The sequence below is a fragment of the Narcine bancroftii genome, chromosome 5, assembly GCF_036971445.1.
Source record: "Narcine bancroftii isolate sNarBan1 chromosome 5, sNarBan1.hap1, whole genome shotgun sequence".
Lineage (NCBI taxonomy): Eukaryota > Metazoa > Chordata > Chondrichthyes > Torpediniformes > Narcinidae > Narcine > Narcine bancroftii.
Genome location: NC_091473.1, coordinates 143029233 through 143166578, shown reverse-complemented (window position 1 = coordinate 143166578; position 137346 = coordinate 143029233). Strand labels below are relative to the sequence as shown.

At 43.9% G+C, this 137346-nt stretch overlaps 1 protein-coding gene across 1 annotated transcript; it reads right to left on the bottom strand.

Annotated features, from left to right (window-relative positions):
* Positions 1–18249: 18249 nt before the first annotated feature.
* On the bottom strand, positions 18250–136959 carry st6galnac5a (ST6 (alpha-N-acetyl-neuraminyl-2,3-beta-galactosyl-1,3)-N-acetylgalactosaminide alpha-2,6-sialyltransferase 5a). The gene is made up of 5 exons (XM_069942387.1): positions 136945–136959; positions 136560–136745; positions 91774–92183; positions 22212–22319; positions 18250–18481 (listed from the first exon to the last, which is right to left on the bottom strand). The coding sequence occupies exons 1-5, from the start codon at positions 136957–136959 to the stop codon at positions 18250–18252; spliced, it is 951 nt and encodes a 316-aa protein (XP_069798488.1).
* Between the last annotated feature and the right edge of the window lie 387 nt (positions 136960–137346).

Here is a 137346-nt window from a genome sequence, read left to right as displayed (position 1 = left end):
GGCTGAGGGAATAGAGAAGGGGGTTTTTAGTTGGGTATGGTTCTGGTGGAGACCTTCTTTCTTAGTTGAGATCTGCTGGCCACTGTAATGAAATGCTTTGAGAGGTTGCTCATGGCCAAGAGTAACTCATATCAAAGCAAAGACCTGGGCCCTCTGCAATTTGCCTTTCCCCACAATCATTCCACAGCAGATACAATCTCACTGGCTCTCCATTCACCCCTGGATAAACTGGACGACATCAATAGGCTGCTTTTCAATGACTACAGCTCAGCCTTCAATACCATCTTCCCTTCAGTACTGATCAGCAAGATTCAAAATCACGGCCTGTGCACCCCCCTCTGCCACTGGATCCATGGCGTCCTCATCGAGAGACCACTGTCAGTGCGGATCAGTAACAACATCTCCTCCTCACTGACAGTCCTCATTTATGTTACTTAGGAGGAAGATCTCTGGATTCTTTGGTATATTGTTTTCTGTTATTTTATTTAATATCTGATTTAGATCTTCCCAAAATTTTTTTACTTTCTCACATGTCCAGATTGCATGAATTGTTGTTCCCATTTCTTTTTTACAACGAAAACATCTATCAGATACTGTTGGGTCCCATTTATTTAACTTTTGAGGTGTAATGTATAGCCTGTGTATCCAGTTATATTGTATCATACGTAACCTCGTATTTATTGTATTTCTCATCGTTCCGGAGCATAACTTCTCCCATGTTTCCTTTTTTATCTTTATATTTAAATCTTGCTCCCATTTTTGTTTAGTTTTACCATTTGTTTCCTCATTCTCCTTTTCTTGCAGTTTAATATACATATTTGTTATAAATCTTTTGATTATCATTGTATCTGTAATCACATATTCAAGGTTACTTCCCTCTGGCAAACTCAAGCAGCTTCCTAATTTATCCTTCAAGTAGGATCTCAATTGGTAATATGCCAGTGCTGTATCTTGAGTTATATTGTACTTATCTTTCATTTGTTCAAAGGATAAGAATCTATTTCCTGAAAAACAATTTTCTATTCTTTTGATCCCTTTTTTTTCCCATTCTCTAAAGGAAAGGTTATCTATTGTAAAAGGGAGTAACTTGTTTTGCGTCAATATTAGTTTTGGTAATTGATAATTTGTTTTATTTCTTTCTACATGAATCTTCTTCCAAATATTGAGGAGATGATGTAATACTGGAGAACTTCTATGTTGTACCAATTTTTCATCCCATTTATATAATATGTGTTCAGGTATCTTTTCCCCTATTTTATCTAATTCTAATCTCGTCCAATCTGGCTTTTCCCTTGTTTGATAAAAATCTGATAGGTATCTTAATTGTGCGGCTCTATAATAATTTTTAAAGTTTGGCAGTTGTAAGCCTCCTTGTTTATACCATTCTGTTAATTTATCTAGTGCTATCCTCGGTTTCCCCCCTCTCCATAAAAATTTCCTTGTTATTTTCTTTAACTCCTTGAAGAATTTCTCTGTCAGTTGTATTGGCAATGCCTGAAATAAGTATAATATCCTTGGAAAAATGTTCATTTTAATACAGTTTATCCTTCCTATTAGTGTTAGTGGTAAATCTTTCCAATGCTCTAAATCCTCCTGTAATTTTTTCATTAGTGGATAATAATTGAGTTTATATAGTTGGCCGAGATTTTTGTTTATTTTTACACCTAGGTATCTTATTGCTTGCATTTGCCATCTAAATGGTGATTGCTTCTTAAATTTTGAGAAATCCGCATTATTCATAGGCATTGCTTCACTTTTATTTACGTTTATCTTGTAATCCGACACTTCTCCATATTCCTTCAATTTCTTATATAATTCTTTTATTGATAGTTCTGGTTCTGTTAAGTACACTATAACATCATCCGCAAATAAAGTGATTTTATATTCCTTGTCTTTTATTTTTATTCCTTTTATATTATTATCTGTTCTTATCAATTCTGCTAGTGGTTCTATAGCTAACGCAAACAATAAAGGTGATAGTGGGCATCCCTGTCGTGTTGACCTGCTTAAGTTAAATTGCTTTGATACATGTCCATTTACTGTCACTTTCGCTAATGGTCCCTTATATAATGCTTTAATCCAATTAATATACTTCTCTGGTAAACTGAATTTTTGCAATACTTTGAACAAATAATTCCATTCTACTCTGTCAAAGGCCTTCTCTGCGTCTAAAGCAACTGCTACTGTAGGTGCTTTATTCCCTTCTACTGCATGAATTAAGTTAATAAATTTACAAATATTGTCTGTTGTGCGTCTTTTTTTGATAAATCCAGTTTGGTCTAAATTTACAATTCTCGGTACATACTCTGCTAATCTGTTTGCTAATAGTTTAGCTATTATCTTATAATCTGTGTTAAGTAAAGATATTGGTCTATATGACGCTGGTGAGAGTGGATCTTTCCCTTGCTTTAGTATTACTGTAATTATTGCTGTTTTACATGAATCTGGTAAGCTTTGTGTTTTATCAATCTGGTTGATTACTTCCAGGAGGGGCAGAATTAATAAGTCTTTAAATGTTTTGTAGAATTCTATTGGGAATCCATCCTCTCCTGGTGTCTTATTATTTGGTAATTTTTTTATTATCTCTTGTATTTCTACTATTCCAAATGGCTCTGTTAATTTATTTTGTTCCTCTATTTGTAGTTTTGGTAGTTCAATTTTAGTCAGAAATTCATCTATTTTCCCTTCTTTCCCTTCGTTTTCAGTTCGGTATAATTGTTCATAGAATTCTCTAAAGTTTTCCTTAATTTCTTTTGGATTATATGTAATTTGTTTGTCTTTTTTCCTTGATGCCAATAACATTTTCTTAGCTTGTTCTGTCTTAAGCTGCCATGCTAGGATTTTGTGCGTTTTTTCACCTAGTTCATAATATTTCTGTTTTGTCTTCATTATATTATTCTCCACCTTATATGTTTGTAATGTTTCATATTTTATTTTTTTATCTGGCAATTCTCTTCTTTTAGTTGTATCTTCCTTCATTGCTAATTCTTTTTCTATATTTACTATTTCCCTTTCCAACTGCTCTGTTTCCTGATTATAGTCCTTCTTCATCTTGGTTACATAACTTATTATTTGCCCTCTAATGAATGCTTTCATTGCATCCCATAGTATAAACTTATCTTCCACTGATTCCATATTTATTTCAAAATACATTTTTATTTGTTTTTCAATAAATTCTCTAAAATCTCCATCTATACATTCTTGGAGGGATGTCTTCTAACTTTACTGTCAATATTAAGGGTGAATGTTAAGGTTTCTCAATATTAAGGTTTGACGAAAACAGCCAAGAAATCCAGGAGCTGGAAGCGAGCTGCCCACCAGGCTCACCTTACAAAGCCGTCCAGTCCAGAGAAGAAACAAGCCTTCCGTCGCGCATGCAGCCATCTTCAGCGCAAACTCCGGGAGATCCAAAATGAGTGGTGGACTAGCCTCGCCAAACGAACCCAGCTCAGCGCGGACATTGGCGACTTCAGGGGTTTCTACGAGGCTCTAAAGGCTGTGTATGGCCCCTCACCCCAAGTCCAAAGCCCGGTGCGCAGCTCAGACGGCAAAGTCCTCCTCAGCGACAAGATGGTCAGAACACTTCCAATCTCTTTTCAGTGCCAACTGCTCAGTCCAAGATTCCGCCCTGCTCCAGCTCCCTCAACAGCCCCTAAGGATAGAGCTGGATGAGGTCCTCACCCAGGATGAGACATATAAGGCAATCGAACAACTGAAAAGTGGCAAAGCAGCAGGTATGGATGGAATCCCCCCCAGAGGTCTGGAAGGCTGGCGGCAAAACTCTGCATGCCAAACTGCATGAGTTTTTCAAGCTTTGTTGGGACCAAGGAAAACTGCCTCAGGACCTTCGAGATGCCACCATCATCACCCTGTACAAAAACAAAGGCGAGAAATCAGACTGCTCAAACTACAGGGGAATCACGCTGCTCTCCATTGCAGGCAAAATCTTCGCTAGGATTCTACTAAATAGAATAATACCTAGTGTCACCGAGAATATTCTCCCAGAATCACAGTGCAGCTTTCGCGCAAACAGAGGAACTACTGACATGGTCTTTGCCCTCAGACAGCTCCAAGAAAAGTGCAGAGAACAAAACAAAGGACTCTACGTCACCTTTGTTGACCTCACCAAAGCCTTCGACACCGTGAGCAGGAAAGGGCTTTGGCAAATACTAGAGCGCATCGGATGTCCCCCAAAGTTCCTCAACATGATTATCCAACTGCACGAAAACCAGCAAGGTCGGGTCAGATACAGCAATGAGCTCTCTGAACCCTTCTCCATTAACAATGGCGTGAAGCAAGGCTGTGTTCTTGCACCAACCCTCTTTTCAATCTTCTTCAGCATGATGCTGAACCAAGCCATGAAAGACCCCAACAATGAAGACGCTGTTTACATCCGGTACCGCACGGATGGCAGTCTCTTCAATCTGAGGCGCCTGCAAGCTCACACCAAGACACAAGAGAAACTTGTCCATGAACTACTCTTTGCAGACGATGCCGCTTTAGTTGCCCATTCAGAGCCAGCTCTTCAGCGCTTGACGTCCTGTTTTGTGGACACTGCCAAAATGTTTGGCTTGGAAGTCAGCCTGAAGAAAACTGTGGTCCTCCATCAGCCAGCTCCCCACCATGACTACCAGCCCACCCACATCTCCATCGGGCACACAAAACTCAAAACGGTCAACCAGTTTACCTATCTCGGCTGCACCATTTCATCAGATGCAAGGATCGACAATGAGATAGACAACAGACTCGCCAAGGCAAATAGCGCCTTTGGAAGACTACACAAAAGAGTCTGGAAAAACAACCAACTGAAAAACCTCACAAAGATAAGCGTATACAGAGCCGTTGTCATACCCACACTCCTGTTCGGCTCCGAATCATGGGTCCTCTACCGGCATCACCTACGGCTCCTAGAAGGCTTCCACCAGCGTTGTCTCCGCTCCATCCTCAACATCCATTGGAGCGCTTTCATCCCTAACGTCGAAGTACTCGAGATGGCAGAGGTCGACAGCATCGAGTCCACGCTGCTTAAGATCCAGCTGCGCTGGGTGGGTCACGTCTCCAGAATGGAGGACCGTCGCCTTCCCAAGATCGTGTTATATGGCGAGCTCTCCACTGGCCACCGTGACAGAGGTGCACCAAAGAAGAGGTACAAGGACTGCCTAAAGAAATCTCTTGGTGCCTGCCACATTGACCACCGCCAGTGGGCTGATATCGCCTCAAACCGTGCATCTTTGCGCCTCACAGTTCGGCGGGCAGCAACCTCCTTTGAAGAAGACCGCAGAGCCCACCTCACTGACAAAAGACAAAGGAGGAAAAACCCAACACCCAACCCCAACCAACCAATTTTCCCCTGCAGCCGCTGCAACCGTGTCTGCCTGTCCCGCATCGGACTTGTCAGCCACAAACGAGCCTGCAGCTGACGTGGACTTTTACCCCCTCCATAAATCTTCGTCCGCGAAGCCAAGCCAAAGAAGAAGGGTGAATGGTCCGATAATATTCTAGCTTTATATTCTGTTTTTCTTACTCTATCTTGCATACGAGCTGATAACAAAAATAGGTCTATTCTTGAGTATGTTTTATGTCTAGCCGAGTAATATGAATATTCCTTTTCCTTTGGGTGTTGTTTCCTCCATATATCCAAAAGTTGCATTTCTTCCATCGATTTAATTATAAATTTGGTTACTTTGTTCTTTCTGTTAATTTTTTTCCCAGTTTTGTCCATATTTGAATCCAAATTCAGGTTGAAGTCCCCTCCTATTAATATGTTCCCTTACATATCTGCTACCTTCAAAAAGATATCTTGCATAAACTTTTGATCTTCTTCGTTAGGTGAATATACATTGAGTAGATTCCAAAACTCCGAATATATCTGACATTTTATCATTACATATCTCCCTGCTGGATCTATTATTTCCTCTTCTATTTTAAATGGCACATTTTTACTAATTAATATAGCTACTCCTCTTGCTTTTGAATTATACGATGCTGCTGTTACGTGTCCTACCCAATCTCTCTTTAATTTCTTGTGCTCCAATTCAGTTAAATGTGTTTCTTACACAAATGCTATATCAATTTTTTTCTTTTTTCAGTAAATTTAGCAGTTTCTTCCTTTTAATTTGGTTTTGTATTCCATTAATATTTAAAGTCATATAGTTCAACGTAGCCATTTTATACTTTGTTTATCTTCCCTTTCCATTTCTCCATCATTACCTTTCCTTCTTATCCATTTCTGTTTTCTTGTTTTGATCCCTTTATAAGACAACATTCCTAAAACATCAAACATTTTCCTTATTCTCCTATTTAAAACTTCTTTAGCCCCAATCTCCCCTCCCCCTCCTGAGTTGCCCTTTATCCCTTGTCGGACAACCACATCTCCCCTCTCCATTTGGATTTGCGAATTCACTCGCAAGCGTCAGCTGATTTTGCAGTGACCGCAACTCCTCCCCACCCAGCCCCCCCAGAAAAGATTTCACTTTTCATATGTAACAAAGGTCACTCTTTTAGATCCCTCCTTATTCCCTCTATTCCATTTCTTTCCCGTTATTAATTCTTGTCTATATTATCTATATTTTCCTCTAAATACGGATACATTCATGTATGCACATTATACATATACACACATATACCTCTTTACCCACATACATATAAATCGTGGTCATTTTTACTCTTATTACATATCTTCATCTCTCTGGTTGTTTTGTAGTTGTTCTGCAAATTTCCTTGCTTCCTCTGGATCCGAGAATAGTTTTTTTTTCCATAAGATCGTTTTCGATGTATTGAACTCCTTTCTCTTCTTCAGGAGTTCAAAACTTATGTGTCTTTTTAGTTCGCAGTCTTTTGTACTCTCGTTACACGTCTTCATCCCTCAGTCTATTTTGTAATTGTTCTGCAAATTTTCGTGCTTCCTCTGGATCCGAGAATAGTCTGTTTTGTTGTCCTGGAATAAATATTTTCAATACCGCTGGATGCTTTAGTATAAATTTATACCCTTTCTTCCATAAAATCGCCTTTGCTGTATTGAACTCCTTTCTCTTCTTCAGGAGTTCAAAACTTATATCTGGATAAATGAAGATTTTTTGCCCTTTGTACTCCAGTGGCTTGTTACCCTCTCTTACTTTTTCCATTGTCTTCTCCAGTACCTTTTCTCTTGTAGTATATCTTAGGAATTTTACTAAAATAGATTTTGGCCTTTGTTGTGGTTGTGGTTTAAAGGCCAATGCTCTATGTGCCCTTTCTATTTCCATATCTTGCTATAGTTCTGGACATCCAAGGATCCTGGGGATCCAATCTTTTATAAACTCTCTCATATTCTTGCCTTCTTCATCTTCCTTAAGGCCCACTATCTTTATGTTATTTCTTCTGTTATAATTTTCCATTATATCTATTTTCTGAGCTAACAGTTCTTGTGTCTCTATAACTTTTTTATTAGATTCCTCTAATTTCTTTTTTAAGTCCTCTACCTCCATTTCTACTGCTGCTTCCCGCTCTTCCATCTTGTCCATTCTCTTTCCCATTTCTGTTAAGGTCATATCTATTTTATTCATTTTCTCTTCTGTATTGTTTATTCTTCTTCTTAAATCATTAAATTCTTGCGCTTGCCATTCTTTAAATGATTCCATGTATTCTTTAATAAGAGAAAGTATATCCTTTATCTTGCCTTTCCCTTCTTCTTCTATTTCACTGTACTCTTCCTCTTCCTCTTCTTCTTCCTCTGGGTTGGCCATCTGTTGTTTCTTTGTTGCCCTTTTCTTCTCTTCTTTCTTGTTTTCGTTGTCTTCTGTGGTCTCCTCATGCTGCAGGTGTTCTGCAGCTCTCATTGCCGGCTGTGGAGATCGACTCCCCAGCTGGTCACCCCTCCCGTCGGTGTGTTTTTTTGCATGCGCATCACGCATGTGCGACTCCTCGCGCATGCGCGGTTGCGCACTTTTACTCGGCTTAGCGAGCCATTTTTGTAGTCCACTTTCTACTGACCTGAGGGAGCAGGTTTCTCTCTCCACTGCGGGCCTCTTCGAACAGGTAAGGCCTTCTCCTTCTTCTTCCGTTGTCTTCTCTTCCTCTCTTCTTACCGTTGATTTCGATTTTTCTTTTTTCGTCGCCATCTTCTTTCCACCTTTATACTCACTTTTCTTTAATTTTTATTTCTGTGCCTTTGTGTTTTCCTTTGTTTTTTCCGACTTTTCTGGAGAGGGCTGGAGTTCACTGTCCGGCCACTACTCCGTCACGTGACTCCCCCTGATGGAATATTTGAGAATGTTTTGGGGAGATAAATTGGTAAAATTAGAGTAGGTTACAAACACACACTTTAAAACAGATCTTATTTGAAATACTGGAGATTTCATATTTACAGTGACTTTACAGAAGTTATGAAGAATGCTATGGAGATTTCACAAGTGGCTGTTATTTGAAGTGAATGAATGGACTATTGTCTTTAAAAGCCACAGCAAGAGACAGGCTGACTCCTAATACGTCTTCAAAGAAAGGTCATTGAGAGGTTTTTTTTACCTAAACAACAGATTGACCAAAAGAGGGACTCCTATGGTTTGCTAGAGAAGGTCAGGGGTTTTTGCAAGTGAGAGAGAGAAGGACATGTTGCCTGGCAGTTTGAGACTCAGAGAGAGAGAGAGAGAGAGAGAGAGAGAGAGAGAGAGAGAGAGAGAGAGAGAGAACGGAGTCTTTGTCTGTGTGTAACACAGAAAGCTGTAATAAGCTGGTTGGAACTGAAACAGAAGCTCCAGAGCGGTAGATGGCTGGAAGTACTATCTGTCTGATGTTTCTCTTGGAATAAGTGGAACAGAAAGGAACTCTGTGGTAGCCTAAAAGAAAGAGATTATCATCTGGAGAACCCTGATGGGGCAAGTTTCATCAGCGAGACATTGAGGTGACTAATGGTGGTACCTCAGTTGTGGAAATCCTGGAACAACAAATCTCTCTCTGCAAACCCTACGAGAACTTTCCTGAATGATAAACATTTACCTTTTTAGCACCAAAGCCTGGTGAACTTTATACATGTTAAATTCTGTGCTCAGTATAAGAATTGCCTGCAACCAGTGAATGTGGAAGAATGAGAAATGAGATTGAACTGTGAACCAAATAACTTTTCTTAAATTTACACACACATTATATACATGTGCGCTGAGAATTAGAAAGGGGCTACCGGCATCACCTACGGCTCCTAGAACACTTCCACCAGCGTTGTCTCCGCTCCATCCTCAACATTCATTGGAGAGACTTCATCACCAACATCGAAGTACTCAAGATGGCAGAGGCCGATAGCATCGAATCCACGCTGCTGAAGATCCAACTGCGCTGGGTAGGTCACGTCTCCAGAATGGAGGACCATCGCCTTCCCAAGATCGTGTTATATGGCGAGCTCTCCACTGGCCACCGTGACAGAGGCGCACCAAAGAAGAGGTACAAGGACTACCTAAAGAAAGCTCTTGGTGCCTGCCACATTGACCACCGCCAGTGGGCTGATCTCACCTCAAACCGGGCATCTTGGCGCCTCACAGTTCGGCGAAGACCGCAGAGCCCACCTCACTGACAAAAGACAAAGAAGGAAAAACCCAACACCCAACCCCAACCAACCAATTTTCCCTTGCAACCACTGCAACCGTGTCTGCCTGTCCCGCATCGGACTTGTCAGCCACAAACGAGCCTGCAGCTGACGTGGACATTACCCCTCCATAAATCTTTGTCCGCGAAGCCAAGCCAAAGAAAGAAAGAAGAAAATTGGGTTATTTAAGTTAATCGTGATAAGTTAAAGTTTGATTCTGTTTCATGTTTAAAGATAATTAAAAACAACTTTTGTTTAAGTAACTATTTGTCATGCTGAATATCTTTTGCTGCTGGGTTTTGGGGTCCTTTGGCCTCGTAACAATACACACACTCAACATTACAAAAACAGCTTCTTCCCCTCCACCATCAGATTTCTGAATGGACAATGAACCATGGACACTACGTCACCTTTTCTCTTTGTTTTTACTCTAGTTATTTTTAAAAATCTTGTATTTACAGAATTGTAATTTATAGTAATTTTGAACCTTATTCTGCACAAAACGGCTGTCACAAAACAAAAAATTTTGTGACACATGTTCATGACAATAAGCTGTAGATCCATAGAACAATTACAGCACAGAAACAGGCCTCTTCAGCCTTTCTAGTCTGTGCTGAAGCATTTGTTTTTGCCTGGTCCCACTGACCAGCACCCAGTCCATGGTCCTCCATACCTCTCCCATCTATGGACCTGTCCAAATTCCTCTTAAATGTTAAAATTGAGCCCACATTCACCACTTCAGCTGGCAGCTCATTCCAACTCCCATCACTCACTGTGTGAAGACACCCCACCCCATGTTCCCCCTAAACCTTTCTCCTTTCACTCTTAACCTAAGTCCTCTGGTTTATATCTCACCTACCCTAAGTGGGAAAAGCCTGTCTACATTTACTCTGTCCAACCCCTCATAATTTTAAACACATCTATCAAATATCCCTTCATTTTTCTACGCTCCAGGGAATAAAGTCCTAACCTGTTTAACCTTTCCGTATAACTCAGTTCCTGAAGTCCAGGCAACATCCTAGTAAATCTTCTCTGCACTCTTTCTATATTATTCATATCTTTCCTGTAATTAGGTGATCAAAACCGCACACATTACTCTAAATCTGGCCTCACCAATGTCTTTTATAACATTACCATAACATCCCAACTCCTGTACTTAATACTTTGATGTATGAAGGCCAAGATGCCACAAGTTCTCTTTATAACCATATCCACCTGAGATACCCCTTTCGGGGAATTATGTATCTGTATTCCCAAATCCCTCTGTTCTACATCTCTCCTCGGTGCCCTACCAGTTACCGTGTATTTCCTTTCTTGGTTTGTCCTTCCAAAATGCAACACCTCACACTTGTCTGTATTAAATTTCATCTACCATTTTTCCAGCTGGTCCAGATCCCCCTGAAAGCTTTGAAAACCTTCACTGTCCACAATGCCTCCAATCTTAGTGACATCAGCAAACTGGCTGATCCAATTTACCACGTTATCACCCAGATCATTAATAAACAACAATGGTCCCAGCACCGATCCCTGAGGCACACCACTAGTCACAGGCCTCCAGTCTGAGAAGCAATCATCCACCACTACTCCCTGGCTTCTTCCGTCCAGCCATTGTTGAATCCAGTTCACTGTTTCAGCATGGATACCTAGCATCTGAACCTTCCTGGCTAACCTCCCATGTGGGACCTTGTCAAAGCCCTTACTAAAGTCCATGTAGACAACATCCACAGCCTTTGCTTCATCAACATTCCTGGTAGCCTCCTCAAAAGACTCCATAAACATGACCTATCACACACACAGTCAGGTTGAATATCCCTAATCAGTCCCTGGCTCTGAATCTGACGCTGATCCATACTGAGAGAAAGTAAGTGTGAGTCAGGATGCAAGTTATTGTGTTGTACGCAAGATAAACAAAAATCTTTTCTCTTTTTTCCCTGCAAAGGCAGAGATGCTAAGTAATCCAGTGCCATTATCAAAACAAGAAAGAGCATATATCCATCGTAATTACATAGCCACAAACGAGCCTGCAGCTGACGTGGACTTTTTACCCCCTCCATAAATCTTCGTCCGCGAAGCCAAGCCAAAGAAGAAAAGACATAGAACTACTATTTTGACCTGGCAGCCGTCTGGTGCTGATTATTAGGTTCTACTGTAGCCTCCTCTTCCTCTCCCTCTCCCCATTTAACCCTTCCCTTTTTATCTGTTTATCCCGTGTGCTCACACACACATTACTGCAATATCTCCTCACAAGCATCTACAGAAGCTGGATTAGACTGTAGAGTTCCTTAAACTTATCTCTAAAACTCAGTAAGAACAGACTTTATCTCCCAACTTATCCACTTCTGCAGCTGATCCTCCAATCCCGTGAGTCTACACATGTTCTCGGCATTGAGGTAGTTCTGCATTCTTAATGCAACCTGGTGAAGAAACCTCCTGAGTTGCTTGCTTCGACTTACAGTGATAGTTTTAAACTCCCAACATGGTGCCAGCATTAGATTCATCGATCGTATTGAAATCAAATATATATTGCATGCCAAAGGTGGCTGCTTGTAGAGGTACCCAGCATGGAACAGGCCCTTTGGCCCAACTCATCCATGCTGTCCAATGCCACTTGATTGGGGAAGGTCTCACTGGCTTAAATAGAACAATGACGACTGAGTGTTGGATCCAAAGGAGAGATGGCACACTCAGTGATAAACCAGCCCTTTAAAGTGAATGGAATGAGATCAGATGCCACAATACAGATTATCTAGCACACAGATAGATGTTGGATTAGATGTACATAAAGAGTACAAAGAAGAATTGATGTTTGTGATCCAGCAAACATATTAAGATTACTCTTTGTATTTATGATAATTTAAAGTGAATGGAATGAGATCAGATGCCACAATACAGATTATCTAGCACACAGATAGATGTTGGATTAAATGTACATAAAGAGTACAAAGAAGAATTGGTGTTTCCGATCCAGCAAACATATTAAGATTACTCTTTGTATTTATGATAATTTAAGTACTAAAGTATATTTGTTCTCATGTTCTTTTTCGTTTAAGAGGGACGACCAGCCTCCACTACACATCAAAAACTCGGTCATGGAGAGCAGCAAGTTCCTTGGAGTTCACTTAACTAGTGACCTATTGTGGGCTCACAACATCTCTCACTTGTCAGGAAGGCACAACAGGAACTGCACTTCCTCAGGTGACTGACGCGACAAAGTGTTGTGTTGGGAAGAGTATCAGGTTCAATGGGTTCACAGGGAGACGAGTCTGGACACAAGTGTTACAATCACACAAAACTTTAATTAGCACACAGGAGACATATGGGAGAACATCAAACAGTTCTCAATTACTATATTACTTAAACAACGATATCGACATTCACATCAGGCCCAGGTTGGACTCCAATACTAGTGGCAGTCTATACTCGACATGCTCACACACTTGAGTACACATTCTACAGGCAGGGCCTTTCACACACACACCGGTACCCTGTACCAACAGGAGTGTGGCTTTCTGCAAGTACTGATCTATTGTAGTACGACAGCTCAGCTTCAGTAGAGTGCACACCTTACCTATAACATGTCCAGCAATGTGCACAGTAGCGACCTGACCTGGAGCAATGTCCAGGGCTTGGACCACGAGGAAGAGAGAAAGAATGTGCTATGCATCAATGTTTTTACAGTTCTAATCTAAGCATCTAGCCACTAATGGCCGTAGGAGCTTTAAATTAGCCAATGGCAAGGTGTGCACTAATGGGTGGCCGGATTCCAAACTTGATGTGAGTTCCAAATAAGTTTCAGACAGCGATGACATGTAACCACCCGTAATCCACAATTTTACAGACAGGCAGGGAGGCCACGTGAATCTCCACAATCCACATATAATGCAAGGCTACCGCCCACCATTACATCAACCTTCTACAGGAGCTCTATCCTGGCCAGCTGCATCACAGTGTGGAATGGTTGCTGCAGAGAACTGGATTGGAGGTCAATCCACAGGACCATAAGAGTGGCAGGGAGGATCACTGGGGTCTCCCTCCCTCATCAATGTGATCATTAGCTGAAGAGGGTGTGTAAAATCATTGAGGACCCCTTCAACCGAGCACACATCAGTTCTGTGTTCCCATCAGGAAAGAAATACAGGAATATCAGAGCCAGTACCACCAAGCTGAGGAATAGCTTCATCCTACGGGAAGTAAGAAAGGTGAATGACCAAAGGAACTGGGTCGTGTGTCTGCATGTTTTGCGCCGGGGACTAGGGAACGCTATTGTACTTGAGCAATCTGATGACAATAAACTTGACTTGAAATGTCCTTGGCCATATCCTCTCACCCACTTACTTGATCGACCCTTCGCAGAAGTTTCCAGATTGGTTGAGTTGGGTTCCTCAGGCACCAGTTACTTCACCCAGCTCATTTTCAATTTCAGATTGGGGTAATGTGACTAAACATAATCTTATTCAAGAAATGTTAGCCACATTTGAGAAGCTACAAGGCTGGAGGCTAGCAAACATTCCTAGGGAAGTGTAGGGAAGGGAGAGGTGGCTCGACCATTATGGCCTGGGTCACAGGGGAGGAGTCCAGGGGAGAGTGTCATCAGGGGGCCGGCCAGCCCGAGCCTTTACCAGACAACGAGTACATATAATCCATACCATTACACCTAAACCTTAATTCAGGAGCAGGGCAGGGATAAAACACAGAATTCTGTGGACACCGTGGTTGAAGTAAAAACACCTGCTGGAGAGACTCAGCAGGTAAAATAGTGTCCTTTATGTAGCAAAGGCAGAGATACAGAGCTGACATTTCAGGCTTGAGCCCTTCATCAAAGTTTGAGAAAATGCCGGTGAGCGTCAGAATAAAAGAGTGGGAGGGGGTGGCAGGGCAGGAGATGATAGCTGGGGAAGGAGACAGCAGCACTGGGGGCTGGGTGAGGCAGGTGGAAAGGCAGGGCTGCGTAGGTGAAAGAACTGGAAAGGCAGGAAATGGGGGAGAAAAAGTGAGCAGATTTAGTGAAAAGCAGTGAAGTCAATATTCTTGCCATCGGGCTGGAGGGTGCCTAGACGGAAAATAAGGTGTTGTTTCTCCAATCTGTGGTGGTCAGGGTGGGACAGTACATCGCTTGGAGCCCTAAACGGGTCTTCCACCTCCACATCCAGAGGATTCATTTACTGTATCTGGTGCACCTTTTGTGTCATTCTCTACATCAGAGAGACCGGTCGCGGACCGGGAGATCGCTTCGCTCGGCACCTCCACTCCGTTCGCAACCACAGCGACCTCGCAATGGCCAACCACGTCAATTCTGGGTCACACTCCTGCACTCACCTGTCTGTCTATGGCCTTGTGTACTGTCCCACCCTGATCACCGCAGACTGGAGGAACACCACCTTATTTTCTGTCTGGGTACCCTCCAGCCAGATGACATGAACATTGACTTTGCTGCTTTCCATTAAACCTGCTTTCCTTTACTTTCCCCTCCCCCATTTCCAGCTTTTCCAATTCTTTCACGTACTCAGCCCAACCTTACCACCTGCCACACCCAGCTCCCAGTGCTGCTGTCTCCTTCCCCACCTATCATCTCCTGTCCTCCCAACCCCCCTTCCCCTCCCACTCTTATTCTGACGCTCACCAGCATTTTTTCATACTGTGATGAAAGGCTCAAGGCCGAAACGCCAGTTATGTATCTTTACCTTTGCTATATAAAGAATGCTGTTTGACCAGCTGAGTCTCTCCAGCATTGTGTGTTTTCAGTAGCAGGGAAGCTGATAGAGAGGAGTCTGTGTTCACTTGGAAAAAGATAGGGACTGATTAGAAGGAGTCAGTATAGTTTTGTACCAGGGAGATAAAGTCTCACACATGGAGTTTTATAGGGATGCCACAAAAGGATTACACCACCACTTTTTAAAAATCTTGCTTCATGGTAACCGTGAATAAATACCTTTTGTATTATCTCTTTTTTAATGAAGTACCTGTTTGGCTGCAGCAAGTAAGAATTTCAATGCATTTATACCTTGTACAATATGCATCAAGTTTATTGTCATCTGATTGTACGAGTACAACCCGATGAAACAGCGTTCTCGGTGCAAAACACGCAGACACACAACCAGACCTACCGACAAACAATAAATATGCAGGACAGGTATTTCATCTAAATGAATAAATAAGTGTTGCATATGAGAGTCTCGGATGGTTAGTGTGTGCACAGTTCCTTTGGTCGTTCAGCGTTCTTACTGCTGAATGATTTTATTTATCTATCTATTTATTTTTTCATTCCCTCTGTATTGCACGGTAAGTTTATTTACATTCATTACCTGTTTGCAGTTCTTTATTTGTTTCCAAGTACTGTATACCCTGTGTACAGATTTTCTTTTGCACTGCCTTGCCCGCAGAAAAAAGAATCTCAGGGTTGTAGGTGATGTCATGTACATGCACTGACAATACATCTAAAATCCGGATGACAATTGCACTGGACAATGAAGATTTCATGTTATATTTTAAGTCTGCTTCAAGCCGACAAAACCACCAAGTGCAACAGGTCACTGAAAATTCATTTTCTGCATTCGCACTTGGACTCCTTCCCTACGGATCTTGGTGCAGTCAGTGACGAACAAGGTGAAAGGCTTCACCACGACACTGCGCCCATGGAAAAGCAAAGGCAGGGTAGCTAGAATCCATCAATGCTGGTCGACTATTGTTAGACACTGACAAGAGAGGCATCAGATGCTGTGTACAAATGAAAATCAGCAGGAAATCATTTGAACTAATGCAACGTGGTGCATTATTATGCGATTAAACATGCAAGATTCAATCAAAGTGAATGTAACATTTCTCCAACTTCCTACGTGTTATGGCAAATCTGAAATTACCTTTGTATACAACTGTAAGATGTCATAATCCCCAATAGTTTTTCATGAAGCAAACCTTTTTTAAAAAAATGTTGTCCAGAGTTATCATTATTTTTTTCCCGTCCCCTAAATGTCCGTTTCTAAAATAATTATTTACTCTGACAATTTTGGATTCCACAGAAATGCCCTTCCTCCCTTTTGTGCTTGTTTTCTGTCTTTTCCCATTCTGACGAAGAGTCATCGACCTGAACTGTTAAGGTTCTATTTCTCTCCACAGACGCTGCTCAACATAGAACATCACAATGCAGAAAACAGGCCATTTGGCCCTTCTAATCTGTGCAAAACTATTCATTATTCTGCCTGGTCCCACTGACCTAGACCCAGTCCATAGCCCTCCATACCCCATGTATTGCACGGTCCAAGTTTCTCTTAAATGTCAAAATTGAGCCTCCATTTGCCATTTCAACTGGTAGCTCATTTGACTCTCCCTGAACTCTTTCCCCCTCACCCTCAATCCACGTCCTCTGGTTTGTCACAAAAACGAAAGACTTCAGACGCTGTGGTGAAGCAAAAACACATAAAGCTGGAGAGCTACCTTCCTCCTGTCTCCTCGGTGTGATAGCATCACTGTACCTCCTGCCTATCACCCCCTCAGCCTCCCGAATGATCCGACCGGCTCCCATTGCCAACAAGCCGAATCAGCGTTTGAGCTGACTTTTCAGCGAATCCGGCATCTGCAGTTTCAGTTTTGCTCTGAAGATTAAAGGAAGTATTTCATCATCTGAGGTTTCTGGAGATCAGTCACCCTTGTCAACGCTGTACAGGCTGGTGATGAGACAAGAGTTGGGGGGTGGGGTTGTGTGGGGTCTGGTCAGTGAATGATTTCCAAACCATTATTGTAGCATTAAGTTTACGGAACCCCCAAGCAGATGGTTGGTTTCAAAATGCCAACCCTGTGTTGATGCTGCGGGAGCCCTGGAGGTGAATCTACAGACACTCGGTGTGACTCCAGGGGTGGGGGGGGGGGACACCTCTCTTTTGCTTCTCTTTCTCTGACTGTAAGAGGGGCTTCAGGCAATTTCTGCCGATGGGGAATCTGTCTGCCTTACAGCAGGCAAGAGCAATTTCATGTAATGTGACACTGTTTTATGCAATGACAATAAATTGAAACTTGAATCTTGATCTTAATACGTCGGACAGGAAAGAAGGGCTGAATGACCTCCTCCTTTCCCTAACTTCAGAGCAGACCATCTCTCAGTTGCTCAGCAGATACTTTGATTTTCCCAGCAATATTTTCTCACGGTGATAGAAGTCCTTGGCACCGAGGAAGATTAATTCGTTGCTTCATCTCTGAGCGGCCCATGGTATTTGGTTAAAATGTCAGCAAAAGTTCAAAAGTGATGCACTGCAGCCCAGCTCTGATAATAAATTTCCTTTGTTATAAATAGTATTGCAGGTCAGTGAAAGGGGTCGTACTACAGTCAGGCAAAGGGACTATCACACACAAATTCAAAAATCCCCTGCAAGAATTGTAAAAGGCTGCATGCAAGATTAACAAAATCATAACTAATAATTCGAAACATCCCTCGCTCTGCTTTTTAAAAAGATAATCTCTGAATTCCCAGATCTGAAGAGGTCCCTGGCTTGAGGCTTCCATGGGTTGGAATCAAGTGGCTCTCCAGTAATCGCCTCAGTCTTCCCCCCCCCCAACACCTCTAAAGCACATCTCTGGCTGCATGAAGCTTCTTCTGAACACACGCCCTGTGTCTTTCATGGGACGGTGGTTTGTAAAAACGTAAGTGCCGGGCCGTGCCTTGAGCCCGGTGCTCAACCGGCATGTCTGAGTGCTGTGTCCGTTCCTCACTGGTTGGCTTCAGCCTCTGTGCGGTTGGCCACTTCCGAACCCGGTTCCCACTCAGGCTCGTGGAAGTGGATGCTGTATTTCTTTGCCCACTTGGCAAACACGCGCTTCTCCGTGATGAACCGGTGGTGGCTCCCCTTGCGGCCAAGCTCATGTGAGATGTACATTGTGCACTCGTCAATCCCCGTGGGTTCGTAGTAATGGTATGGCACCTGTCGGTGAGCAGGATCCCTGCAGGAGATGAAAACAGACCGATTCCATCGTCAACAGCATTGCAGTCACTACACTTTCCACATGCTTAAAACAAAGTGCTTTAAGCTGACTTGGTGCCATTGGAAAACCTGTTGCCTCCTTGTCAGTATTGTTGAAATGAAAGTTCAACTTGCTTGTTTTTGGGTAATGTCGCATCAATGTCTTTATTCACAGCTCTGCCTAAACAGTGGTGGCCCAGGACTCTCCATTAGATATGACTGAGTACTTCACCGGCCGAGATCCATCATATGGATGGAGAATTTTCACAGAGTAAACACCTGTTTCTCCAGACAAGATTTCAATGTGCCAGAGGCCAAAATGGTGAGGGAAGGCATAAACCGGATGATTGAGGCCCCATTTGGGGCATTGTATTTGGTTTTGGTCACTGTGCTGTAGGAAAGATGTCATCAAGCTGAGAAGGGTACAGAGAAGATTTATGAGGACTTGGGGGGGGGCGGGGCTGAGCTATAGGGAGTGGTTGAGCAGGCTGGGGTACAAGAAATGAGGGACGATGTCACAGAGGGGTACAAAACCCAAGACCTTTGTCCAGAGCATGCGAATTGGTAACCAGGGGACATGGGTTTAAGGTAAGGGGGTGGGTGGGGGTGATTAGATTTAGCAGGAACCTGATTGTTAACTTTTTTTTACATAGGATGGTGGGTGTATGGAATGGGCTTCCAGAGCTGGTGGTCGAGGCAGGTACTACTGTAATGTTTGAGAAACAAAATTGGACAGGTCCATCGATAGGATGGGTTTAGAGCAGGGGTGGCCAAACTGCGGCAAGCGAGCCACACGCAGCTTTTTGGCATATAACGTGCGGCTCGTGGAAATATGTTGGCTGAGACAGGAATCGTACTCACAGTGGTAGTTTTAGTTGGCATGGCTTGCAATTGAAAATATTTAGTGTGTATATATACCATCCAAGCTCCCTTCACCCCAAACGATGCAGGTAGTTACCATAGTCAAAAGTAGCATGCGTGTAATCGCCAACCCACGAAATTTTACCTTAAAAGTTGGTTTACAAAATTTGACTATTACACGAGTATATACGGTTTGTGTACTTTTTGATTATTGGAACTAATACAAATTGGCAGTTTAGAAACGACATCCATGAATAAATATTGTTACATACATGTATTTCTTAGTGTCTAAAATTTTTGGGACAAAATGTGCATGCAAGAGTAAAAAGGTGTATGTAATATATTTTCGTGACTTGCGGCTTCGAAACATCTAAAGTTTATCTCCAACCAAGTTTGGCCACCCTTGGTTCAGAGGAACATGTTAAAAATTAATCAAATCTAAGGCTTCAAAGGGACATCTTTCTAAGGAGACACTGGATAGGGTGTGACTTTTTCCCTGCAGAGTGAAGGAAGCAGAGGGGTAACCTTATGGAGGTTTAGAAAATTATGAGGGGTAGGGATAGGGTAGAGAATCACAGTCTTGTTTCCCAGGCTGGGAAACTCTGAAATTAGAAGGGATTGGATTAAGGTGAGAGGGAAAGATTTAAAGGGGATTTGAGGGTCAATTTTTTTCACAGGGAGGATGGTAGGCATATGGAACGAGCTGCTAGAGGAAGTCGTAAAGGCGGGAACAATTACAACATTCAGATAGGTACATGGATAGAAAATGTTTAAAGGGAGATCGGCCAAATGCAGGCAAATGGGACAAGTTTAGTTATGCACCTTGAGGAATATGAACCAAACTCTGGCAGGTGGGCTTAGTGGGGGTTGGGATATTTTGGTCAGGCCGAAGGGCCTGTTTTGACATGGTATAACTCTATCAGCCATAATCAAATGGAAAGATGTGTGAAGTGTAGCAGACTGGGTGGGCCGGATTGGGATTTGCCTCTTCTTTAAGGAATTATGCAGCAAGAAAACAGGACCTGCGGTCCAACTCGTCCATGCTGACCACGTCATCTACAAGAGCTAGTCTTCCTGCATTTGGCCTACATCCCTTTAAACCTTCTCTATCCATCTACCTGTTCAAATGCTTGTTAAATGTAAATTTGCCCACCTCCACCACTTTCTCTGGCAGTCTCTGCGTGACAAAGGTACCCCTCGGGCCCCTTTTAAATCTTTCCCTGGGAAAATGGCTGACGTTATTCGTGGAGCCAATAACCCTCATAATCTTTTCACAACCTTCTACTCTCCAAGGGAAAAGTCCTAGTCTATCTCATCTTTTCTTGTAACCCAAGACCTCCAATTCTTACGAAATCCGTGCTATTAGAAAATGCTTTAAAGATATACAGTAAAACCCCAGGTATCTCGTATCAGTGGGGATCGGTAGATGCAGGATAAGTGAATTATTTCGTTGCTTGTGATTGCGTGGATTGGTGAACTAACCACTAGAGGGCGTCGATTTTAAACTTGCATATGTTTGACTTATTTATTTCCTGCCATTTTTTTGCCGGTTGCTTGAGGCCTTCGGTTATTTGTATTCTGGATGAAAGGAATTTTACTTTCATTTCCACTTCAATTCCTTCCACAACAATGTAAACCCAACACTGACACAACACAGTCCTATTCCCTGAGAATGCACGGGGGTGACAAGACTAGCAGCGAATGAAAGGCTAGTAGCCCAGCGCGAACAATTGCGTGTTGACCAGTGAATTCGATAAAAGATTTAAGTGTGGCCTGAAAAATGATCCCATGAGGGCTGATGAGAGGGTGAATGTTGCAAGGATGTTATTAGAGCACGAAAGTTGTCACAATTGACAAGCATCTCCATTTGTTCTCATTTCCTTTGATAATGAGGATAAAAAGCTGCCAAATAGAACAAATGTAAATCAGAATCTTTCAGCCTTCAGTCTGTCAATTGTGCTTTCTAAATATATTCATTACACCCCTTAAATATTTCAGTTTACATCAGATCCCATTTAATATTGGGGAAAGCCTGTTTCTTATCTGTGGTTCAATCCCATGGGCGAAAATTGGGTGGCTGATAGCAAAATGCTGTTAACAGCGCCAGCGATCGAGACAGGTGTTCGAATCCCGCGCTGTCTGTAAGGAGTTTGTACATTCTTCCCGTGTCCGCGTGGGTTTTCCCCAGGGGCTCCGGTTTCCTCCCAATCTTCAAAATGTACTGGAGGTCATAGGCCAATTGGGTGCAAATTGGGCAGCACGGGATTGTGGGCCAAAGTGACCTGTTACTGCGGTGTATGTCTAAATTAAGAACAGCTCTGAAATGCTTCATCGGCTGTGAAGTTCTTTCTTTGTTTTCTTTCTGGTAATCAAGCATTAATATAAAATCACTTTCCTGAAATACCATATGCACCAACTGGCGAGTTATGAGCTATGATTCATTCTCTGATAACTTAGCCACTACGGATGAAAGACACCACACACCTACCGACTAAGGTGCACTCTAGAAGCTCTGGCACGTCCAGGACAGGGAAGTGCTCTGGGTTAATAGCTGACCAACTGCTGTCACCTCCGCTCACTCCCTCAAGTGGTGGGGGAGTGGAAACGAACTGCCAGCTGAAATGGTGAATATGGGCTCAATTTTAACATTTAAATAGAATTTGGAGAGGTACATGGATGGAATGTGTATGAGGGTTATGGACTGGGTGCAGGTCAGTGGGACTAGGCAGAAAAATAGTCTAGAAGGGCTGAAGGGCCTATTTCTGCGCTGTAATGTTCTATGAAGCCAACATCAGGACTTCATGCCCTTCTCTTGAGCTGCAATGCCACGGCAATGGCTCCGGACCTACCTGCACAGGTCGGGTGGGACCATGCCATAGACATCGATTGTGTCACAAAGTTCAAGTGCGATTATCATGGTGAACCAGCCAGTACTCAACCATGAATTGGACATTTTCCTGTAAAAGAAACATCCTTGTATCAATACAGTGGCAAGAGCGTGTATGTGCAAAATAGATATTAATGGAATGGGGTGTGCACGAGGAAAGTGGAGCCGAGGTAAAGGATCAGCCATCATTTCAGACAGCACAATGGTGTACAGTGCAGTGTCTGCCTCACAGCTGTCACAACCCGGGAAGGATCGAGACCTATCTGTGTGACCTCGTGCATTTCCCTTGGATGCTCCGGTATCCTCCCACATCCCACTCACACCTGGGCTGGCAGTTGTAAATCCCCCCACCCCCACTTGCGTGTAAGAGGTGGAATGCCGGGAGAGTGGCCAGAAGATATAAAACGGGATGAACGTAAATGGTTGCTCGAGAGTTGGCACATTCTCATTGGGCCGAGAATCTAGTTTCCATGCTACCCTGTCCTACTTATAATATTGACCCTTCCCTCAGCCCTGCTTCACATATGGCTCTAAAAACGCAGTCCCATGTACCATACCATGCCCTGGGTTCGTACGTCCTACCTGAGAGGCTTCTTGCAATAAAATAAATGCAGTTCAATCTGTCGGACTTCCTTGCTCCCTGACTTGTCCCAGAGAGGGCAACTCTCTGCTTTAACACCAACTGTCACACAATTGCTTTAGAACCATAGAACATTACAGCACAGAAAAACAGGCCATTCGACCCCTCTGGTCTCTGCCGACCAATAAAACTAAACCTCCTCTCATTCCATATCCGTCCAGACCTCTCCTATCCATGTATTTATCCAATTTATTTTTAAACCTCAAGACTGAATCTGCATTCACGTTCCTACCACTCTCTGAGTGAAAATCTTTCCCCTAATGATCCCCTTATTCCTCTCCCCTTTCAGCCTAAAGCTATGACCTCTCGTATTTATCTCCTCCAATCTAAGTGGAAACATCCTACTTACATCTACTCTATCTATACCCCTCATAAACCTCCATCAAGTCTCCTCTCATTCTTCTTCATTTCAAGGAGTATAATCTGTAACTCAACTCCTGAAGAACTGGCATCATCTTAGTAAATCTTCTCTGCAATCTTTCAATGTTATTAATATATTTCCTGCTGCTGGGCGACCAGAAATGAACACAATATTCCAAGTGTGGCCTCACCAATGACTTGAATAACTTCAACATAACAGCCCCACTGAAAATATGGAGCCTATATTTACAAAAGGTGGGTTTAAATATTTAATTGAATTGTTGATATTTTATTTCTTCTAAGGTCTCTATATGAATATTATTATGAAATATTATCATAATAAAACTCCTGTTGAAGAGTTCTGGTTCCGTCCTTCCTTTCTGTAGGGGTTAGTATGGGATGTGGGGAGGGGAGGATCTAGGCAGATATATATTTCTGTTTTTTTCTCTTTTTACAGACGACATGTATTGGGATTTGAATTATATACTTGTTAAATGAACAAATTTATTGTGGCTTTAAATCTATAAATAACATGTTAAATTAAAAATAACTCCCCAACTTCTATACTCAGTCCTTTGTAGGAACATCCAAAATCCAGAAAGCTCCAAAAACCAGAAAGTGGGGAGAAAGACGGCAGCGCGAGTCGGGCGGGCGAGGGGGAGAGAGACGGCAGCGCGAGTCGGGTGGGCGCGAGACTGGCAGTGCGAGTCGGGCAGGCGAGAGACCAGCAGCACGAGTCAGACTGGCAAGGGGGGGGGGTGACCAGCAGCGCAGGTTGGGCGGGTGAGGAAGGGTGGAGACGGAAGGGTGGATGTGGCAGCACAATTTGGGTGGGATTGAATCTGGCTTTCCGAAATCCTGAAAAATCCAAAATTCAGAACATACTGTCCCCCAAGGGTTCCAGATAAAGGATTGTGCAAATGTACTTTGATTTATAAAGGCTAAGATGCCAAATTCTTTCTTTACAGCCCTGTCCACCTGTGATGGCACCTTCAGGAAAAATGTATATGTGTTCCCAGATCTCTTTGCTCCTCCGGACTCCTCAATGGCCTACCATTCTCCTCCCCCACTGGTTTAAACCTTCCTGAGTAGACTCGTGCCATTGTGCCAAAGAGTGTGAGAGTTTCCGGATGGATGGAGAAATGGCTGGAAAGAATAAGAGTGTAGCAGAACAGGATCAGGACCTATCAAATTGGACTATGCGTCAGGTGCTGTAGAAATCTCTCCCTCCCACAGTTAGCATGTTAAGATGCTTAACTGCAGTGCTGAGGAAGTGTCAACCCGAATCTCACCGTACTGCCGAATCAGAAAAATTTCTTCTCTCAGAGGGTGGTGGATCCGTGGAATTCTTTGCCACAGGAAGTTGTTGAGGCTGGTTCCTTGTCAATATTTAAGAGGAGGTTGGATTTGGCCCTTGTAGCTAAGGGGATCAAGGGGTATGGGGAAGAAGGCAGGAACTGGGTACTGATCAGCCATGATCATGGCAGTGTAGGCTTGAACGGCCAAATGGCATACTCCTGCACCTATTTTTCTATGTTTTAATACTACTCCAAGAGCACCAAGATCCGTCTGCACTATTGTAACGTAGCAGTTAACGCAATGCCTTTACAGCCAGTGCCAGCGATCGGGATCGGGACTGAGGTTCGAATCCCGCGCTGTCTACAAGAAGTTTGTACATTCTCCCTGTGTCTGCGCGGGTTATCCCCGAGGGCTCCGGTTTCCTCCCACCGTTCAAAACATACTAGGGGTGTAGGTTAATGGGTTGTAAATTGGGCAGGATGGACTCGTACAGTCAAATTGGCCTGTGTGTCTAATTTAAATCGCATACTTTGCACGAACCCCAACTGTGAATATTTATTTATACTTTGATATTTACTATCTTTCGTTCCTCTCGTGCGGTAATTTAATTTATTGTTTGTTAGCATACATACCTCTGCAGCTGTTGCAAGCTAGAATGTCAATGCATCTGTACAATGTCTATGACAATAAACTGCTATGATGGAAGAAGGACAGAGTCCCCCTGCCTTCACTTTCCAGCTAATCAGCCTCTAAATCTAATGGGTTTAGCTTGTAAAATAAACAGTTAATTCAATAAATATGGATTTAATTAATAAAACCACCAGGCCAAAAAACAGCTTCTTCCCACGGGCAGTCAGAATGCCGAATGATTGATGTAATGCTTATATAATTCCTCCGAGGCTCTACTATTTATTTAATATTTATTGATATATCTGTACTGCATATAAATCACTTGTAAGTATATGTGCTAAGTCTATCGATGTGTTTGTATATTTTTACTCTGAGGACCAAAGGACGCTGTTTCATCCAGTTGTACTCTACATTTGTATGATAATAAACATGCAGTTGAACTTGGATCATTGTCGATAGTTTCTGGCTGCTTCAATGAGATTCCACAGCTGCATGCACTGTCATCCATTGTGAATGGGGGCTTGTTGATCCTTCTCTTGTCGTGCTTCTCTCCCGTGCAGGAGGTTCAACACCTGACCTTTCTCCCCACCCCACCTCCGCCCCCAACCACCATCCCACAGTCTTTTCAGTGATTCTCCTGAACTTCTTCCAGCCTGGTGTGCTACTTTAGGTAGCCTGGTGAGAGTAGTGGTTAGTGCCATTCTATTACAGCGCCAACAACCCTGGTGTGAATCCACTGATGTCTATGAGGAGTGTGTGCGTTCGCCCTGCAACCATGCGGGGATGCAAGGTAACAGAACCTGGCCACTGCAGTGCATCAGCAGCAAGAATCCCCTGGAACCCCAGTAACCCGGATATACAGGATATGAACACAGTGACTGATCTACATCCCGCTTCCTTAACATATGTTCCACACCATGACAAAATTACCTTGTTAAACGCCTGTGTTTACAAGGTGTCACAGAATAGAAACATAGAAGATAGGAGCAGGAGTAGGTCATTCGACCCTTCGAGCCTGCTCCGCCATTCAACGAGATCATGGCTGATCTTAAAGTTCAGTACCCCGTCCCCGCCTTCTCTCCGTAACCTTTAATACCCTTATACTGAAGAAATAGATCTAATTCCCTCTTAAATAGATTTAATGAACCTACCTCTACTGCCCTCTGTGGCAATGAATTCCACAGATTCACCACCCTCTGGGTCAAGAAATTCCTCCTCATCTCGGTCCTAAATGGTTTGCCTATTATCCTCAAACCATGGCCCCCGGTTCTGGATTTTCCCATCATTGGAAATATCCCATCTGCATCCATTCTGTCCAGTCCTGCCAGAATTTTATACGTCTCTATGAGATCCCCTCTCAATCTTCTAAACTCCAGCAAGTACAATCCCAATTTGCGCAATCTTCCCTCCTAAGTCATTCCTGCCATTCCAGGTATCAGCCTGGTGAATCGCCTCTGCACTCCCTCCATTGCAAGAACATCCTTCCTTAGATAAGGTGTCCAAAACTGCACACAATATTCCAGGTGGGGTCTCACCAAGGCCCTGTACAGCTGCAGTAAGGTATCCTCGTTCCTAGACTCAAACCCTCTTGATATGATGGCCAACATACCATTTGCCTTTTTAACCGCCTGCTCTACCTGCATGCTCGCCTTCAGAGACTGGTGCACAAGTACCCCTAGGTCTCTCTGCACTTCCCCATCTCTTAATCTATTGCCATTCAAATAGTAATCTGCCCTCCGGTTTGTATGATCAAAGTGGATAACCTCACATTTATCCACATTGTAGTGCATTTGCCATGGATCTGCCCAGTCCCTCAATTGATCCAAATCACACTGGAGCTTCCTGACCCCTCTTCCGTGCACACAACCCCTCCAAGCTTAGTGTCATGACCATTATTTTGCAGACACATTCAGTAACTGAAATAACCGTATTACATGAGAAACTTAGGAAAACACTCTGCTACTTGTAAACAATATGAATTTCAATGACTATAACCAAACAAATATATATGCTGTAAAACATAATTCAGTCTCTGTATTTGGGATTTGGCGACTAACACGACCTGATAGTCAGTGTCACTTAGACTGGGCTGGGCTGATACAGGCTCAGCTACAGGTAGAATGTGTCAGCGATTCCTCCTGTATAGCTTTCCTTCTGATTGAACAAGATAAGATCTGGGCTCCTTGCAACTCTCCTTTGCTGTGACTGTCCGGTTGTGACCTCGAGGGGGTCTGCAACCTGACAACCTGTCCTTCCATTAAAGGCTGAAGTGGTTGGCTTGATCTGTCATTGCACAACTTTTGAGAAGCTGGGATGAGGGGGAACTTCTTTACTCAGAGAGTGGTAGCCGTGTGGAATGAGCTTCCGGGAGAAATAGTGGCGGCAGAGTCAATTGTATTATTTAAGAAAAGGTTGGACAGGTATATGGATGAGAAGAAGATGGAGGGTTATGGGCATTGTGCAGGGAGGTGGGACTAGAAGGGCCTAATGGCCTGTTTCCGTGCTGTAATTGTTATGTTTTATATGTTATTTTACTTCCTGTGGTTTATGCAGGTTCAAGTAGCTTGCTGGAGACGGGGAGAGGAGTGTGTGTTTGCATTGACATTAGTCTGTGTGCAGGACACCCTAGCTTTGCGTCTCGTGACATGTTTCTGGGATTTAGGCGGCTGAGGAAAACATCAGTTCTATCTCTGTGAGATTTCTCCAGGAGTTGCTTGGTGCTGCGGACAGCTTGGGGGCACTCTGGGCTGCTGTTGACATGAGTGAAGTCCCACTGTATGGCAAAGTCCTTGAATCGCTGGCTTGTAAACCGTCTGGCATTGCCTGATATGAGGACGTGCGGGGCTCCATCAACTGAAAAGTGTCTCTTGAGTTTGTGATGACGTTGCTGAGGTAACATCACGAAGCAGGTCAATCTCCTACCAGTCTGAATATGAGTCCATTAGCACCAAATACTGCTGACAGCACCATTCAAAGATATCTGTTGCCACGGTCGATCAAGGCAGGTCTGGAACTGGCTGAAGGAGGAGTGGTTCCTTTTGTGGTGTGGTTTTGTGCTGTTACAGACAGAGCATGACTATATCTCCTTGTTGATGTCATCTGTCATTGTCAACCAATCAACTATGCATCGTGCTCTCTGTTTAGTAGCTTCTGCACCAGGAGTCCCTCTGTAATACTCCTTTTGTAGTGACCCAGGAATGACAGCTTCCATGATGACCCCATCTTCACTAATTAGTTGGTCTCTGAAGGTAAAATAAGGATGAACAGCATGTGGAAGACCACGCTGTTTGCTGGGCCACTTATATCTGATGTTAGCGCTGTGTGTCTGCAGGGTTGGGTCACCTGCTGAGTGTCTCCTTAACTCCTCCAAATGAGAAGAGGATATGTAGTTAACGTCAAAGTTGGCTTCGTCATCAACTTGGTGAACTGTGGAGCACATGGCAGCTCAAGACAAAGTATCAGTCAGGTACATTTGTTTTCCACTTTTATACACAAGGGTGTATGACTTTTGAAGTCGTAACTTCATCCTTTGTAGTCTTACCAGTGCTGCTTTTATGGGTTTCTTCAGTACAGTGACCAGGGGCTGGTGGTCTGTTCCTATGGTCACTGGCTTGCCGTAAATATAATAATGGAATTTTGAACATGCAAAAACAACAGCAAGCAGCTCTTTTCAGATCTGAGCATATCTGGTTTCTATGTCAGTTAGTGTTCGTGAAGAATGGGGTTGTGATTGCCCTTCTGCAAACTGGCTGCACCTCGTGCATACTGTGAAGCATCACTGGTAAATGTCACAGGCTCAATGACGTCGTAACAAGACAGAACCTGTGGGCAGGACATGTGCTCCTTTAGTGCTTCTAAAGCATTTTGCTGCTGTCCATGGCAAGTCCATTCATTGCCCTTGTGTAATAGTTGGCAAGTCCATTCATTGCCGTTGTGTAGTAGTTGGCAAGTCCATTCATTGCCTTTGTGTAGTAGTTGGCAAGTCCATTCATTGCCCTTGTATAGTAGATGGCAAGTGCATTCATTGCCCTTGTATAGTAGTTGGCAAGTCCATTCATTGCCCTAGTGTAGTAGTTGGAAAGTCCATTCATTGCCCTAGTGCAATAGTTGGCAAGTCCATTCATTGCCCTTGTGTAGTAGGTGGCAAGTCCATTCATTGCCCTTGTGTAGTAGTTGGCAAGTCCATTCATTGCCCTTGTGTAGTACTTGGGAAGTCCATTCATTGCCCTTGTGTAGTAGTTGGCAAGTCCATTCATTCCCCTTGTGTAGTAGTTGGGAAGTCCATTCATTATCCTTGTGTAATACTTGGCAAGTCCATTCATTGCCCTTCAAGTAGTTCGCAAGTCCATTCATTGCCCTCGTGTAGTAGATGGCACTTCCATTCATTGCCCTCGTGTAGTACTTGGCAATTCCATTCATTGCTCTTGTGTAGTAGTTGGCAAGTCCATTCATTGGCCTTGTGTAGTAGTTGGCAAGACCATTCATTGCCATTGTGTAGTGGTTGGCAAGTCGATTCATTGCCATTGTGTAGTAGTTGGCAAGTCCATTCATTGCCCTTGTGTAGTAGTTGGCAAGTTCATTCATTGCCCTTGTGTAGTAGTTAGCAAGTCCATTCATTGCCCTTGTGTAGTAGTTAGCAAGTCCATTCATTGCCCTTGTGTAGTACTTGGGAAGTCCATTCATTGCCCTTGAGTAGTAGTTGGCAAGTCCATTCATTCCCCTTGTGTAGTAGTGGGAAAGTCCATTCATTATCCTTGTGTAATACTTGGCAAGTCCATTCATTGCCCTTCAAGTAGTTCGCAAGTCCATTCATTGCCCTCGTGTAGTAGTTGGCAATTCCATTCATTGCCCTTGTGTAGTACTTGGCAATTCCATTCATTGCTCTTGTGTAGTAGTTGGCAAGTCCATTCATTGGCCTTGTGTAGTAGTTGGCAAGACCATTCATTGCCATTGTGTAGTGGTTGGCAAGTCGATTCATTGCCCTTGTGTAGTAGTTGGCAAGTCCATTCATTGCCCTTGTGTAGTAGTTGGCAAGTTCATTCATTGCCCTTGTGTAGTAGTTAGCAAGTCCATTCATTGTCCTTGTGTGGTAGTTGGCATGTCCATTCATTGCCCTTGTGTAGTACTTGGGAAGTCCATTCATTGCCCTTGAGTAGTAGTTGGCAAGTCCATTCATTCCCCTTGTGTAGTAGTTGGAAAGTCCATTCATTATCCTTGTGTAATACTTGGCAAGTCCATTCATTGCCCTTCAAGTAGTTCGCAAGTCCATTCATTGCCCTCGTGTAGTAGTTGGCACTTCCATTCATTGCCCTTGTGTAGTACTTGGCAATTCCATTCATTGCTCTTGTGTAGTAGTTGGCAAGTCCATTCATTGGCCTTGTGTAGTAGTTGGCAAGACCATTCATTGCCATTGTGTAGTGGTTGGCAAGTCGATTCATTGCCCTTGTGTAGTAGTTGGCAAGTCCATTCATTGCCCTTGTGTAGTAGTTGGCAAGTTCATTCATTGCCCTTGTGTAGTAGTTAGCAAGTCCATTCATTGTCCTTGTGTGGTAGTTGGCATGTCCATTCATTGTCCTTGTGTAGTAGTTGGCATGTCCATTCATTGCCCTTGTGTAGTAGTTGGCAAGTCCATTCATTGTCCTTGTGTAGTTGTTGGCAAGTCCATTCATTGCCCTTGTGTTGTTGTTGGAAGGTCCATTCATTGTGCTTGTGTAGAAGTGGGAAAGTCCATTCATTGCCCTTGTTTAGTAGATGGCAAGTCCATTCATCGCCCTTGTGCAGTTGTTGGAAAGTTCATTCATTGCCCTTGTGTAGTAGTTGGCAAGTCCATTCATTGCCCTTGTGTGGTAGTTGGCATGTCCATTCATTGCCCTTGTGTAGTAGTTGGCAACTCCATTCATTTCCCTTGTGTAGTAGTCGGCAACTCCATTCATTGCCATTGTATAGTCGTTGGCAAGTCCATTCATTGCCATTGTATAGTGGTCCATTCATTGCTCTTGTGCAGTAGTTGGCATGTCCATTCATTGTCCTTATCTAGTAGTTGGCAAGTCATTAATTGCCCTTGTGTAATAGTTGGCAATTCCATTCATTGCCCTTGTATAAGTTGGCAAGTCCATTCATTGCCCTTGTGTAATAGTTGGCAAGTCCATTCATTGCCCTTGTGTAGTAGTTAGCAAGTCCATTCATTGCCCTTGTGTAGTAGTTGGCAAGTCTATTCATTGCCCTTGTGTAGTAGTTGGCAAGTCCATTCATTGCCCTTGTGTAGTAGTTGGCAAGTCCATTCATTGCGCTTGTGTAGTAGTTGGCATTTCCATTCATTGCCATTGTGTAGTAGTTGGGATGTCCATTCATTCCCCTTGTGTAGTAGTTGGCAAGTCCATTCATTGCCCTTGTGTAGTAGCTGGCAATTCAATTCATTGCCCTTGTCTAGTAGTTGTAAATTCCATTCATTGCCCTTGTGTAGTAGTTGACAAATCCATTCATTGCCCTGGTGAAGGAGTTGGCAAATCCATTCATTTCCCTTTTGTAATAGTTGGCAAGTCCATTCATTGCCCTTGTGTAGTAGTTGTCAAGTCCATTCATTGTCCTTGTGTAGAAGTTCTCAAGTCCATTCATTGCCCTTGTGTAATCGATGGCAAGTCCATTCATTGCCCTTGTGTAATCGTTGGCAAGTCCATTCATTGCCCTTGTGTAATAGTTGGCAAGTTCATTCATTGCCCTGTGTAATAGTTGGCAAGTCCATTCATTGCCTTGTGTAGTCGTTCGCAAGTCCATTCATTGCCCTTGTGTAGTAGTTGTCAAATCCATTCATTGCCCTTGTGTAGTAGTTGGGAAGTCCATTCATTATCCTTGTGTAATACTTGGCAAGTCCATTCATTGCCCTTCAAGTAGTTCGCAAGTCCATTCATTGCCCTCGTGTTTTAGATGGCACTTCCATTCATTGCCCTTGTGTAGTACTTGGCAATTCCATTCATTGCTCTTGTGTAGTAGTTGGCAAGTCCATTCATTGCCCTTCAAGTAGTTCGCAAGTCCATTCATTGCACTAGTGCAATAGTTGGCAAGTCCATTCATTGCCCTTGTGTAGTAGGTGGCAAGTCCATTCATTGCCCTTGTGTAGTAGTTGGCAAGTCCATTCATTGCCCTTGTGTAGTAGTTGGCAAGTCCATTCATTGCCCTTGTGTAGTACTTGGGAAGTCCATTCATTGCCCTTGTGTAGTAGTTGGCAAGTCCATTCATTCCCCTTGTGTAGTAGTTGGGAAGTCCATTCATTATCCTTGTGTAATACTTGGCAAGTCCATTCATTGCCCTTCAAGTAGTTCGCAAGTCCATTCATTGCCCTCGTGTAGTAGATGGCACTTCCATGCATTGCCCTTGTGTAGTAGTTGGCAAGTCCATTTATTGCTCTTGTGTAGTAGTTGGCAAGTCCATTCATTGGCCTTGTGTAGTAGTTGGCAAGACCATTCATTGCCATTGTGTAGTGGTTGGCAAGTCGATTCATTGCCCTTGTGTAGTAGTTGGAAAGTCCATTCATTGCCCTTGTGTAGTAGTTAGCAAGTCCATTCATTGTCCTTGTGTGGTAGTTGGCATGTCCATTCATTGCCCTTGTGTAGTACTTGGGAAGTCCATTCATTGCCCTTGAGTAGTAGTTGGCAAGTCCATTCATTCCCCTTGTGTAGTAGTTGGAAAGTCCATTCATTATCCTTGTGTAATACTTGGCAAGTCCATTCATTGCCCTTCAAGTAGTTCGCAAGTCCATTCATTGCCCTCGTGTAGTAGTTGGCACTTCCATTCATTGCCCTTGTGTAGTACTTGGCAATTCCATTCATTGCTCTTGTGTAGTAGTTGGCAAGTCCATTCATTGGCCTTGTGTAGTAGTTGGCAAGACCATTCATTGCCATTGTGTAGTGGTTGGCAAGTCGATTCATTGCCCTTGTGTAGTAGTTGGCAAGTCCATTCATTGCCCTTGTGTAGTAGTTGGCAAGTTCATTCATTGCCCTTGTGTAGTAGTTAGCAAGTCCATTCATTGTCCTTGTGTGGTAGTTGGCATGTCCATTCATTGTCCTTGTGTAGTAGTTGGCATGTCCATTCATTGCCCTTGTGTAGTAGTTGGCAAGTCCATTCATTGTCCTTGTGTAGTTGTTGGCAAGTCCATTCATTGCCCTTGTGTTGTTGTTGGAAGGTCCATTCATTGTGCTTGTGTAGAAGTGGGAAAGTCCATTCATTGCCCTTGTTTAGTAGATGGCAAGTCCATTCATCGCCCTTGTGCAGTTGTTGGAAAGTTCATTCATTGCCCTTGTGTAGTAGTTGGCAAGTCCATTCATTGCCCTTGTGTGGTAGTTGGCATGTCCATTCATTGCCCTTGTGTAGTAGTTGGCAACTCCATTCATTTCCCTTGTGTAGTAGACGGCAACTCCATTCATTGCCATTGTATAGTCGTTGGCAAGTCCATTCATTGCCATTGTATAGTGGTCCATTCATTGCTCTTGTGCAGTAGTTGGCATGTCCATTCATTGTCCTTATCTAGTAGTTGGCAAGTCATTAATTGCCCTTGTGTAATAGTTGGCAATTCCATTCATTGCCCTTGTATAAGTTGGCAAGTCCATTCATTGCCCTTGTGTAATAGTTGGCAAGTCCATTCATTGCCCTTGTGTAGTAGTTAGCAAGTCCATTCATTGCCCTTGTGTAGTAGTTGGCAAGTCTATTCATTGCCCTTGTGTAGTAGTTGGCAAGTCCATTCATTGCCCTTGTGTAGTAGTTGGCAAGTCCATTCATTGCGCTTGTGTAGTAGTTGGCATTTCCATTCATTGCCATTGTGTAGTAGTTGGGATGTCCATTCATTCCCCTTGTGTAGTAGTTGGCAAGTCCATTCATTGCCCTTGTGTAGTAGCTGGCAATTCAATTCATTGCCCTTGTCTAGTAGTTGTAAATTCCATTCATTGCCCTTGTGTAGTAGTTGACAAATCCATTCATTGCCCTGGTGAAGGAGTTGGCAAATCCATTCATTTCCCTTTTGTAATAGTTGGCAAGTCCATTCATTGCCCTTGTGTAGTAGTTGTCAAGTCCATTCATTGTCCTTGTGTAGAAGTTCTCAAGTCCATTCATTGCCCTTGTGTAATCGATGGCAAGTCCATTCATTGCCCTTGTGTAATCGTTGGCAAGTCCATTCATTGCCCTTGTGTAATAGTTGGCAAGTTCATTCATTGCCCTGTGTAATAGTTGGCAAGTCCATTCATTGCCTTGTGTAGTCGTTCGCAAGTCCATTCATTGCCCTTGTGTAGTAGTTGTCAAATCCATTCATTGCCCTTGTGTAGTAGTTGGGAAGTCCATTCATTATCCTTGTGTAATACTTGGCAAGTCCATTCATTGCCCTTCAAGTAGTTCGCAAGTCCATTCATTGCCCTCGTGTTTTAGATGGCACTTCCATTCATTGCCCTTGTGTAGTACTTGGCAATTCCATTCATTGCTCTTGTGTAGTAGTTGGCAAGTCCATTCATTGCCCTTCAAGTAGTTCGCAAGTCCATTCATTGCACTAGTGCAATAGTTGGCAAGTCCATTCATTGCCCTTGTGTAGTAGGTGGCAAGTCCATTCATTGCCCTTGTGTAGTAGTTGGCAAGTCCATTCATTGCCCTTGTGTAGTAGTTGGCAAGTCCATTCATTGCCCTTGTGTAGTACTTGGGAAGTCCATTCATTGCCCTTGTGTAGTAGTTGGCAAGTCCATTCATTCCCCTTGTGTAGTAGTTGGGAAGTCCATTCATTATCCTTGTGTAATACTTGGCAAGTCCATTCATTGCCCTTCAAGTAGTTCGCAAGTCCATTCATTGCCCTCGTGTAGTAGATGGCACTTCCATGCATTGCCCTTGTGTAGTAGTTGGCAAGTCCATTTATTGCTCTTGTGTAGTAGTTGGCAAGTCCATTCATTGGCCTTGTGTAGTAGTTGGCAAGACCATTCATTGCCATTGTGTAGTGGTTGGCAAGTCGATTCATTGCCCTTGTGTAGTAGTTGGAAAGTCCATTCATTGCCCTTGTGTAGTAGTTGGCAAGTTCATTCATTGCCCTTGTGTAGTAGTTCGCAAGTCCATTCATTGCCCTTGTGTAGTACTTGGGAAGTCCATTCATTGCCCTTGAGTAGTAGTTGGCAAGTCCATTCATTCCCCTTGTGTAGTAGTTGGAAAGTCCATTCATTATCCTTGTGTAATACTTGGCAAGTCCATTCATTGCCCTTCAAGTAGTTCGCAAGTCCATTCATTGCCCTCGTGTAGTAGTTGGCACTTCCATTCATTGCCCTTGTGTAGTACTTGGCAATTCCATTCATTGCTCTTGTGTAGTAGTTGGCAAGTCCATTCATTGGCCTTGTGTAGTAGTTGGCAAGACCATTCATTGCCATTGTGTAGTGGTTGGCAAGTCGATTCATTGTCCTTGTGTAGTAGTTGGCAAGTCCATTCATTGCCCTTGTGTAGTAGTTGGCAAGTTCATTCATTGCCCTTGTGTAGTAGTTAGCAAGTCCATTCATTGTCCTTGTGTGGTAGTTGGCATGTCCATTCATTGTCCTTGTGTAGTAGTTGGCATGTCCATTCATTGCCCTTGTGTAGTAGTTGGCAAGTCCATTCATTGTCCTTGTGTAGTTGTTGGCAAGTCCATTCATTGCCCTTGTGTTGTAGTTGGAAGGTCCATTCATTGTGCTTGTGTAGAAGTGGGAAAGTCCATTCATTGCCCTTGTTTAGTAGATGGCAAGTCCATTCATCGCCCTTGTGCAGTTGTTGGAAAGTTCATTCATTGCCCTTGTGTAGTAGTTGGCAAGTCCATTCATTGCCCTTGTGTGGTAGTTGGCATGTCCATTCATTGCCCTTGTGTAGTAGTTGGCAACTCCATTCATTTCCCTTGTGTAGTAGTCGGCAACTCCATTCATTGCCATTGTATAGTCGTTGGCAAGTCCATTCATTGCCATTGTATAGTGGTCCATTCATTGCTCTTGTGCAGTAGTTGGCATGTCCATTCATTGTCCTTATCTAGTAGTTGGCAAGTCATTAATTGCCCTTGTGTAATAGTTGGCAATTCCATTCATTGCCCTTGTATAAGTTGGCAAGTCCATTCATTGCCCTTGTGTAATAGTTGGCAAGTCCATTCATTGCCCTTGTGTAGTAGTTAGCAAGTCCATTCATTGCCCTTGTGTAGTAGTTGGCAAGTCTATTCATTGCCCTTGTGTAGTAGTTGGCAAGTCCATTCATTGCCCTTGTGTAGTAGTTGGCAAGTCCATTCATTGCGCTTGTGTAGTAGTTGGCATTTCCATTCATTGCCATTGTGTAGTAGTTGGGATGTCCATTCATTCCCCTTGTGTAGTAGTTGGCAAGTCTATTCATTGCCCTTGTGTAGTAGCTGGCAATTCAATTCATTGCCCTTGTCTAGTAGTTGTAAATTCCATTCATTGCCCTTGTGTAGTAGTTGACAAATCCATTCATTGCCCTGGTGAAGGAGTTGGCAAATCCATTCATTTCCCTTTTGTAATAGTTGGCAAGTCCATTCATTGCCCTTGTGTAGTAGTTGTCAAGTCCATTCATTGTCCTTGTGTAGAAGTTCTCAAGTCCATTCATTGCCCTTGTGTAATCGTTGGCAAGTCCATTCATTGCCCTTGTGTAATCGTTGGCAAGTCCATTCATTGCCCTTGTGTAATAGTTGGCAAGTTCATTCATTGCCCTGTGTAATAGTTGGCAAGTCCATTCATTGCCTTGTGTAGTCGTTCGCAAGTCCATTCATTGCCCTAGTGTAGTAGTTGTCAAATCCATTCATTGCCCTTGTGTAGTAGTTGGGAAGTCCATTCATTATCCTTGTGTAATACTTGGCAAGTCCATTCATTGCCCTTCAAGTAGTTCGCAAGTCCATTCATTGCCCTCGTGTAGTAGATGGCACTTCCATTCATTGCCCTTGTGTAGTACTTGGCAATTCCATTCATTGCTCTTGTGTAGTAGTTGGCAAGTCCATTCATTGCCCTTCAAGTAGTTCGCAAGTCCATTCATTGCCCTTGTATAGTAGTTGGCAAGTACATTCATTGCCCTTGTTTAGTAGTTGGCAAGTCCATTCATTGCCCTTGTGTAGTAGTTGCCAAGTCCATTCATTGTCCTTGAGTAGGAGATGGCAAGTGCATTCATTGCCCTTGTATAATCGTTGGCAAGTCCATTAATTGCGCTTGTGTAGTAGTTGGCATATCCATTCATTGCCCTTGTGTAGTAGCTGGCAAGACCATTCATTGCCCTTGTGTAGTAGCTGGCAAGACCATTCATAGCCCTTGTCTAGTAGTTGTAAATTCCATTCATTGCCCTTGTGCAGTAGTTGACAATTCCATTCATTGCCCAGGTGAAGTAGTTGGCAATCCATTCATTTCCCTATTTTAAAATTTGGCAAATCCATTCATTGCCCTTGTGTAGTAGTTGGCAAGTCCATTCATTGCCCTTGTGTAGTAGTTGTCAAATCCATTCATTGTACTTGTGTAGTAATTGGCAATTCCATTCATTGCCCTTGTGAAATAGTTGGCAAGTACATTCATTGCCCTTGTGTACTCGTTGGCAAGTCCATTCATTGCACTTGTGTAATAGTTCGCAAGTCCATTCATTGCCCTTGTGTAATAGTTGGCAAGTCCATTCATTGCCCTTGTGTATAGTTGGCAACTCCATTCATTGCCCTTGTGTAGTAGTTGGCAAGTCTATTCATTGCCCTTGTGTAGTAGTTGGCAAGTCCATTCATTGCCCTTGTGTAGTAGTTGGCAAGTCCATTCATTGCGCTTGTGTAGTAGTTGGCATTTCCATTCATTGCCATTGTGTAGTAGTTGGGATGTCCATTCATTCCCCTTGTGTAGTAGTTGGCAAGTCCATTCATTGCCCTTGTGTAGTAGCTGGCAATTCAATTCATTGCCCTTGTCTAGTAGTTGTAAATTCCATTCATTGCCCTTGTGTAGTAGTTGACAAATCCATTCATTGCCCTGGTGAAGGAGTTGGCAAATCCATTCATTTCCCTTTTGTAATAGTTGGCAAGTCCATTCATTGCCCTTGTGCAGTAGTTGACAATTCCATTCATTGCCCAGGTGAAGTCGTTGGCAATCCATTCATTTCCCTATTTTAAAATTTGGCAAATCCATTCATTGCCATTGTGTAGTAGTTGGCAAGTCCATTCATTGCCCTTGTGTAGTAGTTGTCAAATCCATTCATTGTACTTGTGTAGTAATTGGCAATTCCATTCATTGCCCTTGTGTAGTAGTTGGCAAGTTCATTCATTGCCCTTGTGTAGTAGTTAGCAAGTCCATTCATTGCCCTTGTGTAGTACTTGGGAAGTCCATTCATTGCCCTTGAGTAGTAGTTGGCAAGTCCATTCATTCCCCTTGTGTAGTAGTTGGAAAGTCCATTCATTATCCTTGTGTAATACTTGGCAAGTCCATTCATTGCCCTTCAAGTAGTTCGCAAGTCCATTCATTGCCCTCGTGTAGTAGTTGGCACTTCCATTCATTGCCCTTGTGTAGTACTTGGCAATTCCATTCATTGCTCTTGTGTAGTAGTTGGCAAGTCCATTCATTGGCCTTGTGTAGTAGTTGGCAAGACCATTCATTGCCATTGTGTAGTGGTTGGCAAGTCGATTCATTGCCCTTGTGTAGTAGTTGGCAAGTCCATTCATTGTCCTTGTGTGGTAGTTGGCATGTCCATTCATTGTCCTTGTGTAGTAGTTGGCATGTCCATTCATTGCCCTTGTGTAGTACTTGGGAAGTCCATTCATTGCCCTTGAGTAGTAGTTGGCAAGTCCATTCATTCCCCTTGTGTAGTAGTTGGAAAGTCCATTCATTATCCTTGTGTAATACTTGGCAAGTCCATTCATTGCCCTTCAAGTAGTTCGCAAGTCCATTCATTGCCCTCGTGTAGTAGTTGGCACTTCCATTCATTGCCCTTGTGTAGTACTTGGCAATTCCATTCATTGCTCTTGTGTAGTAGTTGGCAAGTCCATTCATTGGCCTTGTGTAGTAGTTGGCAAGACCATTCATTGCCATTGTGTAGTGGTTGGCAAGTCGATTCATTGCCCTTGTGTAGTAGTTGGCAAGTCCATTCATTGCCCTTGTGTAGTAGTTGGCAAGTGCATTCATTGCCCTTGTGTAGTAGTTAGCAAGTCCATTCATTGTCCTTGTGTGGTAGTTGGCATGTCCATTCATTGTCCTTGTGTAGTAGTTGGCATGTCCATTCATTGCCCTTGTGTAGTAGTTGGCAAGTCCATTCATTGTCCTTGTGTAGTTGTTGGCAAGTCCATTCATTGCCCTTGTGTTGTAGTTGGAAGGTCCATTCATTGTGCTTGTGTAGAAGTGGGAAAGTCCATTCATTGCCCTTGTTTAGTAGATGGCAAGTCCATTCATCGCCCTTGTGCAGTTGTTGGAAAGTTCATTCATTGCCCTTGTGTAGTAGTTGGCAAGTCCATTCATTGCCCTTGTGTGGTAGTTGGCATGTCCATTCATTGCCCTTGTGTAGTAGTTGGCAACTCCATTCATTTCCCTTGTGTAGTAGTCGGCAACTCCATTCATTGCCATTGTATATACGTTGGCAAGTCCATTCATTGCCATTGTATAGTGGTCCATTCATTGCTCTTGTGCAGTAGTTGGCATGTCCATTCATTGTCCTTATCTAGTAGTTGGCAAGTCATTAATTGCCCTTGTGTAATAGTTGGCAATTCCATTCATTGCCCTTGTATAAGTTGGCAAGTCCATTCATTGCCCTTGTGTAGTAGTTGGCAAGTCCATTCATTGCCCTTGTGTAGTAGTTGGCAAGTCCATTCATTGCGCTTGTGTAGTAGTTGGCATTTCCATTCATTGCCATTGTGTAGTAGTTGGGATGTCCATTCATTCCCCTTGTGTAGTAGTTGGCAAGTCCATTCATTGCCCTTGTGTAGTAGCTGGCAATTCAATTCATTGCCCTTGTCTAGTAGTTGTAAATTCCATTCATTGCCCTTGTGTAGTAGTTGACAAATCCATTCATTGCCCTGGTGAAGGAGTTGGAAAATCCATTCATTTCCCTTTTGTAATAGTTGGCAAGACCATTCATTGCCCTTGTGTAGTAGTTGTCAAGTCCATTCATTGTCCTTGTGTAGAAGTTCTCAAGTCCATTCATTGCCCTTGTGTAATCGTTGGCAAGTCCATTCATTGCCCTTGTGTAATCGTTGGCAAGTCCATTCATTGCCCTTGTGTAATAGTTGGCAAGTTCATTCATTACCCTGTGTAATAGTTGGCAAGTCCATTCATTGCCTTGTGTAGTCGTTCGCAAGTCCATTCATTGCCCTTGTGTAGTAGTTGTCAAATCCATTCATTGCCCTTGTGTAGTAGTTGGGAAGTCCATTCATTATCCTTGTGTAATACTTGGCAAGTCCATTCATTGCCCTTCAAGTAGTTCGCAAGTCCATTCATTGCCCTCGTGTTTTAGATGGCACTTCCATTCATTGCCCTTGTGTAGTACTTGGCAATTCCATTCATTGCTCTTGTGTAGTAGTTGGCAAGTCCATTCATTGCCCTTCAAGTAGTTCGCAAGTCCATTCATTGCCCTAGTGCAATAGTTGGCAAGTCCATTCATTGCCCTTGTGTAGTAGGTGGCAAGTCCATTCATTGCCCTTGTGTAGTAGTTGGCAAGTCCATTCATTGCCCTTGTGTAGTACTTGGGAAGTCCATTCATTGCCCTTGTGTAGTAGTTTGCAAGTCCATTCATTCCCCTTGTGTAGTAGTTGGGAAGTCCATTCATTATCCTTGTGTAATACTTGGCAAGTCCATTCATTGCCCTTCAAGTAGTTCGCAAGTCCATTCATTGCCCTCGTGTAGTAGATGGCACTTCCATTCATTGCCCTTGTGTAGTACTTGGCAATTCCATTCATTGCTCTTGTGTAGTAGTTGGCAAGTCCATTCATTGGCCTTGTGTAGTAGATGGCAAGACCATTCATTGCCATTGTGTAGTGGTTGGCAAGTCGATTCATTGCCCTTGTGTAGTAGTTGGAAAGTCCATTCATTGCCCTTGTGTAGTAGGTGGCAAGTTCATTCATTGCCCTTGTGTAGTAGTTAGCAAGTCCATTCATTGCCCTTGTGTAGTACTTGGGAAGTCCATTCAATGCCCTTGAGTAGTAGTTGGCAAGTCCATTCATTCCCCTTGTGTAGTAGTTGGAAAGTCCATTCATTATCCTTGTGTAATACTTGGCAAGTCCATTCATTGCCCTTCAAGTAGTTCGCAAGTCCATTCATTGCCCTCGTGTAGTAGTTGGCACTTCCATTCATTGCCCTTGTGTAGTACTTGGCAATTCCATTCATTGCTCTTGTGTAGTAGTTGGCAAGTCCATTCATTGGCCTTGTGTAGTAGTTGGCAAGACCATTCATTGCCATTGTGTAGTGGTTGGCAAGTCGATTCATTGCCCTTGTGTAGTAGTTGGCAAGTCCATTCATTGCCCTTGTGTAGTAGTTGGCAAGTTCATTCATTGCCCTTGTGTAGTAGTTAGCAAGTCCATTCATTGCCCTCGTGTAGTAGATGTCACTTCCATTCATTGCCCTTGTGTAGTACTTGGCAATTCCATTCATTGCTCTTGTGTAGTAGTTGGCAAGTCCATTCATTGCCCTTCAAGTAGTTCGCAAGTCCATTCATTGCCCTAGTGCAATAGTTGGCAAGTCCATTCATTGCCCTTGTGTAGTAGGTGGCAAGTCCATTCATTGCCCTTGTGTAGTAGTTGGCAAGTCCATTCATTGCCCTTGTGTAGTACTTGGGAAGTCCATTCATTGCCCTTGTGTAGTAGTTGGAAAGTCCATTCATTCCCCTTGTGTAGTAGTTGGGAAGTCCATTCATTATCCTTGTGTAATACTTGGCAAGTCCATTCATTGCCCTTCAAGTAGTTCGCAAGTCCATTCATTGCCCTCGTGTAGTAGATGGCACTTCCATTCATTGCCCTTGTGTAGTACTTGGCAATTCCATTCATTGCTCTTGTGTAGTAGTTGGCAAGTCCATTCATTGGCCTTGTGTAGTAGTTGGCAAGACCATTCATTGCCATTGTGTAGTGGTTGGCAAGTCGATTCATTGCCCTTGTGTAGTAGTTGGAAAGTCCATTCATTGCCCTTGTGTAGTAGTTGGGAAGTTCATTCATTGCCCTTGTGTAGTAGTTAGCAAGTCCATTCATTGCCCTTGTGTAGTACTTGGGAAGTCCATTCATTGCCCTTGAGTAGTAGTTGGCAAGTCCATTCATTCCCCTTGTGTAGTAGTTGGAAAGTCCATTCATTATCCTTGTGTAATACTTGGCAAGTCCATTCATTGCCCTTCAAGTAGTTCGCAAGTCCATTCATTGCCCTCGTGTAGTAGTTGGCACTTCCATTCATTGCCCTTGTGTAGTACTTGGCAATTCCATTCATTGCTCTTGTGTAGTAGTTGGCAAGTCCATTCATTGGCCTTGTGTAGTAGTTGGCAAGACCATTCATTGCCATTGTGTAGTGGTTGGCAAGTCGATTCATTGCCCTTGTGTAGTAGTTGGCAAGTCCATTCATTGCCCTTGTGTAGTAGTTGGCAAGTTCATTCATTGCCCTTGTGTAGTAGTTAGCAAGTCCATTCATTGTCCTTGTGTGGTAGTTGGCACGTGTATTCATTGGCCTTGAGTCATAGTTGGCAGGAACATTCATTGCCCTTGTATAGTAGTTGACAAGTCCATTCATTGCCCTTGTGTGGTAGTTGGCAAGTCCATTCATTGCGCTTGTGTAGTACTTGGCATGTCCATTCTTTGCCATTGTGTAGTAGTTTGCATGTCCATTCATTCCCCTTGTGTAGTAGTTGGCAAGTCCATTCATTTTTCCTTGTGTAGTAGTTGGCAAGTCCATTCATCGCCCTTGTGTAGTAGTTGGCAAGTCCATTAATTGCACTTGTGTAGTTGTTGGCAAGCCCATTCATTGCTCTTGTGTAGTATTTGGCATGTCCATTCATTGCCATTGTATAGTAGTTGGAAAGTCCATTCATTGACCTTCTGTCGTAGTTGGCAGGAACATTCATTGCCCTTGTATAGGAGGTGGCAAGTCCCTTCATTGCCTCTGTGTAGTAGTTGGCAAATCCATTAAATGCCTTTGTGTAGTATTTGGCATGTACATTCATTGCCGTTGTGTAGCAGTTGGCATGTCAATTTATTGCCCTTGTGTAGTTGTTAGCAAGTCCATTTATTGTCCTTGTGTAGTAGTTGGCAAGTCCATTCATTGCCCTTGTGTAGTAATTGGCAAGTCCATTCATGGCCCTTGTGTAGTATTGGCAAGTTCATTCATTGCTATTGTGTAGTAGTTGGCAAGTCCATTTATTGTCCTTGTGTAGTAGTTGGCAAGTCCATTCATTGCCCTTGTGCAGTAGTTGGCATGTCCATTCATCACCCTTGTGTAGTAGTTGACAAGTACATTCATCGCCCTTGTGTAGTAGTTGGCAAATCCATTCATCGCCCTTGACTAGTAGTTGGCAAGTCCATTCATTGCCCTTGTGTAGTAGTTGGCAAGTCCATTCATTGCTCTTGTGTAGTGATTGGCAAGTCCATTTATTGCACTTGTGTAATAGTTGACAAGTTCATTCATTGCCCTTGTGTAGTATTTCGCAAGTCCATTCATTGCCCTTGTGTAATAGTTGGCAAGTACATTCATTGCCCTCGTTGTAGTTGGCAAGTCCATTCATTGCCATTGTATAGTGGTTGGCAAGTCCATTCATTGTCATTGTATAGTTGTCCATTCATTGCCCTTTTGCAGTCGTTGGCAAGTCCATTCATTGACCTTGTGTAGTAGTTGGCACGTCCATTCATTGTCCTTGTGTAGTTGTTGGCAAGTCAATTAATTGCCCTTGCGTAATAGTTGGCAAGTCCATTCATTGCCCTTGTATTAGTTGGCAAGTCCATTCATTGCCCTTTTGTAATAGTTGGCATCCATTCATTGCCCATGTGTAGTAGCTGGCAAGTCCATTCATTGCACTTGAGTAGTAGTTGTAAATTCCATTCATTGCCCTTGTGTAGTAGTTGACAAGTCCATTCATTGCCCTGGTGAAGTAGTTGGCAAGTCCATTGATTTCCCTTTTGTGGTAGTTGCAAATCCATTCATTGCCCTTGTGTAGTAGTTGGCAAGTCCATTCATTGCCCTTGTGTAGTAGTTGTCAAGTCCATTCATTGTCCTTGTGTAGTAGTTGGGAAGTCCATTCATTGCCCTTGTGTAATCGTTGGCAAGTCCATTCATTGCCCTTGTGTAATAGTTGGCAAGTCCATTCATTGCCCTTGTGTAATAGTTGGCAAGTCTATTCATTGCCCTTGTGTAGTAGTTGGCAACTCCATTCATTGCCCTTGTGTAGTAGTTGGCAACTCCATTCAATGCCATTGAGTAGTAGTTGGCAAGTCCATTCATTGTCCTTGTGTAGTAGTTGGCAAGTCCATTTATGGCCCTTGTGTAGTAGATGGCAAGTCCATTTATTGCGTTTGTGTAGTAGTTGGCAAGTCCATTCATTGCCCTTGTGTAGTAGTTGGCAAGTCCATTCATTGCCATTGTGTAGTCGTTGGCACGTCAATTCATTGTCCTTGCGTAGTTGTTGGCAGGTCCATTCATTTCCCTTGTGTAGTAAATGGCAAGTCCATTCATTGCCCTTGTGTAGTAGTTGGCGTGTCCATTCATCACCCTTGTGTAGTAGTTGGCAAGTCCATTCATTGCCCTTGTGTAGTAGTTAGCAAGACCATTCATTGCCCTTGTGTAATCATTGGCAAGTCTATTCATTGCCCTTGTGTAATCGTTGGCAAGTCCATTCATTGCCCTTGTGTAATAGTTGGCAAGTCTATTCATTGCCCTTGTGTAGTAGTTGGCAACTCCATTCATTGCCCTTGTGTAGTAGTTGGCAACTCCATTCAATGACCTTGAGTAGTAGTTGGCAAGTCCATTCATTGTCCTTGTGTAGTAGTTGGCAAGTCCATTTATTGCCCTTGTGTAGTAGATGGCAAGTCCATTTATTGCGTTTGTGTATTAGTTGGCAAGTCCATTCATTGCCCTTGTGTAGTAGTTGGCAAGTCCATTTATTGCGTTTGTGTAGTAGTTGGCAAGTCCATTCATTGCCCTTGTGTAGTAGTTGGCAAGTCCATTCATTGCCATTGTGTAGTAGTTAGCAAGACCATTCATTGCCCTTGTGTAGTAGTTGGCAAGTCCATTCATTGCCCTTGTGTAGTAGTTGGGAAGTCCATTCATTGCCCTTGTGCAGTAGTTGGCATGTCCATTCATCACCCTTGTGTAGTAGTTGGCAAGTACATTCATCGCCCTTGTGTAGTAGTTGGCAAATCCATTCATCGCCCTTGACTAGTAGTTGGCAAGTCCATTTATTGTCCTTGTGTAGTAGTTGGCAAGTCCATTTATTGTCCTTGTGTCGTAGTTGGCAAGTCCATTCATTGCCCTTGTGCAGTAGTTGGCATGTCCATTCATCACCCTTGTGTAGTAGTTGGCAAGTACATTCATCGCGCTTGTGTAGTAGTTGGCAAATCCATTCATCGCCTTTGACTAGTAGTTGGCAAGTCCATTCATTGCCCTTGTGTAATCGTTGGCAAGTCTATTCATTGCCCTTGTGTAATCATTGGCAAGTCCATTAATTGCCCTTGTGTAACAGTTGGCAAGTCTATTCATTGCCCTTGTGTAGTAGTTGGCAACTCCATTCATTGCCCTTGTGTAGTAGTTGGCAACTCCAATAAATGCCCTTCAGTAGTAGTTGGCAAGTCCATTCATTGTCCTTGTGTAGTAGTTGGCAAGTCCATTTATTGCCCTTGTGTAGTAGATGGCAAGTCCATTTATTGCGTTTGTGTAGTAGTTGGCAAGTCCATTCATTGCCCTTGTGTAGTAGTTGGCAAGTCCATTCATTGCCATTGTGTAGTCATTGGCACGTCAATTCATTGTCCTTGCGTAGTTGTTGGCAGGTCCATTCATTGCCCTTGTGTAGTAATTGGCAAGTCCATTCATTGCCCTTGTGTAGTAGTTGGCAAGTCCATTCATTGCCCTTGTGTAGTAGTTGGCGTGTCCATTCATCACCCTTGTGTAGTAGTTGGCAAGTCCATTCATTGCCCTTGTGTAGTAGTTAGCAAGACCATTCATTGCCCTTGTGTAGTAGTTGGCAAGGCCATTCATTGCCCTTGTGTAGTAGTTGGCAAGTCCATTCATTGCCCTTGTGTAATAGTTGGCAAGTCAATTCATTGTCCTTGTGCAGTAGTTGGCACGTGTATTCATTGGCCTTGAGTCATAGTTGTCAGGAACATTCATTGCCCTTGTATAGTAGTTGACAAGTCCATTCATTGCCCTTGTGTGGTAGTTGGCAAGTCCATTCATTGCGCTTGTGTAGTACTTGGCATGTCCATTCTTTGCCATTGTGTAGTAGTTTGCATGTCCATTCATTCCCCTTGTGTAGTAGTTGGCAAGTCCATTCATTTCTCCTTGTGTAGTAGTTGGCGTCCATTCATTGCCCTTGACTAGTAGTTGGCAAGTCCATTCATCGCCCTTGTGTAGTAGTTGGCAAGTCCATTAATTGCACTTGTGTAGTCGTTGGCAAGCCCATTCATTGCTCTTGTGTAGTATTTGGCATGTCCATTCATTGCCATTGTATAGTAGTTGGAAAGTCCATTCATTGACCTTCTGTCGTAGTTGGCAGGAACATTCATTGCCCTTGTATAGGAGGTGGCAAGTCCCTTCATTGCCTCTGTGTAGTAGTTGGCAAATCCATTAATTGCCTTTGTGTAGTATTTGGCATGTACATTCATTGCCGTTGTGTAGCAGTTGGCATGTCAATTTATTGCCCTTGTGTAGTTGTTGGCATGTCCATTCATTTCCCTTGTGTAGTAGTTGGCAAGTCCATTCATTGCCCTAGTGTAGTTGTTGGCAAGTCCATTCATTACCCTTGTGTACTAGTTGGCAAGTCCATTCATTGACATTGTGTAGTCGTTAGCAAGTCCATTTATTGTCCTTGTGTAGTAGTTGGCAAGTCCATTCATTGCCCTTGTGTAGTAATTGGCAAGTCCATTCATGGCCCTTGTGTAGTATTGGCAAGTTCATTCATTGCTATTGTGTAGTAGTTGGCAAGTCCATTTATTGTCCTTGTGTAGTAGTTGGCTAGTCCATTCATTGCCCTTGTGCAGTAGTTGGCATGTCCATTCATCACCCTTGTGTAGTAGTTGACAAGTACATTCATCGCCCTTGTGTAGTAGTTGGCAAATCCATTCATCGCCCTTGACTAGTAGTTGGCAAGTCCATTCAATGCCCTTGTGTAGTAGTTGGCAAGTCCATTCATTGCTCTTGTGTAGTGATTGGCAAGTCCATTTATTGCACTTGTGTAATAGTTGACAAGTTCATTCATTGCCCTTGTGTAGTATTTCGCAAGTCCATTCATTGCCCTTGTGTAATAGTTGGCAAGTACATTCATTGCCCTCGTTGTAGTTGGCAAGTCCATTCATTGCCATTGTATAGTGGTTGGCAAGTCCATTCATTGTCATTGTATAGTTGTCCATTCATTGCCCTTTTGCAGTAGTTGGCAAATCCATTCATTGACCTTGTGTAGTAGTTGGCACGTCCATTCATTGTCCTTGTGTAGTTGTTGGCAAGTCAATTAATTGCCATTGCGTAATAGTTGGCAAGTCCATTCATTGCCCTTGTATTAGTTGGCAAGTCCATTCATTGCCCTTTTGTAATAGTTGGCATCCATTCATTGCCCTTGTGTAGTAGCTGGCAAGTCCATTCATTGCACTTGAGTAGTAGTTGTAAATTCCATTCATTGCCCTTGTGTAGTAGTTGACAAGTCCATTCATTGCCCTGGTGAAGTAGTTGGCAAGTCCATTGATTTCCCTTTTGTGGTAGTTGCAAATCCATTCATTGCCCTTGTGTAATCGTTGGCAAGTCTATTCATTGCCCTTGTGTAATCGTTGGCAAGTCCATTCATTGCCCTTGTGTAATAGTTGGCAAGTCCATTCATTGCCCTTGTGTAATAGTTGGCAAGTCTATTCATTGCCATTGTGTAGTAGTTGGCAACTCCATTCAATGCCCTTGAGTAGTAGTTGGCAAGTCCATTCATTGTCCTTGTGTAGTAGTTGGCAAGTCCATTTATTGCCCTTGTGTAGTAGATGGCAAGTCCATTTATTGCGTTTGTGTAGTAGTTGGCAAGTCCATTCATTGCCCTTGTGTAGTAGTTGGCAACTCCATTCATTGCCATTGTGTAGTCGTTGGCACGTCAATTCATTGTCCTTGCGTAGTTGTTGGCAGGTCCATTCATTGCCCTTGTGTAGTAATTGGCAAGTCCATTCATTGCCCTTGTGTAGTAGTTGGCGTGTCCATTCATCACCCTTGTGTAGTAGTTGGCAAGTCCATTCATTGGCCTTGAGTCATAGTTGGCAGGAACATTCATTGCCCTTGTATAGTAGTTGGCAAGTCCATTCATTGCCCTTGTGTAGTAGTTGGCAAGTCCATTCATTGCGCTTGTGTAGTACTTGGCATGTCCATTCTTTGCCATTGTGTAGTAGTTTGCATGTCCATACATTCCCCTTGTGTAGTAGTTGGCAAGTCCATTCATTTCTCCTTGTGTAGTAGTTGGCAAGTCCATTCATTGCCCTTGACTAGTAGTTGGCAAGTCCATTCATCGCCCTTGACTAGGAGTTGGCAAGTCCATTCATCGCCCTTGTGTCGTAGTGGGCAAGTCCATTCATTGCACTTGTGTAGTCGTTGGCAAGCCCATTCATTGCTCTTGTGTAGTATTTGGCATGTCCATTCATTGCCATTGTATAGTAGTTGGAAAGTCCATTCATTGACCTTCTGTCGTAGTTGGCAGGAACATTCATTGCCCTTGTATAGTAGTTGGCAAGTCCCTTCATTGCCTTTGTGTAGTAGTTGGCAAATCCATTAATTGCCTTTGTGTAGTATTTGGCATGTACATTCATTGCCGTTGTGTAGCAGTTGGCATGTCCATTTATTGCCCTTGTGTAGTTGTTGGCTTGTCCATTCATTTCCCTTGTGTAGTAGTTGGCAAGTCCATTCATTGCCCTTGTGTTATAGTTGGCAAGTCCATTCATTACCCTTGTGTAGTAGTTGGCAAGTCCATTCATTGACATTGTGTAGTCGTTAGCAAGTCCATTTATTGTCCTTGTGTAGTAGTTGGCAAGTCCATTCATTGCCCTTGTGTAGTAATTGGCAAGTCCATTCATTGCCCTTGTGTAGTAGTTGGCAAGTTCATTCATTGCTATTGTGTAGTATTTGGCAAGTCCATTTATTGTCCTTGTGTAGTAGTTGGCAAGTCCATTCATTGCCCTTGTGCAGTAGTTGGCATGTCCATTCATCACCCTTGTGTAGTAGTTGGCAAATACATTCATCGCCCTTGTGTAGTAGTTGGCAAATCCATTCATCGTCCTTGACTAGTAGTTGGCAAGTCCATTTATTGTCCTTGTGTAGTAGTTGGCAAGTCCATTCATTGCCCTTGTGCAGTAGTTGGCATGTCCATTTATCACCCTTGTGTAGTAGTTGGCAAGTACATTCATCGCGCTTGTGTAGTAGTTGGCAAATCCATTCATCGCCTTTGACTAGTAGTTGGCAAGTCCATTCATTGCCCTTGTGTAATCGTTGGCAAGTCTATTCATTGCCCTTGTGTAATCATTGGCAAGTCCATTCATTGCCCTTGTGTAATAGTTGGCAAGTCCATTCATTGCCCTTGTGTAATAGTTGGCAAGTCTATTCATTGCCGTTGTGTAGTAGTTGGCAACTCCATTCATTGCCCTTGTGTAGTAGTTGGCAACTCCAATAAATGCCCTTCAGTAGTAGTTGGCAAGTCCATTCATTGTCCTTGTGTAGTAGTTGGCAAGTCCATTTATTGCCCTTGTGTAGTAGATGGGAAGTCCATTTATTGCACTTGTGTAGTAGTTGGCAAGTCCATTCATTGCCCTTGTGTAGTAGTTGGCAAGTCCATTCATTGCCATTGTGTAGTCGTTGGCACGTCAATTCATTGTCCTTGCGTAGTTGTTGGCAGGTCCATTCATTGCCCTTGTGTAGTAATTGGCAAGTCCATTCATTGCCCTTGTGTAGTAGTTGGCGTGTCCATTCATCACCCTTGTGTAGTAGTTGGCAAGTCCATTCATTGCCCTTGTGTAGTAGTTAGCAAGACCATTCATTGCCCTTGTGTAGTAGATGGCAAGTCCATTCATTGCCCTTGTGTAGTAGTTGGCAAGTCCATTCATTGCCCTTGTGTAATAGTTGGCAAGTCAATTCATTGTCCTTGTGCAGTAGTTGGCACGTGTATTCATTGGCCTTGAGTCATAGTTGGCAGGAACATTCATTGCCCTTGTATAGTAGTTGACAAGTCCATTCATTGCCCTTGTGTGGTAGTTGGCAAGTCCATTCATTGCGCTTGTGTAGTACTTGGCATGTCCATTCTTTGCCATTGTGTAGTAGTTTGCATGTCCATTCATTCCCCTTGTGTAGTAGTTGGCAAGTCCATTCATTTCTCCTTGTGTAGTAGTTGGCAAGTCCATTCATTGCCCTTGACTAGTACTTGGCAAGTCCATTCATCGCCCTTGTGTAGTAGTTGGCAAGTCCATTAATTGCACTTGTGTAGTCGTTGGCAAGCCCATTCATTGCTCTTGTGTAGTATTTGGCATGTCCATTCAATGCCATTGTATAGTAGTTGGAAAGTCCATTCATTGACCTTCTGTCGTAGTTGGCAGGAACATTCATTGCCCTTGTATAGGAGGTGGCAAGTCCCTTCATTGCCTCTGTGTAGTAGTTGGCAAATCCATTAATTGCCTTTGTGTAGTATTTGGCATGTACATTCATTGCCGTTGTGTAGCAGTTGGCATGTCCATTTATTGCCCTTGTGTAGTTGTTGGCATGTCCATTCATTTCCCTTGTGTAGTAGTTGGCAAGTCCATTCATTGCCCTAGTGTAGTTGTTGGCAAGTCCATTCATTACCCTTGTGTACTAGTTGGCAAGTCCATTCATTGACATTGTGTAGTCGTTAGCAAGTCCATTTATTGTCCTTGTGTAGTAGTTGGCAAGTCCATTCATTGCCCTTGTGTAGTAATTGGCAAGTCCATTCATGGCCCTTGTGTAGTATTGGCAAGTTCATTCATTGCTATTGTGTAGTAGTTGGCAAGTCCATTTATTGTCCTTGTGTAGTAGTTGGCAAGTCCATTCATTGCCCTTGTGCAGTAGTTGGCATGTCCATTCATCACCCTTGTGTAGTAGTTGACAAGTACATTCATCGCCCTTGTGTAGTAGTTGGCAAATCCATTCATCGCCCTTGACTAGTAGTTGGCAAGTCCATTCATTGCCCTTGTGTAGTAGTTGGCAAGTCCATTCATTGCTCTTGTGTAGTGATTGGCAAGTCCATTTATTGCACTTGTGTAATAGTTGACAAGTTCATTCATTGCCCTTGTGTAGTATTTCGCAAGTCCATTCATTGCCCTTGTGTAATAGTTGGCAAGTACATTCATTGCCCTCGTTGTAGTTGGCAAGTCCATTCATTGCCATTGTATAGTGGTTGGCAAGTCCATTCATTGTCATTGTATAGTTGTCCATTCATTGCCCTTTTGCAGTCGTTGGCAAGTCCATTCATTGACCTTGTGTAGTAGTTGGCACGTCCATTCATTGTCCTTGTGTAGTAGTTGGCAAGTCAATTAATTGCCCTTGTGTAATAGTTGGCAAGTCCATTCATTGCCCTTGTATTAGTTGGCAAGTCCATTCATTGCCCTTTTGTAATAGTTGGCATCCATTCATTGCCCTTGTGTAGTAGCTGGCAAGTCCATTCATTGCACTTGAGTAGTAGTTGTAAATTCCATTCATTGCCCTTGTGTAGTAGTTGACAAGTCCATTCATTGCCCTGGTGAAGTAGTTGGCAAGTCCATTGATTTCCCTTTTGTGGTAGATGCAAATCCATTCATTGCCCTTGTGTAGTAGTTGGCAAGTCCATTCATTGCCCTTGTGTAGTAGTTGTCAAGTCCATTCATTGTCCTTGTGTAGTAGTTGGGAAGTCCATTCATTGCCCTTGTGTAATCGTTGGCAAGTCTATTCATTGCCCTTGTGTAATCGTTGGCAAGTCCATTCATTGCCCTTGTGTAATAGTTGGCAAGTCCATTCATTGCCCTTGTGTAATAGTTGGCAAGTCTATTCATTGCCCTTGTGTAGTAGTTGGCAAGTCTATTCATTGCCCTTGAGTAGTAGTTGGCAACTCCATTCATTGCCCTTGTGTAGTAGTTGGCAACTCCATTCAATGCCATTGAGTAGTAGTTGGCAAGTCCATTCATTGTCCTTGTGTAGTAGTTGGCAAGTCCATTTATGGCCCTTGTGTAGTAGATGGCAAGTCTATTTATTGCGTTTGTGTAGTAGTTGGCAAGTCCATTCATTGCCCTTGTGTAGTAGTTGGCAAGTCCATTCATTGCCATTGTGTAGTCGTTGGCACGTCAATTCATTGTCCTTGCGTAGTTGTTGGCAGGTCCATTCATTGCCCTTGTGTAGTAATTGGCAAGTCCATTCATTGCCCTTGTGTAGTAGTTGGCGTGTCCATTCATCACCCTTGTGTAGTAGTTGGCAAGTCCATTCATTGCCCTTGTGTAGTAGTTAGCAAGACCATTCATTGCCCTTGTGTAGTAGTTGGCAAGTCCATTCATTGCCCTTGTGTAGTTGTTGGCAAGTCCATTCATTGCCCTTGTGTAATAGTTGGCATCCATTCATTGCCCTTGTGTAGTAGTTGGCAAGTCCATTCATTACCCTTGTGTAGTATTTGTCAAGTTCATTCATTGCCCTTGTGTAGTAGTTGGCAAGTCCATTCATTGCCCTTATTTAGTTGTTGGCAAGTCCATTCATTGCGCTTGTGTAGTAGTTGGCATTTCCATTCATTGCCATTGTGTAGTAGTTGGCAAGTCCATTCATTCCCCATGTGTAGTAGTTGGCAAGTCCATTCATTGCCCTTGTGTAGTAGCTGGCAAGTCCATTCATTGCAATTGAGTAGTAGTTGTAAATTCCATTCATTGCCCTTGTGTAGTAGTTGACAAGACCATTCATTGCCCTGGTGAAGTAGTTGGCAAGTCCATTCATTTCCCTTTTGTGGTAGTTGCAAATACATTCATTGCCCTTGTATAGTAGGTGGCAAGTCCATTCATTGCCCTTGTGTAGTAGTTGGGAAGTCCATTCATTGCCCTTGTGTAATCATTGGCAAGTCTATTCATTGCCCTTGTGTAATCGTTGGCAAGTCCATTCATTGCCCTTGTGTAATAGTTGGAAAGTCCATTCATTGCCCTTGTGTAATAGTTGGCAAGTCTATTCATTGCCCTTGTGTAGTAGTTGGCAACTCCATTCATTGCCCTTGTGTAGTAGTTGGCAACTCCATTCAATGCCCTTGAGTAGTAGTTGGCAAGTCCATTCATTGTCCTTGTGTAGTAGTTGGCAAGTCCATTTATTGCCCTTGTGTAGTAGATGGCAAGTCCATTTATTGCGTTTGTGTAGTAGTTGGCAAGTCCATTCATTGCCCTTGTGTAGTAGTTGGCAAGTCCATTTATTGCGTTTGTGTAGTAGTTGGCAAGTCCATTCATTGCCCTTGTGCAGTAGTTGGCATGTCCATTCATCACCCTTGTGTAGTAGTTGACAAGTACATTCATCGCCCTTGTGTAGTAGTTGGCAAATCCATTCATCGCCCTTGACTAGTAGTTGGCAAGTCCATTCATTGCCCTTGTGTAGTAGTTGGCAAGTCCATTCATTGCTCTTGTGTAGTGATTGGCAAGTCCATTTATTGCACTTGTGTAATAGTTGACAAGTTCATTCATTGCCCTTGTGTAGTATTTCGCAAGTCCATTCATTGCCCTTGTGTAATAGTTGGCAAGTACATTCATTGCCCTCGTTGTAGTTGGCAAGTCCATTCATTGCCATTGTATAGTGGTTGGCAAGTCCATTCATTGTCATTGTATAGTTGTCCATTCATTGCCCTTTTGCAGTAGTTGGCAAATCCATTCATTGACCTTGTGTAGTAGTTGGCACGTCCATTCATTGTCCTTGTGTAGTTGTTGGCAAGTCAATTAATTGCCATTGCGTAATAGTTGGCAAGTCCATTCATTGCCCTTGTATTAGTTGGCAAGTCCATTCATTGCCCTTTTGTAATAGTTGGCATCCATTCATTGCCCTTGTGTAGTAGCTGGCAAGTCCATTCATTGCACTTGAGTAGTAGTTGTAAATTCCATTCATTGCCCTTGTGTAGTAGTTGACAAGTCCATTCATTGCCCTGGTGAAGTAGTTGGCAAGTCCATTGATTTCCCTTTTGTGGTAGTTGCAAATCCATTCATTGCCCTTGTGTAATCGTTGGCAAGTCTATTCATTGCCCTTGTGTAATCGTTGGCAAGTCCATTCATTGCCCTTGTGTAATAGTTGGCAAGCCCATTCATTGCCCTTGTGTAATAGTTGGCAAGTCTATTCATTGCCCTTGTGTAGTAGTTGGCAACTCCATTCATTGCCCTTGTGTAGTAGTTGGCAACTCCATTCAATGCCCTTGAGTAGTAGTTGGCAAGTCCATTCATTGTCCTTGTGTAGTAGTTGGCAAGTCCATTTATTGCCCTTGTGTAGTAGATGGCAAGTCCATTTATTGCGTTTGTGTAGTAGTTGGCAAGTCCATTCATTGCCCTTGTGTAGTAGTTGGCAACTCCATTCATTGCCATTGTGTAGTCGTTGGCACGTCAATTCATTGTCCTTGCGTAGTTGTTGGCAGGTCCATTCATTGCCCTTGTGTAGTAATTGGCAAGTCCATTCATTGCCCTTGTGTAGTAGTTGGCGTGTCCATTCATCACCCTTGTGTAGTAGTTGGCAAGGCCATTCATTGGCCTTGAGTCATAGTTGGCAGGAACATTCATTGCCCTTGTATAGTAGTTGGCAAGTCCATTCATTGCCCTTGTGTAGTAGTTGGCAAGTCCATTCATTGCGCTTGTGTAGTACTTGGCATGTCCATTCTTTGCCATTGTGTAGTAGTTTGCATGTCCATACATTCCCCTTGTGTAGTAGTTGGCAAGTCCATTCATTTCTCCTTGTGTAGTAGTTGGCAAGTCCATTCATTGCCCTTGACTAGTAGTTGGCAAGTCCATTAATCGCCCTTGACTAGGAGTTGGCAAGTCCATTCATCGCCCTTGTGTCGTAGTGGGCAAGTCCATTCATTGCACTTGTGTAGTCGTTGGCAAGCCCATTCATTGCTCTTGTGTAGTATTTGGCATGTCCATTCATTGCCATTGTATAGTAGTTGGAAAGTCCATTCATTGACCTTCTGTCGTAGTTGGCAGGAACATTCATTGCCCTTGTATAGTAGTTGGCAAGTCCCTTCATTGCCTTTGTGTAGTAGTTGGCAAATCCATTAATTGCCTTTGTGTAGTATTTGGCATGTACATTCATTGCCGTTGTGCAGCAGTTGGCATGTCCATTTATTGCCCTTGTGTAGTTGTTGGCTTGTCCATTCATTTCCCTTGTGTAGTAGTTGGCAAGTCCATTCATTGCCCTTGTGTTATAGTTGGCAAGTCCATTCATTACCCTTGTGTAGTAGTTGGCAAGTCCATTCATTGACATTGTGTAGTCGTTAGCAAGTCCATTTATTGTCCTTGTGTAGTAGTTGGCAAGTCCATTCATTGCCCTTGTGTAGTAATTGGCAAGTCCATTCATTGCCCTTGTTTAGTAGTTGGCAAGTTCATTCATTGCTATTGTGTAGTATTTGGCAAGTCCATTTATTGTCCTTGTGTAGTAGTTGGCAAGTCCATTCATTGCCCTTGTGCAGTAGTTGGCATGTCCATTCATCACCCTTGTGTAGTAGTTGGCAAGTACATTCATCGCCCTTGTGTAGTAGTTGGCAAATCCATTCATCGTCCTTGACTAGTAGTTGGCAAGTCCATTTATTGTCCTTGTGTAGTAGTTGGCAAGTCCATTCATTGCCCTTGTGCAGTAGTTCGCATGTCCATTCATCACCCTTGTGTAGTAGTTGGCAAGTACATTCATCGCGCTTGTGTAGTAGTTGGCAAATCCATTCATCGCCTTTGACTAGTAGTTGGCAAGTCCATTCATTGCCCTTGTGTAATCGTTGGCAAGTCTATTCATTGCCCTTGTGTAATCATTGGCAAGTCCATTCATTGCCCTTGTGTAATAGTTGGCAAGTCCATTCATTGCCCTTGTGTAATAGTTGGCAAGTCTATTCATTGCCGTTGTGTAGTAGTTGGCAACTCCATTCATTGCCCTTGTGTAGTAGTTGGCAACTCCAATAAATGCCCTTCAGTAGTAGTTGGCAAGTCCATTCATTGTCCTTGTGTAGTAGTTGGCAAGTCCATTTATTGCCCTTGTGTAGTAGATGGCAAGTCCATTTATTGCACTTGTGTAGTAGTTGGCAAGTCCATTTATTGCCCTTGTGTAGTAGATGGCAAGTCCATTTATTGCACTTGTGTAGTAGTTGGCAAGTCCATTCATTGCCCTTGTGTAGTAGTTGGCAAGTCCATTCATTGCCATTGTGTAGTCGTTGGCACGTCAATTCATTGTCCTTGCGTAGTTGTTGGCAGGTCCATTCATTGCCCTTGTGTAGTAATTGGCAAGTCCATTCATTGCCCTTGTGTAGTAGTTGGCGTGTCCATTCATCACCCTTGTGTAGTAGTTGGCAAGTCCATTCATTGCCCTTGTGTAGTAGTTAGCAAGACCATTCATTGCCCTTGTGTAGTAGTTGGCAAGTCCATTCATTGCCCTTGTGTAGTTGTTGGCAAGTCCATTCATTGCCCTTGTGTAATAGTTGGCATCCATTCATTGCCCTTGTGTAGTAGTTGGCAAGTCCATTCATTACCCTTGTGTAGTATTTGTCAAGTTCATTCATTGCCCTTGTGTAGTAGTTGGCAAGTCCATTCATTGCCCTTATTTAGTTGTTGGCAAGTCCATTCATTGCGCTTGTGTAGTAGTTGGCATTTCCATTCATTGCCATTGTGTAGTAGTTGGCAAGTCCATTCATTCCCCATGTGTAGTAGTTGGCAAGTCCATTCATTGCCCTTGTGTAGTAGCTGGCAAGTCCATTCATTGCAATTGAGTAGTAGTTGTAAATTCCATTCATTGCCCTTGTGTAGTAGTTGACAAGACCATTCATTGCCCTGGTGAAGTAGTTGGCAAGTCCATTCATTTCCCTTTTGTGGTAGTTGCAAATACATTCATTGCCCTTGTATAGTAGGTGGCAAGTCCATTCATTGCCCTTGTGTAGTAGTTGGGAAGTCCATTCATTGCCCTTGTGTAATCATTGGCAAGTCTATTCATTGCCCTTGTGTAATCGTTGGCAAGTCCATTCATTGCCCTTGTGTAATAGTTGGAAAGTCCATTCATTGCCCTTGTGTAATAGTTGGCAAGTCTATTCATTGCCCTTGTGTAGTAGTTGGCAACTCCATTCATTGCCCTTGTGTAGTAGTTGGCAACTCCATTCAATGCCCTTGAGTAGTAGTTGGCAAGTCCATTCATTGTCCTTGTGTAGTAGTTGGCAAGTCCATTTATTGCCCTTGTGTAGTAGATGGCAAGTCCATTTATTGCGTTTGTGTAGTAGTTGGCAAGTCCATTCATTGCCCTTGTGTAGTAGTTGGCAAGTCCATTTATTGCGTTTGTGTAGTAGTTGGCAAGTCCATTCATTGCCCTTGTGCAGTAGTTGGCATGTCCATTCATCACCCTTGTGTAGTAGTTGACAAGTACATTCATCGCCCTTGTGTAGTAGTTGGCAAATCCATTCATCGCCCTTGACTAGTAGTTGGCAAGTCCATTCATTGCCCTTGTGTAGTAGTTGGCAAGTCCATTCATTGCTCTTGTGTAGTGATTGGCAAGTCCATTTATTGCACTTGTGTAATAGTTGACAAGTTCATTCATTGCCCTTGTGTAGTATTTCGCAAGTCCATTCATTGCCCTTGTGTAATAGTTGGCAAGTACATTCATTGCCCTCGTTGTAGTTGGCAAGTCCATTCATTGCCATTGTATAGTGGTTGGCAAGTCCATTCATTGTCATTGTATAGTTGTCCATTCATTGCCCTTTTGCAGTAGTTGGCAAATCCATTCATTGACCTTGTGTAGTAGTTGGCACGTCCATTCATTGTCCTTGTGTAGTTGTTGGCAAGTCAATTAATTGCCATTGCGTAATAGTTGGCAAGTCCATTCATTGCCCTTGTATTAGTTGGCAAGTCCATTCATTGCCCTTTTGTAATAGTTGGCATCCATTCATTGCCCTTGTGTAGTAGCTGGCAAGTCCATTCATTGCACTTGAGTAGTAGTTGTAAATTCCATTCATTGCCCTTGTGTAGTAGTTGACAAGTCCATTCATTGCCCTGGTGAAGTAGTTGGCAAGTCCATTGATTTCCCTTTTGTGGTAGTTGCAAATCCATTCATTGCCCTTGTGTAATCGTTGGCAAGTCTATTCATTGCCCTTGTGTAATCGTTGGCAAGTCCATTCATTGCCCTTGTGTAATAGTTGGCAAGCCCATTCATTGCCCTTGTGTAATAGTTGGCAAGTCTATTCATTGCCCTTGTGTAGTAGTTGGCAACTCCATTCATTGCCCTTGTGTAGTAGTTGGCAACTCCATTCAATGCCCTTGAGTAGTAGTTGGCAAGTCCATTCATTGTCCTTGTGTAGTAGTTGGCAAGTCCATTTATTGCCCTTGTGTAGTAGATGGCAAGTCCATTTATTGCGTTTGTGTAGTAGTTGGCAAGTCCATTCATTGCCCTTGTGTAGTAGTTGGCAACTCCATTCATTGCCATTGTGTAGTCGTTGGCACGTCAATTCATTGTCCTTGCGTAGTTGTTGGCAGGTCCATTCATTGCCCTTGTGTAGTAATTGGCAAGTCCATTCATTGCCCTTGTGTAGTAGTTGGCGTGTCCATTCATCACCCTTGTGTAGTAGTTGGCAAGTCCATTCATTGGCCTTGAGTCATAGTTGGCAGGAACATTCATTGCCCTTGTATAGTAGTTGGCAAGTCCATTCATTGCCCTTGTGTAGTAGTTGGCAAGTCCATTCATTGCGCTTGTGTAGTACTTGGCATGTCCATTCTTTGCCATTGTGTAGTAGTTTGCATGTCCATACATTCCCCTTGTGTAGTAGTTGGCAAGTCCATTCATTTCTCCTTGTGTAGTAGTTGGCAAGTCCATTCATTGCCCTTGACTAGTAGTTGGCAAGTCCATTAATCGCCCTTGACTAGGAGTTGGCAAGTCCATTCATCGCCCTTGTGTCGTAGTGGGCAAGTCCATTCATTGCACTTGTGTAGTCGTTGGCAAGCCCATTCATTGCTCTTGTGTAGTATTTGGCATGTCCATTCATTGCCATTGTATAGTAGTTGGAAAGTCCATTCATTGACCTTCTGTCGTAGTTGGCAGGAACATTCATTGCCCTTGTATAGTAGTTGGCAAGTCCCTTCATTGCCTTTGTGTAGTAGTTGGCAAATCCATTAATTGCCTTTGTGTAGTATTTGGCATGTACATTCATTGCCGTTGTGCAGCAGTTGGCATGTCCATTTATTGCCCTTGTGTAGTTGTTGGCTTGTCCATTCATTTCCCTTGTGTAGTAGTTGGCAAGTCCATTCATTGCCCTTGTGTTATAGTTGGCAAGTCCATTCATTACCCTTGTGTAGTAGTTGGCAAGTCCATTCATTGACATTGTGTAGTCGTTAGCAAGTCCATTTATTGTCCTTGTGTAGTAGTTGGCAAGTCCATTCATTGCCCTTGTGTAGTAATTGGCAAGTCCATTCATTGCCCTTGTTTAGTAGTTGGCAAGTTCATTCATTGCTATTGTGTAGTATTTGGCAAGTCCATTTATTGTCCTTGTGTAGTAGTTGGCAAGTCCATTCATTGCCCTTGTGCAGTAGTTGGCATGTCCATTCATCACCCTTGTGTAGTAGTTGGCAAGTACATTCATCGCCCTTGTGTAGTAGTTGGCAAATCCATTCATCGTCCTTGACTAGTAGTTGGCAAGTCCATTTATTGTCCTTGTGTAGTAGTTGGCAAGTCCATTCATTGCCCTTGTGCAGTAGTTCGCATGTCCATTCATCACCCTTGTGTAGTAGTTGGCAAGTACATTCATCGCGCTTGTGTAGTAGTTGGCAAATCCATTCATCGCCTTTGACTAGTAGTTGGCAAGTCCATTCATTGCCCTTGTGTAATCGTTGGCAAGTCTATTCATTGCCCTTGTGTAATCATTGGCAAGTCCATTCATTGCCCTTGTGTAATAGTTGGCAAGTCCATTCATTGCCCTTGTGTAATAGTTGGCAAGTCTATTCATTGCCGTTGTGTAGTAGTTGGCAACTCCATTCATTGCCCTTGTGTAGTAGTTGGCAACTCCAATAAATGCCCTTCAGTAGTAGTTGGCAAGTCCATTCATTGTCCTTGTGTAGTAGTTGGCAAGTCCATTTATTGCCCTTGTGTAGTAGATGGCAAGTCCATTTATTGCACTTGTGTAGTAGTTGGCAAGTCCATTTATTGCCCTTGTGTAGTAGATGGCAAGTCCATTTATTGCACTTGTGTAGTAGTTGGCAAGTCCATTCATTGCCCTTGTGTAGTAGTTGGCAAGTCCATTCATTGCCATTGTGTAGTCGTTGGCACGTCAATTCATTGTCCTTGCGTAGTTGTTGGCAGGTCCATTCATTGCCCTTGTGTAGTAATTGGCAAGTCCATTCATTGCCCTTGTGTAGTAGTTGGCGTGTCCATTCATCACCCTTGTGTAGTAGTTGGCAAGTCCATTCATTGCCCTTGTGTAGTAGTTAGCAAGACCATTCATTGCCCTTGTGTAGTAGTTGGCAAGTCCATTCATTGCCCTTGTGTAGTAGTTGGCAAGTCCATTCATTGCCCTTGTGTAATAGTTGGCAAGTCAATTCATTGTCCTTGTGCAGTAGTTGGCACGTGTATTCATTGGCCTTGAGTCATAGTTGGCATGAACATTCATTGCCCTTGTATAGTAGTTGACAAGTCCATTCATTGCCCTTGTGTGGTAGTTGGCAAGTCCATTCATTGCGCTTGTGTAGTACTTGGCATGTCCATTCTTTGCCATTGTGTAGTAGTTTGCATGTCCATTCATTCCCCTTGTGTAGTAGTTGGCAAGTCCATTCATTTCTCCTTGTGTAGTAGTTGGCAAGTCCATTGATTGCCCTTGACTAGTAGTTGGCAAGTCCATTCATTGCCCTTGACTAGTAGTTGGCAAGTCCATTCATCGCCCTTGTGTAGTAGTTGGCAAGTCCATTAATTGCACTTGTGTAGTCGTTGGCAAGCCCATTCATTGCTCTTGTGTAGTATTTGGCGTGTCCATTCATTGCCATTGTATAGTAGTTGGAAAGTCCATTCATTGACCTTCTGTCGTAGTTGGCAGGAACATTCATTGCCCTTGTATAGGAGGTGTCAAGTCCCTTCATTGCCTCTGTGTAGTAGTTGGCAAATCCATTAATTGCCTTTGTGTAGTATTTGGCATGTACATTCATTGCCGTTGTGTAGCAGTTGGCATGTCCATTTATTGCCCTTGTGTAGTTGTTGGCATGTCCATTCATTTCCCTTGTGTAGTAGTTGGCAAGCCCATTCATTGCTCTTGTGTAGTATTTGGCATGTCCATTCATTGCCATTGTATAGTAGTTGGCAAGTCCATTCATTGCCCTAGTGTAGTCGTTAGCAAGTCCATTTATTGTCCTTGTGTACTAGTTGGCAAGCCCATTCATTGACATGGTGTAGTCGTTAGCAAGTCCATTTATTGTCCTTGTGTAGTAGTTGGCAAGTCCATTCATTGCCCTTGTGTAGTAATTGGCAAGTCCATTCATGGCCCTTGTGTAGTATTGGCAAGTTCATTCATTGCTATTGTGTAGTAGTTGGCAAGTCCATTTATTGTCCTTGTGTAGTAGTTGGCAAGTCCATTCATTGCCCTTGTGCAGTAGTTGGCATGTCCATTCATCACCCTTGTGTAGTAGTTGACAAGTACATTCATCGCCCTTGTGTAGTAGTTGGCAAATCCATTCATCGCCCTTGACTAGTAGTTGGCAAGTCCATCATTGCCCTTGTGTAGTAGTTGGCAAGTTCATTCATTGCCCTTGTGTAGTATTTCGCAAGTCCATTCATTGCCCTTGTGTAATAGTTGGCAAGTACATTCATTGCCCTCGTTGTAGTTGGCAAGTCCATTCATTGCCATTGTATAGTGGTTGGCAAGTCCATTCATTGTCATTGTATAGTTGTCCATTCATTGCCCTTTTGCAGTAGTTGGCAAGTCCATTCATTGACCTTGTGTAGTAGTTGGCACGTCCATTCATTGTCCTTGTGTAGTTGTTGGCAAGTCAATTAATTGCCCTTGCGTAATAGTTGGCAAGTCCATTCATTGCCCTTGTATTAGTTGGCAAGTCCATTCATTGCCCTTTTGTAATAGTTGGCATCCATTCATTGCCCTTGTGTAGTAGCTGGCAAGTCCATTCATTGCACTTGAGTAGTAGTTGTAAATTCCATTCATTGCCCTTGTGTAGTAGTTGACAAGTCCATTCATTGCCCTGGTGAAGTAGTTGGCAAGTCCATTGATTTCCCTTTTGTGGTAGTTGCAAATCCATTCATTGCCCTTGTGTAGTAGTTGGCAAGTCCATTCATTGCCCTTGTGTAGTAGTTGTCAAGTCCATTCATTGTCCTTGTGTAGTAGTTGGGAAGTCCATTCATTGCCCTTGTGTAATCGTTGGCAAGTCCATTCATTGCCCTTGTGTAATAGTTGGCAAGTCCATTCATTGCCCTTGTGTAATAGTTGGCAAGTCTATTCATTGCCCTTGTGTAGTAGTTGGCAACTCTATTCATTGCCCTTGTGTAGTAGTTGGCAACTCCATTCAATGCCATTGAGTAGTAGTTGGCAAGTCCATTCATTGTCCTTGTGTAGTAGTTGGCAAGTCCATTTATGACCCTTGTGTAGTAGATGGCAAGTCCATTTATTGCGTTTGTGTAGTAGTTGGCAAGTCCATTCATTGCCCTTGTGTAGTAGTTGGCAAGTCCATTCATTGCCATTGTGTAGTCGTTGGCACGTCAATTCATTGTCCTTGCGTAGTTGTTGGCAGGTCCATTCATTGCCCTTGTGTAGTAATTGGCAAGTCCATTCATTGCCCTTGTGTAGTAGTTGGCGTGTCCATTCATCACCCTTGTGTAGTAGTTGGAAAGTCCATTCATTGCCCTTGTGTAGTAGTTAGCAAGACCATTCATTGCCCTTGTGTAATCATTGGCAAGTCTATTCATTGCCCTTGTGTAATCGTTGGCAAGTCCATTCATTGCCCTTGTGGAATAGTTGGAAAGTCCATTCATTGTCCTTGTGTAATAGTTGGCAAGTCTATTCATTGCCCTTGTGTAGTAGTTGGCAACTCCATTCATTGCCCTTGTGTAGTAGTTGGCAACTCCATTCAATGCCTTTGAGTAGTAGTTGGCAAGTCCATTCATTGTCCTTGTGTAGTAGTTGGCAAGTCCATTTACTGCCCTTATGTAGTGGATGGCAAGTCCATTTATTGCGTTTGTGTAGTAGTTGGCAAGTCCATTCATTGCCCTTGTGTAGTAGTTGGCAAGTCTATTTATTGCGTTTGTGTAGTAGTTGGCAAGTCCATTCATTGCCCTTGTGTAGTAGTTGGCAAGTCCATTCATTTCTCCTTGTGTAGTAGTTGGCAAGTCCATTCATTGCCCTTGACTAGTACTTGGCAAGTCCATTCATCGCCCTTGTGTAGTAGTTGGCAAGTCCATTAATTGCACTTGTGTAGTCGTTGGCAAGCCCATTCATTGCTCTTGTGTAGTATTTGGCATGTCCATTCATTGCCATTGTATAGTAGTTGGAAAGTCCATTCATTGACCTTCTGTCGTAGTTGGCAGGAACATTCATTGCCCTTGTATAGGAGGTGGCAAGTCCCTTCATTGCCTCTGTGTAGTAGTTGGCAAATCCATTAATTGCCTTTGTGTAGTATTTGGCATGTACATTCATTGCCGTTGTGTAGCAGTTGGCATGTCAATTTATTGCCCTTGCGTAGTTGTTGGCATGTCCATTCATTTCCCTTGTGTAGTAGTTGGCAAGTCCATTCATTTCCCTAGTGTAGTTGTTGGCAAGTCCATTCATTACCCTTGTGTACTAGTTGGCAAGCCCATTCATTGACATTGTGTAGTCGTTAGCAAGTCCATTTATTGTCCTTGTGTAGTAGTTGGCAAGTCCATTCATTGCCCTTGTGTAGTAATTGGCAAGTCCATTCATGGCCCTTGTGTAGTATTGGCAAGTTCATTCATTGCTATTGTGTAGTAGTTGGCAAGTCCATTTATTGTCCTTGTGTAGTAGTTGGCAAGTTCATTCATTGCCCTTGTGCAGTAGTTGGCATGTCCATTCATCACCCTTGTGTAGTAGTTGACAAGTACATTCATCGCCCTTGTGTAGTAGTTGGCAAATCCATTCATCGCCCTTGACTAGTAGTTGGCAAGTCCATTCATTGCCCTTGTGTAGTAGTTGGCAAGTCCATTCATTGCTCTTGTGTAGTGATTGGCAAGTCCATTTATTTTACTTGTGTAATAATTGACAAGTTCATTCATTGCCCTTGTGTAGTATTTCGCAAGTCCATTCATTGCCCTTGTGTAATAGTTGGCAAGTACATTCATTGCCCTCGTTGTAGTTGGCAAGTCCATTCATTGCCATTGTATAGTGGTTGGCAAGTCCATTCATTGTCATTGTATAGTTGTCCATTCATTGCCCTTTTGCAGTAGTTGGCAAGTCCATTCATTGACCTTGTGTAGTAGTTGGCACGTCCATTCATTGTCCTTGTGTAGTTGTTGGCAAGTCAATTAATTGCCCTTGCGTAATAGTTGGCAAGTCCATTCATTGCCCTTGTATTAGTTGGCAAGTCCATTCATTGCCCTTTTGTAATAGTTGGCATCCATTCATTGCCCTTGTGTAGTAGCTGGCAAGTCCATTCATTGCACTTGAGTAGTAGTTGTAAATTCCATTCATTGCCCTTGTGTAGTAGTTGACAAGTCCATTCATTGCCCTGGTGAAGTAGTTGGCAAGTCCATTGATTTCCCTTTTGTGGTAGTTGCAAATCCATTCATTGCCCTTGTGTAGTAGTTGGCAAGTCCATTCATTGCCCTTGTGTAGTAGTTGTCAAGTCCATTCATTGTCCTTGTGTAGTAGTTGGGAAGTCCATTCATTGCCCTTGTGTAATCGTTGGCAAGTCCATTCATTGCCCTTGTGTAATAGTTGGCAAGTCCATTCATTGCCCTTGTGTAATAGTTGGCAAGTCTATTCATTGCCCTTGTGTAGTAGTTGGCAACTCCATTCATTGCCCTTGTGTAGTAGTTGGCAACTCCATTCAATGCCATTGAGTAGTAGTTGGCAAGTCCATTCATTGTCCTTGTGTAGTAGTTGGCAAGTCCATTTATGGCCCTTGTGTAGTAGATGGCGTCCATTTATTGCGTTTGTGTAGTAGTTGGCAAGTCCATTCATTGCCCTTGTGTAGTAGTTGGCAAGTCCATTCATTGCCATTGTGTAGTCGTTGGCACGTCAATTCATTGTCCTTGCGTAGTTGTTGGCAGATCCATTCATTGCCCTTGTGTAGTAATTGGCAAGTCCATTCATTGCCCTTGTGTAGTAGTTGGCATGTCCATTCATCACCCTTGTGTAGTAGTTGGCAAGTCCATTCATTGCCCTTGTGTAGTAGTTAGAGAGACCATTCATTGCCCTTGTGTAATCATTGGCAAGTCTATTCATTGCCCTTGTGTAATCGTTAGCAAGTCCATTCATTGCCCTTGTGTAATAGTTGGAAAGTCCATTCATTGCCCTTGTGTAATAGTTGGCAAGTCTATTCATTGCCCTTGTGTAGTAGTTGGCAACTCCATTCATTGCCCTTGTGTAGTAGTTGGCAACTCCATTCAATGCCCTTGAGTAGTAGTTGGCAAGTCCATTCATTGTCCTTGTGTAGTAGTTGGCAAGTCCATTTACTGCCCTTGTGTAGTAGATGGCAAGTCCATTTATTGCGTTTGTGTAGTAGTTGGCAAGTCCATTCATTGCCCTTGTGTAGTAGTTGGCAAGTCCATTTATTGCGTTTGTGTAGTAGTTGGCAAGTCCATTCATTGCCCTTGTGTAGTAGTTGGCAAGTCCATTCATTGCCATTGTGTAGTAGTTAGCAAGACCATTCATTGCCCTTGTGTAGTAGTTGGCAAGTCCATTCATTGCCCTTGTGTAGTAGTTGGCAAGTCCATTCATTGCCCTTGTGCAGTAGTTGGCATGTCCATTCATCACCCTTGTGTAGTAGTTGGCAAGTACATTAATCGCCCTTGTGTAGTAGTTGGCAAATCCATTCATCGCCCTTGACTAGTAGTTGGCAAGTCCATTTATTGTCCTTGTGTAGTAGTTGGCAAGTCCATTCATTGCCCTTGTGCAGTAGTTGGCATGTCCATTCATCACCCTTGTGTAGTAGTTGGCAAGTACATTCATCGCGCTTGTGTAGTAGTTGGCAAATCCATTCATCGCCTTTGACTAGTAGTTGGCAAGTCCATTCATTGCCCTTGTGTAATCGTTGGCAAGTCTATTCATTGCCCTTGTGTAATCATTGGCAAGTCCATTCATTGCCCTTGTGTAATAGTTGGCAAGTCCATTCATTGCCCTTGTGTAATAGTTGGCAAGTCTATTCATTGCCCTTGTGTAGTAGTTGGCAACTCCATTCATTGCCCTTGTGTAGTAGTTGGCAACTCCAATAAATGCCCTTCAGTAGTAGTTGGCAAGTCCATTCATTGTCCTTGTGTAGTAGTTGGCAAGTCCATTTATTGCCCTTGTGTAGTAGATGGCAAGTCCATTTATTGCGTTTGTGTAGTAGTTGGCAAGTCCATTCATTGCCCTTGTGTAGTAGTTGGCAAGTCCATTCATTGCCATTGTGTAGTCGTTGGCACGTCAATTCATTGTCCTTGCGTAGTTGTTGGCAGGTCCATTCATTGCCCTTGTGTAGTAATTGGCAAGTCCATTCATTGCCCTTGTGTAGTAGTTGGCGTGTCCATTCATCACCCTTGTGTAGTAGTTGGCAAGTCCATTCATTGCCCTTGTGTAGTAGTTAGCAAGACCATTCATTGCCCTTGTGTAGTAGTTGGCAAGTCCATTCATTGCCCTTGTGTAGTAGTTGGCAAGTCCATTCATTGCCCTTGTGTAATAGTTGGCAAGTCAATTCATTGTCCTTGTGCAGTAGTTGGCACGTGTATTCATTGGCCTTGAGTCATAGTTGGCAGGAACATTCATTGCCCTTGTATAGTAGTTGACAAGTCCATTCATTGCCCTTGTGTAGTAGTTGGCAAATCCATTCATCGCCCTTGACTAGTAGTTGGCAAGTCCATTCATTGCCCTTGTGTTGTAGTTGGCAAGTCCATTCATTGCTCTTGTGTAGTGATTGGCAAGTCCATTTATTGCACTTGTGTAATAGTTGACAAGTTCATTCATTGCCCTTGTGTAGTATTTCGCAAGTCCATTCATTGCCCTTGTGTAATAGTTGGCAGTACATTCATTGCCCTCGTTGTAGTTGGCAAGTCCATTCATTGCCATTGTATAGTGGTTGGCAAGTCCATTCATTGTCATTGTATAGTTGTCCATTCATTGCCCTTTTGCAGTAGTTGGCAAGTCCATTCATTGACCTTGTGTAGTAGTTGGCACGTCCATTCATTGTCCTTGTGTAGTAGTTGGCAAGTCAATTAATTGCCCTTGTGTAATAGTTGGCAAGTCCATTCAATGCCCTTGTATTAGTTGGCAAGTCCATTCATTGCCCTTTTGTAATAGTTGGCATCCATTCATTGCCCTTGTGTAGTAGCTGGCAAGTCCATTCATTGCACTTGAGTAGTAGTTGTAAATTCCATTCATTGCCCTTGTGTAGTAGTTGACAAGTCCATTCATTGCCCTGGTGAAGTAGTTGGCAAGTCCATTGATTTCCCTTTTGTGGTAGTTGCAAATCCATTCATTGCCCTTGTGTAGTAGTTGGCAAGTCCATTCATTGCCCTTGTGTAGTAGTTGTCAAGTCCATTCATTGTCCTTGTGTAGTAGTTGGGAAGTCCATTCATTGCCCTTGTGTAATCGTTGGCAAGTCTATTCATTGCCCTTGTGTAATCGTTGGCAAGTCCATTCATTGCCCTTGTGTAATAGTTGGCAAGTCCATTCATTGCCCTTGTGTAATAGTTGGCAAGTCTATTCATTGCCCTTGTGTAGTAGTTGGCAAGTCTATTCATTGCCCTTGTGTAGTAGTTGGCAACTCCATTCATTGCCCTTGTGTAGTAGTTGGCAACTCCATTCAATGCCATTGAGTAGTAGTTGGCAAGTCCATTCATTGTCCTTGTGTAGTAGTTGGCAAGTCCATTTATGGCCCTTGTGTAGTAGATTGCAAGTCTATTTATTGCGTTTGTGTAGTAGTTGGCAAGTCCATTCATTGCCCTTGTGTAGTAGTTGGCAAGTCCATTCATTGCCATTGTGTAGTCGTTGGCACGTCAATTCATTGTCCTTGCGTAGTTGTTGGCAGGTCCATTCATTGCCCTTGTGTAGTAATTTGCAAGTCCATTCATTGCCCTTGTGTAGTAGTTGGCGTGTCCATTCATCACCCTTGTGTAGTAGTTGGCAAGTCCATTCATTGCCCTTGTGTAGTAGTTAGCAAGACCATTCATTGCCCTTGTGTAGTAGTTGGCAAGTCCATTCATTGCCCTTGTGTAGTAGTTGGCAAGTCCATTCATTGCCCTTGTGTAATAGTTGGCATCCATTCATTGCCCTTGTGTAGTAGTTGGCAAGTCCATTCATTACCCTTGTGTAGTATTTGTCAAGTTCATTCATTGCCCTTGTGTAGTAGTTGGCAAGTCCATTCATTGCCCTTATTTAGTTGTTGGCAAGTCCATTCATTGCGCTTGTGTAGTAGTTGGCATTTCCATTCATTGCCATTGTTTAGTAGTTGGCAAGTCAATTCATTCCCCATGTGTAGTAGTTGGCAAGTCCATTCATTGCCCTTGTGTAGTAGCTGGCAAGTCCATTCATTGCACTTGAGTAGTAGTTGTAAATTCCATTCATTGCCCTTGTGTAGTAGTTGACAAGACCATTCATTGCCCTGGTGTAGTAGTTGGCAAGTCCATTCATTTCCCTTTTGTGGTAGTTGCAAATACATTCATTGCCCTTGTATAGTAGGTGGCAAGTCCATTCATTGCCCTTGTGTAGTAGTTGTCAAGTCCATTCATTGTCCTTGTGTAGTAGTTGGGAAGTCCATTCATTGCCCTTGTGTAATCATTGGCAAGTCTATTCATTGCCCTTGTGTGATCGTTGGCAAGTCCATTCATTGCCCTTGTGTAATAGTTGGAAAGTCCATTCATTGCACTTGTGTAATAGTTGGCAAGTCTATTCATTGCCCTTGTGTAGTAGTTGGCAACTCCATTCATTGCCCTTGTGTAGTAGTTGGCAACTCCATTCAATGCCCTTGAGTAGTAGTTGGCAAGTCCATTCATTGTCCTTGTGTAGTAGTTGGCAAGTCCATTTATTGCCCTTGTGTAGTAGATGGCAAGTCCATTTATTGCGTTTGTGTAGTAGTTGGCAAGTCCATTCATTGCCCTTGTGTAGTAGTTGGCAAGTCCATTTATTGCATTTGTATAGTAGTTGGCAAGTCCATTCATTGCCCTTGTGTAGTAGTTGGCAAGTCCATTCATTGCCATTGTGTAGTAGTTAGCAAGACCATTCATTGCCCTTGTGTAGTAGTTGGCAAGTCCATTCATTGCCCTTGTGTAGTAGTTGGCAAGTCCATTCATTGCCCTTGTGCAGTAGTTGGCATGTCCATTCATCACCCTTGACTAGTAGTTGGCAAGTACATTCATCGCCCTTGTGTAGTAGTTGGCAAATCCATTCATCGCTCTTGACTAGTAGTTGGCAAGTCCATTTATTGTCCTTGTGTAGTAGTTGGCAAGTCCATTCATTGCCCTTGTGCAGTAGTTGGCATGTCCATTCATCACCCTTGTGTAGTAGTTGGCAAGTACATTCATCGCGCTTGTGTAGTAGTTGGCAAATCCATTCATCGCCTTTGACTAGTAGTTGGCAAGTCCATTCATTGCCCTTGTGTAATCGTTGGCAAGTCTATTCATTGCCCTTGTGTAATCATTGGCAAGTCCATTCATTGCCCTTGTGTAATAGTTGGCAAGTCCATTCATTGCCCTTGTGTAATAGTTGGCAAGTCTATTCATTGCCCTTGTGTAGTAGTTGGCAACTCCATTCATTGCCCTTGTGTAGTAGTTGGCAACTCCAATAAATGCCCTTCAGTAGTAGTTGGCAAGTCCATTCATTGTCCTTGTGTAGTAGTTGGCAAGTCCATTTATTGCCCTTGTGTAGTAGATGGCAAGTCCATTTATTGCGTTTGTGTAGTAGTTGGCAAGTCCATTCATTGCCCTTGTGTAGTAGTTGGCAAGTCCATTCATTGCCATTGTGTAGTCGTTGGCACGTCAATTCATTGTCCTTGCGTAGTTGTTGGCAGGTCCATTCATTGCCCTTGTGTAGTAATTGGCAAGTCCATTCATTGCCCTTGTGTAGTAGTTGGCGTGTCCATTCATCACCCTTGTGTAGTAGTTGGCAAGTCCATTCATTGCCCTTGTGTAGTAGTTAGCAAGACCATTCATTGCTCTTGTGTAGTAGTTGGCAAGTCCATTCATTGCCCTTGTGTAGTAGTTGGCAAGTCCATTCATTGCCCTTGTGTAATAGTTGGCAAGTCAATTCATTGTCCTTGTGCAGTAGTTGGCACGTGTATTCATTGGCCTTGAGTCATAGTTGGCAGGAACATTCATTGCCCTTGTATAGTAGTTGACAAGTCCATTCATTGCCCTTGTGTGGTAGTTGGCAAGTCCATTCATTGCGCTTGTGTAGTACTTGGCATGTCCATTCTTTGCCATTGTGTAGTAGTTTGCATGTCCATTCATTCCCCTTGTGTAGTAGTTGGCAAGTCCATTCATTTCTCCTTGTGTAGTAGTTGGCAAGTCCATTCATTGCCCTTGACTAGTAGTTGGCAAGTCCATTCATCGCCCTTGTGTAGTAGTTGGCAAGTCCATTAATTGCACTTGTGTAGTCGTTGGCAAGCCCATTCATTGCACTTGTGTAGTATTTGGCATGTCCATTCATTGCCATTGTATAGTAGTTGGAAAGTCCATTCATTGACCTTCTGTCGTAGTTGGCAGGAACATTCATTGCCCTTGTATAGGAGGTGGCAAGTCCCTTCATTGCCTCTGTGTAGTAGTTGGCAAATCCATTAATTGCCTTTGTGTAGTATTTGGCATGTACATTCATTGCCGTTGTGTAGCAGTTGGCATGTCAATTTATTGCCCTTGTGTAGTTGTTGGCATGTCCATTCATTTCCCTTGTGTAGTAGTTGGCAAGTCCATTCATTGCCCTAGTGTAGTTGTTGGCAAGTCCATTCATTACCCTTGTGTACTAGTTGGCAAGCCCATTCATTGACATTGTGTAGTCGTTAGCAAGTCCATTTATTGTCCTTGTGTAGTAGTTGGCAAGTCCATTCATTGCCCTTGTGTAGTAATTGGCAAGTCCATTCATGGCCCTTGTGTAGTATTGGCAAGTTCATTCATTGCTATTGTGTAGTAGTTGGCAAGTCCATTTATTGTCCTTGTGTAGTAGTTGGCAAGTCCATTCATTGCCCTTGTGCAGTAGTTGGCATGTCCATTCATCACCCTTGTGTAGTAGTTGACAAGTACATTCATCGCCCTTGTGTAGTAGTTGGCAAATCCATTCATCGCCCTTGACTAGTAGTTGGCAAGTCCATCATTGCCCTTGTGTAGTAGTTGGCAAGTTCATTCATTGCCCTTGTGTAGTATTTCGCAAGTCCATTCATTGCCCTTGTGTAATAGTTGGCAAGTACATTCATTGCCCTCGTTGTAGTTGGCAAGTCCATTCATTGCCATTGTATAGTGGTTGGCAAGTCCATTCATTGTCATTGTATAGTTGTCCATTCATTGCCCTTTTGCAGTAGTTGGCAAGTCCATTCATTGACCTTGTGTAGTAGTTGGCACGTCCATTCATTGTCCTTGTGTAGTTGTTGGCAAGTCAATTAATTGCCCTTGCGTAATAGTTGGCAAGTCCATTCATTGCCCTTGTATTAGTTGGCAAGTCCATTCATTGCCCTTTTGTAATAGTTGGCATCCATTCATTGCCCTTGTGTAGTAGCTGGCAAGTCCATTCATTGCACTTGAGTAGTAGTTGTAAATTCCATTCATTGCCCTTGTGTAGTAGTTGACAAGTCCATTCATTGCCCTGGTGAAGTAGTTGGCAAGTCCATTGATTTCCCTTTTGTGGTAGTTGCAAATCCATTCATTGCCCTTGTGTAGTAGTTGGCAAGTCCATTCATTGCCCTTGTGTAGTAGTTGTCAAGTCCATTCATTGTCCTTGTGTAGTAGTTGGGAAGTCCATTCATTGCCCTTGTGTAATCGTTGGCAAGTCCATTCATTGCCCTTGTGTAATAGTTGGCAAGTCCATTCATTGCCCTTGTGTAATAGTTGGCAAGTCTATTCATTGCCCTTGTGTAGTAGTTGGCAACTCTATTCATTGCCCTTGTGTAGTAGTTGGCAACTCCATTCAATGCCATTGAGTAGTAGTTGGCAAGTCCATTCATTGTCCTTGTGTAGTAGTTGGCAAGTCCATTTATGACCCTTGTGTAGTAGATGGCAAGTCCATTTATTGCATTTGTGTAGTAGTTGGCAAGTCCATTCATTGCCCTTGTGTAGTAGTTGGCAAGTCCATTCATTGCCATTGTGTAGTCGTTGGCACGTCAATTCATTGTCCTTGCGTAGTTGTTGGCAGGTCCATTCATTGCCCTTGTGTAGTAATTGGCAAGTCCATTCATTGCCCTTGTGTAGTAGTTGGCGTGTCCATTCATCACCCTTGTGTAGTAGTTGGAAAGTCCATTCATTGCCCTTGTGTAGTAGTTAGCAAGACCATTCATTGCCCTTGTGTAATCATTGGCAAGTCTATTCATTGCCCTTGTGTAATCGTTGGCAAGTCCATTCATTGCCCTTGTGTAATAGTTGGAAAGTCCATTCATTGCCCTTGTGTAATAGTTGGCAAGTCTATTCATTGCCCTTGTGTAGTAGTTGGCAACTCCATTCATTGCCCTTGTGTAGTAGTTGGCAACTCCATTCAATGCCCTTGAGTAGTAGTTGGCAAGTCCATTCATTGTCCTTGTGTAGTAGTTGGCAAGTCCATTTACTGCCCTTATGTAGTAGATGGCAAGTCCATTTATTGCGTTTGTGTAGTAGTTGGCAAGTCCATTCATTGCCCTTGTGTAGTAGTTGGCAAGTCTATTTATTGCGTTTGTGTAGTAGTTGGCAAGTCCATTCATTGCCCTTGTGTAGTAGTTGGCAAGTCCATTCATTTCTCCTTGTGTAGTAGTTGGCAAGTCCATTCATTGCCCTTGACTAGTACTTGGCAAGTCCATTCATCGCCCTTGTGTAGTAGTTGGCAAGTCCATTAATTGCACTTGTGTAGTCGTTGGCAAGCCCATTCATTGCTCTTGTGTAGTATTTGGCATGTCCATTCATTGCCATTGTATAGTAGTTGGAAAGTCCATTCATTGACCTTCTGTCGTAGTTGGCAGGAACATTCATTGCCCTTGTATAGGAGGTGGCAAGTCCCTTCATTGCCTCTGTGTAGTAGTTGGCAAATCCATTAATTGCCTTTGTGTAGTATTTGGCATGTACATTCATTGCCGTTGTGTAGCAGTTGGCATGTCAATTTATTGCCCTTGCGCAGTTGTTGGCATGTCCATTCATTTCCCTTGTGTAGTAGTTGGCAAGTCCATTCATTTCCCTAGTGTAGTTGTTGGCAAGTCCATTCATTACCCTTGTGTACTAGTTGGCAAGCCCATTCATTGACATTGTGTAGTCGATAGCAAGTCCATTTATTGTCCTTGTGTAGTAGTTGGCAAGTCCATTCATTGCCCTTGTGTAGTAATTGGCAAGTCCATTCATGGCCCTTGTGTAGTATTGGCAAGTTCATTCATTGCTATTGTGTAGTAGTTGGCAAGTCCATTTATTGTCCTTGTGTAGTAGTTGGCAAGTTCATTCATTGCCCTTGTGCAGTAGTTGGCATGTCCATTCATCACCCTTGTGTAGTAGTTGACAAGTACATTCATCGCCCTTGTGTAGTAGTTGGCAAATCCATTCATCGCCCTTGACTAGTAGTTGGCAAGTCCATTCATTGCCCTTGTGTAGTAGTTGGCAAGTCCATTCATTGCTCTTGTGTAGTGATTGGCAAGTCCATTTATTGCACTTGTGTAATAGTTGACAAGTTCATTCATTGCCCTTGTGTAGTATTTCGCAAGTCCATTCATTGCCCTTGTGTAATAGTTGGCAAGTACATTCATTGCCCTCGTTGTAGTTGGCAAGTCCATTCATTGCCATTGTATAGTGGTTGGCAAGTCCATTCATTGTCATTGTATAGTTGTCCATTCATTGCCCTTTTGCAGTAGTTGGCAAGTCCATTCATTGACCTTGTGTAGTAGTTGGCACGTCCATTCATTGTCCTTGTGTAGTTGTTGGCAAGTCAATTAATTGCCCTTGCGTAATAGTTGGCAAGTCCATTCATTGCCCTTGTATTAGTTGGCAAGTCCATTCATTGCCCTTTTGTAATAGTTGGCATCCATTCATTGCCCTTGTCTAGTAGCTGGCAAGTCCATTCATTGCACTTGAGTAGTAGTTGTAAATTCCATTCATTGCCCTTGTGTAGTAGTTGACAAGTCCATTCATTGCCCTGGTGAAGTAGTTGGCAAGTCCATTGATTTCCCTTTTGTGGTAGTTGCAAATCCATTCATTGCCCTTGTGTAGTAGTTGGCAAGTCCATTCATTGCCCTTGTGTAGTAGTTGTCAAGTCCATTCATTGTCCTTGTGTAGTAGTTGGGAAGTCCATTCATTGCCCTTGTGTAATCGTTGGCAAGTCCATTCATTGCCCTTGTGTAATAGTTGGCAAGTCCATTCATTGCCCTTGTGTAATAGTTGGCAAGTCTATTCATTGCCCTTGTGTAGTAGTTGGCAACTCCATTCATTGCCCTTGTGTAGTAGTTGGCAACTCCATTCAATGCCATTGAGTAGTAGTTGGCAAGTCCATTCATTGTCCTTGTGTAGTAGTTGGCAAGTCCATTTATGGCCCTTGTGTAGTAGATGGCAAGTCCATTTATTGCGTTTGTGTAGTAGTTGGCAAGTCCATTCATTGCCCTTGTGTAGTAGTTGGCAAGTCCATTCATTGCCATTGTGTAGTCGTTGGCACGTCAATTCATTGTCCTTGCGTAGTTGTTGGCAGGTCCATTCATTGCCCTTGTGTAGTAATTGGCAAGTCCATTCATTGCCCTTGTGTAGTAGTTGGCATGTCCATTCATCACCCTTGTGTAGTAGTTGGCAAGTCCATTCATTGCCCTTGTGTAGTAGTTAGAGAGACCATTCATTGCCCTTGTGTAATCATTGGCAAGTCTATTCATTGCCCTTGTGTAATCGTTGGCAAGTCCATTCATTGCCCTTGTGTAATAGTTGGAAAGTCCATTCATTGCCCTTGTGTAATAGTTGGCAAGTCTATTCATTGCCCTTGTGTAGTAGTTGGCAACTCCATTCATTGCCCTTGTGTAGTAGTTGGCAACTCCATTCAATGCCCTTGAGTAGTAGTTGGCAAGTCCATTCATTGTCCTTGTGTAGTAGTTGGCAAGTCCATTTACTGCCCTTGTGTAGTAGATGGCAAGTCCATTTATTGCGTTTGTGTAGTAGTTGGCAAGTCCATTCATTGCCCTTGTGTAGTAGTTGGCAAGTCCATTTATTGCGTTTGTGTAGTAGTTGGCAAGTCCATTCATTGCCCTTGTGTAGTAGTTGGCAAGTCCATTCATTGCCATTGTGTAGTAGTTAGCAAGACCATTCATTGCCCTTGTGTAGTAGTTGGCAAGTCCATTCATTGCCCTTGTGTAGTAGTTGGCAAGTCCATTCATTGCCCTTGTGCAGTAGTTGGCATGTCCATTCATCACCCTTGTGTAGTAGTTGGCAAGTACATTCATCGCCCTTGTGTAGTAGTTGGCAAATCCATTCATCGCCCTTGACTAGTAGTTGGCAAGTCCATTTATTGTCCTTGTGTAGTAGTTGGCAAGTCCATTCATTGCCCTTGTGCAGTAGTTGGCATGTCCATTCATCACCCTTGTGTAGTAGTTGGCAAGTACATTCATCGCGCTTGTGTAGTAGTTGGCAAATCCATTCATCGCCTTTGACTAGTAGTTGGCAAGTCCATTCATTGCCCTTGTGTAATCGTTGGCAAGTCTATTCATTGCCCTTGTGTAATCATTGGCAAGTCCATTCATTGCCCTTGTGTAATAGTTGGCAAGTCCATTCATTGCCCTTGTGTAATAGTTGGCAAGTCTATTCATTGCCCTTGTGTAGTAGTTGGCAACTCCATTCATTGCCCTTGTGTAGTAGTTGGCAACTCCAATAAATGCCCTTCAGTAGTAGTTGGCAAGTCCATTCATTGTCCTTGTGTAGTAGTTGGCAAGTCCATTTATTGCCCTTGTGTAGTAGATGGCAAGTCCATTTATTGCGTTTGTGTAGTAGTTGGCAAGTCCATTCATTGCCCTTGTGTAGTAGTTGGCAAGTCCATTCATTGCCATTGTGTAGTCGTTGGCACGTCAATTCATTGTCCTTGCGTAGTTGTTGGCAGGTCCATTCATTGCCCTTGTGTAGTAATTGGCAAGTCCATTCATTGCCCTTGTGTAGTAGTTGGCGTGTCCATTCATCACCCTTGTGTAGTAGTTGGCAAGTCCATTCATTGCCCTTGTGTAGTAGTTAGCAAGACCATTCATTGCCCTCGTGTAGTAGTTGGCAAGTCCATTCATTGCCCTTGTGTAGTAGTTGGCAAGTCCATTCATTGCCCTTGTGTAATAGTTGGCAAGTCAATTCATTGTCCTTGTGCAGTAGTTGGCACGTGTATTCATTGGCCTTGAGTCATAGTTGGCAGGAACATTCATTGCCCTTGTATAGTAGTTGACAAGTCCATTCATTGCCCTTGTGTGGTAGTTGGCAAGTCCATTCATTGCGCTTGTGTAGTACTTGGCATGTCCATTCTTTGCCATTGTGTAGTAGTTTGCATGTCCATTCATTCCCCTTGTGTAGTAGTTGGCAAGTCCATTCATTTCTCCTTGTGTAGTAGTTGGCAAGTCCATTCATTGCCCTTGACTAGTAGTTGGCAAGTCCATTCATCGCCCTTGTGTAGTAGTTGGCAAGTCCATTAATTGCACTTGTGTAGTCGTTGGCAAGCCCATTCATTGCTCTTGTGTAGTATTTGGCATGTCCATTCATTGCCATTGTATAGTAGTTGGAAAGTCCATTCATTGACCTTCTGTCGTAGTTGGCAGGAACATTCATTGCCCTTGTATAGGAGGTGGCAAGTCCCTTCATTGCCTCTGTGTAGTAGTTGGCAAATCCATTAATTGCCTTTGTGTAGTATTTGGCATGTACATTCATTGCCGTTGTGTAGCAGTTGGCATGTCCATTTATTGCCCTTGTGTAGTTGTTGGCATGTCCATTCATTTCCCTTGTGTAGTAGTTGGCAAGTCCATTCATTGCCCTAGTGTAGTTGTTGGCAAGTCCATTCATTACCCTTGAGTACTAGTTGGCAAGTCCATTCATTGACATTGTGTAGTCGTTAGCAAGTCCATTTATTGTCCTTGTGTAGTAGTTGGCAAGTCCATTCATTGCCCTTGTGTAGTAATTGGCAAGTCCATTCATGGCCCTTGTGTAGTATTGGCAAGTTCATTCATTGCTATTGTGTAGTAGTTGGCAAGTCCATTTATTGTCCTTGTGTAGTAGTTGGCAAGTCCATTCATTGCCCTTGTGCAGTAGTTGGCATGTCCATTCATCACCCTTGTGTAGTAGTTGACAAGTACATTCATCGCCCTTGTGTAGTAGTTGGCAAATACATTCATCGCCCTTGACTAGTAGTTGGCAAGTCCATTCATTGCCCTTGTGTAGTAGTTGGCAAGTCCATTCATTGCTCTTGTGTAGTGATTGGCAAGTCCATTTCTTGCACTTGTGTAATAGTTGACAAGTTCATTCATTGCACTTGTGTAGTATTTCGCAAGTCCATTCATTGCCCTTGTGTAATAGTTGGCAAGTACATTCATTGCCCTCGTTGTAGTTGGCAAGTCCATTCATTGCCATTGTATAGTGGTTGGCAAGTCCATTCATTGTCATTGTATAGTTGTCAATTCATTGCCCTTTTGCAGTAGTTGGCAAGTCCATTCATTGACCTTGTGTAGTAGTTGGCACGTCCATTCATTGTCCTTGTGTAGTTGTTGGCAAGTCAATTAATTGCCCTTGCGTAATAGTTGGCAAGTCCATTCATTGCCCTTGTATTAGTTGGCAAGTCCATTCATTGCCCTTTTGTAATAGTTGGCATCCATTCATTGCCCTTGTGTAGTAGCTGGCAAGTCCATTCATTGCACTTGAGTAGTAGTTGTAAATTCCATTCATTGCCCTTGTGTAGTAGTTGACTAGTCCATTCATTGCCCTGGTGAAGTAGTTGGCAAGTCCATTGATTTCCCTTTTGTGGTAGTTGGCAAGTCCATTCATTGCCCTTGTGTGGTAGTTGTCAAGTCCATTCATTGTCCTTGTGTAGTAGTTGTCAAGTCCATTCATTGTCCTTGTGTAGTAGTTGGGAAGTCCATTCATTGCCCTTGTGTAATCGTTGGCAAGTCCATTCATTGCCCTTGTGTAATAGTTGGCAAGTCCATTCATTGCCCTTGTGTAATAGTTGGCAAGTCTATTCATTGCCCTTGTGTAGTAGTTGGCAACTCCATTCATTGCCCTTGTGTAGTAGTTGGCAACTCCATTCAATGCCACTGAGTAGTAGTTGGCAAGTCCATTCATTGTCCTTGTGTAGTAGTTGGCAAGTCCATTTATGGCCCTTGTGTTGTAGATGGCAAGTCCATTTGTTGCGTTTGTGTAGTAGTTGGCAAGTCCATTCATTGCCCTTGTGTAGTAGTTGGCAAGTCCATTCATTGCCATTGTGTAGTCGTTGGCACGTCAATTCATTGTCCTTGCGTAGTTGTTGGCAGGTCCATTCATTGCCCTTGTGTAGTAATTGGCAAGTCCATTCATTGCCCTTGTGTAGTAGTTGGCGTGTCCATTCATCACCCTTGTGTAGTAGTTGGCAAGTCCATTCATTGCCCTTGTGTAGTAGTTAGCAAGACCATTCATTGCCCTTGAGTAGTAGTTGGCAAGTCCATTCATTGCCCTTGTGTAGTAGTTGGCAAGTCCATTCATTGCCCTTGTGTAATAGTTGGCATCCATTCATTGCCCTTGTGTAGTAGTTGGCAAGTCCATTCATTACCCTTATTTAGTTGTTGGCAAGTCCATTCATTGCGCTTGTGTAGTAGTTGGCATTTCCATTCATTGCCATTGTGTAGTAGTTGGCAAGTCCATTCATTCCCCATGTGTAGTAGTTGGCAAGTCCATTCATTGCCCTTGTGTAGTAGCTGGCAAGTCCATTCATTGCACTTGAGTAGTAGTTGTAAATTCCATTCATTGCCCTTGTGTAGTAGTTGACAAGACCATTCATTGCCCTGGTGAAGTAGTTGGCAAGTCCATTCATTTCCCTTTTGTGGTAGTTGCAAATACATTCATTGCCCTTGTATAGTAGTTGGCAAGTCCATTCATTGCTCTTGTGTAGTAGTTGTCAAGTCCATTCATTGTCCTTGTGTAGTAGTTGGGAAGTCCATTCATTGCCCTTTTGTAATCATTGGCAAGTCTATTCATTGCCCTTGTGTAATCGTTGGCAAGTCCATTCATTGCCCTTGTGTAATAGTTGGAAAGTCCATTCATTGCCCTTGTGTAATAGTTGGCAAGTCTATTCATTGCCCTTGTGTAGTAGTTGGCAACTCCATTCATTGCCCTTGTGTAGTAGTTGGCAACTCCATTCATTGCCCTTGTGTAGTAGTTGGCAACTCCATTCAATGCCCTTGAGTAGTAGTTGGCAAGTCTATTCATTGTCCTTGTGTAGTAGTTGGCAAGTCCATTTATTGCCCTTGCGTAGTAGATGGCAAGTCCATTTATTGCGTTTGTGTAGTAGTTGGCAAGTCCATTCATTGCCCTTGTGTAGTAGTTGGCAAGTCCATTCATTGCCATTGTGTAGTCGTTGGCACGTCAATTCATTGTCCTTGCGTAGTTGTTGGCAGGTCCATTCATTGCCCTTGTGTAGTAATTGGCAAGTCCATTCATTGCCCTTGTGTAGTAGTTGGCGTGTCCATTCATCACCCTTGTGTAGTAGTTGGCAAGTCCATTCATTGCCCTTGTGTAGTAGTTAGCTAGACCATTCATTGCACTTGTGTAGTAGTTGGCAAGTCCATTCATTGCCCTTGTGTAGTAGTTGGCAAGTCCATTCATTGCCCTTGTGTAGTAGTTGGCAAGTCAATTCATTGTCCTTGTGCAGTAGTTGGCACGTGTATTCATTGGCCTTGAGTCATAGTTGGCAGGAACTTCCATTGCCCTGGTATAGTAGTTGGCAAGTCCATTCATTGCCCTTGTGTAGTAGTTGGCATTTCCATTCATTGCGCTTGTGTAGTACTTGGCATGTCCATTCTTTGCCATTGTGCAGTAGTTTGCATGTCCATACATTCCCCTTGTGTAGTAGTTGGCAAGTCCATTCATTTCTCTTGTGTAGTAGTTGGCAAGTCCATTCATTGCCCTTGACTAGTAGTTGGCAAGTCCATTCATCGCCCTTGTGTCGTAGTTGGCAAGTCCATTCATTGCACTTGTGTAGTCGTTGGCAAGCCCATTCATTGCTCTTGTGTAGTATTTGGCATGTCCATTCATTGCCATTGTATAGTAGTTGGAAAGTCCATTCATTGACCTTCTGTCGTAGTTGGCAGGAACATTCATTGCCCTTGTATAGTAGTTGGCAAGTCCCTTCATTGCCTTTGTGTAGTAGTTGGCACATCCATTAATTGCCTTTGTGTAGTATTTGGCATGTACATTCATTGCCGTTGTGTTGCAGTTGGCATGTCCATTTATTGCCCTTGTGTAGTTGTTGGCTTGTCCATTCATTTCCCTTGTGTAGTAGTTGGCAAGTCCATTCATTGCCCTTGTGTTATAGTTGGCAAGTCCATTCATTACCCTTGTGTAGTAGTTGGCAAGTCCATTCATTGACATTGTGTAGTCGTTAGCAAGTCCATTTATTGTCCTTGTGTAGTAGTTGGCAAGTCCAGTCATTGCCCTTGTGTAGTAATTGGCAAGTTCATTCATTGCTATTGTGTAGTAGTTGGCAAGTCCATTTATTGTCCTTGTGTAGTAGTTGGCAAGTCCATTCATTGCCCTTGTGCAATAGTTGGCATGTCCATTCATCACCCTTGTGTAGTAGTTGACAAGTACATTCATCGCCCTTGTGTAGTAGTTGGCAAATCCTTTCATCACCCTTGTGTAGTAGTTGGCAAGTACAGTCATCGCCCTTGTGTAGTAGTTGGCAAATCCATTCATCGCCCTTGACTAGTAGTTGGCAAGTCCATTTATTGTCCTTGTGTAGTAGTTGGCAAGTCCATTCATTGCCCTTGTGCAGTAGTTGGCATGTCCATTCATCACCCTTGTGTAGTAGTTCGCAAGTACATTCATCGCCCTTGTGTAGTAGTCGGCAAATCCATTCATCGCCCTTGACTAGTAGTTGGCAAGTCCATTCATTGCCCTTGTGTAATCGTTGGCAAGTCTATTCATTGCCCTTGTGTAATCATTGGCAAGTCCATTCATTGCCCTTGTGTAATAGTTGGCAAGTCCATTCATTGCCCTTGTGTAATAGTTGGCAAGTCTATTCATTGCCCTTGTGTAATAGTTGGCAAGTCTATTCATTGCCCTTGTGTAGTAGTTGGCAACTCCATTCATTGCCCTTGTGTACTAGTTGGCAACTCCATTCAATGCCCTTCAGTAGTAGTTGGCAAGTCCATTCATTGTCCTTGTGTAGTAGTTGGCAAGTCCATTTATTGCCCTTGTGTAGTAGATGGCAAGTCCATTTATTGCGTTTGTGTAGTAGTTGGCAAGTCCATTCATTGCCCTTGTGTAGTAGTTGGCAAGACCATTCATTGCCATTGTGTAGTCGTTGGCACGTCAATTCATTGTCCTTGCGTAGTTGTTGGCAGGTCCATTCATTGCCCTTGTGTAGTAATTGGCAAGTCCATTCATTGCCCTTGTGTAGTAGTTAGCAAGACCATTCATTGCCCTTGTGTAGTAGTTGGCAAGTCCATTCATTGCCCTTGTGTAGTAGTTGGCAAGTCCATTCATTGCCCTTGTGTAATAGTTGGCAAGTCAATTAATTGTCCTTGTGCAGTAGTTGGCACGTGTATTCATTGGCCTTGAGTCATAGTTGGCAGGAACATTCATGGCCCTTGTATAGTAGTTGGCAAGTCCATTCATTGCCCTTGTGTGGTAGTTGGCAAGTCCATTCATTGCGCTTGTTTAGTACTTGGCATGTCCATTCTTTGCCATTGTGTAGTAGTTTGCATGTCCATTCATTCCCCTTGTGTAGTAGTTGGCAAGTCCATTCATTTCTCCTTGTGTAGTAGTTGGCAAGTCCATTCATTGCCCTTGACTAGTAGTTGGCAAGTCCATTCATCGCCCTTGTGTAGTAGTTGGCAAGTCCATTAATTGCACTTGTGTAGTCGTTGGCAAGCCCATTTATTGCTCTTGTGTAGTATTTGGCATGTCCATTCATTGCCATTGTATAGTAGTTGGAAAGTCCATTCATTGACCTTCTGTCGTAGTTGGCAGGAACATTCATTGCCCTTGTATAGGAGGTGGCAAGTCCCTTCATTGCCTTTGTGTAGTAGTTGGCAAATCCATTAATTGCCTTTGTGTAGTATTTGGCATGTACATTCATTGCCGTTGTGTAGCAGTTGGCATGTCCATTTATTGCCCTTGTGTAGTTGTTGGCATGTCCATTCATTTCCCTTGTGTAGTAGTTGGCAAGTCCATTCATTGCCCTTGTGTAGTTGTTGGCAAGTCCATTCATTACCCTTGTGTAGTAGTTGGCAAGTCCATTCATTGACATTGTGTTGTCATTAGCAAGTCCATTTATTGTCCTTGTGTAGTAGTTGGCAAGTCCATTCATTGCCCTTTTGTAGTAATTGGCAAGTCCATTCATGGCCCTTGTGTAGTATTGGCAAGTTCATTCATTGCTATTGTGTAGTAGTTGGCAAGTCCATTTATTGTCCTTGTGTAGTAGTTGGCAAGTCCATTCATTGCCCTTGTGCAATAGTTGGCATGTCCATTCATCACCCTTGTGTAGTAGTTGACAAGTACATTCATCGCCCTTGTGTAGTAGTTGGCAAATCCATTCATCGCCCTTGACTAGTAGTTGGCAAGTCCATTCATTGCCCTTGTGTAGTAGTTGGCAAGTCCATTCATTGCTCTTGTGTAGTGATTGGCAAGTCCATTTATTGCACTTGTGTAATAGTTGACAAGTCCATTCATTGCCCTTGTGTAGTATTTCGCAAGTCCATTCATTGCCCTTGTGTAATAGTTGGCAAGTACATTCATTGCCCTCGTTGTAGTTGGCAAGTCCATTCATTGCCATTGTATAGTGGTTGGCAAGTCCATTCATTGTCATTGTATAGTTGTCCATTCATTGCCCTTGTGCAGTAGTTGGCAAGTCCATTCATTGCCCTTGTGTAGTAGTTGGCAAGTCAATTAATTGCCCTTGCGTAATAGTTGGCAAGTCCATTCATTGCCCTTGTATTAGTTGGCAAGTCCATTCATTGCCCTTTTGTAATAGTTGGCATCCATTCATTGCCCTTGTGTAGTAGCTGGCAAGTCCATTTATTGCACTTGAGTAGTAGTTGTAAATTCCATTCATTGCCCTTGTCTCGTAGTTGACAAGTCCATTCATTGCCCTGGTGAAGTAGTTGGCAAGTCCATTCATTTCCCTTTTGTGGTAGTTGCAAATCCATTCATTGCCCTTGTGTAGTAGTTGGCAAGTCCATTCATTGCCCTTGTGTAGTAGTTGTCAAGTCCATTCATTGTCCTTGTGTAGTAGTTGGCAAGTCCATTCATTGCCCTTGTGTAATCATTGGCAAGTCTATTCATTGCCCTTGTGTAATAGTTGGCAAGTCCATTCATTGCCCTTGTGTAATAGTTGGCAAGTCTATTCATTGCACTTGTGTAGTAGTTGGCAACTCCATTCATTGCCCTTGTGTAGTAGTAGGCAAGTCAATTCATTGTCCTTGTGTAGTAGTTGGCAAGTCCATTTATGGCCCTTGTGTAGTAGATGGCAAGTCCATTTATTGCGTTTGTGTAGTAGTTGGCAAGTCCATTCATTGCCCTTGTGTAGTAGTTGGCAAGTCCATTCATTGCCATTGTGTAGTCGTTGGCACGTCAATTCATTGTCCTTGCATAGTTGTTGGCAGGTCCATTCATTGCCCTTGTGTAGTAATTGGCAAGTCCATTCATTGCCCTTGTGTAGTAGTTGGCGTGTCCATTCATCACCCTTGTGTAGTAGTTGGCAAGTCCATTCATTGCCCTTGTGTAGTATTTAGCAAGACCATTCATTGCCCTTGCGTAGTAGTTGGCAAGTCCATTCATTGCCCTTGTGTAGTAGTTGGCAAGTCCATTCATTGCCCTTGTGTAATAGTTGGCATCCATTCATTGCCCTTGTTTAGTAGTTGGCAAGTCCATTCATTACCCTTGTGTAGTATTTGTCAAGTTCATTCATTGCCCTTGTGTAGTAGTTGGCAAGTCCATTCATTGCCCTTGTGTAGTAGGTGGCAAGTCTATTCATTGTCCTTGAGTAGGAGTTGGCAAGTCCATTCATTGCCCTTGTATAGTAGTTGGCAAGTCCATTCATTGCTCTTGTGTAGTATTTGGCATGTCCATTCACTGCCCTTGTAGTCGTTAGCAAGTCAATTCATTGCCCTTGTGTCGTACTTGGCAAATCCACTCATTGCCCTTGTCTAGTAGTTGGCAAGTACATTCATTGTCCTTATGTAGTAGTTGGCAGGTCCATTCATTGCCCTTGTGTAGTAGTTGGAATGTCTATTTATTGCACTTGTGTAATAGTTGACAAGTCCATTCATTGCCCTTGTGTAGTAGTTGGCAAGTCCATTCATTGCATTTGTTGTAGTTGGCAAGTCCATTGATTGCCATTGTGTAGTAGTTTGCAAGTCTATTCATTGCCCTTGTGTAATAGTTGGCAAGTCCATTCATTGCCCTTGTATTATTTGGCAAGTCCATTCATTGCCCTTGTGTAGTAGGTGGCAAGTCCATTCATTGCCCTTGTGTAGTTTTTGGCAAGTCCATTCATTGCCCTTGTGTAATAGTGGGCAAATCCATTCATTGCCCTTGTGTAGTACTTGTCAAGTCCATTCATTGCCCTTGTGTAGTTTTTGGCAAGTCCATTCATTGTGCTTGTGTAGTAGTTGGCAAGTCCATTCATTGCCCTTGTGTAATCATTGGCAAGTCCATTCATTGCCCTTGTATAGTAGTTGGCACGTCCATTCATTGCCCTTGTGTAACAGTTGGCAAGTCCATTCATTGACTTTGTGTAATATTTGGCAATTCCATTCATTGCACTTGTGTAGTAGTTGGCATGTCCATTCATTGCCCTTGTGTAGTAGTTGGCATGTCCATTCATTGCCCTTGTGTAATAGTTGACAAGTTCATTCAATCCCCTTGTGTTGTAGTTGTCGTCAGCTGACTGGAATTTGGAATCAATTTTTCAAGACAGTTGATCATCCCCAGAAGTCTTTGCGGAGCTGGGACATCTACTGGTTCTGGTGTTTCACTAATCGCTTTTGTTTTGGAGGGCTCAGCTTATGAAAACCTGACCAACACAGCTTACCTGGTTCAGCCGGAACCTGCACTTGAGGGGATTAAGTCTCAAGTTCACCCCTCTAGCACAGATGAGCACTTTTCTCAAGTTGGCATCGTGTTCTTCCATGTTCTTATCCTCCAATGAGTATGTCGCTGACTATGATTGCTCAGTGATAACCAACAAAAATCTGTTGCATGGAGCGCTGGAACACTTCACTGATGGAGTTGAGTCGAAATGGCATCCGTAGAAATCTGTAGCGACCAAAACAAGTGCTGAAGGCAGATAGCAATGACGGCTTGTGGTCAACTGAAATCTACCAAAAGGAGTTCCTCGCCTCTAAGTCTAATAACACAGTTACATTCAACATTAGTGCAGCCACTTCTTCCACAAGACGTGTAGGGTGATGTGGCCTTTTCAGAGCAGCATTCAGGTCTCTCAGATTAATACATGTTCTGAATTCTTGTTTGTCCTTTTTGCTGGTGGCAACTGTAGAAGATGCCCAATCAGTTGGCTCAGAAACCAGAGTGACGACATCCAATTCCTGCTTCCTGTCTGACTCTGTCCTTCATAGTTACAGGAATGCGATGCGCAGGCCAAACAACTGGTCTCACTTCCGGGTCAAGTCTCATGGAATAGGTTACGGGTAGCTTTCCAAGCTCACCAGAAAAAAGGTCGCTGTATTCAGCTTGAATTTGATGTGACAGATTATCTTCAGTGTGGCTTGACTGGTGAATGAGACCAGCCCCATTTGAATGGATGCATGTAGCCCTAGCAGTGGCAAAACATCCTCATGAACAGTGAAAAATGGCGTTGTCCCTGTAGGTAGCCCTGCAACTTAACCATCCCATTCATTTGGATTTTTCTAACCCCATATGCAATAAGGCTTGTGGAGTTAATGCATTCTCTTGTTTGTTCTTTACTCACTCAAATGCCTTTTTTGGCATTATACTTGACACCTGTGCCAACTTTCATTTTAACTGAACACTAACTTGCACAAAGACAAAAGCTTCATCATTTTCCTTCATCTGCCATTTGCAGAATTATACCATCGACATAGCATGCCTCAACAGCTTGGCCTAGTTCTATCTGGTGAACAGTTCTCCTTGGTCTCTGCCTATTGTAGGTCGGTTGTTTGGACTTGCAGCATTTTTTAACATGATTCCATTTGTTACAGGCATGGCCCTGTTGACCAACAGTTGGACATTGGTGTCTTTTAGCTGCGTGATCACCTCCACAGTTACTGCAGTTAGCAATAAACTGTGTCACAAATTTTTTTCTGGCTGGTTCATCATTTTTGTCTCATACTTTTGTTTTCTCATGAACCCAGTCTGGGCTGTATCGCTTGTGGAGAAGCCAGTGTTTTGCTGTGCTCTTCGGTCATCTCATGAATGTGAGAGATGGAGACGGCCTTCGCTAATGTCCAATCACTATCACACAGTAGCACCTTTCTCATTTTGTCATTATTAACACCACAGACTAGTCCATCTCTAATCAGGTCCACACAGAGATCTCCAAAATGGCAGCTTTCCACTTTGATTCTTCAATCACTGACACGTGAGTCAGTCGTCTCTCCAGCTTTCTGATTTTGTGTGTTCAATTTGTGTCTTTCCAGAGTAAGGTTGGCTTGAGGGATACACATCTAAGTTTTCTCTTGAGGCATTTAGGATCCTCTTTGGATTCTGCGGAAATGAGAATTGGTCCTCTCTCACTGAGATCTCTCACCTCTCTCGTGTACATTCAATGGCCTCCGGTCCCCTATAGATTGAAGATTAGGACCGAGGTTCGAACCTCGTTAAGGAGTCTGTACCTTCTCCCCGTGTCTGTGTGGATTTTTTCAGGAACTACGATTTTCTCCCACCCTTTAACATGTACTGGGAGTATAGGTCACTTGGATGTAATTGGGCAGCAAGGGCCCACGGGCTGTTACCAGACTATATGCCTCAATTTAATGTAAAAAAATTATTTCCATGTTCCTTGTCAAAATACTCCCTGTACTTCTAGTTTGATTAGTACTGTCCAATATAATAAATCTCTCAAGTGACCAGTGTGTGGCTGAGTCAGGAACAAGGGCGTATCTATGGAAAAGAGCGCCCAGGGCAGGAGTGGTCAACCTTTTACATTCCATGCGTCAAAATAAACAGCCTTGGTGGCCGCCATGTCATAATTGGCTTCAGCCTTTTATTAAGTTGAGAGCGAATGGGAGGCCAAGGAAGGGTGGACGGAGCGGAAAAGAAAGAGGTGTGTGTTTTTTTGCATGTCAGGGAGGCGGGTGGCATTGGCAGGGGGCTGAAGCTGGCGGGTGGGTGGCCCTGACGGGGGAGGTACAAATCGGACTCCGTCTAGGTGAATCGTGCCTCCTTCCACGTGCCACTTCTAGTCATAGGGGGAGGTGCAGGGACCACTTGGGGTGGGGGTTGGGGGGGGCCCTGAGGCGGTGAAAGAGACCACCGGGCACCCGGCTGAAGAAAACAATTTTTTTCACTATCCGGGTATGGCTTGTCCGACTTTAATAGAAACCGCTCAGTGGCACCTCCTTCAAGTGGCACCCAGGGCACATGCCATACCTTAGATACGCCTCTGGTCATGAGTCAATGCGTCAGAGCCCATCATTAATGAGGCCAGTCGATTCCTTGCTGATCTCCATGTGTCTGGATTACCAACAGGGGTGTGTGGAAAATATTTAGCAGTCCTTGGTGTGCGTTCCCTTTCCATGACGTGATGTCCAGGGATCCACAAAAGCAGACATCGCAAGCATGGAAACAACAGAATTGAAGTTTACATCCAAAATAATCCTTCGGGAAGAATGATTCTTGTTTATTTCCCTTTCCTCTAACAGTTGAGAACATCCATCACCTGCAATCATCGGGCATTCTGGGATGCCCCAGGGTAATGGGAATTGAGATGTGTTTTTAATTAAATCAGGTGAGCTCCATCAGTGCTTTCACATGTAATGGAATATATATTTGGAGGATAATTGGCAATATTAGAATACTAATACATGCATTTTAAAACAGATCTTATTTGAAATAATGAAGAATTCATATTCAGTGGTGTTACGAGACCAAAGGACCCCAAAACCCAGCAGCAATAGACATACACCAAGACAAGTGGTTTTTAAAACAAAAGTTATTTTTAACCAACTTCAAACATGAAAATAGAATCAGACTTTAAATGAACTCTATATTATACTACATTCTATACTAATCCAAATGACTCCCTTCTAATTCTAAGCACATGTGTATGTAATGTGTGTGTGTGTGTGGATTTAAGAAAAGTTCTTTGGTTCGCAGTTCAATCTCACTTCTCCTTCTTCCAAGTTCTCTGGTTGCAGGCAATCACCATACTGTGCACAGAATTTAACATGCATAAAGTTCACCAGACTTGGTGCTTGAAAGGTAAATATTTGCCACTCAAGAAGGTTCTTGTAGGGTTTGCAGAGAGAGAGATATGTTCCTCCAGGATTTCCACAACTGAGGTACCACCACTAATTACCTCAGGGTCTCGCTGATGAAACTTGCCCGATCAGGGTCTTCCAGATGGTAACCTCTTTCTTCAAGCTACCACACAGTTCTATTCCTTCCTCTATTTCAAGAGAAACATCAGGCAGATAGCACTTCCAGCCATCTACTGCTCTGGAACTTGCTTTCGTCAGTTTCAAACAGTTTTTCCTGGCTTGCACTACTGACTGACTGAACTGTTAACTCAACTCTCTCTCTTTTCCAACTCTCTCCAATGGCTTCCAGAAAAAAGCATGTGACTCACTTGCAAAACCCCCACTTTCTCTAGCAAACAACAGGAGTTCTTTCTTCTTCTCAAGTTGTTATCTTAGGTAAACAATGCAGGAGTGACCTTTCTGTGTACTCTGGCAAAACCCTTGAAAAAAGCTTCCAACAGCCATCATGTCTCCAGTTCCAAACAATTCTATAGTCTTTCAAATAAGATCTGTTTTAAAATGTGTGTATGTATGTAACCTACTCTAAATTCTCCCCAAATATTAATATTATTACAGTGGACTTTACAGCAACTATAGAGAATGCTGTGCACATTTCACAAGTAGGTGCTAATTGAAATGACGTCATAAAATGAATAGACCATTGTTTTGGACTGGAGACACTCTGGTTGTTTGCAAGTATCCACAGAATGCTCACAGAAAGGTCACTCCTGGCTTTTGTTTACCTAAAGGTGGGGGTTTTATGAGAGTCACCTGGGTTTTCTAGCAGTCTCGGAGAGAGAGAGGTGAAACAAGCTCTCTCAGCTAGTGTGTGTGTGACACTGAAAGCAGCTTAATGGAACTGAAACAGAAGCTCCAGAGCGGCGGATGGCTGGAAGTGCTATCTGTCTGATGTTTCTCTTAGAATAAATGGATCAGAAAGGAACTCTGTGATAGCCTGAAAGAAAGAGGTTATCATCTGGAGAACCCTGATGGGGCAAGTTTCATCAGCAAGACATTGATGTCACTAATGGTGGGACCTCAACTGTGAAAATCCTGGAACAACAAATCTCTCTCTGCAAACCTCCAAAGAACCTTCCTGAGCAGAAAACATTTACCTTTTGAGCACCAAAGCCTGGTGAACATTATACATGTTAAATTCTGTGCACAGTACAAGAATTGCCTAAAACCAGTGAACTTGGAAGAAGGAGAAGTGAGATTGAACTGTGAACGAAAGAACTTTTCTTAAATTTACACACACATTACATACACGGGCACTTAAAATTAGAAGGGAGTTAAGTTAGTTAAGTTAATAGAGGTAAATTAAAGTTTGATTCTGTTTTCATGTTTAAAGATGATTAAAAACAATTTTTGTTTAAGTAACTACTTGTCTTGGTGAATGTCTATTGCTGCTGGGTTTTGGGGTCCTTTGGGCTTGTAACACACAAAACACTTTGCCTGGGGTTAGGATCTCTTTCTGTTGTCAAGGGGACAGGGTATCCCAGCGATGTACTACAAGGGCTGAGGGAGATGTTCCTCACTCTTTCCTATGTTTCTGCACAGGATGATGAAGTCAGTGCCCATATCCTATGAAGTGTCAGGGAGGGCCGAAGAAGAGAAAGTGATGGGGGATAGGGAAAAGGAGTAGGAAGGGAAGTGGGGGGGGACTGGGATACCTTCTCACCCGTATCCACCCAATGCCTGTGCTACTCCCCCTTCCTCCCTCCTCCTCTCCACTTACCCTCACCTTTATATACAGGCACCTGGCTTAATTTACTTCTACCTGACGAAGAGCCCTGCTCCGAAACGCTGGTTACCCTTTACTTCCTGTATATACTCCATGACCTGTCGAGTGTACTGCGCCAAATTAAACTAAATCCCTGCACAATATCCCAGAATTTCGTGCTTGTCCATATGTTTGTCTAACAACCTCTTAAATGTTTACAGCACCAGAGGGCAGGGAGCAAATTTGAAGCTTTGCAAACAGAGGATCTTTAATTAAAAAAAAATTTTAAGCTTTATTTACAACACGGAAGAAGCTGATTCTGGCCATTGAGATCTGTGGCACCCAGCTAACCTACAAGTATGTTTTGGAGGCGGGGGAGGGGGGGGGGGAAGGAAACTGGAGCACCTGGGATAAACCATTGCAGGTCATTGCACAAACCCCCTCTGGAGAGTGGCAGATTTGAATCCAGCTCTCTGTAACAAGTGGCTGTGTGAGCAGAACTGGAGATCCATTGGGATTAAAAGGGAGAGGGATGGGAAGGATTTAAGCAATTTCTAAAGCTGAGTTGTTACTGTAAGGAGGTTTAGTCTGAGGGGATGCCCAAGGGCAGGTGGGACGGCCTGCTTCTGACCTCTCTGCTGTACCTGTCCTTTCCGGTCTCTCTCTCAAAGAGCTGGTCGAAGTGCAGCATCTTCTGCCGTGTGATGGTGTGCAGTCTTAGGCCGGGTACACTCCTATGGATGAGTTGCAGCTGGTTGTACAGCCGCCCCTTGCCGTCCCTCCTCATGCAGCTGCTGGGGCCCCAGAAGATGAAGGCTGGCTCCCGGCTGGCATTGAGCAGTTCACCTCCCTTCTGCAGCAGCTGCTGGATGCTGGAGTGAGCCACCACCCGCAGGCTGGTCCTCTGGCCCACGTCCTCCTGGTAGCCCCGGGTCGGGGCATCATTCATCCTGATGACGCACTCGGCGTGGTCGATCTCCGCCCCTCGCCTGCTCCCTGTGAGGTGTCCGGAGCTGGTGACCAGAGCACAGCTGTTACAGTGCACCTGTAGGCCCTGCAACACCACAGAGGGATGCTATCAATGCTTTACATGGGCAAACACCATTCATGCAACTGCCCCCATACCACTGCAGTCTAAGTGCAGCTCAGAAACTCCTCATTAGGAACAAGAATCGCCCATTAGTCCTGCTCCGCCATTCAGTAAGATCATGGCTAAGTTAGCCATAGAACTCAAAGCCACTGCATTTAATTAGGGAAGACTCTCTGGCCCAATTTGCCAACCAAAATGCCCCACCCACACTAGTCCCTGCATTTGGCTCCTATCCCTCCCCACCCATCCTATCCATGTATCCATCCAATTATTTCTTCAATCAGCCTCAGCCACCTCCTGTGGTATCTCAAGAAAAAGGAGTGGGAGTCGGCCATCCATCCTGTCGAGCCTTCTCCGCCATTCAATGTGATCATGGCTGATCTGTTGATCGGCTCATCTCCACCTACCTGCCTGTCTTTTCCCCATTGTGGTGAACTGCTGTACCCTCATTAATCTGACTCTGCCCCGTCCTGTGACTGGATCTGTGGCTCCTCCCTCCTGACCCTGTATAAAGGCACCAACACCATAACACCTCCCCAGAAAGCCTGGGTCACAGCACAGAATGACCTTCAAGTTCATTGTAAATAAAAGCCTATAGTTCCAAAACTCTAGTCTTTTGACCCATGTCCCTTAATTTCCTTACTATGTAGAAACCTTGTCTTAAATCTTTTTACTGAGGTCTCTGCCACTACTTCAATGGGCAGTGAATTCCACAAATTAATCACTCTCTGGGAAAAGCAGTTGCTCCTCAGCTCTGTCCTAAATCTACTCCCCTAGAGGCTATGTCCTCTAGTTCCGTACACCCACCACCCTCTTAAAAACTTTTAACCCTTAGGATCCTGTCAGCTCTGCTAAGGAAGGATGTTGGTGCTTTGGACGAAGTTCAGCGAAGGTTCGCTGGAGTGAAACCCACAGTGGTCTGATTGTCATCGTCAGACAGCACAAAATCAGGCCATTTGGCCCACAATATCCATGCTACCCTCCAGTGCCCATCTATACTGATCCCATTTATCAGCAATTGGTCCATAGCCTTCCTCGACCCCTCAACCCCCCCATCCATTCTAAGGACAAACCCACCCACTCCACATAAATAAGGGCCCTCAATGCTGAGACTATCCTGGTTGATATGCTAAAGGTGGATGTTCAATACATTCTTACACTGAATGTGCCATTTACCATTTCAGTTCAATAAAACAGCATATTCATGTCAATGAAATATTCACATTCAGTTGCCCCTGAGCAACTGCAAGGTACGGTGGTGTACCGCTCACTTCAGTGTGAAAATGGTAATCTGCACAAACTCTTCCAGCGACATTTCACACAAAGCAAGGCTGACAAGGCAATACGTTGAATGAATCTAAACATGGTTAACAGATTCTCCAGACATGGCTTCTATTTTGTAGAACATAGAACAATAGATCACAGTACAGGCCCTTCGGCCCTTGATGTTGTGCTAACCCATATATTCCTTAAAAAAAACACTTAACCTCCCTACCTCACAACCCTCTATTTTCCTTTCATCCGTGCATCTGCCTAAGTCTCTTAAATGCCCCTGATGTTTCAGCCTCTGCCACCATCCCTGCCAAGGCATTCCAGGCCCCCACAACTCTCTGTGTAACAAACTTATCCTTGATGTCTCCCCTAAAATTCCCTCCCTTCACTTTGTACATGTCCTCTGGTGTTTGCTGATCCTGCCCTGGGAAACAGGTGCCGGCCGTCCACCCTATCTATGCCTTTCATAATCTTGGAGACCTCTATCAAATCTTCTCTCATCCTTCTAAAGTTTACTAAATCTGGTCAGTTTAGTTAAAATACAAAGTAAAAACATAATGCTGGAGAAATTCAGCCAGTCAAATAGTGTGCATTTTTTTAGCAAAGAAAAAGATACATAACCAACTATGCAGGTTTGAACCCTTCAACAAAGTAACTTTACCTTTGCTCTATCAAGGACACTGTTTGACCAGCTGAATATCCCCAGTGTTGTGTTTTTCCTTCAATCACGGTGTCTGCAGACTTTCTTGTTTTACTTGCAATGCAGATAATTGGCGTGCTGCGAACAGTGAATGGGACAGGTTGCATTATTACATGTGAAAATGAAGGAATCTGTGACCAGGGAAAGTTTAAGATAACAGGCTGGGGTGAGGGTTGGGTGGAGGGTGTGGGGGCAAGAGGGATCGGTTTCACACCAATGTACCAATGCAATGGGTCAAATGGTTACTTGGTCTTACTCCATGAATGGCTTTATCAGGAGATGACTGACTGGTTGCATGGACAAAGTTTCAATGAAGTTTATTTGTTATATACATGAGTATATTTCACAGATGCTGTGAAATTCCTACTCGGTGCAACCTCCCATGTTCTTAAAACACACAAGTGAGAAAAATGCTATTAATACAAAAGAAAGAGAAAAAAAAATCTTAAATAATCAATGTCAAGTCTTGTGTTTGTTTCCGTCAGTGTACTCTAACTCTTGGGGGAGATTCTTGTCAGCCCTCTATCTTGTATGCCTTTTAACTTTTTATAAAATTAAACTTTCTGATCTTGAGTAGAGTGACTTCCATCCCATGTTGTGATGCATCCAGCAGTATATTTTCCATGGTGCACCTGTCGTTGTTGAGTTTCAGGGGGGCATGCCGAACTTCCTTGGCCCTTGGAGAAAATGGAAGCATTGGGGTCCTTTCTTGATCGACCTGTTGATGTGCTTCTTCCAGTTCAGGTGATTGAAGATATTTGTTCCCAAGAACTTGAAGCAGTCCTCACTTCAGCGCTATTAACGTGGGCAGGGATATGGACACTGCCGCCTCACCTGAAGTCAAATGATCATCTCAGACCAACACATTGCCTCAGCACCTCCCTCCTCAGTCTCACCTGGTCAGTTTCACCCCCCTCAGTCTTACTCCCTCAGTCTCACCCCTTTAATCTCAACCTCCTCTATCTCACCCCACTCAGTCTCACCCCCCATCTCACCCTCTCAGTCTCACCCCCTTTGCTAACTCTCCCTATCTCACCCCCCTCTGACTCATCCCCTTAGTTTTAACCCCCCTTAGTCTCACCCACCCTCAGTGTCAACCCCCATCTCATCTCCCTCAGTCTTGCCCTCCTCTGTCTCACTCCCCCTCATTGTCACCCCCTTGCCATACTGAATAGGTTGCCTAGGTCCTGCCTCAATGACTACCGCCCTATCCATTGTCATGAAGTGCTTCAAGAGGTTCATCCTGGGACATATCAAGCTCCTGCTGCCCTGTCACTGGTCCCCCTGCAGTTTGCATACAGACCCAACCACTCTACCATCGAGGCCATCGCCACCACCCTCCATCTAGCCTTCACCCACCTGGAAAATAAGGACTTGCATGTCCGAATGCTGTTTATTGACTTCAGCTCAGCATTCAACACAATCATATCTCAGTACCTGATAAGGAAGTTGAGCCTGCAGGGTCTAAATACCTCCCTCTGAAATTGGATTATGGACCTCCTGTCAGGGAGACTTCAGGCAGCTCGGGTTGATAACAGCACCTCCAAGACCATCACACTGAGCACTGCCCCCCAGGGCTGTGTGCGTAGTCCACTGTTGACCCACAACTGTGCAGCTAAACACAGCTCCAACCACATCATCAAGTTTGCTGACAACATGACTGTGGTGGGCCATGATTACTAAGGACCACGAGTCAGCGTACAGAGATGAGGTGCAGTCGCTAACGGCCTGGCGCAGAGCTAACAACCTGTATCTAAATGTTAATAAAACAAAAGAGATGGTTGTTGACTTCAGGAGGGCCCGGGGGGAACATGCTCCCCTGACCATTGACGGCTCCACCGTTGAGATCGTCAAGAGTATCAAATTCCTTGGAGTGCACTTGGTGGAGAATCTCACCTGGTCCCTTAACACCAGCTCCACAGCCAAGAAAGTCCAGCAGTATCTCTACTTCCTGCAAAGGCTGAGGAAAGTTCATCTCCCACCCTCCATTCTCACTATGTTCTACAGAGAACACCCTGTGCAACTGGTTTGGAAGCTGTACCACCTCAGACCACAAGACTCTGCAGAGGAGAGTGAAGTCAACAGAAAAGACCATTGGGGGCTTCTTCCTACCATGACGGACATCTAGAACACACGATGTAGGTGAAAGGCAGTAAACATTGTGAATGACTCCACACACCACTCACATAAACTGTTCTCCCTTCTGCCATCTGGCAGGAGGTACTGTGGCACTCAGATCCCTTACATCCAGATTGGGCAACAGTATTAACCCCCTTCCCATCAAGCCTTAAGACTCCCGAATTCTCAGAAAATATGTGCATAGCGTACCATGTACCTTTACTGTACACGTCTTAATATTTTAACATTTCAATCTGTTAAACTTCTAATCTAACTTACATTTATGTAAATCTGTTCCATGGTCCTGGTGAAACGTATTCTCGTCTTTACCGTGCGAACATGGTATGAATGACAAATAAAGGTGACTTGACTTCTCACCCCCCCTTAGTGTCAACCCCCTCTCAGTCTCATGCCCCCCCCACTGTCTCACCCCCTCAGTGTCAACCCCCCCTTAGTGTTAATCCCTCTGTCACCTAAATGTCACCCCCCTTAGACTCACTCCCCTCAGTCTCAACCGTCTCACCCCCCACTTAGTGTCACCCCTCCTCTCAGTCTAGCCCCTCCTCTCAGTTTCACCTCCCTCAGTCTCAACCCCACCCCTCAGTGTTCCTCCTCTTAATGTCACCCACACCATTGAAAAAAATGAACATAATTACTGTCCGTGCGGTCATTCACACTGGGCGCCTTTTTAGACTGCAAGTATCTGAGTGCTTGGATGACCGAAAGCTAATTTTTCTGGTACAATTTGCACTGCAGGCTTTCTCCAGAAAGTTATGAGCGCTGCAGGATAAATCACGGTGCAGGAATTGACTCAAAATTCCTGCACATCCCTCTTTAGGCTCCCTATGTAGAGGCAACATTCCTTAATTGTGCCGTTACACGCCTGCAGTCTCAAAAGCTTAATTGTTCCCTTGTTTGAGCATCTCAAATTTCCTAACTTGTAGAATGCCCATGAACTACATTATACAAGGACAGGTTTGCAAAGTCACACACCCCAAAGGCATCCATTCATTGTCAAATTTTATCTGAAACGCATGGGTGGCTGTTTTTCTAGAAGGGCGTTGAGCCAAGTATTTTAATTTGGATAAATAAATATTTCCATGCAAATTTAGATCCTGTCAACTGCAACTATATTTTTAGGAGTCTTATTTTATTTTAAAGTACTGCATATACGCGTATAATAGTTGATACTGTAATGGGTGGGTCGCAACGGTTTTAGCTTGAGGTTATAACAAGAAAGAAGGTTCTCACATGGAGGGAGTGTAGTTGACACTGAGTTTATTGAGATGCAGCTCTGCCTTTTATAGGCAGCCAGCCGCATCACCACTGGTGCGTGGCTTGAGTGGAGCTGGGTGCCAATTCGCCACCTCGGATCTGCAAGCTCGATTGGACTCCCGATCCGTTGACGGCAATTGATTGATTCCATCGCTGTTACTGTGGCCTATGGGAGCGGGTTTCCCATCCCGTGTGCTGCTTGCTTGATCACCGCATTTGATGGGCATTTCCTGCGTCCGTAGGTCGCTACAGTACCACGTGAAAGTTGACACCCTGTTTTAGACTAAAAAATCTGGTATTTTCCATATATTGCGTATAAAAAAATGGACCCATGATTTTTGTCCCCAGCCACCCCCCCTTCCGGATTTCCCGACACCACAACTAGGCCCTAGCTGCCCATCCCTCCAGGCTTTCAACACCATGACTGCGGACTCTCGCCTAGGACCTGGTTGCCTGCCCATCTGAGCTCTCAACACCTCGTCCGTGGACTCTTGCTTAGGCCCCTGCTGTCCACCCATCCAAGCTCCCAATACCCTCAACGCGGATTTACCACCTGATCGCAGTCACCCACCCGCCCAACCGAGTTCCCAATACTTCGAAAGATGCAGGTTCTTACCGAGGTCAAAAGTGTTAAGTGTGTAATAGTTGATCCCCTAAATTGGTCAGCAAAAATCAAATATTAGATACATATATATAGTAAAATACCCCAATTATCTGGGTAGATGTTAGTATGCTGTTAACAGGGTGGAATTTCCCTTTCAGGTGGTTAATTAAGGAAGGGAGACACCCTGAGATGTCAATCACCACTAACTACTGGATGATGGGTGTTATTTTGCCACTGGAAGCAAGGGTTTGAACTCTGCCTTTGCAAGATGTTCAGGAAATTGCTGCCTTTAACTTATGACGTTAAATAAAATTAAACCCTCTGGGGAAGAGGCCTGATATGTCTCCTAATTCAGGAAGGGACTTTATAATACAAAGGTTTAGTTTTCTGCAATGGTCTAAGTAAGAACATTACAGCAAGCACAGGCCCTTTGGCCAACAAGGCTGTGCCTACCAAAAAAACTAAACTCTCCCGAACTTAATTCGTCTCCAGCCTTCACCACCACCCCTGGCAATGCAATCCAGGCACCCACCACTTTCGGTGTAAAGAACTTTCCCCCCTGGTGTCTCCCCCTAAACTTCCCTCCCTTCTCTTTGTCCTCTGGTGTTTGCTACTCCTGCCCTGGGAAAAAGGTGCTGGCTGTCTACATTATCTGTTTGTCGGCTCTTGGACTGTACTTGTTGGAGTACAGAAGGACTTGAGGAGGTATTTCGAATGCTGAAAGGCTTGGACAGAGTAGTTGTGGCCTATGGGAGCGGGTTTCCCATCCCGAGTTCAGGACATAATTTCAGGTAAAAGGGCATCAATTTAAAATGGAAATGTAGAGATATTTCTTTAGCCAGAGGGAATGTTGCCACAGGCAGCAGGAGAAGCAAGGTTGTTTGGTGTATATAAGACAGAAATTGAGAGGTATTTGATTAGTCAGAGCATCAAGGGTTATGGGGAGAAGACCAGGGAATGGGGCTGAGTGATAAGGATCAGTCCATGATTAAATGGGAGAGTAGATCCGATGGGCTGATTGGCCTACTTCTGCTCGTCTATCTTATGATCGATGCCTTTTATAATCTTGTTTTTTTTTCTTTGGCTTGGCTTCGCGGAGGAAGATTTATGGAGGGGTAATGTCCACGTCAGCGGCAGGCTCGTTTGTGGCTGACAAGTCCGATGCGGGACAGGCAGACACGGTTGCAGCGGTTGCAAGGGAAAATTGGTTGGTTGGGGTTGGGTGTTGGGTTTTTGTACAGCTCTATTAAGTCACCTATCATCCTTCATGGAGAAAAGTCCCAGCTCTGCTAACCTTGCCACATAAGACATTTTATCAATCCAGGCTGCATCCTGTTAAATCTCCTCTCCTCCCTCTCCATAGCTTTCACATCCTTCCTGTAATGAAGTGACCAGCATTGAACTGGATCTATTAATCACTGGTGAGATTTATAGAGCTGAAACGTCACCTCATGACTCCTGAACTCAATTCCCCCAACTAATCAAGCATACCATGGGTTTTCTTAACTATCCTATTGACCTGCGTGGCAATCTTGAGAGATCTTTGGATTTGGACCCCACGGTCCCTCTGTTCTTCCGCACTGTTAAGTACCCTAACACCAACCATGTTCTCTGTTTTCATGTTTAACCTTCCAAATTGCATCACCCCGCATTTATCCAGATTGAACTCAGTCTGCCATTTTTCTGTCCAACTCAGCATCTTGTTGTAACCTACAAAAACTTTCACCTCTTTCCACAACTCCTCCAACCTTCGTGTCGTCCACAAACTTAAAGGTTCCATTATTGACATGTAATACTACATTTAGACATAACCTACATGAATTTCTTTAACTTTTGTCCACCATAAGGCAGACAGAGTCGCCACTTTGTCCAGCGCCCCTCTCAGAAACCTACAGCACCTGGTGTTACGAGGCGGTCTCCCCTCCAAGTACTGACCGGTCCTGAATCTGCTTAGCTTCCGAGATCAGACAATCCCAGGTGTATTCAGGCTATTAGGTGCTTCACTGACTCATCCCTCCACCCCTTCGTCCACGTCATTAACAAACATTTTTTAAAAATTGACGTCTTTTTGATTCTTCTTTAAAAATTTTACAACCCAGGATTTGAAATAAAGCAGCAAAGCAACAGCCCTTTCAACTTCTCTTAAAGAAGACTCTCTACAAAGGCTTGATCATTTCCATCTACTTGCTGTTGTCAAGCATCTGTTCAATTAAATATCTGGCATTACTAATTGTGAAATAATCAAGTTGAGCATAGAATTTTGACAGCAATCATTTTTTTAGTTAACTTTAGAAGCCCAATGAGAAAACAGTGGTGTTACTTTATAGCTCCGTGAACCCAGCCTCAAGCCTGGCCTCAGGTGCTACCTCCCTGGAGTTTGCACGTTCTCTCCATGACCCTGAAGGCTTCCCGCAGGAGCTCCAGTTTCCTCTTGCCTTCCAAAAACTTGCTGGAAGTTGATTGGCTCTTGCAAATTATCCATTGGCATAAGACAGGGTGAATCAAAGGGGAGCTAATGACCAAATGTGTGTGTGTGTGTGTGTGTGTGTGTGTGTGTGTGTGTGTGTGTGTGTGTGTGTGTGTGTGTGTGTGTGTGTGTGTGTGTGTGTGTGTGTGTGTGTGTGTGTGTGTGAAAGAGAGAGAATGGGAGAGAAAGAGAATGGGGAAGAGGGAGAGAAAGAGAATGGGGAACAGAGAGAGAGAATATGGGGAAGAGAGAGAGAGGAGAGGGGGAGACGAAGGGGAGGCGGAGGTGAGAGGCAGAGGTGAGAGGCGGAAGGGTAGGCGGAGGGGGAGACAGAGGGGGAAGATAAGGAGAGAGGGAGAGAGAGAGAGAGAAAGCAAGTTGCAACAGTGCAGGACAATGGGGAAAGTGCGACCAATGGGATTGCTAGCATGGACCTTTGGGGCTGAATGGTCTTCTCTTTCATCAAAGTTCTAAATGAAAATCAGATTACAGAAGAATATAACAATTAGAAATAATTTTAAAATGCTCTAAAAGTATGTTTTGAAATACATCAGGAGATTATAATACTCAAACATGAATTAGTGTTTAGAATCAGATACATGGCTCAACACAATTTACATCTCATTATCGGGAATGTAGAGACAAAGACGGTGCAGCACACCCCCTCTATTCTGGCCACATTGGTCCCTGGTTTGCCTTCATGTGGCCCATATCCCTTTAAATCTTTCCCATCCACATATCGATCCAATGCCTTTTAAGTGTGCTCTTGTATTCATCTCCACTGAATCCTCTGTCAGATCGTTCCACATACCTACAATTCTCTGTCTGGAAAAATATTGCCCCTTAGATCTCTTTTAAATTATTCTCCTCTTAACTTAAATCCATGTCCTCCAGTTTTAGACCCCCACCCCCCCCCCCCCCCCCGCCGGGAAGAAAGACTGTGACCCTTGTGATTTTACATACCTCTCTGAAGTCGCCCCTCAGCCTCCTGGGCTCCTGGGAGAAAGGAGACAGTTTATCCAGCCTCATAAATGAAGCCTTCCAGGCCTGATAGGATGACTCTTTTCCAGCTTAGTTGTATCTCCAGCTTAGCGACATCTGCGTGTAAGGTTTTCAGGGTATTTTACAGTGGCACGCATTCATGAATAGCTGTCATTTGTGTCAGCAGATTGCACAGGAGAAGTCTGAACACTGGAAAGCCCATGAATGGGTGATGGATCGCTCACAGTCACCTGAGCTATCAGAGTATGTCCTGCACCCACGAGTGCAAATCCTGAAGCTGATGTCAGAAATAATCCAGGATGATAGATCTGAACAGGTCGGCACTGCTCTTCATGCAGCAGAGACGATCTAAAAAGCAATCAGACTTACGATTGCAATACATTGCTGGAGAAACACAGCAGTGATAGGAAGGAAAGAGTAACCAATGTTTCATGCCTGAGCCCCTCCCTCATCAAGGTATGAGCAGTCTGCCAAGGCAGAATATAAGGTGTACCTCCAACTGGGCACCATTCTGTCTGGGCACTAGCTAATAAAGTATAGTTGTTTTAAAAGAACCCAAGTTTCTTTATTACAATAAAAGAAACATCAAATGGTACCAGGGGTGGGGGAAAAAAACACCAGGAATGTGCAGAGTGTGAATCAGTCATTATCAGCAGAAATATGGAGAATGTAAAGAATCTTAATGCTGTAAATTGGACTGGAAATGCCGACCATGAGTAGAGGTTGTTCAAACAAAGATTTATGCAAGTCCAAGCTATTGGACTTGATAGCACTGCTGCTTTCCATGGTGGGACCTCAAGCACTAGAGGTTTTCAACATTTGTTTTTGCCGAGGCAGCTAACCAGGGCAAGTTTATCAAGATGTTTGATGAACACTGTTCACCAAAGAAAAATGAAATGCTCGAGAGGTACTTATTCACTCATGCACATAGCTGCAGCGAGAGTGCTTTGACACTTTTTAAAAAATGGACTTGAAATTAAAAGCAAGCACATGCAATTTTGTTTCGCTGCGAGATTCAATGATCCATGATCAAATTGTGTTTGGGATTATTAATAAGAAAGTGAGAGAGAGGTTGCTGCGGGAGGCAGAGTTTACCTTAGCGGGAGCTGTGAAGATATGCCATGCCAGTGAATTAGCTCTGCAGCATGCAAAGAAATTTGGTAAGACTGCAAAAGCCACTGGAAATGAAAGTATAGTCATAGCCACAGTGTGGGTCCACACACATAAACAAAAAATTGAGATATAGGAAACAACAAAAAGATGGAGAGATATTCGATTGTAAATGATGTGGGCCTCAACATGCACCAAAACAAGGCCCAGCTTATGGAAAAGTCTGTGATAAATGCAAAGGCCAGAATTACTATGGAAGGCAATGTTTTTCCAAAGGGAAACAAAACAGAAGTGAAAGTGTGTACACTGTACACATTATAGAAGAAAATGCTCTCAGAGATACACTATAAGTGGGCATGGTGGTGCAGGAAAATTATAAGCCAACAGACACTGAACAGAGTCGAGCAGGACAAGTGGACTATGTCATTGCATACAAAAGGTGCAAAATTTCTTTCAAGCTGGACACAGGGGCAAACGTCATTTTGATTTGTGAGCATAACATCAGGGCAATGAAGATAAAGCCATACATCCATGCAAATCCTGACAGAGCATTGACACGAAAGGTACATGTAAACTCAAGGTGAAAGTTAAATTTAAAGAGCACCATCTCAGGTTTATAGTAGTCTCAGCTGGACATGAATCATTGCTTGATGACAAAGCATGTGAAAACTGAAGCCTAATCAAGAGGGTGTACACATCAAGGAATTCTATTGTGTTAGCTGATGCATTATCCAGGGCAATGACGCAGAGTGAAGCACACAATGAGAGTTCCACAAAGACAGATATGAATCTCCACATGAACCTGAATCACTTCCAGTGTCTATCATGAAATCTGAGCAGATCACAGATGAAACAGAAAAGGACATAGTTCTACAGAAGGTCATCAAGAATCTCAATGAAGAATGGCCTAGAGGTGAATGCCAGCCATACTACAACATCAGAGCTGAGCTGAGTGTTGTCAATGGGCCTCTACTCGGACAGAGCAGAATGATCATTCCTCAATCACTGTGACAAGAGATGCTGAAAAGGGTGCATGAGGGGCACCTTGGAATGGAAAAATGCAAGAGGAGGGCCAGAACTGCTGTTTATTGGCCCAGGATAAATGGTGACATTGACAGGATAGTTTCAAGCTGTGAGACCGGTTTGGAACATTACATAAAGCAGACAAAGGAACCCATGATCATAACTGACTTACCAGCAGAACCGTGGCGAAAAGTTGAGACTGATCCGTCCTACATGGATGGAAATAATTACTTGCTGGTTATTGACCATCTATCGAACTATCCGCTGCTTCCTAGTATGTCTGCTGCTTGGATGATCAAATATATGAAATTGATCTTTGGAAGACATGGAATTCCTCAAATTGTCTACAGTGACAATGGACCATGCTACAGCTGGAGAGAATTCCAGAACTTTGCAGAGCAGATGTGACTTCAAATCCTCTGCATCTACAGTAAAGCAGAGAAAGGAGTTCACGTAGTTAAACAGTTGCTCAAGAAATCACTAGACAGTGATTCAGATCCTTATCCAGCTCTGTTGAGTTACTGAGCTTCACCACTTGAACATGGCACGTCACCCACTGAGCTTCTGATGGGATGTAGACTACACACCACACTTCCCTACACTGCAGACCCAAACAAGGACAGAGATGTCGAATGGAAAAAAGATGATCTGCAACGGAGACAATAAGCAAATTATGAGGTCATCAGGAAACTTAGAGCATGGCACAGTGAGATTCAGTGATTCCAAAACTTATGACAAAAAGGCGATTATTCTGGAGGAGGTAAATCCAAAATCCTATACTGAGAGAACAGAGGATGATCAAATACTAAGAAGGAATTGGAAAAATACTGCTGAAACTGCAAGAGACACTGCAGGAGGAATATTCAGCCTACACAGCAACAGTAGTGGACCAGTAGAGCCGACACAAACACTTGAGTTAAGAAGATCCACATGTTTTATTATCAAAGCACCTGACAGACTAAATCTCTCAAAGAAAAAAAGAACTGAACACTTAAATAGTTTTGCTGCTAATATGTTTTCATTTATGTTGTAAAATTTGCTGCCACAGGCAGTTGTGCCGGGGCATCAAATGTTATGCGGTGAAGGTCGGAGAGTCAAGGGAGAATGGATCAGGTCATGACTGAATGGTGGAGCAACCATTGGGCTGAATACCCTAATTCTCAATTTTGTTGGTTAGTACCAATTCTTAAACAGACCTTGATGAATTCTTGTATCTTGTCAATTAGCCTTGGTGTCTGCCGGAAATACAGCATCATATTCCGAGTACGGTAGATGAAACTGCTGGGCACTTTGTTGTAAAATTTTCTGCCACAGGCGGTTGTGCCAGGGCATCAAATGTTATGCAGTGAAGGCCGGAGAGTCAAGGGAGAATGGATCAGGTCATGACTGAATGGTGGAGCAGCCATTGGGCTGAATACCCTAATTCTGCTCCTCTGTCTTATGGATATGCCAAAGCCTTTTGTCTACTGCAAAGTGTGTGCTGGAGTACTCTTCGTCTGCCTGAGCAGAGGGCCATGCTTGCATTTTAACCAACCAGGCTTGTCTCGTGACCACAGAGAAGGCATCTATAAAATTCAGGTGTTCGTGAAAGGCAAAAGAAAGGGGTAGAAAGGGACAGTGCGAACAAAGACCTAGACAGAGGGCTGAATGGTCTCTTATGGAAATACACATTGGCGTATTTGACACTTAGCCCTTCTTCAAGGTATGGAAAAAGCTGACAGTGTACCTTGAGGAAGGGCTCAGGCCATAAACGGCAGTAATATATTTTTACCTCTAATGGACGCCGTAAGACCTGCTGAGTTCCTCCAGCATTTCTGTTTTCACTACAATCACAGGGTCTGCAGACATTCGAGTTTCACGCAGATCTCAATTTTGTTGGTTAGTACAAATCCTTAAACAGACCTTGATGAATATGTTAATGGAATTCTTGTATCTTGTCAATTAGCCTTGGTGTCTGCTGGAAATACAGCATCACATTCCGAGTACGGTAGATTAAACTGCTGGGCACTTTGTTTTCCTTTTTCAAAAAAAAACATGTAACTTAGATTCCCCAAATACAAAAGAGAATGAACAGTTATGGTTTTTAGACCGCAGGCGTGTAACGGCACAATCAAGGAATTTTGCTGCTACACAGGCAGTCTAAAAAGGGACATGCAAGAATCACTGAGTCAATTCCTGCCCTGCGATCTATCCTGCTGGACCCCTACAGCCTTTTGGAGGATGTCTGCAGTGTAAATCGCATTGGAAAAATTTGTTGACGCCCAACCCCCAGGACTGCTGCACTCAGGTATTGGCAGTCTAAAAAGGCGTCCAGTGTGAATGACCCCACGGGAAGTAATTATGTTTTTTTTTTCCCCCGATTTTCCCGACATTGCAGTCTAAAAACCACAATGACAATACAAAGCAGGAATCTATTTCCTGGTGATGCATTTGCTCACCTTTGACAAGATGTTTCACCTTGCCCAGAACAGTAAGAGGGGAAGGACATGACTTGTGCTTAAAATGGGGGTGGGAGCTTCAACTCAAACCCGCTGTAACATAGGGCGGAACGGTTAGTGAAGTGCATCACTATTACAGCGCCAGCGACCCAGGCTCAAATCCGGTGCTGTCCGTGAAGAGTCTGTACATTCTCCCCACAACTATGGGGGTTTCCTCCCGGTGTCCATGTTTCCACCCATCACGTTCCAAAAACATACAGGAAAAGCAGGTTAATTGGTCACATGGGTGTATTGGGTTAGCATGGACACATGGGCCAGAAGGTTCTGTTACTGTGCTGTACCTCTAAAATTAAATTCAATATTTCAGTGGGTGAACAGCTAGTCTGTGAACCAGGTTTCTCAGGTGACACAGTTACTGAAGAATCATAGAGGAAGCTGGTTTAGATGTCCTCCAGAAAGTAACATGCAACAGTGCAGAACTGCGACCGGTCCCATTGGCCCACGGTGTCTGCACTGAAAAAGGAGTCAAATTAAACTAAATCTCTTCTGCCTGCACATGATCCATATCCCACCATTCCCTGATCAAATTGTCAGACTTGCTCCGACCACCATCCCACCAGGACCTCGGTTATGGCAGGCATGGCATGTGCCTACTGGGGGAGGGTGCCACTTGAAGAGGGGCACCACTGGGCTAGTGCCACCCCCTCCCATGGTCAGTGCCACCCCCACCCCCCCCATCACCCTTGCTCGTCCTCCTTGTTCATCCTCTCGTTTGCTCTCAACTTATACAATGCAAATACAACCTGGCGGCCACCAAGACCTCCTTGTCGCCATTTATTTTGATGCATTGGCCAACCCTGTCATAGGCGCTATTTTGTGTAGATAGGGCCCTGCCCACCACTCTGCGTAAGTAAACCTGCCCCGCACATCCCCTTAAATGCACGTTCTCTGGTAAGTGACGTACAAATGTTTAAAATTAAATTATTTTTTAATTTTAAATTTTACATTTAGATGTACACCGCAGTAACAGGCATTTCCAGCCCACGAGTCTGTGGCTCTAAAGTAACCAATTAACCTCCAACTCCTGTACGATTTTGAAGGGTGGGAGGAAACCGGAGCACCCAGAGAAATCCCAAGCAGACACGGGGAAAATGTACAAACACCTTTCAGATGGTGCAGGATTCAAATCCGCGTCGCTGGTGCTGTAATGGCATTGCGCTAATTGCTATGGTAACCGTGCCACCCCAGGAAAACGATTCTGACTGCCTGTCCTAACTAGGCAACCCAAATTTTTTCTAAACTGTTATCAGGTCTCCCCTCAGCCTCTGGAACTCCAGAGAAAACAACAACAACCCAAGATTGTGCAATCTCTGTTGAACCCCTCTAATCCAGGCAGCATCCTGGTAAATCTCTTCTGAGCCCTTTCCAAAACCTCCACATCCTTCCTGCAATGAGGTGACCAAAATTGTTCACAAGACTCTAAGTGCGATCTAACCAAAGCTGCAACATGACTTATGCCCTCTTTTACTCCATGCCCCAACCAGAATCAGAATCAGAATTTATTGTCTTGAAATTACCAAAATTCAGTGTTTTGCAGCAGTATATCATAGAGCAAACATTCACATTATAACCATCTTACACCATTACTATATATATAAAAATATAATAACAAAAATAGTGCACAAAAAGTAAGGCCGTGTTTTGGTTCATTGATTTTTCTGGAATCTGATGGCAGTGGGGAAGAAGCTGTCCTTTCTCCTTTAGGCTCCTTTTCCTCAATATGAAGAGGGCATGGCCTGGGGGTGGGGTCTTGAGGATAGAGGCTGCTTTTATAAGACACCACCTCATGTAGATGTCCTCGATGGAGTGAGGTCTGATGCCTGTGATGTTGCAGGCTGAGTTAACAACTCTCTGGAGTTTATTCTTGTCCTAAGAGTTGGCGCCTCCGTGCCAGGCAGTGATGCAACCAGCCAGATGCTTTCCATGTTACACCTGCAGAAGTTTACGAGAGTCTTCGGTGATGTACCGAATTTCCTCAGATATCTCACAAAGTATAACCGCTGGTGAGCCTTCTTTGTGATTGCATCGACATGGAGGCTCCAGGACAGATCTTCAGAGATGTTGACACCCAAGAATTTGAATTTCTTGACTCTCTCCACTACTGAGCCCTTGATGAGGACTGGGTCATGCTCCTCTGACTTCCTTCTGAAGTCCACAATCATCTCCTTGGTTTTGCTAACATTCAGCGTAAAGATGTTGTCATTACACCATTCAACCAATGAAGGCAAGCAGACCAAACACCTTCTTTACCCAACAAAATAACATGTTGGGATGCAAAGTGGTGTATGATAGACATCTGGTAAGTGTGGAACAAGTTAGCAACTTAGATACAAGTACAGAAAAAGTTGGAAATTTTCAGTAGGTCAGGCAGAATAGAGAAAAGCAGAGAGTGCGGGAGAGTGTGCGAGAGAGGAAGCAGGGGAAAGAAGTTAATGTCCTTCTAATGAATGGTTATCAACTTGAAATGTTCCTGTCTCTACAGACACTCTTCCTCTACTGCCCAATACCCTGAACAAGGGCTCAGGCCCAAAACATTAGTTACAGAATTATCTTTACCTCCTATGGATGCTGTGTGACCTGCTGAGTTCCCTCAGCATGTCTGCAGACTTCCATGTTTCACTCCCTTCTCCAATGCCCAGTATTCTAATTTCATTTTACCTTTCTAGCATCAGATGGATTTTGTTGCTCTGTGGATGACTTTGGAGCTCTGCTTTCCAAAGCTCACTCCACCACCATTCTGTGCTTGGGCCAGATTCCTTGTCCAATGGCCATTTGCTACTGGAAATGAATTGTGACATTTTGTGCTTTGATGTGGCACCAGGCGAGAGGGAAACAAGCTACACACTTTCCCTTTTTTCAGCCATGGGATGGTTGAACTGTGTTGAGCATGGCCCATAGACCTCTACAAGCCCTTTATCCCTCCACGGTTATGCCAACCATCAAGTATCTGCCCACATTATCTCCAGCACTCGACTCACAGCTCTCTCTGTCCTGGTGGTTCGTGCGGTCATCTAAATATGTTGACCGCGTCTCTGCCTCCATTCCTCGTGTTAGCCTGTGCTGTCCATTATAACCAGAATCTGGGTAAAAACATTGTCCTTCAGTCTTAAGGGAACCACAGTTAGTGTAGCTATTATAGCACCAGCGATCCAGGTTCGAATCTGGAGCTGCCTGTAAAGAGTTCGCACGATCTCCCCATGACCTACATGGGTTTTCTCTCACTGTTCAAAACGTACCGTGGGTGCTAGATTAATTGGGGTATTTGGATGGCACAGGTTTGTAGGCCAGAAGGGTCTGTTACCGTGCTGCGTGTCGAAATTTGAAAATCCAAAAAAATCCTCTCAATCTCCTTCCCCTTCCACTAAATGCTCCCTGTGGAATTCTCCCTGCTTAAATCTGCCTGGCTAACAGAACTAGATAAATATTTGAAGAATAGGGGAATTAAGAGTTACAGGGAACAGTGGAGCGGAGTAAGGGACGTAGCCAGGTTCTAACATTAGGGGGAGCAAACATATAAAAAAGGCGCCACGACCACGGTTCCCTCACAGACGCAACCAGTGTGCAAAGGAAATCAGAATGTGAGTGCAAAGATTAGGGTAGAAGGGAACCAAGGTTGAGAAAGAAGTTAGAATAAAGTCAAAACTAATGAGCAGCAAAGAAGTCAAAAAGGACAGGCAGGTGAAAAGACAGGATAATTTACTGTACAATAGAAAGACAGCCGAATTGGTAACAGATACTGGTTTAAAAGTACTGTAGTTGAATGCATGGAGCATTAGGAATAAAGTAGAGGACCTTGTTGGACAGTTGCACATTGAAAGATATGACATTGTGGCCATCACTGAAACATGGTTTAATGATGGATGTGATTGGGAGCTGAATATCCAAGGATACACAGTGTACAGGAAAGATAGGCAGGTAGGTAGAGTGGGTGGCATGGCCCTGATGGTAAGCAATGATATCAAATCACTAGAAAGAAGAGACGTAGGGTCAGATGGGCTAGAATCCGTATGGGTTGAGTTAAGAAATGGCAAGGGTAAAAAGGACTCTATTGGCAGTTGTATACAGATCTCCAAACAGCTGCCAGGAAGTGGACTACACATTACAGCTGGAAATAGAAAAAGTGTCAGAAGGAAAATGTCAAAATAATTATGGGGGATTTAAACATGAAATGGGATTGGGAAAGTCAGGAAGGTTCTGGATCTCAGGAGAAGGAGTTTGTAGGATGCCTACAGGATGGGTTTTTGGAGCAGCTTGTCGATGAGCTGGTTTTGGATTGGGTGATGTGTAATGAACCTGAGGTGATGAGGGGAATTAAAGGTATGGAACCCTTAGGAAGTAGTGATCGTAACACGATTGAGTTCAGTTTCAAATTTGAAAAGGAAAATCTGATATCAGATGTGTCAATATTCCAGTGAAACAAAGGAAGTTACAGTGGTATGAGAAAGGAACTGGCCCAAGTTGACTGGAAAAGTAAGCTAGATGGGGGTGGGAGGGGGGGGGGGTGGGGGGGAAAACGGCAGAGCAGAATTTCTACAAGAAATAAAGAAAGTGCAAGATAGATATATTCCAAGAAAAAATGAAATTATGAATGGAAAAATGGCACAAATGTAGCTGACATGAGAGGTTAAGGCTAAAATAAAAGCAAAAGGGAGGGCAGACAAGGAGGCCAAATATAGTGGAAAAACAGAGGACTGGGAAACTTTTAAACACTCACAGAGAGAGGCAAAGGAAGTCATTAGGAAAGAATCATATCCAATTAACACCCTTCTGGCTGTTGGTCTGGACTCCTCCCCTCCCTTTCTTCCCCTTAATCTCTAGTATTCAATGAAGATGCCTGCCTGCTTTTTGCTTATACCTTGAAAAAGGGCTCAGGCTCGAAACATCGGTAATATTTCTTTACCTCCAATGGTTGCTTTGAGACCGGCTGAGTTCCTCCAGCATTTGTGTGTGTGTGTTTTAACTATAACCACAGCATCTGCGGACTCTCGTCTTTCACTCTTTATTGAATAGTGGAGCAGGCTTGAAGGGTCAGATGGTCGACCCTTGCTCCTGTTTCTTTTGTTCTTGTGTTTTCTTACTATGAACACATCTTCTAAGGGGAGAAGTTTCTCTCTCTTCCCTGGTACTTCTGTGGGTCATTTTTCCCCCCTCCCCACCTTTCCTGTTCCAAGCCAGACTACCCCCATTCTCTTCATGGCTGAAAGATTATGTTGAAACTTTTATCTCAGAACCACTGTCCTCTGGCAGAGATCCTCTCTCTCGAGTATACTCTGTGACCGACCCTCTACGGCCTCGTTAGGAACAGAATTCCAATGGTTTTCTAGTCGTTAGTGAAGAAATTTGTCACCTCAGTTGAGTAGTGGACAGAAAGTATTCTACCTGGAGGTCAATGACTAGCAGAGCTCCGCAGGGATGTATTCTGGGATCCCTGCTCTTAGTGATTTACATAAATGAAGATGCAGAGGTATGAGTGAAGAGCCATTGGTGGTGAAGTAGACAAAGACGATGGCTTTTAATAGCAGAAGCTCATGGTACAATAATGAAAGACAATAGGTGCATACAGTTATACCCAAAGGGAGTGTCCTTAACAGTCCAGATAATGCACAGCCAATGTTAGTACAGCAAGGTTCGCCAGAGGGGAGACAGGCAGCTTGGCAGACATTCACCACAATGGGCCAGTAAGTTTGCAGATGAAACGAAGATTGGAGAAGTTGTGGACAGTGTTGAAGGTTGCTGTAGGATACAACAGGATATAGACAGGATGCAGAGTTGGGCAGAAAAGTGGCAGATGGAGTTCAATCCTGATAAGGCGCTGCATTTTGGAAGGTCAAACTTGAAGGCAGAGTACATGTTTAATGATAGGATACAACAGGGAGCTTGGGATCCAAATCCATAGATCTCTCAAGGTTGACGTGCAGGTTAATAGGATAGTTAAGAAAGTTTATGATATGTTGGGCTTCACGAGTCAGGAGGTGATGGGGGAGCTCTGAAAATCTCTGGTGAGACCACGCTTAGAATATTATGTTCAGTTCTGGTCACTCAGCACAGGAAGGATGCTGGCGGAGTGAGTGAGACAGGGACTATTGCAATTAAATTGGACAGAGAGAAATGCATTAGGATATGTGCCAAACACAGATGGTTGGGAAAGTGTGCAGAGGACATTTTGGTTGGTGTCAGCAATGGGCTGAAAGGCCTACTTCCATGCAGTATGTCTCCATGACTCTTGCCAACCAATAAAAACTCAGCAGGATGGCACGGTTAGTGTAGAGGTTAGTTTGACACTATTACATCACCAGCAAACTGCGCCGGAATCTGCCACTGTCTGTGTGGGTTTCCTCCGAGTGCTCTGGTTATCTTCCACCCCTCAGATTGTAGATTAATTGGGGTATTTGGGCAGTACAGGCTTGTGAGCTGGAAGGGCATGTCACCATGCTGTATGTCTATATCTATCCACATTAAGTTCCATCTGTCGTGACCTTTCATTTAACCTCTCTATAAACTCCAAAGCATTTTGTCGATTTAAGCTCTGTGACCGAGTATATAGATATGTTTTTGGGAGATAAATTGGGAAAGGCTTGTTAGAGTAGGTCACATACAAACACTTTAAAACAGATCTTATTTAAAATACTGGAGCTCTGCCCCAAGCAAGACATATCAGCTCCACAGCTTTTCCAAGAGCTTTGAAGAGTGCTTAAGAGACTTCACTAATGGATTGTTGTTTACAAAAGGCAACAGATGAAAGATTTTGTTGGAGCTGCAGATTGTCTGGAAGAGAACTTGTTGTTCTAAGAGGGTCATGTGGTTTGGCAAGCAGAGAGAGTCAAACAGGCTTTCTCTTGGAGAGAGAGAGAGAGAGAGAGAGAGAGAGTTATACAGTGTTACAGCTGGCAACAGAAGCAACTGGGACTGGAACAGGACAAACTAGCAAGCTGTGGAAAGCCCTATTTTGGAAGACAGCCTGGTCAAAGCCCTTGTGGTTCATGCAAGAGGAGAGGACTGGCTGTCTAATGTTTCACTTGGAATAAGAGACTCAAAAGGGATCTCTGTGGTGACATGATAGAAAAAGGTTATCATCTGGAGAACCCTGAGTGGGCAAGTTTCGTCAGCAAGTGGTTGATTAAAAAGGAATCAGTTGTGGATGACCTGGAACAACAAATCTCTCTCTGAAAACCGGCAAGAACCTTCCTGAGTGGTAACCATTTACCTTTCAAGCACCAAAGCCTGGTGAACTTTATGCATGTTTAATTCTGTGCACAGTATAAGAGTTACCTGCAACTGGTGAACTTGGAGGAAAGAGAAGTGAGATTGGACTGTGAACCAAAGAACTTTTCTGAACTTACACACACATTACGTACACGTGCGCTTAGAATTAGAAGAGGGGTTAAGTTAGGTTAGTTAAATCAATAGTGATAAATTAAAGTATGATTCTGTTTTCTTGTTTAAGGATAATTAACAGCAGCTTTTGTTTAAGTAACTATTTGTCTTGGTGAATATCTATTGCTTCTGGGTTTTGGGTTTCTCTGAGTTCGTAACATTTTCTTTAAAGATATCACCTCTTCTGGTTAAAGCAGGGTGATCAGTCTTTCCTTCCATTTGTTCCAAAAGACTCAGTAACTCTGAAGGAACTCTCTGCTCCTCTTTCTCTCTGACTGTAAGGGGTGCCGGGCAACCCTGATGGTGACTCTTTGCCTTATAGAAGGCAAAAGGTGAAGTATATTATGCGTGTTACATTTTTAATTATAATGTACCTTTGACCCTGAACAAATTGTTTGAAAATATCTACTTTCCATGTTTCTCAATATCCTGTTTCCTTGTTTAGTGTCTACTTGACAAAAGTCCCGTGAAGATTTTAGGAACCAGATTCACTGATCGACCTTGATTCTGCCTTTTGAGATTTTTATGCATTAAATATTCAGCATGTCTCTCCCAATTTGATGAGGCCCAAAGGTACACATGCAATTTCTTCCTCCAAATCATTTATAAAATATATAAAGAACAACCCTGAACCACAAGGCACTCCCACTGTTAACAGGCTGTCAGGTCCCAGTTCATATCTTTTTACACAGGGTTTTATGCAGTTCTTCATGCACTTAAGAGCAGAATCAAGAGCCTTCTCAAATCTTCAAAAGAAACACTGACAGTTCACCATCTACAAATCTACAGACCACGTCCTGGGGTGCTGCTGCTGGCCGCAGATGTAGTGCTTCTGGTGCTCGCCGGTGGCAGCAGCCATGGTCAGGTTGGGACGTGGGATGGCTTGTGATCCCACGTCCCAAGATGACGGCGCCAGATTCCCCACGCGGCAGCCGCGTATATCGGTCAGGAAATAGTTCACATTGCCGAGGGCTACTTCCAGAGTTTTAGCTAATTCTATGGCTTCCTGCAGCTTCAGCTCACTCTGTTCGAGCAGTCACTGGCTAATGTAATCCGATCTGATGCCCGCTACACAGGCTTCTCGCATCAGCTCCTCCAGGTACTCTTCTGCTGTTACAGCCTTGAAGTCCGTCTGAGGTCTCGCAGGACCCGAAGGTCATCACTGATTGACTCCCCAGGTCGCTGCCTATGCAGGGCCAGGACGTGCCTGGCATAGACTCCATTCACTTGGGCCTTTCAGAATGTCCAGTGCTTCGGTGAATGTCTCGACATCTCTGACCATTGGGTAACCGTGGTGTCTGACCCGTGGGTACAATAAAGTGCAGCTTGACTGCGTCAGATGGGACAGTCGCTGTGGAGGCCTGCAGAAACACGTCAAAGCAGCGTAGCCAGAGTTCAAACTTGTCAGATGTTTTCAGTGATCACGGGTCGATTTCCAGCCTCTCCAGTCTCAGCAACATCTCCATTCTAGAGACCAGAAGTTCTCTGACCAAGAGGCTTTTATGACGATAAACAGAACGTCTCATGTTGCAGGCCTGACCCGAGCTTGTTCTGAAGGAGAGGTTATGCCATTGCCACCTTTATTAGGGAAATCAAGGGGGAGGAGTCAAATCAGCAAGGGGCGGGCCAGCCATACACTTACCAACAGTATTTACAGTGGTTCCACCAGTTGCCTTATTCACTTCTTCCACTCTTGAAACGCTGTTGGCTGCCATGGTTGTAGTAGTTGGTGGTTAATCATTGAGGCCTCATCAATGCAGCTATTTCTTGGGCAATGCTCTCAGTCTGGCCACCTTCACCTGCCTTTCAAGATTCAGGATTCCTTTATTGTCATGTAACAATATGAAAAATGTAATAGAAAATAAAATATGTTGACTTCTTCCTGCTGGAAGGCAAATGAAGAGTCACCATGAGCATTGCCCAGCAGCCGAACAATAAGAGAAGGAGAAGCAAAAGAGAGTTCCCCCCTTAGAGACTCTGTGTCTGTGGAGTCACCTCCACTGCTTCTGCAGCCGTACAGACTTTTGTTCGATCCATCGGCAACCCGAGCTCCAAACCCAATGACCTGAGTGCCTGAGGTGCTCTGGGAGACTTTCTTGCCCTCAGCATCCTCTCGATTCCCAACACCGATACCTGGTTCCCAAGAGCCCGTCTCCAGCAGCCCACAGTCCGTGGGGGTCCCCTGACCACCAATCGCTCGCAGTCTGTGGGGGTCCCTCAGCCGCTGAAGACCCCTCTCTGGCCTGCTGCTGTGGTCACCATCTTGCAGGGTCGTCACCTCTGCTTTTACTTCTCCTCGAGGGGGGTTATCCCTGTTTCTGGTGTCCTGCATCAGTTGTAACTCCCCAGAGTCTTGTGACTGGTGCTGAGCACGGGCACCACCATCTTGGGCTCAGACCCGCAGTTTTAAAACACCTTCGGTTCCTTTAAGAGACCATTTAAGATCATCCGTTATTCATGAAGGGTTTTCAACCTGAAACATTCATTCGGTTTCTCTTCCCATATAAGCAACCTGACCTTCTGAGTATATCTTGCATTTTTTTAAAATGTTTTGAAGATTTCCAGCACCCTCACTTCTTAGATTTTCCAATAATACTCACAGCTCTGTATTAAGATAGTTCGTTCCTTCGATGCAGGAAATGCAACTTTTGGATATATGGAGGAGACAACACCCAAAGGAGAAGGGATACTCATATTATTCGGGTAGACACAAAACATACTCAAGGATAGACCTGTTCCTGTTGTCAGCCCACATCCAAGGGAGAGTTAGAAAAACAGAATATAAAGCTAGATTGTTATCGGATCACTCACCCCTGTTATTAGCAATAGAGATGGAGCACATCCTACCGGGAACGTATAGATGGAGATTAAACTCCATGTTACTTAAAAGACAGGACTTTAGAGAATTCATTGAGCGACAAATTAAAATGTACTTTGAAATAAATACGGAATCAGTGAAAGACAAATTTATACTATGGGATGCAATGAAAGCCTTCATAAAGGGCAGATAATAAGTTATGTAACTAAGATGAAAAAGGACTGAAATCGGGAAATAGAACAGCTGGAAAGGGAGATAGTAAGTACAGAAAAAGAATTAGCAACAAGGGAAGATACAACAAAAAGAAGAGAAATGGCGGACAAAAAAATAAAGTAAGAAACACAACAAACGTACAAGGTGAAGAAGAACATAGTGAAGACAAAACAGAAGTATTATGAGCCCTAGGAGAAAAAAAAAACGCACAAAATACTGGCTTGGCAGCTTAAGACAGAACAAACTAAAAGAACGGTATTGGCATCAAGGAAAAAGGACAAACAAATTACATATAATCCAACAGAGATCAATGAAAACTTCAAGGAATTCTACGAGCAATTATATCGAACTGAGAACGAAGGGAAAGAAGACAAAATAGATGAGTTTCTAGCTAAAAAAAATGGTTCGTTCCTCACTGCTACAAGAGCAATAACTGTGTTTACCTGATTTCCTGGATGTTGGCCAAGTCCAGCGATCAGTCAGCTACATTCATAAAGACTCACCATAACTCTATTGTCCGAGACAGGATTCAGCCATTTGGCCCATCAAGCCAGTGTTACCATTTCAGTTAATCCTGCATGATCTCTGCCTCAACTTCTGTTGCACACTTGATCTCCAAATCCTGATAACTTTTGCCTGACAAAAAATCTATTCAGCATTACCTCCAAGGGTTCACTTGACCCTGTACCCAGAGCCTTTAATTGAAGCTGATTTCAGTGGAAACATTTTTTTACTGATTTGATTTCTAAATTTCTGTGTCCTCTCTGTTAAATTTTTCTTTTTTTAAAAAAAGATGAACGACCTTTTTTTTGGGGTTTAAATACTTCATTATCCACCATTGAAAATAATTTTAAGACAGTAAGGCACAAGAGCAGTAATAGGCTATTCAGCCCATCGAGTCTTACCCAGCATTCAATCATGAGCTCAATTGTGTTACGATCACTAAGAGTTCCATAACTTTAATTCCCTCATCGCCTCAGGTTCATTACACATCACCCAATCCAAAACCGCCAATTCCCTGGTGGGCTTATCGACAAGATGCTTCAAAAAGCCATCCCACTCAGCCCCACTGCCCATTCTTCTCCTCATAACCTTTGATGTCCTGGCTAATCAAGAACCTATCAGTCTCTACCTTAAATACACCCAATGACTTAGCCATTGTTTCATTTTTGAAAAAACCATATTGATCACTTTTTAATTCATGGGAATCTGGGTCAGGTTTATGGCAGCCAGTCTCAAGTTAATACTTGATTGAATTTTGGGGCTAATATCCATCTTTCCTTAGGTGCAGCTACAATAAGGTAAGTGCTTTCTTTTGAGAGCCTGTTCTGCTCTCGTAACTAAGTATATGAGAAAAGCATGGGTTAAATGCGTCAGGTGGAACATAACATGGAAAAAAAGATTACTGACTTTAGTTGAGAAAAAAGATTGGAGAACATTCTTTTTGAATTGCGACATAATAGAAAACGTTGATGTTCCGATCGACCATGGTACAAAAAGTTGAAATGCAGGTTCCACAAAATGGTGGCCTTACTCACAGGAGGATTTTAATACAGCAGTAAAGACGTCAATAGACAGTAGGTGCTGGCCCATCGAGCCAGCACCACCATTTTTCAGATCATGGCTGATCATTCTGTCAGTATCCATTCTCTGCCTTATCCCCATAACCCTGAACTCCCCTGCTCACAAGAGCCTTATCGAACTCCCTTTTGAACATATCCAGTGAATCTGCCCCTACCACCCTCTGCGGCAAAGTATTCCACAGATCCACTCAAGAGGGTTTGAGTATAGGAATAAGGATACCTTACTGCAGCTGCACAGAACCTTGGTGAGACCCCACCTGGAGTATTGTGTGCAGTTTTGGTCACCTTATCTAAGGAAGGATGTTCTTGCAATGGAGGGAGTGCAGAGGCGATTCACCAGGCTGATACCTGGAATGGCAGGAATGACTTAGGAGGAAAGATTGCGCAATTTGGGATTGTACTCGCTGGAGTTTAGAAGATTGAGAGGGGATCTCATAGAGACATATAAAATTCTGGCAGGACTGGACAGAATGGATGTGGAAGGGATGTTTCCAATGGTGGGGGAGTCCAGAACCCGGGGCCATGGTTCGAGGATAATAGGTAAACCATTTAGAACCGAGATGAGAAGGGATTTCTTTACTCAGAGGGTGGTGAATCTGTGGAATTCATTGCCACTGAGAGTAGTAGAGGCAGGTTAATTGAATATATTTAAGAGGGAATTAGATATATTTCTTCAGTATAAGGGAACTAGGGGTTACGGAGAGAAGGCGGGGACGGGGTACTGAACTTTAAGATCAGCCATGATCTCATTGAATGGCGGAGCAGGCTCGAAGGGCCGAATGACCTACTCCTATCTTCTATGTTTTCTATGTTATTCTCTGGGTTAAAAAAAAATTCTCCTCATCTTCCTAAAGGGCCTTTCCTGTATTGTTAAACTTTGCCCTCTAGTCCTAGTCTCTCTAAACATTGGGAACATGTAATCCGATTTCACCCTGCATAGCCCCTTGATAACTTACATACATCAATCATGTCTCCCCTCATCTTTCTAAACTCCATCGCATATAAGCCCATTCTTTCCAACCTTTCAGCGTATGAGAATCCTGCCATCCCGGGAACTAACCTTGTAAATCTGCGCTGCAATCCCTCTATAGTGAGTATGTCCTTCCTCAAATTTGGGGACCAGAACTGGACGCAATATTCCAGGTGAGGTCTCACCAGGGGCCTAATCAACTGCAGGAGGGCATACTCCAACCCCCTCTTTATGAAAGCTGACATGCCATTTGCCCTCTTCACAGCTTGCTGAACCTGAATGCTAGCTTTTAGGGACTGGTGTACAAATCCACCCAGATCCCTTTTCACTACCCCACTCCCTGGCTTTACTCCATTTTAATAATACTCTGCTCTCTTATTACTGCCTCCAAAATGAATAACCTCACATTAACAGGTGCATCAGCAATTATTCAGGGCTCTGGTGAGATCTTAGAAAAGGCAAAAACTATGAATGTTGAAATACTGAGCAGACAATAAGGTATTGGAGGAATTCAGAAGGTTTGGCGGCAGTCATGGGCAGAAGTGGTCAGTCAAGGATTCGGGTTGGCACCCTTTATCAAGACTAGACATTGGGCCAAGATAAATATTCCTGACCTGCTGAGTTCCTTCACTGTCTGCTTTGGTGAGTCCATATCTGGAGAGTTGTAGATCCCTGAACTATAAAAGGATTCTTTTGCCTCAGAGTTTAGTGCAGCAAAGATTGTCCAGACCAGTTCCAGGATGGTGTATGTGGCTTATGAAGGATAATTGAATGTACTAAGCCTGCATTCTCTCGAATCCACGAGATTCAGCAGAGATTTAATTGAAATTTACAAAATGATTACAAGGTTCAGCAGGGAAGCTGTTACCCTTGGGTACCGAGTGCAGGATTAGAGAGCACAATTTAGGATTGAGATGAGAGAGAATTTTTTAATGCAGACATCTGTGAAACTCTCCTACTCAGACAATTAGGGAGACATTGTTAAATTCAATTAAAAGGGAATCAAAAGATTTTTGGATACGAAGGGAATCAAGGAATATTGTAGAGGAGAAACGCTAAGGTAGAATATGTGGCACCATGTTTATGATTGGAAGAGAAAGCTTGAAGTGGCAAAGGGCCTATTCCTGTCCCAATTCTTTTTGTTTTCATGTTATGCTATCATCCAAATTATATAATTTCAGAGCTCCGAAGTTTGACATGCTGACTAATAGTAACAGGCGCATCAGCAGAAGGCATTAAGTTACTGGGCCAGCAGCTGGTGTTCTCGATCACTGGTCCAGAGTCAGGAGTTCAAATCCTACCACATCAGGTGGGGAGTTTAAACTCATGAGAGAGTCCTCTCAGTATTGGAAATCATAGATTGCTGTAGTTCACTAATGTCTGTAAGGCATTCTCCGCCCAAGGAAGCATAGTTGACCCAGACTAACCGTTGCAAACAGGAGCTCTTGAAATTACTGTTGCCGTCCCAGGGACCTCCTGTCACACACTCCAGCAAATACTGGTATGGTCACAGGAACTGTCAGATACTAAAAATACAGGTACAACCTCTTATCTTATGCTCTCCAGGTAAATGTTTCCGAGAAGCATGCCATCTTCTCCAAAATAGTGACATGTTCTCGCGGTCCCCTCAAAACAGCACATGCTCTCAAGGACCCCATTGGCCACTGTACACTCCCTGAATACTCCACACATCCAGATACCTCAACGTGGAATTTAGCTCCTCTGAAAATGCATTCAGATCAAGCCTGCTGCCTCCGAACTTCAGGGAATGAATGACAGGCTATTGCCAAGTACCTAATTATTAATGAGTTTAAATAGGCAAACAGCACGGTAACAGGTCCTTCCAGCCCCCCACCACCCAAATACACTAATCAACCTACAACCCCCTCCCCCCCAGTCCCATATGTTTTGGAGGGTGAGAGGAAACAGGAGCACCTGGAGGAAACCCATCCAGGTCACGGATGAACATATAGACAGACAGCTCCATATTCAAACCCCAGGTAGCCGGTGCTGTAATGGCGTTGTGCTAACCATTAGAACATATATAGCACATAACCATTACAGTACGGAAACAGGCCATATCGGCCCTTCTAGTCCGCACCAATTTAAGAGAACTCCATTAGTTCCGTCTACCTGCTCCCTCTCCGATAACCCACCAATCCCCTCACATCCATGTACTCATCCAATCTCCTCTTCAATGACAGGATTGACCCTGCTGCCACGACCTCTTCCGGAAGGTCATTCCACTCAGCCACCACTCTCTGAGTGAAAAAGCTTCCTCTCAGGTTACTTCTAAACTTATGCCCCCAACTCTTAACTTATGACCCCTCGCTCCAATCTCACCTACCCTCAAGGGGAAGAGCCTATTCACATCTACTCTATCAATCCCCCTCATAATTTTACATACCTCTATCAAATCCCCCCTCAACATTCTAAGCTCCAATGAATAAAGACCCAGTCTACTCAATTTTTCTCCGTATTCTAGATACTGCAATCCAGGTAACATTTTAGTAAATCTTCTCTGCACCCTCTCTACCTTATTGATATCCTTCCTATAATTTGGAGACCAGAACCGCACACAGTATTTCAAACTCGGCCTCACCAATGGCTTGAACAATCTCAACGTCACTTCCCAGCTCCTATATTCTATGTTAATGGTGGTCTAAGTACAAGATATAACTGCATTAAAAGCTTTACTTGCTGCAGCTTCCCAAGTTACACAAAACACACTAAGAACAATTTGAGTGGTAGATTATTTAAATGTGAAATATTGCAGTATTGCTGTTGGGAAGAGACACCTGGGAGTACTTGTAAATGAATCGCAAAAAGTTAGGTTGCAGGTGCAGCAGGTTATTAAGAAGGCAAATGTGATGTTGGCCTTAATCGCTGAAGGGATTGAATTTAAGAGTAGGGAGGTCATGCTGCAACTGTACAGGGTACTGGTGAGGCCGCACCTGGAGAACAGCGTGTCATTCTGGTCTCCTTGTGAAAAGATGCACTTGCTTTGAAAGTGGCGTAGACAAGTTAATTCTGGAATTGAAGGGAAGATTGAGTAGCCTGGGACTAAACTCATTGAGGTTGAGAAGGATGAGAGGGGGAATGATATGAAAGGAATGAATAAGACAGAAGCAGTGAGTTGATTTCCACTGGCAGGCAAGACTAGAACTAGGGGACTTAGGTTCGGGGGGAGTAGATTTACGACAGGGTAGGAACCGTTTCCCGCAGGGAATCTGTGGAATTCTCCGGCCAAGGAAGCAAGCATGGTTGTTTCATTGAATGTGGTTAAACAGAGAGAGAGAGACTTTTGAAGAATAGCAGAGTTATGGATTATGAGGAACCAGGCAGGTGGGTGGAGCTATAATCATGGCCAGATCAGCCATGATCTTTTTTTAAAAAATATTTTATTTATGATTTTCCAGTCTTGAACTCCAACAGTTATCAACATCGATGTTAACATAGCATTGGGAACAATTTTTCTTTTTCTTTGGCTTGGCTTCGCGGACGAAGATTTATGGAGGGGGTAAAAAGTCCACGTCAGCTGCAGGCTCGTTTGTGGCTGACAAGTCCGATGCGGGACAGGCAGACATGATTGCAGCGGTTGCAAGGGAAAATTGGTTGGTTGGGGTTGGGTGTTGGGTTTTTCCTCCTTTGCCTTTTGTCAGTGAGGTGGGCTCTGCGGTCTTCTTCAAAGGAGGCTGCTGCCCGCCAAACTGTGAGGCGCCAAGATGCACGGTTTGAGGCGTTATCAGCCCACTGGCGGTGGTCAATGTGGCAGGCACCAAGAGATTTCTTTAGGCAGTCCTTGTACCTTTTCTTTGGTGCACCTCTGTCACGGTGGCCAGTGGAGAGCTCGCCATATAATACGATCTTGGGAAGGCGATGGTCCTCCATTCTGGAGACGTGACCCATCCAGCGCAGCTCCACACCAGGGTCACGCCTAGCGCGGAATGCCACACTGACCACCGGCTGGTTCGCTGCAAGCTCAACCTTCACTTCAAACCAAAGCCCAGGAACAATAAAGCCCCCAGAAAGAGGTTCAATGTTGGAAACCTGCAGTCAGACGAAGCGAGAGGAAACTTCCAGGCAAACCTCAAAGCAAAGCTCGACGTTGCAACCCGCCTCACGGGAACAATTTACAGCAATCCATAATATACAGTTTCCTTTGAGTTTAAGCACCATACATCTTCCTTTCCTTCCCTTCCATCCCACCCCCCTCTCCAATTTAACACTAAACATATAAGTAACTACACATGCACAGGACACAAAAAAAACATACACAACAAAGGGAAGAAACATATTGAATGGTGGACCAGGCTCCACAGGCCTGACGAAGAAAGAAGTATAAAAGGAAGATAAAATAAGTATTCACATTCAGTGTGAGATCAAATGCAGGTTGGCTGACAACTTTGCCGAACACCCTGGCGTTGCCAACCATTCTAAATGCCCGACTCATTCCTACAGTGATAAATCTGTCCTTGGCCTCATCCATTGTCAGGTCAAGGCTAAACATGAAATTGAGGAACAGGTCATTATCCTCCTACTGGAGAGCCTTAAACATGACAGCATGAACCGTGATTTTTCTCATTTTAGGTAATGCCCTCCCTCATCTAATTTCACAGTTTACGATTAAAAAACAAAATTAGACATACAGCACGGTAACAGGCCATTTTGGCCAACGAGACAATGCTGTCCAATTTATACGCAATTAAACTACAACCCAGGTACGTTTTGAAGGGTGGGAGGAAACCAGAGCCCCCGGGGAAAACCCACATAGACACGAGGAGAATATACAAATTCCTTACAGACAGCGCAGGATTCGAACCTCATTCAAAATGGCTGGCGCTGTAAAGGCGTGGCTCTAACCGCTACACCAACTGAGCCAACCACTTTTTTTTTGAGAATATTTTAGTTTTGATTTTCAAAGACTCGTACAAATCCAAACAAATAACACAATCTCTCTCAACAATGGCATATAACATGTTTGGTTATCCTCCGCCCCTCTCCCCTCCCTCCCGTACCCTAATACAACTAAGAAAAGATTATATAAATTAAACAAAGAACCAACTATCGATAAAGTCACAGACGCTTAAAAGAACTTGCGAAAAACCCAACGATACCTAAAATAAAAAAGATAGGGGATAAAATCCAACAGCCCATCATCTGCGCCGCGACCCACTTTATTGATTTCAATCACTCCACTACTGGCACAGATGGTTACATTTCAACCCTAACAAATGTGTCATATTTCCTCCTTAAATTATACATGATTTTCTCCAGGGGAATACAGCTCTTCATTTCCATATTCCATCGTGTAATATTTAGTTGGGTGTCGGACTTCCATGTGACCACTATACGCTTCCTGGCTACCGACAAGGCAACTTTCACAAACTGAATTTTATATTTGCACAGTTTAAAATTTACGTCCATAACATTCCTCAGAAGGTTTGATTCCAGATCCTGTGTAATTTTTCTTTCAGAATGTCCCCCAGGTCCTCCCAGAAGGCTCTCACCTTTGTGGACAGCACAGCTGTTCCTGACGACTACACCTGCAAAAGGTGAATCCAATTGCAACTCATGAGCGACCGTGTTAGGGAGCTTGAGTTGCAATTGGATGAACTGATGATCATAAGGGAAGAAGAGGCAGTGATAGAGAGGAGTTACAGGGAGACAGTCACCCCTAGAAGGCAGGAGTCAGGGAATTGGGTGACTGTAAGGAAAGGAGGGAGAGCACCAGTGCAGAGTACCCCTGTGGAAGTGCCCCTCAGCAACATGTATTCGGCATTGGATACTGCTGGGGGGAACAGCCTATCAGGGGCAGCCCCTGAGACTCAGAAGGGAAGGAGGGATAAGAACAGGGTAAATGTGGTTGGGGACTCACTTGACAGAGGGACATATAGGAGGTTTGTTGGACGAGATCGGGGTTCCAGGTTGGTATGTTGCCTCCCCGGTGCTAGGGTCAGGGATATCTCTGATCGAGTACATAGCATTCTGCAAGGGGAAGGAGAACAACCAGAAGTCGTGGTCCATGTGGGGACCAATGACTTAGTTAGAAGTGGGGATGAGGTCCTGAAACATGATTATGTGGAATGAGGTAAGAAGTTAAAAAACAGGACCTCCAAGGTAGTAATCTCTGGATTGCTGCCCATGCCACGCACTAGTGAGGGTAGAAATAGGAGGATGTGGAGGATGAATGCGTGGCTAAAGAGATGGTGCAGGGGGAAAGGGATAAGATTTCTGGATCATTGGGATCTCTTCTGGGGAAGGTTGGACCTGTACAAAAGGGACGGACTCCATTTGAACTGGAGGGGGACCAATATCCTGGAAAGCAGATTTGCTAGAGCTGTGGGGGAAGGTTTAAACTAGTTTGGCGGGGGGATGGGGAACAGAGTTTGCGAGCAGTGTCTAGGGTGCATGACCATCTAGTTAAGAATGATAAAGATAACAAAGGAAGGATGGAGGTTAAGGTAAAAGGTAGAAAAGGGAATATATGTGAGGGGAATTCTCTGAAATGCATGTACTTTAATGCAAGAAGCATAGTGAACAAGGTAGATGAGCTTAGAGCATGGATTTGCACTTGGAATCATGATGTGGTGGCAATTAGTGAGACCTGGTTACAGGAGGGTCAGGACTGGCAACTAAATATTCCAGAATACAAATGTTTTAGATGTGATAGAACAGGGAGTAAAAAAAAGGGAGGAGTTGCTCTGCTTGTTAAGGAGGACATTACTGCTGTGAGGTGGCAGGATGGTATGGAGGGATCGTCCAGTGAGGCTGTTTGGGTGGAATTGAGGGGTGGAGGAGGCATGAGGGCACTAATAGGAATGTATTATAGACCACCAAATGGGCCAAGAAAATTGGAGGAACAAATTTGTAAGGAGATAGCATATATGTGTAATAAACATAAGGTAGTGATCATGGGAGATTTTAACTTCCCTCACATTGATTGGGATACTCATACAGTAAGAGGGCTGGATGGGCTAGAGTTTGTCAAATGTGTGCAAGATAGTTTTCTTAATCAATACGTAGAGCAACCGACTCAGGACGGTGTAATACTGGATCTCCTGTTAGGGAACGAGATAGGTCAGGTGTCTGAGGTTAATGTTGCAGAACAAATTGGGTCTAGTGATCACAACTCTATTAGTTTTAGGGTAGTTTTAGGGAAGAGCAAAGAAGGGCCTAAAGTTGAGGTTCTGGATTGGAGAAAAGCAAATTTCAAAGGAATAAGAAGGGATTTGGGGAGTATTGAGTGGGACAGGATTTTTTCAGGAAAGGATGTAAATGAAAAATGGAGAATATTCAAAAAAGAAATTTTGAGAGTACAGAGTAGATATGTCCCAGTGAGGATCAAAGGAAAGGCTGGAAGTCATAGGGAGCCTTGATTTTCAAGGAATATTAGAAATTTGGTTAGGAGAAAGAGGGAGGTATAAATAGCAGGGTGATGAGAAATTGAAAGAGGACTACAAGGAGTGTAGAAAAAATCTTAAGAAAAAAATTAGAAAGGCGAAAAAGAGGCACGAAGAGGCTTTGGCAGGCCGAGTAAGAATAAATCCAAAGGGTTTCTAGAGGTACATTAAAAGTAAAAGATTAGTGAGGGATAGAATTGGACCCCTTGTAGATAGGGAGGGTAGGCTGAGTGAGAAGTCAGAGGAAATGGGGGAAATTTTGAATGATTTCTTTTCCTCGGTATTCACTAGGGAAAAAAATATTGTACCAGTTGAAGTAAAGAAAAATAGTGGGGAGGTCATGAATCATATAAGGATAACCGAGGAGGTAGTGATGGCAGTGTTAAAAAAGATAAAGGTGGACAAATCTCTGGGTCCGTACAATGTATTCCCAAGGACACTCAGGGAGACTAGTGTACAGGTAGTGGGGCTATAAACAGAGATATTTAGGATGTCACTAGTCACGGGGGTAGTGCCAGAGGATTGGAGGGTGGCGCATGTGGTTCCGCTGTTTAAGAAAGGGTCCAAATGGAAGCCTGGAAATTATAGACCTGTGAGTCTGACGTCTGTGGTGGGCAAGTTGATGGAAAGTGTTCTGAGGGATGGCATTTACAAATATTTGGAAGAACAGGTAGTAGTCAGCATGGTTTTGTCAGGGGTAGATCATGCTTAACAAACCTTATAGAGTTTTTCGAGGGGGTTACAAAAAAGATTGATGAAGGGAAAGCTGTGGATGTTGTCTATTTAGACTTTAGTAAAGCTTTTGACAAAATTCCCCATAGGAGGTTAGGAAAAAAGGTGGAGGCAATAGGTATAAGTAATGAGGTAGAGGAATGGATTCACAATGGTTGGATGGGAGGTGTCAGAGAGTACTGGTAGAATATTGTTTGTCCAATTGGAGGCCGGTGGCTGGTGGAGTTCCTCAGGGATCGGTCCTTGGTCCACTATTGTTTGTTATATATATTAACGATCTGGAAGAAGGGGTGGTGAATTGGATAAGTAAGTTTGCAGATGATACAAAGATTGGTGGTATTGTGGACAGTGAGGAAGATTACCGTAGCTTAAAAAGAGATATAGGAAAGCGAGAGGAGTGGGCTGAGAAATGGTGATGGAATTTAATACGGATAAGTGTGAAGTGTTGCATTTTGGAAAGGCAAATCTAAATAGTTCATATACATTGAATGGCAGACAATTGAGGAGTGCAGAGCAACAAAGGGATTTAGGAGTTGTGGTAAATAGTACCCTCAAAGTTGATACTCAGGTAGATGGTGTGGTGAAGAAGGCATTTGGAATGTTGGCCTTCATAAATCGGAGTATTGAATTCAAGAGTAGGAAGGTTATGATGAAATTGTACAAGGCATTGGTGAGGCCAAATTTGGAATACTGTGTGCAGTTTTGGTCAACGAATTATAGGAAGAATATAAACAAAATAGAAAGAGTGCAAAGAAGGTTCACGAGAATGTTGACAGGATCTCAGGGTTTGAGTTACAGAGAAAGGTTGAGCAGCCTGGGGCTTTTTTCTCTGGAGTGTAGAAGATTGAGGGGGGATTTGATGGAGGTGTTCAAGACAGAGAGAGTCAACGTGGATAGGCTTTTTCAATTAAGAGTGGGGGATATTCAAACCAGAGGCCATGGTTTGAGATTGAAGGGGGAAAATAAGGGGAACATGAGGGGAAATTTCTTCTTGCAAAGGGAGGTTGGGATGTGGAATAATCTTCCGGCAGAGGTGGTTGAAGCAGGGACGTTATTTACATTTAAGGAAAGACTGGATAATTATATGGAGGGGATAGGATTGGAGGGGTATGAACCAGGTGCTGGTCAGTGGGACTAGGAGGGTGGGGATTTGTTCCGGCATGGACTAGTAGGGCCGAACTGGCCTGTTCTGTGCTGTATATGGGTATATGAATGGATAAAGGTTCTAATCTCCACAGCTGAAGCACATTTCCATGATTTCTGGTTTGGATTTATGCAGTTTTTGAGGTGTGAGGTACAGTTGATGCAGGAAATTATATTGCACCGACTTGTACCTGGCATTAATGATTGCTGTCAGGTTGTCCACACACAGGTCTGACCAGCACCGCTCGTGGATTGTTGTGCCAAAGTCTGTCATCCACCTTTCCCAAAGTGTAAGCCCAGCTTCAGGACCTCCCTTTGGAATGGGAGATGCTTCATAGAGATGAACTTACATGTACTTCCCCTTCGATTAGAATCTCCATGCCACTACACAATGTCGGGGCCATAGATGGTCCCAAATTATCCCTTGAGAGATCTTAGCTGAAGATAGCAGAAGAAAGTTTTATTAGACATAATTATTCCTTAGCTGTTAAAATGAAATGAGCTGCCCTTTCTCATAGCAATCCTCGATACACCTGATCCCCTTCTGACACCAGGTGTCCAGGATCTTATTATCTAGAGTCTGTCCTGGGTCAAAGTGCCACCCATTTCTTTACCTACTCCTGTACTCACTGTATTTCTTTTAGCCTTTCCTTTCCTCCCCCTTCCTGGTGTTTTCTCCCCCTTCCTCCCACACATTGTCCTACACTTTTTAAATGTAAATGTAGACGTCCAGCACGGTAACAGGCCATTTCGGCCCACAAGTCTGTGCCATCCAATTATATCCAGTGCATTTTGAAGGGTGGGGGGAAACTGGAGAGCCCCCAGGGAAAACCCACGCAGTCATGGGGAGAAGGTAGAAACCCCTTGTAGACAGCGCGGGATTCGAACCCTGGTCCTGATCGCTGGTGCTGTAACGGCGTTGTGCTAACCATGACACCTACCGTACACTGTATCACTTCTGGGCCACTCCCCTCCCCCAACTTGTAATTTCGCCTATTCCATCTTTGTCTTGAAGGGCTCAGACCCAAAGCACTGACCATTATTAGTGTCTGACCTGCTGAGTTCCTCCAGCAATTCCTTGTCCCATCAATTTGTGGTCACAGTTGGCTGGAAGTGCCAAATCTGTCCTACATCAGTTGTGCAGACAGATCAGTGGTCATTAAATTTAATTTATTTTTAATATATTTTAAATTTAACGATTCCACAGGCCCTTCCATCCTTTGAAATACATGCAGCCCCAATTACACCTAATCAACCTTGGAAGTATTTTGAAGTATGGGAGGAAATCGGGGCACCTGTAGAAAACCCATGCAAGCCAGGAGGAGAACGTACAAGCTCCTTAGAGACAGCGACATACAGTAGCCCATTTTAGTGCTGTCATGTTTTGGGTGATACAAGAAGGTTCATTTACCCACTGCACTTACACTGCCGGACTAAAATCCACCCTAATGAGGGCTTCGGAGAACTGGCACAGAAGAAAGAATAATAAAAATAATAGTTTGGGACAGACTAGAAGGGCAGAAGGGCCTATTTTCTGTGCAATAATGTTCTTTGGTTCTTAAAGTGCGGGAGAATCTCAGCAGGTCCCGCAGTGTTCATAGGGAGGCAAAGATACATAACCAATATTTCAGGCCCGAGCCCTTCATCAAGGCAAGAGCAAAAAGCAGGAAGGTGCCTGAATAAACAGGTGGGGGGAGGAGCACAGGCAGCTGGAGAGCAGCAGGGATGCTGATGGGGAGGTGAGTGTAGCAGGGGGGTGCTGAGTCCAAAGCCAAGTTGCTATTTATAACCATACAACCACATAAACGTTTACAGCATGGAAACAGGCCATGTCAACCCTTTAAGTCCATGCTGGTTTACTTGAACAACTCCACTAGTTCAACCCTCCTGCTTTCCGCCCATAACCCTCCAACCCCCTCACATCCACGTACACATCCAACCTTCTATTAAATAACAGAAGGGACCCTGCCGCAACTATCTCCTGTGGAAGATCATTCCATTCTGCTATCACTCTCTGAGTGAAAAAGCATCCTCTAATATTTCTCCTAAAGTTTTGCCCCCTTATCCTCATGTTCCAACCTCCACTGCCCTCAGGGGAAAGAGCCTATTTATGTCTAGTCTATCCATTCCTTTCATAATTTTAAATATCTCTATCAAATCCCCTCTCAGTCATTGACGTTCCAATGAATAAAGTCCCAGTCTCTTTAATCTCTCCCTGTAATCCAGATGCTGTAAACCAGGCAACATCCTTGTAAACCTTCTCTCCACCCTCTCCACCTTATCTAAATCCTTCCTATAATTTGGAGACCAGAACTGAACACAATATTCCAAACCAGGCCTCACCAATGCCTTAAACAGCCGCAGCATCACCTCCCAGCTCCTATACTCTATACTGATTTATGAAGGCCAGCAGACCATATGCCTTCTTAACCTCCCTGTCTACATGGGAATTCACCTTTAGTGAACTCTGTACCATAACCCCCAGGTCCCTCTGCTCCTCTGCGTACCTCAAAACCCTCCCCTTAACTGTATATATTCTGTTTTGTTTACTTTTTTTCCCCCGAAATACAGCACCTCACACTTGTCTACATTGAATTTCATCTGCCATCTTTCAGCCCACTCTTCCAAACAATCCAAATCCTTCTGTAATCCAAGAAAATCTTCCTCAGTATCCACCACTCCCCCTATTTTCATATTATCTATATATTTGCTTACCCAGTTAACCACACCCTCCTCTAAATCATCAATATAAATGATAAACAACAAGGGACCCAGCACCGATCCCTGAGGCACACCGCTTGTCACAGGCTTCCAACCTGACAGACAGTTGTCCACTATGACTCTCCGCTGTCTATCTCCCAGCCACCTCTGAACCCACGTCACAATCTCTCTACTGAACCGTCCTTATTAACCTTCCATGCGGAACCTGATCAAAATCCAAATAGATCACATCCACCGCTCTACCTTCATCCACCTTTTTTGTCACTTCCTCAAAAAACTCAACAAGGTTGGTCAAACATGACTTTCCTTTTACAAACCAATGTTGGGTGCCCCTAATCAATCCCTGCCTATCCAAATATACGTATATACTATCTCGAAGAATACCCTCCATAACCTTCCCCACCACCGAAGTCAAACTTACTGGCTGATAATCACTTGGCCTGCACCTTATGCCTTTTTTCAATAACGGAACTACATTTGCAACCCTCCATTCCTACGGCACCACACCCTCCTCCAGTGATCAGAGCCCCTGCTATTGCTCCCTGACCTCCCTTAACATCCTGAAAAAAATCCCATCAGGACCAGGAGACTTATCCACCTTTATTGACCCTAGAAGCTCCAAAACCCTCACTTTACTCATTCCTATCCTTTCCATAACTAAGCCATTTGCCTCACTTATCTCACATATTCCAATGTCGCTTTCCCTCATGAATACAGACAAGCAAAAAATCATTCAAAATCTCTCCCATCTCATACAGTTCCTCACATAGTCCACCGGTCCCATCATCCAGTGGATCTATTCTATCCTTAACCCTCCTTTTACTGTTCACGTTACTGTAAAAACCCTTAGGATTCACTTTCACCCTATTAGCTATGGACACCTCATATGTTCTTTTTTCCTTTCTAAGTTCCCTCTTAAGGTTCTTCCTGCAAGTAATGATCACACATCTCCTCAATCCCCTGTTTCTTATATTTAGCATAGGCCTCCCTCTTGACCCAAACCAACTTCTTAATTTTTCTAGAAAACCATGGCTCCCTTGAACTTTTTGTCTTGTCTTTTGGCCTGACTGGAACATAAAGATACTGTACTCTCAAAATCTCACTTTTAAATACCCTCCAAATTTCCTCTACATCCTCTCTGGCAAAAAGATCAGCCCACACAACTCTCTGCAAATCCCTTCTCATTTCTTCAAATCTGGCCTTTCCCCCACTCGAAGACCTTCAACCTCGGACCCAACCTTTCCCTTTCCATCATTAAGCTAAAACTAATGGACCCATGATCACTGGCTCTGAAGCTCTCTCCAACACTTACCTCCATCCCCTGCCCTATTTCATTCACTAACTGCTCCCCCTCTAGTGGACATCTCCACATACTGCTGCAAAAAGCAATCCTGAACACATTGTATAAACTAAGCCATCCTGCCCTCTCACTGACGTGTTTCCCAATCTATGTTTGGAAAATTGAAATCCCCAACCAACACCACCCTATTCCTATTGCACATCTCACCTATTTCCTTGCACATTTGCTCTTCAAGGTCCCTTTCCCCATTTGGAGGCCTATAATATACCCCCATAACCTCACCCTTCTTATTTTTCAGCTCTACCCACACTGCCTCCCTTGACGAGCCCTCCAGTTTACCTTGCCTCAGCACTGCTGTAATATCCTCCCTGACAAGTAATGCCACACCTCCCCCTCTTAATCCACCAACTCTGTCACATCTAAAGCAGCAAAATCCTGGAACATTCAACTGCCAGTCACAACCTTCCTTCAACCTCCTCACTAGTGCCCACAACATCATAATGCCACGTGTCAATCCACACATTTAGTTCATCCAACTTTTTTTACCACACTCCTCGCATTGAAATAAATATTGTAGGGATCTCCCACATCCTACCTTCTGCCCATCCTCCTCTCTTCCATTCTCACAATTGTCATTATAGCATCTATTTATCATTTCCTGCTGTTCCACCCTCAAATTATTTTAATATGCCTCTTTCCTCTCCCTGCTGTCCTGCCAAACTTGAAACCCTGACTTCAGAAGGTAAAGCCAGAGGTATACCATAAGGGTGTCAGAGGAGGAGAGGGTGAGCAAATCTAGGTTCTTGGGAGTCACTATCTTCAAGGATCTTTCCTGGATCCAGCACGCTAATGGCATCGTGAAAAAAACACGTCAGTGCCTCTACTTCCTCAGGAGTTTGCGGAGGTTCGGTATGACAACGGAAACCCTAGCAAATTTCTAGAGGTATGGTGGAAAGTGTGCTGACCGGCTACACTAGAGTCTGGCATGGTGGCACCAATATCTCGGAGTCTAAAGCCCTCCAAAAGCTAATGGACACAGCCAGGATATCATCCTCCCCACCATCGAGAACATCTACAGGAAACGCTGCCATTGGAGAGCAGGAGCGACCATCAAGGACATACACATCACCCAGCACATGCTCGGTTCTCGCTGCTGCCATCAGGAAAGAGGTAGAGGGGCCACAAGACTCGCACCCACCAGGTTCAGGAACAGCTGCTACCCCTCCACCATCAGACTCCTCAACCACAAACTCAATCAGGGACTCATTTAAGGACTCACACTTGTGCACTTTAATGATTTATTTTTGTTCTCTGTATTGCACAGTTAGTTCGTTTATCTTTCTTTATTTGTTTACATGTATACATTGTGTACATTTTCTGTTTTCACTACCAATAAGTGGCAATTCTGCCTTGCCCACAGTAACAGAATCTCAGGGTTTATGTCATGTCAGTCTGACAATAAATCTGAAATCAGATTCTGAGAGCAACAGCAGGAGCTGATGGGGGGTTGGGAGCAGTGGGGGAACTGATGGGAGCGGTGGGGGTTGGCATGGGGAGCTAATGGGGGGATGGGAGCAGCATGGGGAGCAGATGACGGGGGCGGGAGGGGGGGGAAATGGGGCTGTTGCAGATCAACCAGGATCATACCGAAAGGCAAGTTTGCCAAGTGCCCTAGTCCAGCTCCTGTTTCTGATGTTCTGCTTTGAAATCAGGGACAGATCAAGTATTTATACATTCAAGCAAATTAGAAAAAAGGCGACTTAATGCTAACCTTTCACCTCTTCTTCGACACTGAACATAGAAATCCTTAGAATATTAGAGCCCTTAGAAACCAAAGGGTCTTTCATACATTATCTCACTTCGACTACACCTCTTTACACCCTGTCTCCTGGAAGTATTCCATTCCTTTCTCCCAATTCCTCCGTCTCCATTGCATCTGCACACAGGATGAGAACATCCATGCCAGATCATCAGGGATGTCCTCCTTCTTCAAACAACGTGGCTTCCTCTCTGCCACCATCAACTTGGCCTCCACCTGCATATTCTCTATTACCTACACATCTGCCCTGGGCCCCACACATATCAAGGACAGGATTCCCCTTGTCCTCACCTACAGCCCCATTAGCCTCCATGTCCAACACATCATCCTCCACTACTTCCCACATTGACTATGTGATCCCACCACCAGACATATCTTCACTGTTCCTCACCTCTTGGCCTTCCGGAGGGACCACTCTATCTGTGATCTCTCATCCACTACTCCAATCCCCCCATGGAAGCTACCCCTGTGACTACAGAAGGTGCTCCACTACCACCCACTCCTCCTCCCTCACCCCCATTTGGGGCCCCAAACAGTCCTTCCACATGAAGCAACACTTCATCTGTGAATCTGCAGGGTACATTAACTACAACTGCCACTCCCATTGTGGTCTCCTCTATATCGGAGAGACTGAACGCAGACTGGGAGATCACTTCATTGAGTACCTCAGGTCTGTCCTCTGCAATAGCGTGGATCTCCCAGTGGCCATCCATTTCAATTCTCCATCCCATTTCCTTGCTGACATGTATGCCCATTGTCTCATGCCCTACCAGACTGAGACCACCCGCAAATTGGAGGAACACCTTGATATTCCTTTTGAACACCCTCCAACTGGATGGCATTAGCACTGACTTCTCCAGTTTCTGTTAGCCCCCCACCCCATCTTTCCCTCTGTCTCCTTTACCCCCAGCTCTGAGCCCCAAACACCCCTTCCCCTGTTAATGCTCTCCTTTCCTCTCTCCACATCTCATTAACACCTTGTACAGCAAAGACAAAGATACATAACCAACGTTTCGGGCTTGAACCTGAAACATCGGTTATGTACCTTTCGCCCCTTTCACACTTGCAAGTGATTCCAGGAATTAATGGCCAATCAGCCTTTAACGTGATAAGTGTGAAAGCAAAATCAGCTCAATGCCAATTTCAGATGATGCCATCTCACACTGGGGATTGACGGCCTCGACCCCAAGTACAATCCCTGGCATCTGCAGGCAAATGTGAAGCAGTAGAAGGTAAACAGTCCTACCCCAGGTGGGGAGGGGGGGGTGCGGGGAAGATGGCTCCTTGCAAGTGTGAACGTGTTCGGTGTCCCTCAATAGGAATGGCCAAGTAAAAAGCCAAACCCCCATTCCTATCCCGAGACACTAAATTTAGTGGGATGCAAGTGTGAAAGGGGATTTTGTCTTTGCTATATATAAAGTGCACTGTTTGACCTGCTGAGTTTCCCCAGCCACGGGTGTCTACAGACTTTCGTGTTTTGCTTCCCATTAATATCTTTGGTCTGTTCTCATCCTCCTAGCCATTATAACCATATAACCATTTATGGAGCGGAAACAGGCCTTGTTGGCCTTTCAAGTCCGCACCGGTTCACTGATCCTGGACCCCCGCCCCCAGCCTTGGACCCCCGCCCCCAGCCTTGGACCCCCGCCCCCAGCCTTGGACCCCCGCCCCCAGCCTTGGACCCCCGCCCCCAGCCTTGGACCCCCGCCCCCAGCCTTGGACCCCCGCCCCCAGCCTTGGACCCCCGCCCCCAGCCTTGGACCCCCGCCCCCAGCCTTGGACCCCCGCCCCCAGCCTTGGACCCCCGCCCCCAGCCTTGGACCCCCGCCCCCAGCCTTGGACCCCCGCCCCCAGCCTTGGACCCCCGCCCCCAGCCTTGGACCCCCGCCCCCAGCCTTGGACCCCCCCTCCCCACCTTGCACCCCCCCTCCCCACCTTGCACCCCCCCTCCCCACCTTGCACCCCCCCTCCCCACCTTGCACCCCCCCCTCCCCACCTTGCACCCCCCGTCTCCAGCTTGGGCACCTTCCACCGCTTTAACCCCAGAGCAATTCCAAGCTCCTCAATCCCCTGGGGGAGGGAGATCCTGCTCAGCCTTGGCTCGTTGGAGCTGACGCTGTCTATCTGACTTCCTGTATGGAGGCGACCCCCCCCCCCCCCCACTCCCCCACCACCCACCCGCCGGCCGCGTTTACCTTGCGGTCGATGAGATTGATGTATCCCGTTAGCGCTGCGGGCTCGGGCCGCCGGTCCCTCCCTGTGCTCCATCCCTCTGCGCTGCCGGGCAGCTTGGAGCCCCCTCTGCGCTCGCCTTTGGTGCTGTACAGAACCAGAAGGGTCCCACACGCGGAAAGCCCCAAAAACACTACGATGGCACGGCGCTAGACAAACGCAGAGACATAAACAGAGAGGACAATTGCAAAAGTCAGGTCGACAAATTAGCGAGTTTCAGGAAACATTTTCCCATCAGTTTAAATCATCCACAGAACCCAATAAAAGTTTAATTTGCATCGACGTGCCGGATTCTGACGATTTGCAATTAAAAAGTAGTTTCTTCCTACACATGGAGCCCCAATTTACCAGCACCCTCTTCATTCTGCTTGGCTGCTGCTGGGTTTCGAACCCATCTCCCTACCGACAGCCTTCCATCGGCCGCCTCTGGCTCGACTAGACGGGCCAAGCCGCCACGCTTCTCTCTCTCTCTCTGAAACAGCGTCACCCCGCTTCAGACTGCAGACTCAACCCTCTGGATTCGGGGAATCGTAAGGACTCCGCAGGGTCCCAGTGCCCGGCAATAAATGTGCTTAGAAGAAATAAAGGCTTTCCTTTTATTTTTCCCTTTGAATACGCTATAGAAACAAAGTCAATACAACTGGCCTATGTAAAATCTGGGAAAATAATAATGTTTCCATCACAAATGTCGGCAAACAATTTAGGGTAAACACTGACTGAGGCAAGTGCAGATTTAAGAGTGTAGAAATT

Bases quoted from the DNA above. Each gene is read 5' to 3' on its own strand.
- st6galnac5a (XM_069942387.1), bottom strand. The intron at 92,184-136,559 runs GTAAACGCGGCC...GTGGTGTTGCAG, and splicing joins TCAATCTCATCGACCGCAAG to GGCCTACAGGTGCACTGTAA. The intron at 22,320-91,773 runs GTACAGCAGAGA...TTTCTTTTACAG, and splicing joins AGAGAGACCGGAAAGGACAG to GAAAATGTCCAATTCATGGT.